This window comes from Tympanuchus pallidicinctus, unplaced genomic scaffold (genome assembly GCF_026119805.1).
Source record: "Tympanuchus pallidicinctus isolate F22 unplaced genomic scaffold, pur_lepc_1.0 scaffold22, whole genome shotgun sequence".
In the NCBI taxonomy this organism is placed as follows: Eukaryota; Metazoa; Chordata; class Aves; order Galliformes; family Phasianidae; genus Tympanuchus; species Tympanuchus pallidicinctus.
Genome location: NW_026294739.1, coordinates 17,361,803 through 17,462,963, shown reverse-complemented (window position 1 = coordinate 17,462,963; position 101,161 = coordinate 17,361,803). Strand labels below are relative to the sequence as shown.

The 101,161-nt window shown below is 38.9% G+C and overlaps 3 long non-coding RNA genes across 6 annotated transcripts; 1 reads left to right on the top strand and 2 right to left on the bottom strand.

Annotated features, from left to right (window-relative positions):
* Positions 1-1,036: 1,036 nt before the first annotated feature.
* On the bottom strand, positions 1,037-9,644 carry LOC128082752 (uncharacterized). The gene is made up of 6 exons (XR_008207822.1): positions 9,538-9,644; positions 8,787-9,090; positions 8,263-8,471; positions 7,206-7,328; positions 6,273-6,447; positions 1,037-5,564 (listed from the first exon to the last, which is right to left on the bottom strand). It is a non-coding gene; the product is annotated as an uncharacterized LOC128082752 (long non-coding RNA).
* An 864-nt stretch (positions 9,645-10,508) lies between these two features.
* LOC128082751 (uncharacterized) lies at positions 10,509-22,049 on the top strand. 2 transcript variants are annotated; one of them, XR_008207820.1, is made up of 2 exons: positions 10,509-11,891; positions 18,560-22,049. It is a non-coding gene; the product is annotated as an uncharacterized LOC128082751 (long non-coding RNA). The 2 variants fall into 2 exon arrangements; XR_008207821.1 differs by having other exon boundaries at positions 17,338-22,049.
* Positions 22,050-22,334: 285 nt separating this feature from the next.
* On the bottom strand, positions 22,335-98,593 carry LOC128082754 (uncharacterized). Of its 3 annotated transcripts, none has more exons than XR_008207824.1 (6): positions 98,444-98,593; positions 89,306-89,437; positions 35,612-35,708; positions 32,755-32,881; positions 25,584-25,739; positions 22,335-22,418 (listed from the first exon to the last, which is right to left on the bottom strand). It is a non-coding gene; the product is annotated as an uncharacterized LOC128082754 (long non-coding RNA). The 3 variants fall into 3 exon arrangements; XR_008207823.1 differs by having other exon boundaries at positions 32,759-32,881; XR_008207825.1 differs by lacking the exons at positions 89,306-89,437; positions 98,444-98,593 and adding an exon at positions 64,563-64,647 and having other exon boundaries at positions 32,759-32,881.
* Between the last annotated feature and the right edge of the window lie 2,568 nt (positions 98,594-101,161).

Genomic DNA, 101,161 nt, shown 5'->3' with positions numbered 1-101,161 from the left:
ATCCGTCTTTCAAAAGCTCAGAAGTAAAAAGGCAAATTTCTTGAAGGGGTGTTCAATATTTAGTTTACTGTCAGCAGAAGAGTAATTAGGCAGGACGATGCTGTGACAGGGAAAAAAATGTCTGTTGCAGAAGGCCTCAGACTTTCAAAGTGAATGCTTTGAAATTTTACTGTATTGGAGGAAGTTCTTGCTCAAAAACTGCAGGTCAGATCCTCACCTGAGGATGCTTATCACACTTCCAGCAGCTTTAATGGAAGGAGATCAGGCCAAGCTGGGGAGCGCTGGTTGTCGGTGAAAGATCTAGTCAAGCAGCCTTTCTGCTTTGGCTTAACTGGTGTTTCAAGACTGTACTGTGAGGAAATCCTGCATTTTGCCCTTATGCAGAAGAGACAACAAATATGCATAAAAATAGACTTACAGGTCATGTATAATTAAAACTGGATACATACATTCCCCAATTCCTTTATGAACAATGGATGCTGACCCTGGTGAAATCCCATCATTTTTAAGGTTATAATTTAGCAGTGGCTGAAAAAGAAATGTAACATATTTAGATCTTTATTACATTTAATTGCTTCAAGCTTTCTGACTATTGTGTGGACATCACAGAGGATGAGAATCAAATCAATTCAAATCTCATGCATAATGTGCAAGAAATTTTTTGTTTGTTATAATTCCTACCATTTTGTATTAATTATAATCAAGAAAGAATGTAGGCTGCAGTTGTCTTGTTAATGATAAATATAGCAACAGTATTTTCATTTTATGTATTTATTTTGCTCTGGGTCCACCTTGTGTAAATCATATCTGTAAAGAAAGAACAGTGGAGCTTGTCATGTCTGTGCACTGTAGAAATGAGTGCGTTTAGAAAGTAAGCGTGCGCGTTATTTTTAATGAGGGATAAAATAGAAAGATGCCTTGCATCACTTTCTGCTACGGATTTTTGTTATGGCTTCGTGCTCTGTGCTTCAGATGCTTATGTAAGCATGAAGAAATATTTTCTTTAAAAAGAGACATAAGTTGTTTGAAACAATATTTTATTGGTTACATTGTGCCAAGTATTATATAGGAAAAAAGACTTCAGCACAAACCCTAGAACAAAATACTGTAATACATACACATGAGGTATTAATACCTACACCTTCTTTTTGGGACAGTGTATATATCCATTGTAGCTAAAACACTGACAGTACAGTAGTGACAGATGGGACAAACATCTAACAGTAAGTATGTGTACATGGTATTTCCTGTCAAAGGCCATAAAGGCTTAGAATCTCACCTTACCTTCTTCTGTAATTTTACTACTCACAGACCCACGGCTTGCAGTAACACTGGTGAGACACGTTCAGAGATAAGAATGGCAAGTCCTAAACTACTGAGCTGCAGTGCTGACAGATTCAAAGAATTAAAGACATGATTGCTTTTATTCTTTCTTGTTAAGTCTGTAAGATACCTTTACAAATATAAAAACAGTCAAGTAATTGCTGAAGAAATACAACCATATGCAAGAGGCTCTTCTTTTTCTTCAATGCTGGATCAGAAAACAAAGATTGCAGTTGTTGCAAAAGAATCAAGGAGAAACAGGACAATGGGCAGCATTAAAAGCAGGCGTTTTCTTTTTTGGTTTGTCTTCAAACTAAGAAGGATGTGACCTCTCTGTATTCTTTCCTTTAACAATATTCCATTCATACCAAAAGAGTCCAGTGTTTCTATCAGGCTCAAACAAAACACTAAAATAATTTGTTAAGCAATATATAAAATATTGTCTTACGGTGTCCAAACAAGTTTCTGTGCCAGTAAAATAATGCGCTGTCTTTCTCTGATGGATCCTTACTGAATAGCAGGATTTTGGCACAGATTGTCAGCAAAATACAAGAAGTGACTGGCGGCACTGCACGGGGCCATGAGTCCAAAGTACTCCATGAGACACCATGAGAGACAGAAGGTAGGTACCGTGTCAAAGACTGTATTTTGGAAAGTCTCCCTTGCCACAAGGCACACCACTGACTATTAGAACAAAATCAGAGCCAATTCATATCACTTTATGTCAGGTGTCAATTCGTAGCACATGACATATGGCACAAAGTCATGACACCGAGTGTCTCATTTATTGTCAAATATTTATGTCTCCTCTGTAGCAGTGCATCAATATCAAAGGTGACAGTGCTGAATGGAGATTTAGAATACATTCCATGTATAGGTTCTGCTTAGGCTGTGGAAGCAAAGTGTTTGCTATGGAATCAATCAGCAAACTACAGAAAGGACTTCTTAAATTGAGGCTGTGGCTATCTTAGAACCAGAGATGACCAAAGAAGAAGGAAAGGAGGCCCAGTCTCTCTTATAGCTTGAAACTGAAGCAAAGAATATTTATCTTCTATGTCAGCCTACGAAGGAGCTGGGAATCTGTGCAAGGGATCTTAAATCTGTCAGGCAATCAAGTCAATAGATCTAATCCTAAAAGAACATTTCTGAGTCTTTAGCTGGTTAGTTTGGAAAGGTGGGTGTGGATTATCTCTGGATGGAGTGACTGTGAAGTTTGGTTAATGGTTATGCAGTTCTGTTCCTTATGTGGTCCTTAGTCACTGAAAGATTTTATGTAGGAGCCCACAACAGTGAATATGAGACAGAAAGAGCCACAGAGCTATTCTTGAAAGCAGCCAACTGAACATGTAACTTTTCAATGGGGAGAAGTAGATAAACTCCTAAATAAATTCTATAGAAATCTTCTTCTAATATTTCATATTAAAAAAATGTAACTTAGCTGTCAGAGTGACTGTTAAGAAAGCTGTACACATTGTTCTAGAGCAGACCTTGTCCTACCAAAACTGCTGAGCACAGCTTTTATACTGTGTTGTATTAATGCAATTTATTTACTGTGAAATGTTTGCATTATTGAATCCTATTTTTCTACCAGCTGGTCATACTGTGAAAAGCAAATCATCCAGCCTAAATAAATAAAACAGTACCACTGTGGTGGTATGTCAGAAGGTAGGCTATTCTGTATAATGGAAATGCAAATAGGGAAGCAATTATTATTTCATGGATAAATGAAACTTACACAGAGACGGTGCAATGTTTTTTTCTCCTCTTCTGATAATCATTAGGTCATCACATAGTAATCCATCCTTTGTTTGCCACATACCATACATTGTAATGTCCTGCTGTTATGGGAGAATGGAATTTCAAAAGGGCTTATGAACATCTCCTTTCTGATCTCGTACCTCCTTGACCAGAGGCTGAGGTACTGAATTACCAAAGGTCTCCAAAAGTTATTTCACAAACACATCCCTGGGCTGAAGATTACTTGAGATAATAGCTATTTCTCTATGGGCCTCTTTTTCATCTTTGAAAGTATTCTCAGCACACCGTACTTCGTGGGCAGCTCTCTGCACTCCAAACAAGTAGCTGATGACTATGCTGTTTACTCACCGCGTCCTCTCTCTATTTTTTTGCAGTCATTTTAAGGATCAGGAATTACACTAAGATTGGGAAAGCCAAGATTTCAAACAAACCAGTAAATATATATTTTAACATTTTTGGTTTTGTTTTCTAGACAAGCAGCGAAGTGTGCAGCTGAAGTGCGGGAGGAATTGAAGGTTTTACCTTGGAGGGATTGGGATATCAGAAAGGGAGGGCTGCAAAGGTGAATCTCAGTGGAGGAGGCGCGGAACTGTTGGGGAACAGGAAGTGAGGGCTCTGAGCTGGGCACTGTGAAGTGGGGTTCTGGTAGTGTGGGCTCGATTGTTATTGTGGTAATCCTACTTTAATCCTAGTATACACCTCACCTTGAAGAAAGGAATCTGAGAACAGAATATTGTCTGCTTACCTCCCTGCCATCCTTGACTTTGCAGCTCTCAGCTGAGACCTGCTTGAATAAGCAGCTTCATTTCTTGGTGCTTATCCAAGGTAAGTAAAACTGAAACTTTTGCAGATCACCTTTTACATTAAATCTCTTTTCCTTAGGAAATAAATTTGCACTTCAGCTTGGCCTATACTACATAAGTAAGTATACAAATCAGGACATTTTTCTGATTGAAAGGGCACACAGAGATTGCTCCAGGCTATTAATACCATGCTTGTGTGGAATAAAGAGAGATAACCAAGAATTTACTTTGCAGAGCTAAAAACTGATAATGCATACAGCTGAAAGACTACTATTTTTCCAGTGCAGCACACCTTCATAATCACTTATGGAAATAGTAGTGTTTTCTAATATTTTTAGTGACATTTACAAGGGTTCTGACTAAAAGTTGTAAAGGCAGAACTCAGTTCCTGTATTGAGGCAGCACTATTTGAAAATTATTTGACAAACCACATTAAAGCTATCTCAAATATCTAGATGAGAAAGGCAAAGAATTGTAATTTCAATCCAGAGCTAAAACCGAACTGAACGAAGTTCCGAAATAGCTTCCAACCTAGAACTTTCAACCTTCTGAATAGCTTTGAATCTGAACTTCATTTTATCTCACATCTGCATCTGCTCTTTTGTAAATGACAGAAAACTTCCATTATTTTTAACAGGCTAAGTGATGTGTCATGGGGAAGGTCAAACAAGTGGCTGAGCATTTACAGAATCAAGGTATGAACATATTCACAATTCATAAGTCACTGTGCCCTGTGCAGTGACACTTTGCAGGCACAGCTAAGAGGGAGCTGGGGGTGAACGAGACCGTGCTGGGTTCTGTGCTGCAGAATGAGGTCTGAATTATTTCAGGGTCTTCTTGGCCCCAAGAGCAGGCCTGTTCACCTGGATAGACCATACTTGTGAAATGATTATTTTAAAATTCTGTTTCTTCAGTGTATTCAATAAAGGCTTTTCTTTAATTCAGTATGGTAGGACCAGCGGTGTTCCAAGACATTTCTCCTTTCATGCTTGTTAGAGAATTCTTTCCTAACTTAGAGGTAAGAAAGGCTGTCTTTATCTCCAGGAGATGAAAGCAGGAGATAGTCCTGTCATATGGATCGGTTTTACTTGCCTGTCTGGAATTTTTATCACAGTGCCAGATCCTCCACAGAACAAAGGAACAGAGAGGGAAAGCCTGGACAGCATTCTCTGATGCCTGCTTGAGGTCCTCAACCTCTAAATATATGGCAGCATCTCTGGCTCTGAATGAAAATGGAATGAAAACGTGGAATGAGTTTTCAAGGACAGGATTGGTTGGAAGATTTATCATGGTATGGGATAGCTTTCTGGTGAAAAGTTATGGCAAATTAGCCTGAATATAGTGCTTAAATATATGGCACGAAGCAATTCCAGACAGTTACGGCAATAAGCAAAGTAGCCTACGGGTCTTTTTCATCTGGACAGTTTGGGAATGAGTCTCTGATTGGTTTCTCTCGCAGTATTCTCTGCAGCTGGTGAGCAAGGAGGGAAAAAAGTCAATATTTGCTTTTAAAAATATTCTGAATGTTTTGTACTCTGGTCACTATGTTTTCCTGTTCTCCATGTACATGATATTATATAAAAGTTGCCCGCTTTCCTTATAGTGCTAAGGAAACAAATTCAATTGTAGAAAAAAACAGCAGCAGCTTGGAGGTGGTGGCAGGAAAGTACAGGACAGAAGCTGAAAAGAAGAGGGAAGGAAGGTGAAACAAAGCACGTCATCTCATCACTCCCCTAGCTGCCATAAGAGCAATCAGCTCAAGAGAACATTTCTTTCAGGCTGTGTTCAATCTGCTGCAATTTAAAATGTCTCAAGTGATGGGGAATATTTTCTCACTACTTATGGAAAAGTTAGAGTGTGTCAGGTCAAACCAATAAATATCTGGTTTGGCGGTGACATTTACAAGTTGCCTGCTCCGCTGAGCTCAGTATTCAAGATAACAGCTCACATTCTACAGTCGGTTCCTTAATTATCTTGTCTTCCCCCAAAAAATTTGTCAGGAAGCCATCTGATAATATCCCAGATAGATTTGCTACGCCAGTAAAGCATTGGTTTGACTTTGACATGCTTTCAGGTTTACTGAAGATGCCTTCCTGGTAGGAGGAGATGACTCAGCAGCTGCTTCAGTGCTTGTTCTCCCCACCTTAAAAACAGTTCTCTTTAAATGTGTTTCCTTAAGGGGTTATTCAAGTTTCTCATCATACATTCAGCAGAAAAGAAGAACAAAAATCTTCCCCCAAACAATGTTCGGTATTTTTGAAAGCAGTTTTAGGGTAAGAACTATATAGTATCTAGGACAGAGTGGAATATAAATTAACATGGAAAGGACGAAAGAAACTTCAACACAGTGAATGGAATCCAGAATTTGTTTCATAATGAAATTCTTACTTGTTAAATAGATCCATACTCTTCTCCTTTCTTCATAGATTCTCCACTGAAGATTTTTCATTAGCAATCATGAGGCGGAGAGTGAAGAGACCCAAAGACCCCATTGCTGTGTGAATTCACATTATTTTTAGCTCTCTTGCATGAGAAATTTTAGGCTTGTAGAATGACACCTCACCTACATGCAAAAATATGAATACAAAGTAAATCCTTATGATCTCATCAAATTACTGCATTAAAAATCGTAACAAAAATACCTGTTCAAGACACTCAAATGTACAAAATATAAATTAGTTCTCAGAATACCAACTTGAATGAAGTCTGCATTAAACCTATTCTGTGGCTGATTATACTTGTTTTGAAAAACTGTCTTGTTCATATCTACAATCACACTGGCACAATAATAAAATCCTCAAGCCTTGGCTGCAGCCATGGCACAGAAATTAAATAGAAAACTTTGGAAATAAAATGCAGTCTGATTTTGTTAAAGTAAGTGCTTTTCTCCAGAGCACCTGGAGGAAAAGTTAAAAAAACCACTCAGTATGTTCTTTGGCCTAGTGGATATGTGAAACAGAAGGGGGCATCTATATTTGCCCTGGTAAAGCTGCATAAAAATCATATGAGCAAACTGAGGAAATATGTACTAGGACTAATCAACACTATTACGAACGTGTCTGCAAATATGCTTTCCTAAGAAATTTAATACTCAGATCTAAATGTAGGAAGGTATTTCAGACAGAGTTCTGTCAGTTCTTTCATTAACTTAAATCATGTAAGACTGTATTCACATATAAATTGCAGTGCGTGTTGAGCTATGAAGTGTAACAGCATTCACAAAGCCAGAATTAAGAGTCTAAGTGGTCCTTATAAATTGGAAAGCTGGCCAGAATTCAGTGAGATGCCATGCAAAAAAGTGGACAGAAGCAGAAATCTCACCTGCCTATATGTTAACAGCAATTTCATATATGATACATCCAAAGAATTGGATGGGCACCAAGAGCCACTGCCCCACTGCCCATTGGTACATGAAGGCTGCTACTGTCCTCCACATTGCACTGTCTGCAATAGAGGAGGGGAAAGGAGATACCACTGATTTTCAGAAAGTATGAAGTTGAAAATTCACAAACATTTTCAACTCTAAAAGTATCCAAGAAATTTAATCTCACTTTTTTTGGTTATTGAATAGAGGGACAGACAAAATACTGTGTGACTGAAAGGTTGGAGGACTCCCCTGTGCAGAAAGGGCACGTGGCAATGATCAGAGAATCACAGAATCACGAGGTTGGAAAGAATCAACAAGATCATCTAGTCCAACCGTCCTCCCATCACCATTATTACCACAAGCTACGAAGCCATGTCTCATAGCTCCTCATCCAGATGCCTGTTGAACACTGCCAGGGACAGCGAGTCTACCTCCTCCCTGGGCAGCCATTCCAGTGCCTGACCATTCTCTGAGAGAAAAAGTTTTCCTCATGTCTAACCTAAACCTCCTCTGGTACAGCTTGTGGCCGTTTCCTCAGGTCCTGTTTGTTGCCTGGGAGAAGAGGCTACTGCTACTGTCGGCTGCTTCAGGGTTAGCAAAGGCAGTTCCTGAAAGAAATTTCTGACCAGTTTGGATGTGGATGAAAATTTTCCATAGACTGTGTGCTGTAAATCCCTTAAAGAACTAGAAATCCCTCTCCCGAGCATTAATTTTCTACATCTGTCCTTTTTTCTCCCCTCTGTTCTTTTTGCTTTTCTGTTTTCTCCCCACTGTGACAGAGCTGGGTGGCCTCCCACAGCAGGCACAGCCCCTGAGGAAAGGATGCTGCCCAGTGCATTATCTCTACATACAATTGGGTCCCCACTAACAAACAAACAAAAATCTGAAGAACTATCTTGAAGCATCTGTCTTTCCTAGCAGGATCACTGTGAGCAGACCTACCAGTAGTAATATTTGTGTTCAAAATACATTTTAGAAAGCAAAGCAGATATTTTTAACCAAAACAATTACATTCTTTGGCAAAAATAAACCCTGTTCTCTCCAAAAGCAGCTTTAGGAGCAATGCAGCCACTTCTTGGAAGCCTCCTTGTTTTGGTCAAGTTTCTTTCTCCTGGCAGAAGGATTTGAATAAATTGTATAACAGTCTTCTCTCATCTGAAATCTTTTCCCACAGACAATATGTTGCTTGGTCTTGTTAATGAGTCTAATTAAGTCAGAATCTGTAGGAAAAAATGTAGCCAAGAATAATTGAAAACAATTCACATTGCCTACTGAAAAAGATGTGCTGTTAAAATAGAGAAAACAACAGTGCAACTGGGTTGTCAGAGATGCTTATAGTTCTAAAATCCCCATAGCCATAAACTTCACAGTCCATGTACAGCAACAGCCTCTGCACAAGACACAAGACAAAGAAAACCAGGCTATTTTCTGAATACAATTTGTCCTCAGCACCAGCAGTGAAACTGTCCATACTTTACCTAAAGCAAACAGATTTTTTTTGCTTTAATGTGTCTTTTTTTTGCTTGTCTACTCACTGTGAATTGTTGTCAAATTCTCCCCCTTGAATCTGCTATGTTCTGTCTGCCAGAACCTCTGCCCTTTCAGAGAACAGAGGAAAGGCACAGTGGCTGAAGCTCATTTTCTTCTTAGCTGTATCCAATGGCACATGTAGACTTGACTTAGCCTGTGATATGGCTGTATTTGCAAGGGTTTTAACTTCTTTCTCTTGGTCTACTGGAAGTTCAAATCCTGGGTTCAGTTTCTTTTATACTTGCCTGCTTCTACATCAGTCATTTACGAAATCAGCTTTTCAGGTAAAGTGCTGTTCTACTTCCTTTGCTAAAAAAAAACAAACAGATTACATGTAATGAGATACTGAATGATAAATTAAGAGCTCAAGAGACTGCTTGGTTTTCTATTCTTAAAGGTGTAGGAAGTGTCATTACCACTCAGAGTTTGAATGCCAATCCCACCAAGCAGGGATTATTAGAGAATAATGTGATTTTAGGTATTTAAATATAACATATAAAATAACATGTTAATACATGAAGGAGTATTCTCCAATTTTTGGGATTAACTACAACTAATTAAAATATTATTTTCAACAGACAGAAATACTAATTACTCCTTTAATCGAGATTCCATCTATAGCAAAACAAGTTTAAAATTCTATGAAGAAAACTAGTGAGAAGTGTGCATTCATATCCACCGTGTTTGTGGGCTAGCAGCAAACTCAGTTTATCTGTAATGTATTCAAATTAATACAAAGTAAAACAGTACATTTACCAGGAAAACTCTTCTTTTTTGAAGCTCAACGATACCAGGAGTTGAAGAGAAAAAAAAAGTAGAAGGTAAAAACAGTATTAGAGCTCAAAACAGCACAAATATATAAATTAAATAAGAATGAAAAAAACTTTCACACAGGTCGCCATTTCTTACTGCATTTACTCAACCAAATCATCCTTCATGCTTTTATCAGTTTGAGGAGCAAGGAAGTTTTCTTTCTGAAGATCTAAAAGGAACACCAGTAGAGCAGGGGATTCAGGGAACACTGACATTTCACTCCAGAAGTTGGTACCCAAATCTTTTTGCCTTGAGCAAGAGAGCACTGGGATCATGGAAATAATTACAGAGCGTTGCAGCTACTGGCTCTTTCAGTGTTAGTTTAACCTGTACCCTGCAGGATTCCTGTTTATTTAAGACCTCTAAGTCTCCATATTACTCTTGTCAGCAGGAGTTAAGGACACTTAAGAACAAGGAAGAAGAAAAATTCACAGCCTTTGCCAGCCACCCTCATCTGCCCATCAAACCAGCCCTGCCCAGATCTTATGGCCTAAAGAATGAGAGCAGAACTTCCTAGCAAGGAAACTAACGCCAAGGAAATAGAAATCCTTCCTAACGGCATAAGAAGGCTCTGCTCCCTAGCAACCTCCATCCTTACGGAACCAAATTTTATCAGGAGTGCTGTGCTCCCAAGCTCACCTACTTCATCTCAAGGAGAACTCACAGGAGATGCGATAAGTGCACCAGACTCTCCTTTGGAAGCTCGTACCACTCAAGCTGTTGATCTTTCTCTATACTGGGACTGCAGATGGTCTGTCACTGTTAAGACAGTTTGTGCAGCTGCTCATCCTAAATTACTCCACAAACTTCTACGGTTTTCTTTCCTTTTGCTTCTGTTCTTTCACCAGTTCTTGTCGTCTCCCTTCACCATGGTTCTATGGGGGACATACACCAATCACTTTTGGTGACTTTCCTTGAGGTATGTCTTACTGGTTTTTAATCTTATTTTTCAAATTACATACCATCTCTGTGGAAAATCAGAGCAGCGTTTGGGGAGATATCTCAGACCAGCTTACCAAGCAGCAGCAGTGCTCACTGGACTGGACACCAGCATGGAGCTCTGAAGTCCTGGTTGTCAACTGTCATCAGCCCAGGCACATAGAGCAGCTTTGGATAAGTGCTTTCACCTCTCTGTTTACGGAATCTCTGCATATTTGGCATGGATTTTCAAAGCTTCTGTAAATTAAGAGTTAAGTATGTTTTGATAGAACCTGATATAATGTGGCTCTTATTTCATTTGAGCTTACCAGAGTATGAAGAAATGAAGAGTCCTACATTTCAGAGTTGAAATCAGAAGTACAACTGCCAATCCTTATTTATGCCTATGCACTTTCTTCTTAACTATTCTTTCTTTAAGACGTAATCAAAATTATCTCTTGTTGTACAGAAAATTAACCAACCAAATAACCCTTGCTTCTTTCAACTGAGGAAGGTACAAAACAAAGTGATGTATCTTGAAACAATTAATCAAATGCAGTTCATTATTCTTACAAGAGCACAATGACATACTTCCAGGTTTGGAGATTATTTACTTTCTGAAATATGTTTTAGGAACTTATTATGGTCGTAGTCACAATTGGCCTCAGAGAAGGACATGGACTTGGAGCTCGTTCAGAGTAATTTAATTAATCTTATTCAAAAAAGCAACAGCCAACCATTACGACCCAAGTCAATACTAAAATGATTTCCCAAAACTCATTACAAAGTCACTTTCAGGAAACAACTGGTAGTTCCAGAACTCAGAGGCTACACTATAAATTTAATTTTCTTTAAAGTCTGTAAACGAGCATTTAAAAAAAAAAAAATGGTGTATTTCCATTTCCCTTAAATAAAGTATAGTGCCTTGGGAGGCATGTCTTCTTTTTTTGTCTAAATCCTCATTTTTTTAAGAAGTTAATATACTTGGTATGTTTGTTACCACATCACAGTGCCTAGAAATACAAACAAAAAACTAATTTTACTTCACGAAAATAAACATGCAGCATAAATCTAATCTGCCTGCCTGCCTACCAGATGGAGAAAAGAACAGGGCCAAGTCACTGACAGAGTAACAGTTTAATCACATCAGCTTGATGTTGACTTACTTATAAATACAAACAAGTCCACTTGCACCCTTGGGAACTCACCATGTTTTCTCCCAATTTTTGAAAATAAATGCAAATTAATTCTTTATTCACTGTTCAGATCACTGCAGAGGAAATACCCCATTTATTACCGGTGGTTCATTTGGATACCTGTATCATGATCCATCAGGAGATAAATTGCTCCGTTTCATAAACTGAGTCAGCCTCCAGTAGGTAAGTAGAGAAGTTTCTGGAACTTCAACAAGACTCAGGAACAATCAGTAGGTGCCTTGACATTTCCCTCACAGGATAAGGATTTAGTCAGTACCAAATTTGGGTCATTTTTATACATATTTCTTCCTATTTAAATTAATAAAATCATTTCTCTGTGGGGTGAAAGAATACTCAGAGCAGCAAGGAATGGTGAATATTTGTCTTGGAATATCTCAGAACTGGCTCTGGAATGGAGAAGGGAGTACAGTTCTCATAGCACTGATGACTTGAGGAAGTACAACCAGTAAGAAAGGAAAATTCTGCCCTTCCAAAAGAGCACTATAACACCCCATCTAGTTCTTCATAACACTGTGGTGTCATTGATATGATCATCGGCGTATGTATGTTCTGCAAATCAGGTAATAATACTTGGGAAATATTAGGAAATGAGAGAAGGAGAGACACATGTTGAAGAGAACAAGTGGGTTAATAAAGTAACAAATACATTTGTCCAGAACTGCAGAAACGTCAGTACTTGCCTGCAATTACTTGTAGCCAGGAACATTGCACACATGCTTGAATTGCTCTTTCAAATATGCACTTTTTTGGTTCTTTATGGATTTTGCACTAAGATCTCTGTGGTGAACTCAAGCAAAGATAGGAGCAAGAAAGACATGAGGATTCCAGCCCCTTTCATTTTCAGTAAATGAATTTAAACTGGCTAATTAGAAAGATAACATTAAAATATCTTGGTAACACTTAGCTCTGTCAAAAATGTCATAAAGAGATTTTCTGGCACTGCGTTCCAGCACTACAGATGAAATGAGCTGAACATACTCTGTCCTAGACTGGTGTGGAGACTGAAAAACCAGCAACTCTGCTGTTATGGTGGCTTATTTTAATTCTTTATGTGACCCTTTATCCATCACAGAGCCCTATTCAGGACTGGCAAGGGCTGAATAACTGGATTTGCTTGGCAGGTAACCTTCCTTACGCTGCCAATCAGTCCAGCAGAAGATAAAGTCACTGGTCTCCTGTGAGAAGAAACACCTAAGAGCTGATTCAGAACAACACTGGGCAGATCCAAAAAAGGCAAGATCTAAAAAATACAGTGAGATACCTTAACCTAAATAGGCAATCCTGTGTCCTTCCCTACCTCTGCTAAACTATTGTTCTACTTGGGAAGTACTTAAAATGCATATGGGCCTCCCTGTTTGTCTTGAAAATTCCACTATCATCTAAAGAACAAACAGTAATTTTTATACCAACAACGTTCATAGAAACAGTTCTCAGATCAAAAACTGGATTCAGCCTCCCAGCCCTGCTGCCAGCATACACGTGATGTATACTTGGGCACAGTGCTCATGCACTGCACAGCTGAAGTGGGCACATCATCTGGATTTCCATTAATCTGGAAGCTAAGCGTGAGCTGCTGGATAATCATGAGCGTGGAACAGATGCTCAACATCATCAAATTTAGTCTGACAAAGTTCCTGGCTGGAGAAAGGGAGCCTGTGTTGGAAAGTCATACAATAACCCTAAAAAGAGATGCTCTGAAGGACTGGTGCAATGCTTTTTCCAGCCAATTAGCCTTAAACTGCCTTCTGCACAGTGCCCTTTTTTCAACAAGACTGTCTTCCCACTCATCCCTTTCTGAAATACAGATTAACACCCCGCTAGGCAGATAAGAATATTGACTGCAAATGTCTGGAGGTACAGATTAGCCTTCAGAACAGAGAAGGGAGCAGTTGCACACACAGAGATATGGGCATGGGGGACTGGCTGGGGCTGTCTAAGTACATAACCTCGTCCCTCACCTTACCCCAAATGGTTCCTGCTGAGTGGCTCACAGCTCTTCTGGCTTCCCAGGTAAAACACACTTCTGTTGGGGACTCCAGCTTCATCAGGACTTGTGAGGGAGCCAAGCACTTTGGAAGGAAAGACACAGAGGCTTCCTTGTCCCCCTGAGTTTTCAAGCCAGGGGTCAAACATCAGTGCCACCTCTCTGCACAGCACAGCTGATAAATGGGATTTCTGCTCACGGGTATCACTGGGCAGTTCATCTAGCATGCTGGCTGCCTCAGATAGCAGCTCTGAGCCATACAATTTGCCTTGCTGTGCAAGGAAGGCTGTGCCCTAACACAGTTTAGTATTCATCCCTGGCACCTGGGTTCAAAGAGGTGGGAGCTGCAGGGAATAAGCCAGTTACTGGTTCTGGCTGGCTGAGCCCAATAGGCAAGTGGAGGAACTGTGCTACAGAGCCTGCTGTTGATCTCCAGCTAGCGTAACTCAACTTATTTCTGCTGGCATCAGTAGAAATGAGCTGATTCACCCCATTTATAGTTTCTTCTTGTCTACTTAGGGCATTTTAACAACTGTCAGGCACAAAACTACCTGACTGGGGACATTAGACACAAAGACTTTGCACTCTTAATGTTTTGTTTGGCTAAAGACTAACAAAGAGAAAAACTTAGACTTCTGATGGGAAAGCTAAAGCCCTGAACACTTAGCACTAATACTGAGGTTTTCAGTTTCTAAACGCTATGCAAACATTAATTAATTATTCCTTTCAACAGCACTTGGTTATTTTCAGTTACTAGAGAGCATATTTACCAAGTTAGCTCCATTCGTGCACAGCACGTTGTTGGCAACAGGCAGGAGCGTAAATTGATCCATAACCACATGCTGTAATTTGCAGCAGATTTGCTTCACTGGACACCACCAGCACAGCTCCAGAGGCAGCCCAGAGGAGTGCCCGCCCCTCCTTGTGTCCTATGGTGGTGATAACCTTTGCCTTCTGTGCTACGCTGAGTGGAAATACCGAATCTGTTTGCTGCCCCACTTGGCTAATTCCACAGAAATGGATGTCAAACAGGAACTTCCAGCTTGACACGCTCAAAAAAAAACAGTAACAAATTTTGCTATGCATCTCGCCAAATTATCCATTACAGCACAGAAGTGATGGAAAATAGGCAAATGTCTAATAAACATGAGAATGTCACTGTCCCCGTGCAATGGCGGCATTTCCTGCACACGACAATCATTAAAAACTCAAAATATTCCTGTAGTCTACCAGGAATTTACCAATAAATCTCACAAACCAAACCCAAACCAAACTCAGCCAAACCAAACCAACTGGAGAGGGAAGTATGAACCATCCTAAAACTTCAAAGAGCCCAGCAGGAAGGAATAAGGTCAGAATGTGTGGCTGCAGGCACCCCTCCCTGCTCTGAGCAAGTCCCACTGAAGACCTGAACCAGTGCTCAGCTTTCTAAAAGAGCAGCAATTACCACTGAGTTCTTGTTTATTTTCACCTTACTGTCTCTCCCCCTGCGTTGCATTTCTGGCAAAGTTTTGTCTAAGCCGATGTGTTTCCACTGGAAATGACTGCCTCAGTGAACTGTGACAGACGATAGAGCTGTTGCTACAGGCCAGATAATACCTCCGCAACTCAAAAGAGAGTCTTGGGAAGCATTAAGCTATCACTTTTTAATTAGCACTGCCTAAACTTTTTCCAGTGAACAGATTTCTGGCATTTAATGCTGGAAAATGTCAAGCTGCCCATAACCTTTGGTAGACACAAAGAATGGCTGTCGGCACCATTTTATCTCACCTCCTGTGCCAGAAATCCCTCTGCAGGGGTCCAGGCCCTGGAACACAAGGAACACAGAGTCGGATATTGCAATACACCAAATCTGGCTTTGCTGAGCATTCACAGCAGCTTGCTCTGCATATGACTCCTGCTGGTACTGAGGTGGCTTTGGCTGCATCCTTTCTTTACGCTCGCTGTTGCTTCGCTCAGCTTTACACTGTGTAATGTGATAGAAATCAGTGCTGTGCCTTAACATCCCAGGCCCAACACAAATTAAAACTGCAGAATTGGGAACTAACACTTGCAGTACAGCTTCCTTCTCAGAACAGGAATGGTAAGGAATCTGAAATTTTCATACTGCAAGACTTGAAATACAATGAATTAGCCATCTTTAGCCTTGTTTGTATTCAGAATGTTTAGCTGCAGGTAGAGCTGCACCAGCACACGCTGGGAACTTGGCATGGAAAGTGGGTTTATTGGCAAAAGCATCATACAGATCTCCCAGCAGAAAACAAAGAAAGTAGTGGCAAATAGATTTTTTTGCTTGTATAACTTTATCTGTACCTGAGTTTTTGTCAACACTGCTTTTTTTTTTTTTCTCTCAGTTCTACTCAGTAAAGCTTCCCTGTGCATGAAAGGCCTAAGATTGGTTGCTATTATCTCCTACGTAGGCATTTACAGTTTCCAGCAACTTTTTGGAAATAATTTCCCTATAAGCAATACACAATCCTTTACTGGGATCAGGCAGAGAAAATTTACCCAATTTTCAGTCTCAATAGTTAAGACATGCTCTGGGATTCTTTGATGGTTTGTTTGGGAAGAAAACAAACACCCCTCCTGCTGATGGGCCCTAATTCGCCTCCATCTCTGCTCAGTACAAAGAAGCAGTGAGGTAATCACACACACTTCTGCCATCTGCTCTGCAAATACTCTGAGCTTTCATTTGAGAAAATGGTATGTTGCACAGTGATGCAAACAAAGATTTGAGATTATATTCATTCATTCCAAAGCAAACACAATAGTTATTTCTTCTCTAAAGTGCAGAGAAACACAAAAGACTTTTTTTAAATGAAATATAAACATTTCTAATGATAAAGTGTAATTTTAATCTAAGAGTGGAATTTTCAATTTCTGATATATGGTTACAATCCAATTTCAGGCTGAAGGAGGCTGCTCGCAGCTACTGTTTTTCTGGATACTAGCATTTAGCACATAAGATAATTAATTAAACAATGTGCCTTATTCTAAAATGTCACTTTTTATGCAAAGGGTACCAGTGGACAATATGCAGAAGACATAATAGTGTCCCTCCTACACAGAAGGGACAGGCTAGGGTAGTGTTCATCTCACCCAGTAACCAATGTCTGGCCCTAGACAGAGCCAGATGTTGTAGAGGAAATGTGAAATCCATATGGGAAGTGTGGGATTAAGTAGCTGTAGTTTAAATGCCTTTCCAGTATTCATTAAAAAAAAAATTAAAAAAAAAAAAAAAATTTGCTCATGCTGTGAAACATGAGGAAATTTTATCACTTTCTGAAACTGGAATTAATATCCCCTCCTCCAAAACTCATTCTAAAACATTCACCTGCAGATTTTCTCTTTATTCACGTTTCAGGCTTTTGCTCTGTTTTCGGACCCTGTCATACTGCTGGCAACAAAAATCACAGTCTAACTGAACTTACATAAAAATGAGTTTTTTCCCACTTTCTGAGTGCACTGAATACATGATCACTTGAGAAATGCAGTTAATTAATACTTTCTTCATTGCAATAATTTTTTTTCAAATGCATGGAAATTTAATAGCAATCTTTAGCTTTGTGAAAGGATGAATTCCTCATGACATGGAAAAACTTTTTTGGCTTTTTGTTTTAATAGAGCCCAAGGGAGAACTGGTGCTTGCCTCTTATGAATTTGCAGAGCAGAACACAAAGGAGGAAAATATGAAACATGTTCCCTCTTGCAGTCCTCAGGATGAGGGTGTTGGAGGTGTTTGCAGCACAACCAGTTGAAGCCGACTGGCGCCAAGCCCTGACAAGCTCCCTCTCTAATAAAATGTGTTTCTCTCAATATAAAAATCTAATCGGTGGAACTTGCTTGATACATTCCAAATGTAAAGCATGCTAAACATCCCAGACACTGACTGGTTGGAAAGGATCGTTATTCACAGACTCCTAATCAAAGCTTCATTTCGTGTCATCATTTATTTGGTTCTACATGTTTTCTGTTTGCTTGAATGAAAGTGTCTGGTGTTGGAAATTGTCACAGTAAGCTCAGAGAAACCAAGCAATGAGTTGTGCTGCATTCAGAAATGCCCAGGCACAGTGTGTTGAGTTTGGATTTCTGCGTGCTGCTTTTTGTGCTTTACTGTTGTTAATTTTTGCTTGTAAAAATCTACAATGTTTGCTAGGTTATAAAATACTGATTTATTTTGGTGATTTACTTTGCAGCAAATTGAGGCTATATGAAAGCTGAAAACAGCTTCACTTAAGCTAATTATGATGGTGGCTATAATGACTCAGATAATTGTACTTGTTTGACATGTACACTGTAAGTCAGAAATAAACCCCTCTTCTGCTACACATCCTCTCTATGGAGAGTAAATGTAATTTAAACCTTGTTAAGAGCTGCCACTTCTCTGCTTACGAAAGCTGTAAGGTGATATGTGCGTGAGTCAATGCCTTGGAAATCAAAGAATCAACAAGATTGTAGGGGTTGGAAGGGACCTCAAGAGGTCATCAAGTCCAACCCCCCTGCTAAAGCAGATCCCCTAGAACAGGATGTACAGGTAGGCATCCAAACAGATCTTGAATAGGTCCATGGAAGGAGACTCTACAACCTCTCTGTGCAACCTGTTCCAGTGCTCTGTCACCCTTATTGTAAAGTTCTTCCACATGTTTATATGGAACTTTTTGTGTTCATGTTTTAGGCCATTACAAGTGTTTTGGGCAATCCTAGCTTGCTTATAAGGGATTTAAACCAGTAAATGGGAACACCATCACATCCTGCGTTTTTCCACAGAAAGTCAAAACAAAATTAGTAGTATTTGTCATAATAAAACACTGACTGAATTATTTTCCTTTTTCTATACCTGTTGAAGCCATGGATGCTCCTAGCAAAACCTGCTTCTGAAGAGACAAGCATCTGAGCAGAATATCTGGAAGTCTGACTCCAGTCTTGCAGTGTGGCATGGAATATAGACAGCAGTCACAGACCTGACCTATGCCTCAATTCAGGCTACGTTCATGTCTTGCAGCTTCAAGGCTGTTCTCGTGGCTTTCCCAGAGAGAGAATTTGACTCCTGGCATGCACTGTCTGGAGATGAAAGTACGCTGGTGCTTATTTTTATCTCAGGATCAAATGATGAGCGGTCACATCTGGAGCAGAATGCAGAAGATCTGAATAGAAGCCCAAGTTCTGTCACAGATGCACAACAGATTTTGGCAAGATAGCTCCTGATGTAAATATATTCTGGCTAACTTTCAAGCTAACCAGGTGGGATACCTATAGATGGAAGTCCTTGGGTAGGATTCCCAGTCCCCAGCCTTCTGTACTTTTAAATCTGTGCTGCTCATGGTATCCAGCCTCGTCAGCTCCAAAACTAGGCAAAATGAGCCAGAATCATGGCATCTGCAATTTCATATTCCTGCATTCTAGACAGACCACGTGGGTGAGCTCTGGGAGCCAGAGACCTCAAAGTGCCAGAGAGCAACCATGGCTCTTGGTGTTTCCTATGAAACTGAGGACTTGAAATCCCCAGCTTTAACCTCAATACAGATCCTTCCACCTTAAGCCCTTTCCTAGTGCAATCAATATTCTGGTCAGCTCTACCACTAAGAAAAACAGCTGCAGCATGCAGGGGAACATATTTTGTTTTCCCAGGTCCCTGCGCTGATGTTTCTCAAATGAAATTTTCTCTGACGTTCAGGCATAAAATCTTGAAATTAAAATGAAATGTAATTGCTAATGAATGGAAAGCATTACTTTCTGGCCAGCTCTATTTGTACATACAAAATGTACTAGACACCTCAAAGTTTCTTTCATGCCATCTCAGATTATTTTCTTTTATTGTTTTACCAAGATCTCCAAAGCCAGCTGCTTAGGGGTTTTCACTGCCCGAATTCCCACGCGTTATTCCATTTGACGCTCAGATCCCTTGAGCAGCACTGAAAAATTACTAAGCCTTAATAACTGCAAGAATTCCAAACAATAGCTACAACGAAGGAACTGGTCCTGGCACTAAAAACCCATGAATATGTAAGACAAATTGTATCTGGAGAGATAACGGGCGACCAGAATCGTCTTTCAAAAGATATACAATGTAAGCTGCATACTCCTCAACAGCTCAAGGGGCTCACAGTCAATAAATTTAACAGGCTGCAACCTAAAAAGTCAAAGCTAAAGTACAGTATGTGAATACAAGCTAGACTGGACTCTTCTGTTCTACCTTAGGACACTGTTAATAGAGGGAAAATGACAAAATACATAAAAAGGAATACACGGGATTTGACAGAGTATGGTTTTTTTTTCCTTTTAACTTCAAGGCAAACTATCAGACTATTTTGGTTTACAAATAAATCAAACAAAGAACTTTTATCATTTGCATAAAAGTCCCATTTTCAGCACTAGAAAGATTAAGCTTCAGAGCCTTTATCTGTGTGTGTATGTGAGGGATTACAAAGGAAGTTGTGTAAATAATGACCTTGCTGAAAACAGATTAGCTTCAATGATTATATAGTAAAATAGTAACATTTTCTTCACTTGCGGATTAAAATATCAATTGACAGTTTCCATAAACAAGTAAAGCTCATGGTTATTCAGAATAATAGGATAATGACAGTAGCAGTATCTGACAGCCCCATTTCTGCCTCTTGACATTATTTATGGTATTCTGATGCTCAGTCTAGGGAGCTGGATCCTCAGCTTTGCCAGATGTGTTTGCTGTGGTTTAGTGTTTATGTGACAAAACATTTCCTTTAGCAATTTCCTTTATTTTACAGTTATGTGGTCACATTAAATACAAATGTATTGGACCCATCATGTTCTTATGGTTATATTCTTTTAAAGTCAACTTTTCAAGACCTACCCCTACTACTCTCAGGTGACTAAGAGCACATGCAGGCTGATTTCTCACTAGCTTACCCCTCATACTGACATTTACACTTAGTTTAAAATGTCGGTCAAAACTGAAACAGCTGGACTATTCCCACTGAAACTCTGCTTTTCTTTTTTTTCTTTCCTCTTTCTTTACTGTTTCTAAAAGCACTTGTGAGGATGGAAACAGCATACATGGGATGGATACGGTGTTGGATACGGCAGGCCAGGTCTCTGCTCTGACTCAAAAGGGACTCTTAGGACAGAAAAATCCAGCTTTGAGAGAGGCAGAGCAGAAGGAGGCTCTTGTAGTCCAAGTTAGTATCTTAATGCAGAAAGCAACAAGCAAATATTTCTTCTCTTTGTGAGCAGGTCAGTGTTTATGGGCACACTCTAGTTTGCTTGCCATTCCCAAACAAGATGGAAACAAATCAACCAAGAAATTGTCAGTTATTTGTCACAGTGCCCATAAAATTGTCAGCCTTCAAAAAATTCTGCTTAACCCGGTGATATCATTTCAAAGTCACGTGCATCGGTAGCTGCACGTAGTGAAAAACAGGGAAGAAAGCAGCTCAGTTTTCTTACCTCCATTGTGAAGTCAGTGGATGAAAGAGTGGAATCAATCTGGTTCACAAGAGAAATGCTCATATGTAAGGAACAGCACAGCACAAACTCATCACAGGAGTCTTGGCTTGCAGCACACCTGGGTTCTTCATACAAAGCAAAGTGCAGTTCATCTAGCATACATCCTGTCAGAGAAACCAGGGCTTTAAAATCGCCTATAAAAATTATGCTACACCAGCAAAATTGGTTTATGTTTAATTATGTTCAATGGAGAAAGACTTAAAAGCCTGAAATTCTGACTTCCTAAATTGTCAATCATCTCAAAGCTGCAGTGAATTACCATTTTTCTTGAACAATACCTTCTATTAAATTTATTAAGGTGTATGACATAGAGCCTGGGTTTCTGCTTTAATTTCATGCCAATGGAAAGTAAGATAAGCAGACAAAAGGGGGGGATTGTGCCATAGATTCGAGGTGCTGGATATATTTTTTTTAAAATTCTATCACAAAACTTGTTTTAGGTAGATCTATGAAAAATGTTCCCCAGAACTGGTCAATGCATCTTCAAAAAGGCTGTTAATCCTAACCGTGGGTATTTGTACTCATGCCATTTCTTAGCCTGTGTCTGTACAACAGTTTGTGAGTGCTGCGGAACGGGGCTGTAGGCAAACACTATGTAAAGCAGTCACATCCAGAAATGGTAGCAGTCTGTCTTCAGAAGCACAGAGCACAGTTCAAGCTACAAAATCCATTCAGAATGTCGAAAAAAATCAAGGAGATTAACTTATGTTGCACTCAGTGCTGCTCTAGTTGGTTTAAAACCTCAGCCATATTTACACTGAAGGGTCAAAATGGTAGAAACAAACAAAACAAATGATCCTCAGCACCTGTGGTACATGCAGGTAAATTGGGAAGAAAAAAAAAAAGACCTACCCTTGATCAATGGAGAAAGTGTCTGGACATCGCACAAGATATGACAGAGGAGCTCTCAATGTAGAAAGGCAATAGTAAGAATCCACCCAGCGAAAGCAACAAACTAATCTCGAGTCCAGTGAAAGCAGAAATCTTTCAACAGACAAAATCAATCCCTTCCACGTTTTCTCTGTAGTTAAGCTGAGGATACTATCCCACGTAGAGAGTGAAAAATACACATCCAGGGTGATAAATTTGCATCTTCGTATGTCCAGTAATTCACTTTTTTCTCACAATTACCTTTTCTCCCTGTTAGTTCCTCTCGTTTCTTTGCAGTCAATCCATGGATATTTTCATGAAGATGATCTTGAGAATAGAGACTGCACCGTCTTGTAAAGAGAAGAGAAAACAAAAGGTTTCTGAGGGTTATATTCACCGTACCATGCCCAAGGGACTTCACATACCATCTAACTGTGCTGATTGTAGCAGGAAAAGGCAACAGACAGATGTAAATCCACAAACTAGAACGCTGTGGTGCTTTTAGACTGCATAAAAAAGTGAAAGTCTAAATGTTTTTGCTTTCGTTTACTGCTGCTTAGAAGTCTTTGAGGAAAGACTGATGTTCCATTTCCTTTACTTTTCTTTACTTTTCCCAAAGTTTTATTTTCCAGGTTTTGGGCCTGCAAAGAGCTGTTTTTAAAAACTCTGGTGAGAATTTTACATTCTGAAAGGATGTTGAACATTTTCACTTGCTCCAAAATATATCTACTTGCATGGCTTATATAACAAATATAGCTTATCATTAAAAAACATGGTGCCACTACATTTATAAAACCAAAACCCTAAATTCTTCAGTATAAACTCCTTTACCTGTCAAATCTATTTCAATATAGAAAAATAATTTTAAGTATGATTAACATAATTTCCTTATGACATACTTTTTAATGAAGGTCCAGGAAAGAAGTCAGTAGCGTTCTGAGTATTAGCTAAACACGAGTTGATGGCTACATTACCTAGACAGTATATTTGAAGTAGATGGGACTTGTCTCTGCTTTGTCCATCTCTGACCAAGAAAAAGGCAATTACCAGAGAAAATGATAAAGTTAATATTCAGTAAGTTTGTAAACTGCTCAGTGAAATGATATCATACAGGTAAGAAAGGTCAAATAGAATTGAAACAGCATATTTAAGAAGAGTCACAAAGACCAGCTCTATCTACAAACGAACAGTGAAGGGTAAGATTTTCAACAGCCCCACTGAAGTTGAAGGGAATCCCCCGCTGACTCAAGGCAGACACAGCCTAAGCAGTATGGAATACTTCAACCAACCTCATTTCAAAATTCATGTGTTTGTTGTTCAAAATTATGTGACAGTAAATAATTTTTGTTACAGCAAATACTTACCCAACTTTATATTGCATAACAAAAGGATACAATCTCACTCTGTAAGATGCTCTAAACAGTGAATTATTTGTGAAGCAGTTCTATCATTACTTTAGTGGCCATTTGCAGTTCTTGAGTCCACGTTCTTTTTGTGTCACTGGTTCTGTTAAATTGCAGTGTTTCTTTTTCCTAATTGTTTTTCTATTCTATTTTCTGAACAAACACGTAAATATAAATGCTAAGTTAATGGTTAAAGTTTATCTTGCCTTTTCTTCTGAACAGTCAGGGTCTTTACAGTCTCTGTAAGCATAACTTTGGAGTATTCACTATGTTGTAGTGACCAGACCAGCAGTAACCAATCACTAACTAAAAATACAAGTGCTGACATACAGCTGTTGCCCCCAGGCCCACCAAGGACTCAACACCCTGCCCAGACATTCGGTCCTGAGCAAGCAGCAGTGGTTGAACCAAAATATCATGCAGCTACTCTTGCATGGAGTGCCTGGACAAGCATCTCAATTTCCTTGAGCCCAGAGGTCTTCAGCACCATGACATGGTAACAGCTTTACGAGAAAGCACTATCTCACAAGTGATGGGGTATAAACCTGTTTTCAGAGAGCTGCTTGCAGTGCCATAAGTCTGTGCCATCGGCCCTTCCATCAAACTCACGTACATTCAAAGGGCCATGAGATTCATTCAAATCTTGGAGGCTTCTCTTATCAAATAACAATAAATGAAGCTCTGCAGGTCAAATCTTGATTATAAATTGCATCCAAGTACCTTCTAAACTATAAAACACTTGGGAAAGCTGAGAATCACCATTATCATTACATGCCACCCTTAAAAACACATAACACTTGTTCTAGGGAGGAAGTTACTATTATGGAGACGTTACCATTACCAAGTACTTTTTACATCCTTTAAGGTGTGCATTTATCTTAATTGTTGTAAAACTAGATAGTATTCTGTTGATTTCATAATTACCAGGAAAACTACAAAATAAAATACACGTTTTGGGGGAGACTGAGAATTTGATGTAGTTTATAATCAACAACATTGTTCACAATGACAGATCTGAGTATACAGAAATTATTTCACGTTACAGCACTGGTGCTAACACTTGCTTTTCCACTTGCTTTTCATTACCATTGCAAAGTAGTTTTCATAGACAGTGCTTATTTTAGTCATGGCAGAAACTAATGAATTTTTCAGACTTGTGTCTGGGTTTTATTATACTCCTATACAATCTTTTATTATACTCCTACAAAATCTGGTTTTTATGTATTGTACTATCAAAGAGTGGGCTGAGGACGCCCTTACTTCCCTTTGAATCTTTTTTACAACTTTATAATTCAGAAATTTAAACTTCTCTTTACCTATTATGAACTGCTAACCTCTGCGTCTGGCCTTGGTTCTCCTGCTGGGAGACCGTCTGCATGACGGTCACATCCAGAGCCTCTCTTGTTTGGGCCCTGCTCTACTAAACAGTGTGAAAACAAGGTTGTAAATAATTCCCCCTGTCCCAGAGCCTGTAGTCTGCTATGTTTACAGTACAGATTTCAGGGAAGTAAAAGGACAGTTGAGTTAATTCATCTCAAGCTAACATTCATATGCCTGCTCCGTACCGGAGTGTAATCACGACCTAAGTAGGTAAGACAAGAGAGAACAGATCGGGTACTAAATAAGTGATAGGAAAAGGGAGACTCATAATTCCTCCCTCCACACAGCTGACATGAACGTGGTATTCACAGCAAGAGATCCAGCAGAGAAGACAAGGCATCGAGTGCGAGAAGATGTCAGTCTGAACATCATTCTACCCTTCCTGAGAAATCCTTCAAAGAGACAGGACCACCACAGAGCGATTCCCAGCCCTGCTGGATGTGGAAGCTGCTGGAGGATGTTGCCATAAGGCAGAACATGTGGCTGCCCTGATGCCCAGGGAAGACAGCAGCACTGACTGGCTTTGTGCTGTTTGCTAGTAAAATAGAAAGGTAAGACATATGAAAGGGAAGTTTGTCTAGTAGATGCGACAGTGTATTAGCACCCAGCAAAAACTGAACACTGGTCTGTTTCTTCTGCTGCTTTTACTTAGTCAGTTCATGTTGCTCCATAAATCACATTTCTTATTCAAAAAGAAAAAAAAAGGCAAAAGAAGACAAAAATATTTCTTACCTTTCCTTATGTGGATAACGAGAACTGAGCTGGCAGACACTGGCATGGAAGTGGTCTGACATACAAGTGTGGAGAGAGCAGCATTAAGGAGAATACGCTGTGCACGCCCTGTTTGCTGTTTCTTCCTTGACCAGATGGGGTTTGAGTGAATGCCACCTAATCAGAAGAGAGGGAGAAAAGTAAAGACGTTGTAATGAAAGGTAGACACTGTGGGGACAAAGAGCTTAAAAAAAAACACCTTTGAAATAGTATAAAATTGATACTGTCACACAAACAATTATTTCCCCTCGTACCATCTATTGCTACAGATAAACACTCCTTGCCAACTCCGCACTCACACACCCACTCTCCTGGCCATGTCCCCTGGAAATGCTGCAGTGATAACAGCAGAAAGAAGATAATGCTGGCATTTAAATTTCCAGTTACTCAAATTAGCTGAGCTGCTACTTGCAGTAGAGCAGTAAATACTTAAATGGTCTTATTTTGGGAAGGAATTTCTTGGGACTGTGACAGCTCAGTGCTGCTCTCGGAGCAGGGAGAAGCAGAAATAATCACGTGGTCACTGCTGATCTTCTGCAGGATGCACACTCCTGGGTCCCCAGGACAAGCACGTGCATGGAGGAACCCGTCTTTTGTCACTATATTCCTATGACAGTCACCACCGTAGCACCAGAACACACACATAAGCTTGGTTTAAGGTACCAGCTTAGGTACAGCCAAGATAAAACTCACTGGGGCCGCAATGTTCACATGGAAAGCTGGGTAAACCATGAGGAAATTCTTCACTGAGCTCCATGCTGGGGCAGAGTCACTGTCAGCAGCATGTGAACAAGCTAGCATGAAGGCAGCGTAAGTATATTGTGGCAGTCAAAAGGGATCCTCAGATATCAAGCACTGTGGGACTGGCAATGACAAGGCTGCATGGTCTCTTGTAAAACCGTACATCTAAACTGGTCATACTGTGTATGACATGATAACAAGGAGCAGATGTAGTTTAAGCATTTATATTTTAACTTGAGGGTGGATAAACCTCACAACTGAGAGCCACATACTGACAGTCATAAGAAATGGACTGCATATCTCAGAATACTGAAGGAAAAACTGTGATTCCCTAGCAGAAGATAGTATGAAAGGCAGCAATGCACTGCGTGATTCCATGTTTCCTTCAGAGTAGTGTCAGTGAGCAGCATTGTCCCCAGACTACCAACAGGTGGGAGAGCAGAGGGCCCACATACATGTCCCCATTGCAAACACAAAAAGGAACCACCTGCTGCTGCTTCTGTTGGTAAGCTGGCAAATACCCAATAAACACACAGACCTTGCCGGCTTTCCCCCATGTTTTCTGGGGGAAAAAGTAACAAATGGACAATGGTGGATACAAAACATAATGGCAGTTCTACATGTGAACATTTTCGCTCCATCAATTAGGTAAAATTGATGCATGCTTTATGACACGTTGAAGTATTGTGACAACTCAGACAACACTGCAGAGCACAGATAACTTCAGGGTCTGTAAAATGGTTTGCATATGCATAGCTTAAGACCATACTTCAAGCAGCGTAATAGAAAATTATAAAGTGATTTTTAATAGCATAACCTGTAATTTATATTTCATTAACTACTCAAGTTGAATTTTGATACTCTAAAAGTACATTTTTTTCAGCTTTTACTTTCAGCAATCATCAATTTTTTTTCTGACAAGTGGCACGTCTAATTCAATGGCTTTGGTCCCCTGTTTTTAAATAATATTCTGTTTTCCAGAATACCAGTATGACTGTATGTAGACATTTTTTAAAACAACCTAGTGACAGCAATTTCAATCAAAAATGAGAAAAAAAAATAGAAGACTTTTTTTTGTTGTTTTTTTTTAAGCACTATGAATAACAGTAACTGCAGCAAGTCAGAAACGAGAAAGGCAAAGCCAGTACTGGGGTACTTTGGCTTCATTCATCCTGAAGTTTGTTACTTGCAGAAGAATTACATGGGCCCTATGTATAGAAGTTAATACTGCAGTAGATCACCATTGCCATCTCCTGGTAAATAAACCATATAACTGTATTCTGAGGCTTTTTCTAAACAGCCATATATTGTACAACTGTAGAGAGATTACACCATAAATAGGCAATAAAGGATTTAGGGTATTTATTGTGAGCCTTTCATTGCATTTTTATTCTTTGCTCACATAAGACCTTTACAAAGAACTGCATTACAGCTGATAAATAGTGGCATTTGTTCCAATGCACTCTTTATGCTGGAAAGAAATACCACTAGTTATGACTCTGTAAATTAAGGAGACGATGGGTATTGTTGAGATTGAAACAAATATCAGGGCTGTTTAAGAAAAATGCACCATAACCAGAACAGATACACTCTCAGAGAGAAGGCATTAGTTTCCAGTGTATTTTGATGAGAAACAAATATGGGACTGCGATGTAGTAGTCACAGCCAAGGCAATGTCAAACAACGCCAAGTCACATCATGAAGTGACAGTAGGGACAATGATAATCTGTAATTTGTTATGGTATTTTTAATCCTTTTATTTTCTCCCTGTTTTCATTGTCCTACCCATTGTTATTCTCTATTCTGCTCCTTCCCACTCGTCTATGCTCCCTTTTGTCTTTCTGCTGCTAAGTGAAGCTGTGTGTGTGTGTGTGTATATATGTATATATATATATATATATATATATATATATACATTAATGTACGCATATAAATAATATCTCCTTTCCTGCTGGGAGAGGTCAGGAGTAGGCTGACCCCAAAGACAGTCTGACAACCCCCCCAGAAGTGCTGCTCTGCCCCCAGCAGCAATAGGTCCTCCCCTTGCTGTGCAATCACTCACAAGCACAGGAGGAAGGACAAGGAGATGTGTCTACAACCCATTACCCCTCAGAGCAGAGGGCAGTTGGTAAATCATCCTTTCAATCAAATCAGTAAACAGAGAGAAATGATATCTAACCAGCAATAAATTTCAGACAAATTCAGCAAGAAGTGACAGACTAGTCAAATACTGCGGTGCTTCTCTCTGCAACAAAGTGATATCCTTTATTTGCAGATGCATTCATACTGTCAGCATTGCCAATTAATAGGACATTGGACAACCCCTTTAACAAGTGTTTGCTTTTTCCCATAGAACAGCACTGAACTTTTTGAAGGCAAGGATGCATCGTGAATCATAAAGGTGGGAAAAGACCTCTATGATCACCAAGTTCAACCAGCAACCCATCCCCACCATGGCCACTGACCTTGGCCCTCAGTGCCGCATGTCCATGGTTCTTAACCACCCCCAAGGATGGTGACTCCACCACCTCCCTGGGGAGGCTGTGACAGTGCCTTGATAGCCTTTTTGAGAAGAAATGTTTCCTAATATGCAGTCTGCAGGAAGAGTGCCTACCTCAGAGCAGCCTCTGCAGTGGTAACAATCCTGTTGTTTTTTCTCCCACCCATCAGCTACACACCCAACACTTCAGCAGATGAGGTCAACTGCCAACCTGAACACAAGGATGATAGATGATAGATAGGGCAGAGGTAATTTAGAGCTGCCACAGTGTCAGAAAGAGTGAAGATTAACTGAAGCTCATAAACAGCTGTGACAAGTGGCAGGGTGTAGACACCTGGAGGAAAAAGAATAGCTTGGAATGAGAGTGAGAAAAGGGTCTTGACAGAATTAAAGAGTGGTCTATTTTCTCATCAGCTTCGTACCCTCATAAGAGGACTCAAGCTTGGAATCACAAAGGCATTACAATCTGGAGTCCCTAGCAGATTACATTTAATGATCTTAATAGCTATTAAGACCAAAAGAAACTAGAAAATACAAGCTGAATATTAGACTGTCCCAGGGGATGTGGAATCAACACGCAGTGCTAATGGCATCCACAGTCGTTCCTATTAGATTGTGCCTAGAAACTTCTCCCTGAAGCACCACTTTAATTATGTATTTATTAATTTATTTTTATTTGCTTTAGCTGTTCTCCACTCTTTATAAACACACGTGCTTCCTAGTGAAAATAATAAAATCATTTCAGTGAGTAAACGGGTACAAAATCTGAGCTCTAATAATGAAAGGGTAGAATTGGTAGCATCCTTTAAAAATGGCAGGGAAAAATACAAATGCCCATACTGTGGAGAAGGAGAAGATGAATACAAACTAGAAACTGAGATATATTATACTTCATACAACTGCAGCTGAAAAAGAACAGCCAAGTATTTGCTGAGAAGAGTACACATATCTTAAGGAAATCTGGGACTAAAACACACTAGCAATAAGTGGAAAATGTGATTCCCACCCCCCTCACCTGTGATGGTGATACCCCCAACCCCACTTCACTTGTTACGTCCACAGAGCCATTCACTCACCGATCACCATCAAAGAAAAATCATTTTACAATATCCAACCAGGCAAGAGTAGGCAATGTGGACACTGCCATCATGGGCTGGCAAACTTTGGACTCGAAAAATGAAAGTTCAGTGATCCTGCACATCAAGTGCGTGTAGTATAAGAGTAGTGAGTGTTGCAGTTAATTGCTGCTGGTGCTGGTTCATGAGCTTTTTGATCTCTGCTTACTTGACAGCACACACATTGACGAATAATGCTTGCTTGTTATCAGCAAGTGTTGTAATCAGTAAAAGGGGATCAACTGAAGGCAGACTCAAGTAACATTTGCACTGCTTCCAGTACTAAATTTCCTGTCAAGAAGGAAATAAACTTTGACTACTGTCTTATATTTACATTGGCTATTTCCTTCCAGGAAACCGTTTGACTTGAAATGCTAGAGTCATTAACAGCAGCTTGACTGGCATCAGTTCCTACAAATCACCCAGCTATAAAACGTAAAGCGCGGGGATTCCAAGAGTCACGACGTTTGCAGCGGTGTGAGAAGAAACGTGGATATCCTCAGCTCTTCAGGGATTATACATGCTGATACATTACAGATATACATATATACGAGAGAGAGCGCACACTGCAGCCTACACTAATAATCGCTTTCCATTTCCAAGGCTATCCATGCATCAAGAAAGGAGAGAAACTCTCTGATCTTTTTTTAATGGTTTTAAGCTCTAAAAATCAGAAGGTGGAAAATATCCCTAAGCAAGTTCTTTGCACAATTCAAGTGAGGGCTGTAAGACTGACCTCCCACTTTCCCCTGAGACTGCATTTTCAGTAATTGTGCTTAAAATATTTCTGAAAGAAAAAGAAGGGGCAGTGAGAGAAGCAATGAAGATAAAATAATATTTCAAAGACTTACTGAAACACACAGATCAGTGCTGACTGTTCATCTTATCTTTCTATTTCACATTTTTGAGGATTGGGAGTTTACTATTATGCACTGCATATTTTCTTTAATGTGCATGGATGGGAAGACAAAGATTCAAGCCTTTGCTTTCCAAAAGGAGGACATTTTAATACAGTCTTTGGGACAGATAAGTCAAAGGTGCATTTGAGAAATGCAGAAAAACAGAATTGACTCTAGTATCTAACAAGACCTATATAGCAGGATTATACTCCATGGCTTACAAGAGTATCGATCTGTGTGTACTCCTCAGTGGTGTTACATTCATTTTAACATTGATCTCCATTTCATTATACCACTGCATCATGCACTCTCAGTGTCATCTGAGTGCCACTCTAAAACTGAGTGTCTTCTGTTGCTGTCAAGTTCTACAAATACATTGCGCAGCTTGCAATTCAAAATATCAATTCCAAAGCCTATTTGTTCACACACATACTCCACATTTAAAGTAATACCCAGGACCTACCATGTCTTAACCTCCAAAGAAAGTTAAATATATAGCGAAGAAGACATCTGTAAATGATTTTGCTTGGAGGAATTTTTTTAATTTTTTTTTTTTTTTTTTTTTTTTTAACTCAGAGCATTGTTTGCGTTGCCTTTCAGAGAAGCTTGAAAATACCATTTCTTTCCCTAACGGCTTCTTTCTATTCCATTTGGAAAACATTGATTTTGCTTTCCCTTGTGATTCTTATGCAGCAGAAGTAAACATGGCTCTGTTTAATATATGTTCAAGTCTGTGCAACGCCATCAAATTCACTACAGCTCTGGGAGGTAAACCAGTCCCTTTGTTGGCTCCTAGTATTGCTACCACACAATGCAAAATACCACCATTCCTAGATGCCCAGAGAAGCTACTGGTTTTGTGGATTTGCTCGTGCATGCTTTATTCCTCAAAGCACATGGCTGGGCACCAGGGCCTCATAAATCCTGATGTCAGCTTTAATAACGTGCTGTTGCTCAGTTGGAGTACAGTTACAGATACAAGGATACATGGTCCAAAAGCTAATTGCACAAACTGTAGTGCATATATACAAGAAAAAAATAGCCATTATACATAATGTATTAACAAATCAATACACACACAATTCTGGGCTTATCACCAAAACCTCTGCTCCATGTTATGCTTACCATTCTGCCACTCTAAGCTCTGCTGTCCTCAGGCTTACAAATATGAGGACACAAGCCCATAAAAACCTGCAGCAGCTGCCTGCAGGGATTGTCTCCTTCCCTGCTGAATGTGTTTTCAAGATCATGTGCAGACTTGTTAGTCCCATAATTCTGGACAAAAGACAACTGATCTTGCAGCCAGATAATAATGCCTTCCTGGGGAGCAGGACATCTCCACACTCATACCTCAGCCATTCCACAATAATCAGCCTTGACTTCATTGTGAGATGTAATTCTGAGTCCTACCCTTTGTACTGTTGAAAAAAGGACAATATTTAGCCATCCGTGTGGAGGAAAACGGCTAGTTTTACCCTCCTGTATGTGTCACAGGAGATGTGAACTTGGAAAAAAAAAAAAAAAAAACACCACCACACACTTCCTGGTCCCCAAATTTTGTCCTTTACAAATTACCTTATTCTGCCTTCATACGAGTCTCCCTTTTTCTTGTCAGTATTTCTACAGTCAACCTATGTTCTCCCAGTCATTCTTCTGCTTTAAAAACAGCAGTGCCACATTTTACTGCTGCCAATCCAAGCCTCAGCACTTCAGCTACTGCATTGTGGACCTTGATCCAATGTATAAAGATGGGAATCTTTCCAAGGACATCCTTAGGCACTGGCACTAGATCAGACACTATATGCAGGGACGAATTTCTCATATCCTTAGGTTAACTTCTAAAAGAAAAAGGCTCTATCCAGCGGGAGAGTTACTTACCAACCTGATATTTTATGCATTGAGCTCCAGAGTGTCGCAAGATGATTTTAAGTATCGCAGCAGACAGAGTCATTTCGTATAATGAGTTAGTTCTTTTAAATTGTTACCTCACTTACCACTGAAGCACCTAATCAGGAAAAGAACAAAAAAAACCACTGTTTATGCACTGCTGTACCACAATGCACTGCTGCTCGCATCTCAAATTCCTTTTCTTTTCTTACAAAGATTAGACCTCAAGAAAAACGGAGCGCTTTTGTTTGCATTCACTGCCCTTTTTAATTGAATAGAATAGGAGCTGATAGACTAACACTGCAGGAGACGTTATTTCACTGAAACTGCATATAAAAGATTCAGTAGCTGCGTAAATGTAAACATGGAATTTATGGAAAGGTGTCCATCTTTTTAAAAAGGAATGGACGTGCAATTCTGCCCTGCAGTTTTACAGCATTAACCAAAAAGCTTCATTCCACCTGCAGCAGTTACTGTTGTGGGCATTGGCTCACCATGGATACACTGTCCCAAGCAAAAGCAAATGCTGGCCAATTCCAAAGACACTACTTCAGACACATTCAGTATTTCCTCATTGAGTCTGAAAATGTGTGCAAGGCTACCCACGTAAGGATGGGGGCTTGTGGTGGCTGCATGTTCTGCACTAAGATACTGAATCTGCTAATGCCAATCCAACGTCAAACAACTTGTCACCTCTGCTGGTTAGCAGAGCATCCTTTTCTCTAGGTTGTGAGATGGTGGAACTGAAGAGGAGGAAGAGAAAAAAGGAGATGTCATTTCACAAATGATTCAGTTACAGCATTCTTCTCTCTCTTCCCACTTATTTCTCTGAGTATCTGACAATCGAGAAAGGTGCAATTATCTAAAATGAAGAAACTGCAATATTAAAAGAAATAGACTTTTAGTGGAGAGATTGAACATGAAATTTCAAAGGATCATTCATCCATGTGTTGCTTACATGCTAGAGGTAATCTCTGAAAATCACTAGAGTTATACTACTGGGAAAAGACAGTGATTAATGAGATCCTGCCTCTGAAGGACACATTTTAGGTGAAAAGAAAAAAGTAAAACAGACAAGTGGCATGAGCAAATAAGACTTTCTCTTAATTGTGATCACAGATGGGTTATAGGACCACACAGTGCTGAAAAAACATTCTGAGATTTCATGCTCTTTCAGTTTGTGAATACAGCAAAGAAATGACCAGGCTACACGGTCGTCATAGCAATGTAAACAGTTATTTAAAACACAGGTCTAATGCTGGGGAAAATTGCATAGCCAAGGCTCTAAGCAACAGTATATTGCACAACTAGGTCCTCCCATTCCTACTTTTTAGAAGTCTTAAGTTCTGCTGAAGGAATATAACCGCTTTCTTTCCATCAGCATACAGCCTTTGTGTATGCCTCAACATTTCAACACTTCTTTGAATTTGCAATCTGCCTTCATTTTACTTTTATTACCACTTGTCATCCAACTTAATCCACGGATATCTTATTTCCCCTGACTCCACTATTTCAGTTTCAGAACTCTGCAATTGAGAGAGCTGTCTGAGGGGCTCCAACTGAGCCCTGGAGAAACATACACTCATGTCCCACAATTATGGACTTCATTAAGAACATATTTAAGTGCAGAAATGAAGTTAGGGTGGACATATCCACAAAGATGATCACTGCAAATGAATTAAATCAGTGAAAGCAGCAACAAATCTTTACCAAAATAGTTGCCAGGCTCCATTATGGTACACTCTTCCATTACATTCACAGCTCCCCAGAACTAAAATGACTTTCAAAAGTTAACTCATTAACAGTTATCTTAATAACAACTTTTGGACAATAATAACTGTACAGGATTGCCTGGGTGGACATGGACATCTGCTGCACATTCAGAATCAATGGCTGATGAACTCTCAGCTCTATGTTTGGATGTGTGACACTCTATTATAATAGACAGTCAAGTAGCATTAATTTAACTAATTACCTACTCTTCCACTCTAGCATTCAGCCAAATTAGCTCATGACAGAAGGAAGATGCACAAAGACGAGAGGAGAGAAAGGAGATGCGTAGGAGAACAAACTGAGGGGAAGCTTTCAGCATTTACAAAGCCCTCCCCCAGTGCACCACTAACACTTGTCACCAGAAGAGAGGGAAAGCTCTTTTTCTGGGAAACCAGGGGTCTCCAGTAGTCCTTTGTTTGGGTGCAAACAAGAAGCAATTCAAGTCAACTGATTGGAATTTCCTAGCTATAAGGCCAAATAAAGAAAGGGAGCATTTCCTCCCATGATAACTGCATCCCATCCCTTGGACTGTTGCTTTCCCTTTCCCTCGCAGCAGGTACTGAGAACAATTCTCACCTCCAGCACTGAAGGAAGCAGAGCTTGTTTGGAGAAAGAATTAAAACCAAAGCAAAGAATATCATTACAGCAGTGCTCACTGCTCCTGCTCTTTTTAATGTGGTGCTGGCATTTTCATTATAAACTCATATTTTCAGTTTTTATAACTCAATAATAAAAAGATGCTGAGGGCTAAATATTGGCAAGCAGCTCTGCTTGCCAAAAATGAAGCATTTCCACAGCATGGAGGGAGGGCAAGAGTCTCCATCTCTGCTTATTTCACTAGGAAAGCAACTCTAACATCATCAGTTCTATACCAACAAGCAGCCCCTACCAGAGCCTTTGCACAATGTGCCAGAAGGCTCATGGCCACATGCAGTTGCAAGCAAAGCTCGCAGCTCCTAAGTCCAGAAGAAATCAAAAGATCAAATTTCCCCCAAGCGTCAGGTATGATATTTTCTTTTTGTCTTAGATTTTGAACCAAAAAAAGAAAAAATATATATCCACTGATGCTACTCACCATAGCCCTCCAGGTGTTTAATGGCACTCGTACGAAGCAGAGCCAGTTCTCTGCAGGATGGATGGATCACAGTGCAGGACTGGGAGCTGAGTGCTGCCTGTAACAGAAGGAAGAAAAGCGAGGAATATTGCTAAAGTGACATACACTCTTGTGTAGGGAATAGGAAAAGTTTCATTAAAAAAGAGACAAATAGAACAGCCTCCACTTTTTTCACATTTTCAGATGGAAAGCGTAACTATACATATCCATATATTTTTTAAGAACCCAACTCTGTGACCTTGCTATGACCTTATCACTCTACTGTGATAAAAAATGAAATACAGCGAAATAACATCTAGCAGAAATAACACAAAGACAGAACCGGAAACTGCTGTCACCTCACACCCATTCCCTCTCTTTTCTTACAGCTCAGTGCTCACATCTGCATGAATGGCTCTCAAAGTTAACAGCTTTGTATCAGAACTGTGCTATTTTAGACACGCTATTTATAAGCTGCTTTTTAATGCAAAATTAGAATTTCACAAAAAAACAAAAACAAAAAAAAAAATCACCAAAAACAACAACAAATCAAGATTTTACTAAGAAGAATATCATGCCAGGACAAAAATAAGACAACAAACGCAGGCTATACTTCATCCAAGGCTCTGTCTTGTTAAAGATCTAAGTGGTGTATACATGCCTTTGTGGTGTGATGCAGTGGTTACCATGGAAATCTTATTTTTTTTTAAAGTTTAGTGAAGACAATGCAGTCACACACATAAATAACCTGAGTCCCTGGCAGGCTAAATCGTACAGTGGCAGACCTGAACACATTTACAGGTTGGTTGGTTTGTTTGTTTCTTGTAAGCAGATATTCGACTCTACCAAGTCTTCATTAAGAAAATTTTGTTAGATAGTGATTGTAGTTTTTAATTGCACGTGCTGCTGGCTGATATTAAATTACATAACCTTTGAAGTGTCATAATCTATGGTTCCTGACAAAGTGACCGAAGCTGGGGTAGATGAGAGTTTTCTGAAGCATTTCTTGTGCTAAAAGCTTATATATATTTTTTTATTATTATTTTTAAGTTTTGCAGGAACATCACTGGAGATGTTTATACCACAGAGATTCTTAACAGCTTCAATATCACAATCAGAAATTTAGCTTGGAAAAAGCATCAGCCATAGGCCTGCCTGATGGATCTCATACATATGTGCAAGCCTGGAAACCAGAAAATTCACTTCTGTCTTGATTAAGGGGGAAAAAAAAAAAAGAAAAAATAATATTCTTAAATTTGAATATATATTTATTTTGTGAGAAGTGCTCGATAGCATACAAGTGCCTGCACTGGGCCAGACCAAAGCTCCAGGTAATGCAGTATCTTGTCTCCAGCAATGGACAAAACAAGACAGCCATGAAAGAGTCTCAGCACTGGGCAGACAGGGATGAAATACTCCAGCCAGGCGCTCCCCAGCCTCCAGCCATTTACACTTCACAGACATCCTGGGCAGGCAGTTTCTACTCTGCTCAGCAGCCTCACTGGATTTATTTCCATAAGCTTGTCCTTGAAGCCCAATAACCTTTCAGCTTTCTCAGCATCCCAGGGCAAGAAGTCATAGGACTGAGCCTCTGCAGTAGTCGTTACAATATTGTAATAAATGTAATGCTGCTTTGATGAAAGGCTAAATGACTAACTCAGCTAATGACTGAACAGAAATAATATGCTATGTACAGTCAAAGGTGGGTTTAAAATGCTTGAACAAAATGAATAGAGGAAGTCAGTGAAAGGGCATATTTAGCTGAGTGGCTTTTAGAGGCTCCTCTCTAGTGTAATAGATCATACCTTATGAGCAAGTTCTTGGAGAAACCAGCGACACAGCTCTCAATAAAGCTAATAAACTGAAGCTACTTTCCCTAGCCCTCTTGCTTTGTCACGGACAGAGATTACTACTTGGAATTTTGCAGTGAAAGAATATCATCTCATGTCTTGATTTGCCTTATACTGGACAAACAGGATCTCTCCACAACGATGTCAAGCTCATAAGGATGAATACGGCACCCCCAGGCTCCCACTTATCGTTTAATCCAGTGCACATAGGTGCTGCTCTATTGATGAACAAAAAGACTGTCCCCACTTGAAGATCTGACCACTTTCTATTCATAAAGGTTTGAAAATGAATTTGAAAGTTACACATCTTTCAACATTATGTAACTGAATTTCTATGCAAGCCGTGTGAAATACGGGAAGACAGCCTTTTTTCTGTCCTCACAACGCCTGTCGCCCTGACTGCTGTGTGAGAGATTTTTAAAGAAACAGACCAGCAGAGAATATCTCACTGTTCTGTATTTTATGGGGAGAATAACACATTCCTTCCAACTGTCCTTATTAATTTATAAACAGCCATGATCCTAGGTTGTTCTGGTCATTCCAATTTATGATCAGAATAAAATTACTCTCAATTGAGAGAAAAAAATACCTCTGCTCCAAAGCTTCATAATAAGTGATAAGTGTTCACTGGACCGTAATTATGTCTTTCAATTTCTCCTATGCCATTCCAGTGTTTTATTTATTTATTTATTTTAATATAAGCTTTTTAATTAAGCTTTAATCTTCACAGCACTAAACTAAATTAAAAGTATCTTTATAGTGTTGCTTTGGTAACTAGTAGAAGGAGGAAAATTACCTTATCTGTTTTTTCACCATGTTGCAACTGTAAACATCTCAGTTGTGGTCTTTAATCTGCTCACTTTCACTCAAAAATAAAAATTAAAAAAGCAGCCACACCGAAACCAGTTATCACTGCTGGAGCCATAAAGGGCCCACAGTCCTCCAGCGGGATCTCACTGTGCAGCCAGGAACACTTTGCTCAAGGAGATTTAAATACAAACTAATTAAGCAGGACACAAATAAGGCAGACCTGAGTGAAACAGCAGTATCCATCAAAGGAAGTTCCCACCTTCTTACCCTCAGGTTCTTTCAGCAAAGAAGCTGTAATATGGCAAGTCATATATATAACTTCCATATGAGGTTCTGGAAGCTTCCTGCATATACATGCACATCTTTAAAATCTATCTGCTATTCTGCAAAGTCATTGCCCCGTTTTCTATCTGGACAAAATATCACACAACAAATAGAACCGACCCGATTCATTGCCTAAATATGACCTCATGTTATAAAAGAAACCGGCTAGAGACATGAAAACACCTGCAATAACTGAAAAGTCCATGCAGCTCAAGTATTGAGTTGTGGAATGGGTAAGAGGAAGCAAGTTATTAGACCTTTCTTTTAGTATGATCAGAACTGTGGTAAGCACTCCTCACTTTCAGAAAGAAAAAAAAAAGTTTCAGAAGATCACCTTACAAAATGTTACAAGCCCACAGGACACAGTCGACAGCAGCCCAAGATTCTGCTGCCTCTTTGGGAGCAGCCCTCTGAACTGAGCAGCAAACAGCCATGTCATCACACTGATGTGTGCATCAGCATCATCTGAAGGCACAGCAGGACATCGCGCATCTGTACAGATAAGCTTATCCAGCCACAGGACGTAAAACAGCACACATCCCATTGCCCTGGCTCGGCTGCTGATGCAAATCCTTCCCAGCCAAAATCCTTTCCTCCAGTTCTCATTTGCAAGGAACAAACATCCAGAGCCTGACAGCTTTGGAGAGAGGACAGACTGCAGGCAAAGCACTACGGAAAAACCCATGCATGTGCACAGCTGGCTTTATTAATGCTTAAAAAAACAGAAAAAGGTTCAGGTAATGAAAGGGCTAAAATGTGCAGAAGTCCCCAGAAAAAGCCATTCTACAGCTCTGATTGCAACTTGTTTTGAATTTTCTACTTATTTCCCACTAAATCAACGTGAAACATCAAAGCCCATAAACCTAAGGCATATAATAAAACGTTGTCTAACAGTGACAAAGTCAGCATTCACCAAAGGTACATCTCCCATTTAGAGATCCTAAATCTGAGTCTGAGCTGAGAATGACAGAACAGGCAGCACTGAAATCAAGTTGGCAATTGGTGAAATTTCTGTTTTCCCATTCTGATAGACAACAAAATGGCTGAGAGTTCCAATTCATTTAGAGACGTGAGAAGGATGTCAGAAAAGAGAATATACAGATTAAAGACCTAAGAACTATCAGCCATTGAGTGTAAAAGAAGAAAAAAAAAAGATATTTTATTTTGCACCACCTTTCTTACGATGTGCTGGAAAAACCTTTTTGCTCAAGTCCCGTGCATTGCATACCTGTCTTAATCTCTCCCAAGCAAACCATGGAAAAACAGATTCTTAAACTAAGATTAAATGTTGGCCTCGTAGCATAGTAATTAAGTATGAACTAATTAAGAAAAAAGAAGTCCAGTCATACAGTAATCACAAAGAGGACTTTTCCCCAGTGTACATTACCCCACACATCCTACTTAGAGCCATGTAAGCAGATGAGCTTATCGATCTCACTGAGAACAAATGGAATCTCTTTCTCACGTAATGACTTTTTCCCCTAAGGAACATTTGAATGTAAGGTATATTTAAGCAGCACTTGAGCAAAATAAAATTACTCTGTTCAGCACACAAATTATTTCAACAACATACCTGCGTCTGTAATCAAGCCAGAGGCTGTTTGCTGATTGCTAATTGTTGCCATCATTTTTTTTTCACGTAGGAAGAAACAACAGTCCTATAAGCAAGTGCCAACAATGGTCTCAATGGGTTGGGGTAGAGTGGCCATCAGAAATCAGTCAGGGCAATGGCTGGGTGCCACTGAGTGTGTACTTAGCAAACATAATTATTTAGAACCTCAGTGTGCTTCCATGTGTCCTGGTTATTGCTGCCACTGCGTAAACAGCAAACATAACTCTCGCTGAGCAGGGACCCGGGCTGCAGACTGAGGGCAATACATTAACCTACAACTAAAGTGCTTTCCATCAAGAGCATCCCACAGGATTTGATATGATCCATGAATTATAAGAGCAACAGTGGCAGCAGCTGGATTCCAGCTGTTCACCCACTCTGACAGATGTTCAGGGCCTAAGTTTGCAGCACACTGTATTTAAGCGAGATCCTTTTCCCATCCAATAGAACAGTGATTTCAGAGAGGACAGCCTCGTCTGAGAGCAGCTGAAAAGGCAGAAGTACAGCAACTCAGTGGCTAAGGCAGCTCCCCAGATATTTCTTCTATAGCATACACTCAGCAATTAGACATCCCCATGAAAGGCAGAAAACTAACACTGGCATTGGCCTTCATGGAGAAGCATCTCTCTTCTGCTGTATGTTAGCATCCCACAAAACATGCTTACAATTTTAAAATACTAACCATTGGAAAAAAAAAAAAAAACAGATTTCATATTAATATTTGACAGCCAGACTGTATAGGGAAAGCTTTTCTCTTTAATAAATGTCACCTTTGTAATACTGTCCTGAAAAACTATCCAAGGAAGTGTGTATTTAATACAGTGAGCTCTACTGCATTCTCCCTATTTTCAGTCTTTCCCATAATATCTAATTATCACCTTTTCAGTAATTGAAGAAAATTACTACGTCAATAACATTGCTTTTCCTTTGCTGAAATAATAGAAATCAAGAAGCAAATTCAGGAGAATCCCATTCCTAAGGGGTACTGGATTATCTCTGTCTACCAAGAACTTCTGGACCACGGCCATTAAAAGCTATTCTGTAGATGTTCCATGGTGATGCAAACAAGTTTGGCTATTTGAAACCCCTTGTTCTTTTGCTGCAGACTCTCATTCAGAACATTGTGCTTCCCCTATCCTTAGTTCCCATTTTCTTCTTCTATCCTTCTATTCATAATGCACATAAGTTTATTTTTAGCCCCAATAAAGAAGTCTCTCAACACCATACTTTCATAATTTTTCTCTTCCCAGCTGCTGTATTGTAGGGGAGGTCCTATTAGATACTCACGCGTAGCAGTTTAGTCTCCCTGCAACCTCAAACAACTGTTCCACAAACGTGATACTTTGCCTAGTAAATTATAATGTGATTTTCCTGTTAAATACATTTATTCTGTGAGATAATTGTCAGAAATGTAAGATGGTCATCAAACTCCCCCTTGTAGTTAAGGAGTTTCCAGGCAGAATCACAGATTATTTTGTTGCTGCTGCAGTTATTGTTTTTGCAGTAAAGATAGGACCATCTGTTCTTTTGAAGATGTGCCAAATCAGTTGAAAATAATTCATTCAGGTAGTCAGTGAACCGCAAAAGCTGATGGTTTAAGGATTCAGGGAGGTTTCAACAGGGAACACCAAAGCACTTTGCCCAGCCTAACTTAGATTTTATTTAAACAGGGGCCTCTATGGGGTTCAGAAATGTAAAAGCTACACAAGAACAATCCTCTCATTCTATCTACCTCATTCTCATACAAACCTATTGCAACAAGAATTAACAGCTATATATCATAACTAGCTTACACTACTCAAAGGATAATTATAATAACAATGACCTTAATATTGTCCTGCATGTCAGAAATATGCTGAATGTCCAAGTCATGGCTGTTTCATAGTTGTTTTATTTCACCATTTGTTCCTCTTCTGGCAAAGACCTGCACTGATAGCCATATCTAGCATGAGTATTGATAGCAAACATCTCACTGCTGGGGACAGCTGGGTAGAGCAGTTATAGTGCATCAGAAGAAGAACAAGAAGAGAGCAGGAAGGAAAGACATGTAGAGATGGGATTAGAGCTCTTACGCGTATCTAGAACTCCTTAGTCAGTTTAGACAAGATGGCAACATGCCTGGGAAGTCCTGAGAACACACACAAAAAAAATCTCACCTGAGCCATCCTCACCCATCATCGTTTGTTATGGCCTTCTGAATAAAGAACTGTAAGTTAATATTAGAAGGTATCTGACAAAGAAGAATTTCTGGGGATTTCTCTGCTATGGGTTTTATAATGACAAAGAAAAGTCCACATGAATTTGTGATGTAGTCAGTTAATTTAATATTACTCCCAGCACTGTGAAAGAAAAAATAATAGCTAAATACAGCTTATTTCCTCACCTTTTAAACAGATCAGGATCGTACTTGTTAAGTAACAAAAAGTACGTGGCAGTGTTTTTTATGTAATAGATTGAAAATAACTGAGCACAAACATAACTGATATTAAACAGTGCTTAAAGGTAACAATGAGAAAAGCAAAGAAATAACATGGCATACAACCAAACTGCATTACACCTTCCCAAGCTGTGACAACAGAACATTCATTACGATGTTGTTAAATAGCTATTCTATCAGTAGTGGTAGCATTACAATGCAGTAGCTTAATTAAATGAAATTTCTTTCATCCTTTATTTATTAGATTTTCAGGCCACACAAATGAAAAAAAAAAAAAAGAAGAAGATTTGCAGCTCTAATAAAGTACCGTAATTTCCATATTTCTTTCATATATTAGTAATCTGTTAGCTAATGTGCATTTGCATTTTCTATATTTTAGTCCTGATAGATTGGTATGTCACTGCAAAACACAAAAACAGAGAGCAAATCAAAATATTTACAACATACCATAATTTCCTGTACAGCTTAATGTCATAATTAAGTAACAGCTACGCTTATGAATTAATTTGGTATGTTTGCAGGTCGTGTGGACTTGTGGTTTATTTTAACTACAATTTTCACAAGAGTTATTAGCCACTGTTACAATCCTACATGCTAAAAAAGATTTCAAATAACTTCTCTGTATAACATACTGGATTTGAAAGTTGCTTTGTCTCAGAACTTAGATACAAATGCCTTTTCCTGCTGAATAAAGAACACCAGATTCTCACTTCATGAACTGTGATTCAACAGATATCCTAAATAAAGCCTGTCGATGGTCAAGAACACACTGTTATCTCTACATTATCCTCTCTGCACTTTAAACTATTCTTTTTTAATTTAAAAAAAAAAAAAAAATCTAGATTTCTCTGTATATTTATACTTTGTTTGGTTATCTTTAGGCAGATTGGGATTTGTGTTGCGTGAAATAATCCCACTCAATACAGATAAAGAGGACAAAGGAAGCAGAAGGGCAGAATTCAGCTCATCCCCACTTCCTGCAGCACGATGTGGGGCCACATGCCATATGTTCTCTGTAGAGTGCTGCTTCAGCAAGGCTTTCCTGGGGCTTTGCCCTTTCAGATTTGGGATATGAGTCTCCCACACTGAGCCAGCCCCTGTGCTGTGTGCCCACCTCTTCCCTCTACGCTGCTGCTCAGCCTTTACCTGTTCACCCAAGATACTGATCACCCACCATGAATGCAAAGGGAAAAGCATGCACATTGCTTTTCATATTGATCTTGAGACAAGATACTTGCCCACTAATAGCAAGGATAATGCACACACACAGCGCAGTATTTTGTGGTTTAGAAGTCAAGAAAACTATTTGAGCTTGGCTAGGGCACAAGCTCAGCACAGTCTGAACAGAAGCCTGTTCCCAATGTAGAATTTGGCATTACTTTAGGACTGGCAACTTAAAAATACTTAAATACTCACTGGCAGCAAACTTCTGTTTGAAAGAAGTGGCTCCTCAAGGTACTTGTGGCAGGAAACTAACTACAGAAAATATACAATTTCCTGCTTGAGTGAAGAAAAGATGAGCAATGTATGGGCTGGTATATTAAGTTAGACTGCCTATAAGTTAGTTGAGTTGGTCTCTGGTCTCAGGTTAGGAGAGAAGAATAACAATCCCTGGTTAACACTGGAGAGAAGACGTACTTGAAGGTTTTACGGATCCAACCCCCACTGATTTTTATTCAGGTAACTGTTTCAATAGCAGACAGCTTATTTGTGATCAAGCCCAAGTCTTACACACTGCAACCATGACTGAGGGCTACAGTCCTTTAACTAAAACTGGAGTCATCAGCAGCATCTTAAAAGAAATGGATTCATTTCCAGCCCACATCAATTCCAGTTAAATAAGATTGGCAGCTTAACAACTTCCTGGCTGCATGTAGTCCACAGTTGGCAACGTCAGAGGGTTAATAGGCATTTAATTTCAGTTCAAAAGCATAGTCCAGTAAATGACTTCATCGGGCAACTCTCATTAGTAAAAAATCTACAGCCACACATTCTAAGCAGTAGAACTGATGCCACATTCCAGCATTCTGAAAGTGAGTATGGAATGCCTACACCTCTTTGTATACAAATTGGACATCTCTATTCACAGTAACTCAATGCGAATGCACACACGTGCAAATCAAGGGAACTTTTAACTGAATAGATAATTATGCCATAGGGAAAAATTTAAATTCATCCTGTAATTTGTAACAGTTGCACTTACACAAAATTGACAGCTCTGGCGTAGCAATGACACAAATCAGCATCGATAAAATCATTTAGTTTCAAGAGTGCAAGCAAATACTTAAGGCAGAAATCTAATCAGCCTTTCTCAGAGGACAAATTCCCTTCAAATGCCTTGGGATGTCTTCAAAAGGCATTGAAAATCCATGCCCTTGGAGAAGAGGATAGCAGGAAAAGCTTTTCAATAAACGAGAGCGTCTGCTGAAAAAGGTACGGGCAGCCTAAGTCAGATGTTCTGCAACAATACAAGAAGCGCAACCATGGGACAGACCCCACATGGATTTAAGAGGTTGTTGCTCAGCCATCTGCTAAGCAAATGTTCCAAAAACACATTCATCCATCCCAGCGCAGAAGGGAGCAAGATTGCAGAGAGCTTTTCCACATACGCGAGGAGCAAGCGGGCACGTACCACGGGACTGCCTTGTGCTTTCCAGAGCACCGAGGTTGATTAAGCCTTGTTGGAAAACAGAGCTAAAAGAGGATAATGGAACCTTATGTGCTTTAGTTCCTTACTATTTTCTGTTTGCCAGAGGCTCAATCAGTGTAAATAGCAAGCTTTGTTTGTTACTTTTTTATTTTACTTTTGGAAAAGAAAAAACACCGGTTGCAAAAACATACATTGCATTTTAACCTTAATGATGTTGAGCCCAACACTTTAAAGCGTTCATTTCGCTACCAGTTACCTGTTTTGACCCAACACCTACCTATCACAAGTGCAATTTAGAAAAATACATTATTTAATTAATGTCGTCCATTTGTATGCACAATAACTCCCATTTGTATGCATACAATTCACTCGGTCTGTGGTCTCTAGCTGGCAAATAACACCACTTAACAGCTGTTAAATAGGGTAATCACCTGTTGTTATCCGCAGGTAGCTTTAATTCAAATGTTAATTGCTCTCAGCGCTCTACTTACAAACCTGCCCCAATGTCAAATACCGAGTGTGCTGCACCAGATGGATGGAAGGCTCAAATGGATTGCATTGTCCCTCTGTAGGAAAAAAGCAGAATTATATAGAACTCTGCTTCCCCAGAGTGCCACGAGGAAAGGATGGCACAAGAACTGAACAGCGATTGTCTTTCGGATAGCAAGAATTGTTGGGAAAAGAAATGAATGAAAGGACTGCAAACAGGACGTTAAGAAATTGCCTGAGCTGGTGCTTCAGCTTGCTTACTACGGGAATGGGTTAACGTTCACTGTCTGTGAAATCAAACTGAGAAAATTCAGAAGCAGCTGTTGTAGATGTACACCAAGGTCAGCCAAAGCAGATAGGAAATGAAAAATAAACTGCCTGAGTGGTTCAGATATTTGCAAAAAATCCAACTGGAAATAAAGTCTGATACAGGTAAGCTCATTTTTGAGAGAATTCTTCACAAGGACACACTCAAACATTGCTCTCTTCAGCACAGGTACCTCAAAAGTGCACTGTGCTACTTACTCCTCACAGCAAGGAACTTCCAATTATTTTTTTCTAATTTGTCTCCAGTTTACCCAAGCTCTCTGAAGGCACAGTTTCATGTTGTGCTTAATTTCATCAAGCTGCATGCAGCTGCTAAAAGTGGTGGCTTAATTCTGTTTCCTTTCCCCTCTTAACTCCATTGACACGTCCCTCACCCTTTCCCCATATTAGATTTAATCATTCATCGTGGCTATAGAATGTGACTCACCGATCCGATGGGAAACTAATTTATTTGGAGGCAAGATATATGGGTGACAGTCCACTGCTAGACTGGATTAAGCCTGGCGTGGAACAGTGCCCTGAATTGTCCTGTGTTTTTTGCTGCTATACAGAGAAGTTCCTGGTTGCACAGCTGTAGGCTTTATTTTAGATCCCACGACTGTAAAAGGGCCATTCATTCAGTAATTCTGTCGGATTTTCACACTGTACGAGAATGACTTTCCTGTGGTGCTCACTGAAGGCATGCTTTTTGTAGGGAATAAGGCAATCCATCAGTTGTTTAATAGCAGAATCTCTTTGCTCAGTTTCTACCCTTTGATCTGCTCAGTTTAAATAATTCTGTTAGGTGCCAAAACTCCAGCCCCAACAGCCCACATCTCAGGAGGGTATATGTCTTGCCACTGAAGTCAAGTGTCAACCTCTGGGAGAGATTACTAGCACAGGGCTACTTTTCCTGCCCCCAGTGTATTTCCTAATTAAATAAGTGATAAACATCAACGTAGATGAAATCTGGCTCTGAGAAAGGAATTAAAGCATATAAAAGTCAGGTATTAGATTTGTAAGAGGCACGGATTTTGTTCTAAGCTCACTCCAAAGAGCAGAGCCCTGACCTTGGAGAAAAGGAGCTGTTCAGAATCCCCAAGCATAAATCTCAAAAGAAACGTATGAGGTAGTGCCCAGTTCTCTGATATTGTGCTCATGCTAAAGTGAGGGAGAGATGAAAACTGTGACCTATTAAACCCAGTTGACTTCATGCCTTACTGCATTTCTGTAGTGTCGTAATTGAGCTGAACTTTCAGTAACAACACCTCTGTGAATATTCATTTTATCAACATCAATTATTTCAAACGTCAGGAGGAAAGAACTCTTTGAATAGTTACGACTCAATTTAACGTATATTTCATTTTGAGGACTGTTTTTTGTTTTGCTTTCTATCTATTGCTTGCAGGAAGAGGAAAAAAGGGACTGTTTCATCCTCACAGCAAGTGCTAATGTATGGATTATTCTTCCAGATTTTTCTAGAAATGAGTCATGACAATGCACAAGTGTAAACACAAACTTTTTCAAGAGAGGAAACGAAAGTATATATCCCACTGTGTGGGTAGTTTTCTCCTTTCTGTTATTGCACGTTCAAAATATCGGCGGGCACCACGCAATCCCAACCTGCGTGACAACTGCATTATGTCTGATTCTCTTTCAGACGGAGAATAGAAAAATAAAGGAGGAAAACATAGCTGTAAAGTTTTGCATAAAAATAGTTATGTGTAAAAGCATATTTTAAATATAAAAAATATATGTTTACTCAATCTTGCGTGACAAAACATCCAGAAAGCTGAGTAGATAAATAAATGCAACGCTTAGTCTGCAAGTTCAAAACCAATCCACATTACCATTTTATTTGATCAAAACTTGAAAACATAATAGTCTACTTATTTCTTTAATTTAATATTGACTGTATTACCAAAAAGAAGCCAAAAATCCTAGAGATGTCTTTTTTGTTCTTTTTCATGAAAAGGTACATAACTTCGTTTTTCTTCCCAAAGATCACACCAAAGATACCATTAAGTACATTCCACTCTGAAACCATTAAATAGAACAATTTAGTCTTCCATCACTAATACTAAAAGATTAAAGATGGCTTAAAGTAAAGATATGAAGAGATGGGAAAAGTCAAACCTTTGGGACAAACCACGGCTTTTAGTCATTTTAGTCATTTCAGTCATTCCTGAAGTCACAACTCATTTTGTTATGATTTACATTAAGCTTCTTCTATCATTTGTATTACTGCACAAATTAAGAGCCTTACTCATACCCTTCCTTTTCTCCTACAGGTTAAGTTCAATGATTACTTTGGCTTATACTGAAGTCACGTAGTTAGTATTATTCATTCAGGACATAAGCTCATTGGAGAACCCAATGCTTTGAAAGTCTGTTGATGGTAATTTTAATTCCAGAAACCATCAAGCTGTGTCATGCAGAATGTGACACAACTATTAAACAACGAAGATCGTTTCTCTATGCTATCAATCAGACCCATATTTTGTTTCCCTAGAGTCACACAAGGAAGAATGCATCAACTTTGAGAAAATCTGACAGAAAGACGAAAAGTGGAAGTTTCAAAGCAGGCTTCTCTCAGGATCCTCTATTTTTCATGCTACTAGAGATTAATTAACACTCACCAGGTTCAGGGTCGTTCTTGGCAAGGAAACAATGGTGAAATGCAGAATACAAAACTACCCTGAAACAGCAGACTGGACCTCCACCTTAACCAAGATCTGATACTCTGTGTAGAAATGAGGCTATGGGCACAGGCGTTAGGTCAAATGATTATTTTCCATTTACCCACACATTTGCAGAATACTAATATGAAGCTGAAAGATGATTAAATACATAAATAGGAAGGCACAACCTGAGAGCTCGGTACTGATGTTCCCTAAGAATATTGAGGGCGATGAAAGACATTTCAGGGTGAAAGATCATTCTGCCTGCTTTTCAACATCTACAGCACACATAGTCCTTTAAGAACACCTCTCCTATTAGTTCAGAATTGGTAGCAAGCCTATTCTATTACTTTTAATTTCAAACTTTAAATTTATACTGCAAAATGAAGTAGGGTTTTCTCTTTCTCTGTCATTTAGTTTGGGAAAAAACAGATTGAGATGTAGAAAGATCCTGACACAGAACTTTGTTATTTTCATAGCTATCACTGACCTCAAAAACTCTTCTGAAGTAAATGGCAAAGCATAGAACAAAAGAAAATTCCCTAGTTGCCATCAAACATAGCAGAGGCAACGCAGTACGAACAAGGCAAATCTCAAACACAATCATGAAGTACCCATGCAATGGGATTACCAAGGCAACAGCCAATGTTAAAACACTGGGAACAGGTTGTTTTTTTTTTTTTTTTTGTACAGTAGATTCCTGATATGAGGAACCCAAGGTAAATGAACAACCGACAATGAGGGGCATACAACCATAAGAAAAATTGATTTGGGGAATAAAATTAAGGATTAATTATGTAATTTAATACACAAGTATACCATTAGACCTCAGAAGATTTCAGGTTTCAGATTAAAAGTCATCCTGACTTGCAGTTTTATCTAGTTGCATTTAATAATCTACTCATGTCAATGAACGTGGAGTAAGCACAACTTTAAAGCCAATTCAGTTAACAGAGGTGAGTTAAGCCATTTCCACCAGTTTTGTTCAAAAATTCTGACAGAAGATGGGAGCAGTAGTTGATAAAGAAGAGAGACATGACAGCAGTTCTGAAGACTAAGACAGCACAAAGAGATGAAAAGAGAGCAGAGAAGAAATAAAAAAACAGAACAGGACATAAAAGGGCAGGAATCATGAGATGGATGTTTAGAAAGGATGTGCATCTGTTGAGCCATCTCATACAGGAGAGTGGGGAAGCAAGTAGATGACAGCAGAAATTAACTGAAAAGGTTTTTTTTAAGAGGATTAGGTGGCTGGTGGGAAGAATCTACCTACTTTACATTCAAATCAAACACTTCATTAAACTCATGATCCTCCATTTGATTGTGGTCTGCAAGTAGTCAAAAGCTTTCATCACATTTCCAAAGCTGCTTCATCTCCTCTAGTCAGGAATAGCTCAAGGTAAACTGCTCACAGTCTCCCCTCCTGGAAGTGCATGGAGCTGTTCCTGAGCTGTATGTTGGAGATGGACACTAAATATTAAGAGGTCTGGTCCTAGGGAGCAGTAGGCATGCCAATTAATTTGCCTTGTATTGGGCACAACTTCTTTAACATTTATTGTATCTGCAGACTTCTATTAAAACAATTTTATTACGTTCATTGTTGGCTAAACTGAAACACGAAAAACAGCACAGAACAGATGCACAATTCAGTAAAAAGACCAGAATGAGACTCAACCAGAATGAGACTCAAATATCCCATGTCTGATCACTCTTAACACTGTTATTTTAAAATAGGCTCCTAAGCCATGACCTTATTGGTGATCACTTTCACAAAAAGTGATCAATTAACCTCAGTATCACCATTCCCATTTGACATTATTAATGTTTAAACTCATGCCCCCCCAAATTCAGTCTGTTTCTTGAGGTTTCAGTGTAATCTGCAAAAAAAACATGTAGACAAACAATTGGCTTGGTACAAACAACTGCAGAGAGGAGGTAGATCTAAACTTTAGATATCTGCTTCTAATAGGCTAAAAACTAACAAACTTTTCCTCATACCTAGAGAAGTAGTAAACTCCTCTTTCTCAAGTCGGTACCTAATTTTACAAGTAGCCCTTAATGTTCTTGAGTTGACACTCTTCTTTAACAAGTGTTACTGAATTATAAAATTACCCACACTACTGCAGCTCTGTGTTAGGGGGTAAGCAAGCACATGCATGTACACTACCTCAGAAACTACGTGAAGGAGGAGAAGGTACTCATGACCAACAGAATCATAGCATCATAAGGCTGGAAAAGACCACTTAGATCACTAAGTCCAACCCCAAGCCATCCCCACCATGGCCACTGACCACGTCCCTCAGTGCCACATCTCCAAATTCCTGAATGGAACCCTCCTCCAGGAATGATGATTACACCACCTCCTTTGGCAGCCTGCACCAATGCTTTTTCTGAGAAATTTTTCCTAAAATTCAATCTTATTCTTCCATGGTGCAACTTAAGGCCATCAGTGTCACAGGTATGCCAAGTTGTAGCCAAAGCTGGCCAGACCAGCATGTCCGTTACTCAGGCCAGAGGGATGCAGATAGGCCGGCTCTAAATACTGTACAGCAGGAACATGTGCAACCATCACCCTGCATCACTATCAGCTGCTAAGTTTAACTGATTCAGTTATTAACATTTTCAGCAATAGCTGCAAGTTTCCACGATCAGGAGTCCCTGGTCTAAATATTCTTTAAAATTATAGTTTAACATAGAAGTTTAGAACTATAAAACACCAAAGAGAGAATCATGTTTGGAGGCAGGAACAAATTGAGGGGAAATGACAAAATTAAAGCTATTATTAATCTTCCAACATGAACAAATACTTCTAGCTCCTGAACCAGCTAAGAACTTATTACCTGTCAGAGCATTAACAGACACACCAAATACGCTTTACAGACAGCAACTGCTGATAAGTGCTCACAGAATAAAGCGCTCAAGGAGACATGATGTGAATCTGGCCATGTCCGTCAAACATTTGGGCAAATGAAATATTAAGAAATGAATCACATTTTAATCTACAAGCACAGAATCTTTGGAGTACAAGAGTAAAAATTGGTTCCCTTTCCTCATTCCCGCAGAAAGAGTTATATTTTCCAGAACAAAACACCAGAGATTTTTGATATATTTATATATTTTTAATAGAACAAGAGGTTTTCTTTTTTCTTCCAAGATTATACAGCTTTTCAAATTGAGATCTCCCCACAGTTTTATTTCTTTCAAAATTTTGCAGTGTCACAGACTGTGACGGCATGACACCAGTTTTGCTTACTGTTGTTTGCAATTTACCTGTTTCAGATTAGGCAGCACTCTCATAGAGCAGAGAAAAAATTCCAACCCAGCTAGTTTAAACTTAAGGAGATTTGATCAGCAGGGGATGTTCTTTCTGGAGTAAGTCTACCGGGATAGAAAGAATCTTTTTTGTGCTACAAAAAAAAAAAAAGTATATATAATAAAAGATTTCAGAAGCATTTTAGTATGATATTTGCCAGTAAAATTTACTTTCTAAGGAACAAGAACAATAAAGAGGCAATCTTCAGCATCACTCCCCCTAACTTGCCATTTCTGATGACAGCACACGCATCCTGCTCTACAGAAGGGAACTGCTCTTCAAACGCTCACAGATGTAAACAACTATTAGGCTGCACTGACCACATTTAAAATCTGGTACGACAGACACATGTGCCCAATAGGGTTCCATCAGCAAAGTACACTAATAACGCTGTCTACTGTCCTGCCCATGTTGTGCTCGCCTGTTTATCACATCCTGCTTGGGTATTTGCATCTTCCCATATAGTACTGTTACTACAGTTTAAGATCTCAGTGGTAGACATTTAAGAAATTAAACTGCTAGCAGTTCTTTATAACAACAAATAACTGTGGAGTTTTACACACTATTTCTCCTGAAACTCTCTCTTATATCTTAAAATATATGAGCTGAAGTGTTTCGGCACTCATCCACAAAGGGCCCAATGTTTGAAACACCTAGCTATAATACATCAATTATGGGAATTTCTTATAAATAGAAGCATGAATTTAAATTGTGAATCATATTCATTATGAGACTACAGTTAATTCTGCCATCAAAGTGAAATGCATAGTATTTCAACATTCATCAACAGCAAGACTTCCTTTCCATATCTTTCTGTTCCTCAAGAAAAATTCTGAATCTTTTCAAGTTAAAATAGTGATGGAAATTAAATTTTGCTGGGAATAAAATCCATATTGCTCTTTTCTAAGGAGGGATAAGCCATATATTTAACATTAATCACCTGTTAAAGAATAAGAGATAAATAGAAATGTGCAATTCAAAAATGAGACCTTCTCCCTAATGGTAAGGACTTGTTTAAATAGGTCAGGAAATCCTGAAAATAATTATTACTTCTCTACTTACAATAATATCCAGTACTAAATGGGAACTTGTTGCCTGGATTCCCTTCAGTTGCAAAAAATTAATTACAAATCTTTTAGTTCTTAAAGGCTTAAATTGACCAAAAGAGAAGCGTAGAATGAGGATGTCATTAGACATTGTGAAATTGAACCAATGATCGATGGGAACTCCTATACTTTTGCTGTGGAAGATAATTCTTGTCAACTTTCACTGGAATTAAGCACAAAGTGTTTGTGCTAAATGTAAAATAAAAAAAATAAAAAAAGTAACAGCCCCCCACAGACACACAAATATTATAGTGTGATAATCTGGTTTCATTATTCCTTCCCACGAGAATAAGTTACCAGAGAATTACATTTTATATGTTTCCCTTCACTAAACAATTATTCATATATCAAGACATTAACTTACTATAATAATCTATAGCATCCAAAACTGTACGTCCTCCTCAGCTGGGAGATAAAGGAATGCTCGACCCTGGTATCTACCTGCACATGTCTGTTTTTACGCTTGAAAGAATACACATTCAGACACTTGTTCATATATTGAAATGGAACTTATTGTTGCAACCTGTTGATTTTCAGTCTCCAGCAAAGCATCTTGAAATGTTTGTATGAACATCTGCACAAAACAAAGTCTACAAAATGCAAAACTTATAAAAAAAAAAAATAAGTCAACACAAAAGCAATTGTTTCAAAATGCTAAATCAAGGTAGATGAGGGCAGAGCAGAGAGGCACTGGCACAGGCTGCCCATAGGAACTGTGGATGCCCCACCCCTGGAGGGGCTCAGAACCAGGTTGAATGGGGCCCCCCGGGCAGCCTGTTCCAGTGTGGAGCAATCAGCCCAGAGCAAGGGGGGTAGAACTGTATTATCTTTAAGGTCCCTTCCACCCTAAGCCATTTTATGGTTCTATGTTAGCCTCAAATAAATATGCTGCCATTGAAATTTGGTTCCGACTTTGCCATGTATGGGTTTCTTAAGGTCTTTTTCACATGTAGAAACTTTTCATTTCCTTTCAAAGAAAACAAGTTTCAGGATGTCAGCTCTTCATATAGAGAAAGCATTTGTTTCTAAAGAAAGCTGAAGTTTTTCATTGTTTTTTTTTTTTTTGTTTGTTTGTTTGTTTTCCACCAAAATCTGAATTCTGGCTTATATTTTAAGGACAACCAAAAAGCCCAGTCAGTAAAGAAGAACAGAACAAAACATATGAGCAGTGAGATGTATGAGAGTTCAAAGGGAACAGCACGGCATAAAAGTGACTGTATTTCCATGAAATTTCTCCCAAAATGCTTTTTACTTTACAGCACAGGATTCAAGTCCATACTGCAGAAATGTTCCTTTTTTAATAGAAATGAGCCTTCTGAATGTATATAATCTAATTTAATCAACTGTCACAGGCGATTACTGAACTTAACCGTGATTTGACTTTCTTTCATGGAATTATAGAATGTCTCCGGTTGGAAGGAATCTCAAAAATATTACCCAGTTCCAATCCCTCTTTAACAGCACAAGGCCCACATTCATATAAGAATAGTGCTCTGAAGTGATCTTACTACACTAAAAATGACAACACAGATATTCAGCTGGTACAGTTTAAGAAGAATTATGTCAGTTTGCCAATGTGGGGTCCAGTCACTGCCAGGCACATAGAGCAGTTGCTCCTTTAGGGATTGCTCTCAGCAGTGCTTAATAAGAAAGCAGTCAAAAAGGAGTGGTAACACAAAGAAGCGTTAAGGCAATTTATGTAATGATGTGTATGAACTATGAGTTATCACCTGGACTTATCTAGACTTAGCATCTCATCACAGTTAAGATTTAAAGGCTAAACTACCAAAGCTGCATCAAAGGTGTTAAAGACAGCCCAAAAGACTTCTGATGGCTAATCTGTTGCATTGTCCTCACCCAGATATCTGGTATCTTTTTCTGCCTTTCCGCATCTGAATGCAGTTAGGAAATACAAGACAATGACATCCGCAGTGAAGATCTGCACTCTGAGCATGACTCCTTTTGTCCCACCCTTTGTCTGGAGAGCCAGCTTCCTCAGTATGCATCAAGAGCTCCAGAGAGCAAATCAGATTTCATGCAGCTCTCAGGTGAAGAGGCCAGTAGATAGGGGTTAACATCTGCTATAAATACCCGCAGGACTTCCTGGCCTGAAACTCAGGAAGTGGTTGCTTTATGCCGCTATACTGCGCTGAGATGTGTCTCATTACGCCTTACTGCATGAAATATTGCAGACCAGAGGGGCAAATACATGAAAGGAGTAAAGCACTTGGATTTTCTTACTACAGAAATGGGCTGTGGAAGCACACATACATGAGAAGTATGTCAAAAGCACCAGAACCTTAAAGCAAACCAAGTTCCTGTTCTTATTCAGCTCTTCAGTCAAAGCTGGATTATACACTAGGACACTGAATTTATTAAGGGTTATATATAGATATGATCTAATGCAACAGACTGCAAAAAAAATCTCTGAAAGATCAATTTTGATTTGGATATTGAGGTCATAGCCTGTCCCTATTCCATTAAAGAATGTGTTTTTTTCACTGAGTTCAGCGGAGCAAGAATAAGACTAGCATTTACTGTTAAATGAACACTCAACTGGCATTCTTTTGCAGCACTTTGAACAGCTATTGGAGACTGGCAGATCACTGGGAGGCTCTGACCTCCACTGCAAGCAACTGTCAGCACAGCAAATTCGAAAGCTTTTTCTTATCTTTCTCATAGCTGGTAAATACAACATAGGAAACTAACTTTACTGTGTCCCCTATGTGGATTTTTATGTGGGGATTTTATCTGAACAGACGTACAAGAGATGTTTACAGACAACTAGTTTAAACTATATTCACAAAAATTAAGTCAGAGAGGCCTTGATTACTGCAACAATTGATGGAAGTATAAGTAATAACAGGTAGGACAGATAAAGAACTTCAGAACAGGAAGGGAATACCCAGAGCAGTGGGAAGAATATGTCACATCAGGTTTTAATCTCACATTAATGTGAATGTATGCTTTTAATAACCTTGGTCACACATGTTTAACCTCAGAATATGCACCGATATATGGAAGGGGCTGAAAAACATGAGGTGGTTTTTGCTAGAGATTGCAGACAGTCTGCAAAATTCTGAAGATGGGTTCTTTTTTAAGTCTAGTTTTTTTATGATTGATAGCACGTCAACCTGTATATAAAACATTATTTTAAAAGGAGATCTTGTTTGTTTTGCAGATGTGTTATTTCTTCTCTTTCTTATAGCACATTGGCAAAACCCATAGTAAGTATTAACAATTATTATAGCCATAGCACAGAAATGGATTGTGGCTTTCCCCATTCCACTGCATCTTACCACTGCTATTCAGGAAAGGAATGAAGACTCTGATATTCACATAATGTGAAAATGGGATTCTAAGAGATGTCGTAAAAGGGTAATACTCTCATAAGTGAAAAACAATATTATTTTTTGCTGCTGGTAGAAGAATATGCCAGCATCCTTCACATAATTTCTGCATGCTTTCATCAAACTAGAGGGTGAACATTTGAGGGGAAGTAACTTTCTGTAAAGTACTAAAAATACAATAAATATACTAAAAGTCTGATGAATTCAGCCTACCTTGCACAAGGTAGCAAGCTTGTTTATTGCAGCATCATCTGAACCTTGCTATCTAATGTGTTCCAGCCAGAAACACACTGTCTGATCTGGAGTAAAGATTCAGTCCTTTTACGGTGCCTTGCTAATAAAAGAAAATACTCAGCAGAATGATTTCCAGACGCTATTTTTCTTAGAGTACGATGTACAATTCATCAGCCACAGAAGTGAAATAATAAAAGACAACTTACTTATTTCCTGCAATCAGATTGTCTCTCCTTCACTGTTTCAGTTCATGTAGTGATGTGGCATTAATGTGCCGTACTTTAAGAAAAATAGAGATAGAATTCCTATATCTCCTTTCATACCACTCCAGTTTGGAATTAATTCCACCATCTTCAGTAAAAGTGCATCTGACAGGTGAAACAGGGCGAAGGCACATACATGTATGAGAATGTAAATAATTCTGGACAAATAAAGGTTGTGCCTAAAAATGGTTATGTTACACAGAGCTATTAAAACACTGAAAAATTTGTCACTGCTCAAGAAGTTAAGTTGTACCGAAGAGCACTAACAGCAAGCCACATATGCGCTGTCTCCGCTAGTTCAGATATGAATGCATCCTCCCTCAGTGAAGGCATTACTTTTGGTGATATCATGCTACTCCATTAGTAATAGCTTCTTCTCCATCAGCATGGTGAATTGTTACAAGAGTGTGCATCTAATTGGTGGAGGAGAGTAATGGCTACCAAGATAGTGGCATGTGTCAACCCTGCCACCCACCCACTCTGTGACCTCACACCAGCCCTCTGAGCACATCAGTTTCCTTGTTTCTAAAATAAAATAACAGTGGTTCACTTGAAATCAGTTTTAGAGACTTGGCTGAAAGGAGATATGATCCAATGAACAAAGCAAGCTACTGAAATACAGAATTAAACTCCGAGTCTTATCACCTCCAAAGATTGTACCATCAGGCAGTGAAATGAAAAACCTAACTGCTACATACTTTCATATTCCTATACCTAAATAAGCATGCACAAACTAATACACTAATTTATACACCACAGCATAGGGGTTTTCATAGTACAAGAGATGCAAATTATTTGTGAACACACCAATTAGAAGTGGGTATTTCTTGAGGCTAACTAGTTTTAGTGCATCCTATGTCACCAAATCAGTTTATACATGACACAAAACTATTTCACAAATATTCCAGACAACTTTTCAAATATATGAGCTTCATACAAATTTTAAATTTAGTCTAAGTCCTCTCAATGGAGCCAATAACATTAGCTAAAATTGTTTCATTCCTTATCATGAAGGAGTAGAAAGGCAGAACTGCAGGAAAATACTCCACCAGGAAATCATTGCATTATTAGTATTATTAAAAGATAAAGAGCATTAGATAGACTTCTTAAAAATTATGCAAAGAGAAATACACTATACATGATCATGTTAGAATCAGCAGAAACAGTGGGGTGAATAGCGAAAGGAAGATTTTCCAAGCCAGCTATTCCTTCTTTAATACAACCACCTAACTTATTTTCATGAAAACCCTATTTTTGTCTACTTTTACAGAAACAGGCCCTAATTTCTATTAGAATTGCACAGAAAAAAATAAATAGGCCCATTTCTGTAACTCAAAGAGAGGAAGAGATTCTACTCTTAAGACACTTGGGAGATGGCAAGCCTTGTTGCCCTTCTTGCACCCACTCCAGCCTGGAGCTGCATCATGAGCCTTCCACATTTTCAGAAAGAATACATTAAGGATCTCCAAACAATTAAGCTTTTGCTTTATGAAAGGTCTCACAGGTTTGATGAAGTATTTTAATAAAAGCCTGGAACTGTAGCAACTGAGGGAGAAAGTCATCAAGCCCTGACCACGTCTATATGCAGAACTCGTTTTGTGTAATAAAACAGACTAAGTGCTTCACTGTTTGATTATAAAGAGGTGTAGCTTAAATTTGAAGTGAAAACCTAAGTCTGAACTACACGTTATTCTCCACTTGATTCTCAACACCTAAGTGACTACTCTTGGGACTCCCTCCTGCAATACTATTTGCCACAAAGAACATCTATCTAATTTACTATTATGTAACCAAGAGAAATATGAAGGTAAGGCTGCTATAGGACTTGAACGTGAGGATACTGTAAGTTAATTTCACTCTCAACACTTTAATCTATTACAGAATTTAAATGCAGGAAAGAGAAGTAATAAAATGTATGTCAACAAGTCATCAGAAAAATAGAAGAAAATGTAACAGCACTTGAAAATAATGAAAAGTTGCAGAAAAAAGTTAAGAGAAAATACAGATTTCTTCACAGTTGCACGTGAACAAGATTAGAAAAACCCAGCAAAATTATTTGAGTGACAGCTCAACCGCCATGAGATGCAGCCCCGCAGCTGAAAACAGAGTTTGAATTTTTTATGACTTTTACTTTCCAGTCACAATGAATTAATGAAACAAGTAATGATCTTAAGCTACACAGGAAACTGAGTACACTCAGTAAAATTAGAAGCAAGCTTGAAGCATCCTCATCGCCTGAGGCTATAGAAATGACGGATGATAGTCTGAGGAATAGTCTGCATTCTGGGCTACTAAATAAGTAATCTCATTAATCTTCTTGCAGATTTTACCTCTTCTGTTTTATCTACCAAAAACCTGAGAACTTTGGATGTTCTGACATGAGCCTTTGATATTGCCTAATACTAGTTGGATGCAATGGGAGTAAGACAATTACAAAGGCACTGTGCAATGGTAGCTCTCGTATTTCAACAAGTGGGTATAGTAAAAGGGTAAAAATAAAGCAATTCAGAAATGTGTGTGTATATATATATATATACACATACACACACACACATATATGCTGTGCTCTATGATTCTAAAGACAGAGAATCAAGAAAAAGCATTAGGCATGGGAGAATAAAGCAGGAAGAAGGTTAGTGCAAGTGACAGAATTCAGCTCTTCACCACATTCTTTGGGAATGACACTGAGCAGGCTAAGATAACTAATTTTTAATTTGAAATTTAATACTTCCAGAAATTAAAGGAGTTAAATCCCAAAGACCATCAAGAGGAAAAGACTTGGCTGAACCAGCAGCCAAGATTGTCATAGCCCAAATCTACGCCTAATCCTGAAAGCCTGCTACCAGTTTTCCTGCATAAATGAGCTCACCAGCTACAGTTCTTCATGATAGTTGATATTCCAAAGCACACTGACAGACACAAGAAACATTATCAAACAGGGTCAGGCTGAGATGTCAATTGGTTTCACATAATTAGGAAGAAGAGCCAACACCTTGAAGTACAGTAGAAGCCTCACCATGCAGATATATTACTGAGAAAGTTTTTGGAGGCTGCAGCAATGTGTTGCACAAAAGCCCAGAGATTTTCATATTCAAAGTCCCAACTGCCTACCTATATAGTAATCATAGCAGATGGATAATGTGCTGTGTTCGGTTTTTTTAATAAACACGTCAAACATTAAACACCCCGTTCACAGATGTACAGTAATAAAACGTCTTTGCTATGATTTGAGGTTATGCTGTCTTTAAAACCATAGTTTTTACAACACAGAAAGAATGCAAGTGCTGCACACGCCTCAGCCACGATTCATTTTCTACCTTACCTAACTCTATTGGAATAATTTCAACCCCAATGATGCTGGCCAAGACTTTAGCTGTGAAGCACGAGCCATAACATGAGTGATAAGAGCTATGAGACTCAATATGGTTGAGTTTACTTTGCCTTACGACATTCATTTTGCACATCATCTACTTGTGGTCTTCGGAGACCTAGCAGAATATTCAAAAAGATCCTTTATGTTCCTAGTCTACACTTAACTCTGCCTAAAAAACCGTGTTCGAAGTCACTGAGCTTCATTTGTGTTCTTCCCATTTATGCGTTCACACATTGCAAGTAGCACTCTCAGCATGGGAAGAAACAGCTGAGGGCAATATTCTCAACAAATTAAGACTAAGACAAATATTTAATCTTGAGCAAAGCAGATCAGATTTAATCCTTAAAGCATTTTTATGTCAAAACTAGCATTTCACCTCATTCTGAGTTAACTCAAAAGAGATTTTTCACAGCTGAAGCAAGCCTATGAGCTAAAGGTCCAGCCACCAAAAGAGCAAAACCTCCTGCAAGCACACGTCTTCTCCTCAGGCACCTGATGTCCCTGACACACACAGTCCTCTCAAAACTGAGATACTTCCCCTCATTCACTTTTCAGTTCTTCTTAAAGAAACTTTCAATTTTATCCTTTTGCTTACAGAAAGCAATATATGGTTCTGTAAAAAAATTAAACCAGCTACGTAGGCCTTCTACTCCCTTTTGGTACTGCTGGCAGCCAAGAGACAAACTGCCCAAATCCAGCTGCTCCCAGCATATTTCCTTTTAAGCACAAATTGCCTTAGCACCACACACCAAGACGTCCTTTCCTCCACATGTCCTTAAAATTATAGAAACATTAAGGTTGGTAAAGACCACTAAGGTCATCTAGTCCAACAATCAACCCACCTCCACCATGACCACTAAACCAAGTCACTCAGTGCCAAGTCTACCCTTCACTTGAAAACATCCAGAGATGGTTAACTTGTCCTTGGCACATTAGCTTGCTAGTATGGAAGCACATGAGCAATCAGATAGCCAGGACCTTTCTACTTAGCAATACTTTATACGTGGGACTTGGGGGATTATTTTATAAACACAGAATAATTGGTTCATTAGCTGAATGTGCAGTACTTGATGTAAAGAAACTTGGCCAATTCTTCCAGGTTTCTTTATCTTTCTGGTGACAGGCAACTGCAGCACACAAGTTACGGTCCCAGAAATCTCACTGCTTAAACAGTGCTCAGAAAGCAAAATTAATTGAGAGCACGTCTGTAATGAGGAAATGAAGCCACAGTAAAAGAAAATAAAAATACCTGAGGTCAAAGAAATGCAGGGCCACAGCAGGCTCTTTAAAGTCAAAAGCAAGTGACTCATTGAAATTAAAAGGCACTTCTGCCTCAGTGCTGTCTGTGGTAAACCAATATTCCTGCCTTCTCTGATGGCTGATACATGCTTGGATTTGGAGTGAAATGCGCATAATTAAAGAGAATGTAATATTGTCTGCTGCTCATACTCCCAGGCAAAGCAACAATACTATGCAATTTCAAAACTAAGTCTGGCAGGTTGACAAATGGATATTAATTTGCCCAAAAGGTAGAAATACCTGTTCAGAAATTATTTAGTCATGACTGAATATTAGAACACACACAAAAAATGTAATGCGGATATAATCCAACTGAACACTTTTTCCCCCTCAGACTGATTTGTTGGGTTCCAGTGGTGACCAGTCCCATTTACCCTAATGACTTACGGCTTCTCTGAGAGTAAAGATCATTTTTCTGCACTCACATACATGATTGCACCACTGAATCATTTAAGTCTTGTTTTAAAGAACTACAGCATGTAGGAGCAGAACATATTAGACTTGAGAAACACAGAAATATTCATAAAAGACAAGGATTTTCCCACTCCTTCCTATTCTGTGATTTGTTTTGTCCTGAAGGTACACATTTGAAGGAAGCTGTTGCTCACCTGCTGCAGGTGAGCACCTATGTGTGGCCTTCATCCTCCAGCACTGAAAACACAGTTGAGGATCTGTAGTGTGTGTCTTCCTAACCCAAGAGCACTAGTAAAAACAGAAGGAGGTCTACCCAAAAGTCTCTCCCTACATCAGTAATGTATTTTGGTACTACGGTTACTCTTGATGAAGATTGCTTGGTGAAGATAAGGGGAAGATAAGAGAAGTCTTTATAGAAAATAACTCACTGCTTTGAGAAGAGCATTTTAAACAACCTTCTAATCACAAGACTATTTCAAAAAGAAAATAAGAAAGATTCGAGAATCCAAAAATCTTCCCTCTATTAAATAAAAATATTCACTCCGTTAAAAAGAAGAGCAACAGTAAAATGTCCAGTGATCCCAATGAAAATTATTTAATCCCCTCTTCAATCTTCTAACCTCTCTATCACCAACACATTATAATCAACCAGTGGTTTTGTTTCAAGCCAAGGATCAAACTGTGATGTTCTGTAGGTAGTACTGTCATGTGCTGAAGCACTTTTCAATCACAAGGCATGTTCCTTTGTTCCAAGAATCTTGTATTGACCATAGTCCCTCCCAACTAGATTTTTTCTTATATTCTCTAGAAAATGCATTAGCGTCACATCAAATGACCAAATTTCACACCCATTAGGTGGAATGAGCTTCATTCATTCTACTCTCATTACCAGTAAATCAAAGCTGTTCTTTTCCACAGTGGGAGCTTGAGCTCCATCTTATAATGCTTTCTACCTCTTAAGAAAGAAAAATAAAATATTCCAGCCATCACCGGATGTGCTTTTGGTTACATCAAGAAATGCATGCAAACCATCAGAAGCTTTAGCTCTGCCTTTGCTTCTGGTGGATAGCCACTGGCACTGAATTCCCATTGCAGCCTGCAGATCCAGGATGATCCTGTTTAAAAGGACTGAATTTTCAAGAGAATGTAGGACAAGAAGTCCTTTTGTAAGCTGCTCACTTCCAGCTTTCCAGTCTCTTTCTGCTAGATCTCATTTGTTTTTTGTATTTTTTTTTAATTTTTTTTTTTTTTGCAAGTGTGTGCATGTGTGCAGTTTTGTCACAGATAAAACCTGAGAGCTAGAATTTGAATAAATTTCAAGTCAATCTGCACTGCCTAGTGGTGGGAAAGGCTGCTTCTCAATGGGTGCAAACCCGTTTTTCAGGTTTGCACACAGCTGAGAATTCAGCAAATTAGTTACCCAGGGCTTCATCACTCACCTGGGTGAGAAGCTTCCACCGCATTCAAGAGGCATTTGTGCACATGCCAGCCTTAACACATAGGGCTGAAAGTATTGCCAAGGAGGTGGATTAAAGAGGAAGGTTCTGAGAAAAACCACAGCAGTCACTGCTTCCATAGCAAATTAAAGCCAATGTATTGGCAAATAAGATTTAGCAGGCTTGATTCCCCTTTATCAAACATGAAGTGAACTAACTAAGTGTGGAATTACAGCAGGACAAGAGGAAAGTTGTCAAAATGAACAGGATGAAAAAGAAAAATGGAAAAACCAAAGCAATGAGCGAGAAACAAAGACAGCACTGAAAAACAACTGTAAAAAATGAGGTAGAGTAAGCAGACAAGAGGAAATATGTCAGGCATAGCATGCAAAGGACAAGACGGTAGAAAGGAAAGGGGATCTAGTCACTGACCCAAAGGCAATTTCTTCAAAGCTGAAAGAGAACACTGCATTTATATATATTTGCCCTTCAGGAAACTAAACAAGTAAGGAATCAAACAAGGCAGAGAAATCCTAGGGATTGGAAAAAATGCAATACTAACATTAATTTTAATAATGGAAAAGGAAATGAGAATAATATTTCAACTTTAAGTTTTCTAGAAGTATTTAATGATTAGAAGGTCAAAATGATAAATAGATTAGGAAAAAAGAAGGTTTACACAATTAAATGGAGGACAGACACAGTGGGCATTAGTTGCTGCTGCTGCCATTAGCTCAGGTAATGCCTGAAGCAGAACTATCAGAAGTCAGAAGGCTATGTACCAGGAAATGATTGATCTACATCTATTTTAATGTTATATCCTCTAACGTACAGGAACATAGAAGCTACAGCGCAACATTCTCTACACCACTCTCTATTAGCAACTGAAAGGGTAGACAATGGCAGGTACAGCACCTTTAAACCAGTTTCAGATCACCCAAGAAAGGCAGAAGTCACGATCTGGTAATAAAGGAAGAATCACTCACCCCATTCTGATGATCAGGGCTTCTTGAACCTTCCAAAAGAAACAGTCTCCAAGCTGAGGTGCTTTCCTTGCAGTTGCCAGCCCCTAAATGAGGTTAGGGAGAGATGAAACCTGGTTCCACCCAATCCCGTCCCACAAGTGAATTGCTTCCACCTGTGCTCACAGGACTGGCTGTGCCCCTTTACCAGGTGCTCAATCACTGGTTCAGGTCCTGACCTAACAGTTCCCATACAGCAACCAACATGAGATATGCTGATAGCTTATGTTTTTCTAGCAGACAAAAGGAGCAGAAATGAATCTAAATTTTATTGATGCACATTTTCCTCCAACAATGTTTTCATAGCTTGAATCCTTTATATATATATACATATTACTTATCTAATCCCAGAGCTAAAAGAAACATAAAACTCCTATAACAGTTTTTATCTGCATGTTCCTATTATAAACAGTTATTTCCATTCTAAATTTGAACGAAAAAGCAAAATAACGTGTCAAAAAATTGTGATGGATTAATTATGGAATCCAATACACATAACAGACTTTACAGAGAAGACTCATTAGTATTTTTCTGTTGGTCCCTAAAGCCTCCCATCACACTTGAAAATGCTGCACCCTCACAACACAGCAAGACACATTCTCCTCCCCTTTACGTTTTCCCCATAGTAAAGGTCAACATTAACATTATGGAATTCCACGCACTGTAGAAACAAGCTTGAAATATGTAGGCGTGAGTTCAGTTACTTGCTCTGCGTAGTGGATCTGTATTACAAATTCTGCTCTTATCTCCTCACTTCTAATTCCCATTGAAACTTCATCTACTACCAGCACAGCTACTGACTGCAGCTCTTTATCCTTCACTTTCCTGTGATTATTAAGCCATCAGCACCCAAATGTACTCAGGCAAAACACAGAAGAGGCCACAGTGTACCACTTTTTAGGTCATCAAAATGGGGCTGGAATAAGACTAAAATAATGAATAATTCTTATAAGGGCACATTGTGCTGGATTGGCCCTTTTTGTGCACTCGGAAAAAGAAAACAACCCTACAGACTACTCCATAAATTTTCAAAGGTACTGAATTTGAAATAAAATTCATTTCAGGCAGGAACAATTTATACTCATTGGATAGATCAGCCAGTTGATGCCAGGAGCATTACTTTCAGAAGACTGTGGGGAGCACTGGGTGACGTGCATCTCGTGGAAAAAAACTGAATTTCTAACATTTTTCTTTTTGAATGAAAATGGATAGTTTTATGTAGCAGAGATGTTCATTCTCAATCCCAGGACAGAAAATAATCATAATTCACTGTAAAATATAAGGCATAGGCAACAATTATAATCAGCAAATGGTGATCCAGACAGACCTATTTTTATTCACAGTTACAGTTATAACAAATTGTTATGGAAGCCCTAAGTTTTGTCAACCAACACTTGGCTGTCTCTTTGCAAATTAGTTATTGTGCAAGTTCTGGATGTGGCAGGCACAAATTATGCAAAAGAGGTTCCCATGATAAGAAACGGATTTGATTACTAATGTTTAAATAAGGATCCCTAAGCTGTCTCTCCTCCGCAGGAATGGTGTTAAATATTTGGCAGTAGGATGACATGTCCTGCATAATTTAAACCTTTCAGTTTTACTGGGCGCATAACATACATTTGCCTGCAATTCATTACATCCCATGCACACTTTCAACCAGCATTAAATATAAATGTAGGACGAGCTATTGCTGTATCCACCAACTTCTCTGCTTATTACTTTATGTCTTTATTGTGGACTTGGCTTTTACTCCACGTAGCACATCAGCACTTGTGTTTTGTGTATTTCTGGAGCAAGGGGCCTCAAAGCTTGCTGTTTGATCTCTCCTTCTGAATATCTCCAGTGCTGTCACACCCACTGAAGGCAGAGTTTACAGCTCCCTAGCAAGCTTCCATCCTTCCCTGTCTGGCTCCAAACTACCAGCTTTGGCTGGTCTGAGCTCACTTCATGTTTTGAGAACCAGGAGGGAGCAAGAAGATGACAGAATGTAAAAGAGACAGTGAACAGGAAAGTTCAGTATCTATTTAACAAAGACATGCCATGTCACCGTGCAGTGACAAACAGTTTTTTCTCCATGCCTCAGCTGGGAGCAAGCAGTTAAGAGTGAATTTCAGTTGATTGACTCATTCCAGGTCTTTTATGGAAGAGTGATGGATATTAGTTCTGATGTGTGCTGACATTGCTACATCAAATGTAGTCTGTCTGCTTCCAAGATATAAACAAATTTTTCTACAATTGGCTTTCCACAATTATGATAATTGGCTTGGCCTCCAAAAAGGATTAAGTAGCCCCTACCTAATGGTTTCAAATTATCATCAAAAAAGTTTATAATTTCTTTTTGGTCATGTCAAATTTCCCAGATTCTTTAAAAAAAAAGTTTTATATTGGATATGTCTGATCATCCTAGTAATCTATTTTTTATTGCAAAACTGAAAAGTTCAGTAGTCAAGGTCTCCTTGGAAAAAAAGAACAAACTTTCCAGTGAAAGACGAGAATAAATGAGGAATGAATCTGTAGAACATGTAGTTAATGTGAAATCCTGTCAAGCATAAAAGAAAAGACAGGTAAAAGTATGAGGTATGAAAAAGCAAGCAATAAAGTCTAGTATCATCAGGGACATGTCAACAGAAGTTGATGTTTATATGAGGCACTGTCTCCAGGACAGGGATTGTACAAGACTAAGTCCCATTGTAGATTTAGCATCCCCATACCTTATAAATACTAGCTGCTTACAAAATATTGATTAATCTGCTTTAAGATCTGCTTTAAGACTAAATAGCCTATTTGCAGATACTTTGACCCAAGCCATCAGTAACGTGGACAGAGCACGGTCCTATAATTTGGCAGCAAATGTCATGAGAACAGTCTCACACATTTCATTCCATCTGCCCTTTTGGACCATTAGTAGAAGCTCGGATGGGATACAGTGCAGCACACACGAAAGTCATTAGATGCCTGCCTTAAAGCAACTGCATCGTATACGAGCGTCTCTATGTTTAGCATCAATAAAGGTACTAAGAGAGTAAAAGTTAAAAGCATTATCATGCAGAAGATTTTAATCCACACCTATACAACACAACCATATGTTGCCCTGCTTTAACTGAAGCATGCTCATACACTTCTGAAGTGATATGAAAATGAAATACTACTGGATTCCGGATAAGCGCATTCTGAGTTTATGCCAACACAAAGTATACAGCAGTTTGCATGAAATGCAACACAACAGATTGGGTTTTCTTAGCATATACAGATACTGACTGTACTTGTAAACCTCCGCTCAGGCGCACATTTTCATCTCAGATCTATTTGCTATTCTAAACTCATGCAGCTGAGCATATTAGGCAGTGGACACACTGATAGATGCTCTTGACTAACTTAATTAACACAAATAAAGCAATAATATTTAGTTCTCATCGTATTCCTGTAGAGTATTGCTATTTCTCACCAAGTAACTGAAAAAATAACAGATTGTAATCCAGGGTTATTGCACAGAGCTTTAAAAACTTCACAAAAGCACTTAAAAACATGCTATGTATTGACTCTGAAGATTTAGGATAAGTTAAAATGCTTATTATGTTTGTTTTCTTGTTTTTCTTCAGAAACAGAGTTAGAACTTCAGCAAACATGGATAAGTTTAACAGATAAGTGCTGAGAACTATGGGATCTGCAGATCTGACCTAGGATGTCAAAAACTATTACGTATCAAAACATAAAAATTCCTAATGTTGTTTTCCTTCACATATGAAAAAATCGAACAGTTCTCTGCAGAGTTAAGCAGCCAAAATTGAAAATTAATTTCCAGTACTACCTACGGTTGCAGTGGACACCCCCATCACCAATTTTTCTTTAACCATGAAAAACCTCATTTTTTTTTAGTAATACAATAATTGCTAGAGATGGGTGAAAATCATTAAGACCTTTTTCAAAACAAGGTGTAACTTAAAATTCTACATTCTGTGCTTACAGCCCCAACATCTAGCACCTCTACAGTTGCATACAGGCTGCTGATAACAGTAATAAGTTTTAAGGAGCTTCACAGAATAAGTTGCTATGTCCAGACTTGCCTATTGCATGTAATAAGGACAGTTCTACAAAAAAAAAAGTCATTATTGGAGCTCCAGGAATCTGAAGAACTATGGCAGACTGCTAATTAATTTTGCCTCTGAAGCCTTCAGCAATAATTGAATCAGGGAGTGACATGTGCCTTGAAAAGCAAAATGCATCTCCCTGCTGGACCTAACAATTTTCTTAGTATATTAATAGGAATGTGCTTTATTTTGGGGAGGTGAGATAACTCATGCATTCATGTCCTTTTAAAGACAAAATGCAATCTATTTTTAACAATTTGTGTTTTCCACTGCTGCTTATGAGAAAGGTTTTAAGTCTGATAGCCTTTCTGAAGTGCATCAGAGGTGATAACCATGATTATAAGAGCCATTCTTCTTGGAAAAAACACATTACTAGTCCAAAAACCAAAAGGAAAGTTACAGAAAAGAAAAAAATAAGAAAGCTGTGGAGAGAGAAAAAGATGGAAACTTTAAAAAATATATATGATGAAAAGAAATACTGGTAACTGCCTCATATACAACAAAGCATATGCAATTATTGAGCCTTCTTCAAAAGCAAACTGAAAAACCTATGCATTGGCTGTTAAAAATGAGACTATACATTTCCATATTGACAGCACCCACAGGTTTCAATGAATTCAAGAACTCATTGCCTAGATGTAATATGTACAATAAAAAGCATTTTCAAGACGCCTTTTCTCTCTTCTCCCCTAGACAAAATGGGGGAAAAAATAGCTGTGAAAGAACATTGGCTGAAGATTGCACAATCCTACAGAGGAAGCTTGGATCTGAAGTAGAAGCACTGTTTTTTCTCCCAAATATACCCTCTATTTTCATTCAGTTTCATAAAAACATTTCAAGCTAAAAAATTATTAGATTCTCTGGTCAGTCTGTAGTGGAACAAAGCCTTTATTTTTCACTCTCATTGTAGATGTCCATCCTGGTGTAGCCCCACACACCTGCCCTATTTTTGTAGTGTTAAACATCAGCCTGCCAGGCTCCCCTGTGTACATTCACAGCTCCACAGTACAGCATCCTGCAGGCTTGCAGCCGAGGCTTCGAGCAGGTAGGCCACCACTGCACAGGTCACACTGGAACACGTCCTTCTGGACTTCCCTCCCACGTCAGACTCATAGCTCCAGGCAAGGACATGAAGCCACATCCACTACGAGCCTGAAACAGCCTCCACTACACTTTTTAATATTTCAGTAATGTAGAACCAAGACCTTTCAGAGAATTTCTCTCTGATCAGCACAGCAGTTCTAAGCACCAACATTTTGTTCATTTGCCATATGCAAAAATGGTCTTGGTCTCCAAGGGCAAGAGAAAAGAAAGATCAAAGTCAAGCCCCACTACATAGATCCCAAAAGAGAATTTGTCACAGTCCCATGTTCCATCTATTACCTTCAAGCATAAAGCAAATGAGAAAGTTAAGAAAATTATGGTTTAATAGTGTATGCAATTAGCAATCAGAGGGAATTCATCCAACAAATTTTCCAGACATTGTATAACTTTTTGGAAGACACAATTAACACTTTGCACTACAGTCTGCTCATCTGAGACATAATATATAATTACTTCTTGAAGCTATGATGACAATCCATCATGACAGCTTTGTACCCAGAAGCAGAATCTCCCTCATGCTCATTCATGGAATTACCACACAGTTTTGAGAACTCTTGCTGGCATATAAGAGCAGAAATATTTGCCTGATATTCTCAGTTCTTTCCCTCAATTCCACACTATGTTTTGTCCAGTAAATAAAGTAAAAAATCACTGTATTTAATCTTTGTACATCTGAACTCCAGTCCAGTAAGAAAGCTTGCTGCAGTAGATGATCAATCACAATTATGATGTCCACACAGTCCAAGCTATAGTCTAGGATTCAACGTCAATAATGTATTGTTGACTTGCATTGTATTTTAGAAGAAAGCAAGCACATTTTAAAGAAGAGTTCAATACTTAAATCTGAAGAGCCTAAATATTTTTGTGTCTTTTATTCTGTTAAGCAAGTCTGTCAATACCAGAAATCTTCAAAATCATTCATCACATACTTTTTTTTTTTAAGTTAAAAAAATAAAACACAAAATATCGAATAGTCATTTATGGGAACAAAGGGAATACTAATCGAGAGCTGTCAAAATGTCCCCTCTTCTGTTTGCAGACATCCTGATAAATCAACACACACAAGCTGTTGAGTGAGGTATTACTTTTTGCTTCCATCCATTGCTAATATTCTACTAGGTCTGTATTTATACCGATCCTGAAAGAGATGTCCAAATCACTTCTGCATTTTAACTATGACTCTTCCCACTCACGAAAAAAAAAATAAAATAAAAAAAATTTAAAAATTAGACTGAAATTATTAAAACGATGGGCAAAAAGCACAGAATTTTTCTCAGTGTAGGTCAGCCACAAAAGGGAAGAGATGTGAAAGCAAGTTGTTACAATGACTAGTACCACAGTCTTCTCAGAGCTGATAGGAAGGAAGGAAAGGCTGAACTCAGGTTTCTAATTTAAATAACAAAAGAAAAAAAGGTTGCAAGTGTTCCACCAAACATGCCTGTAATGGACTGGGGTTAATTAGGCCGAGAGAAACAGCTTGGGCTCTCCATTGTGCTTGAGCTGATGAAGACCACAGGCAGCGAAGAGCACGGCAAAAGGAGAATGCTGGCATGCTGGCAGGACAAAAAGGTCTTATATAATGTTTAGGCTGCTGGCAATTCTAAGACAGCACAGTTCAGAAAGAAGAGAACTGGCAGGAAAAGTTGAGGCCAGAAGATACTTGTTATTTTAAGACACAGCACTTCCATTTTTATTTTCCCCAATTGCAAAAAAAAGAAAATTCTGAATTGATAATTCTAAATAAATCATAATAATTTCATATTAATTAGTTGCTAATCATAGCAGCATAGATACACACAATAGCTATGTGTGTATCTGTCAACTAAATTTACATACTTAGATAGAAGTATCATTTCTAACACTAAGATTTCACATTGTATTTCCATGCATCATGCTCCAGTCAGAAAAACAAGTAACCTTTCAATTATAATGAACTGGCTGAAAGATAACCCTTTGCCCACACTATGGCTAAATAGCTTGCATCTCCTCAGTCTAAGTATTAGAGCCTGAGCAAACTGTTTACGATCAATCCAATTAAAATGGTAATTTCAGGGGGACTGGCAGCTCTCCTAAAGAGCAGAGTTCTACTTTACTTGATGTCTCACAGTTAATAACTCTGGATGCTTGCTGATTTCCAACTGCAGTCATTTTCCATGATATTACATTGGAAATATTATGCAAATATAGCTCCATATTACACACACAAAAAAAGTTAAAATATACCCTTATATCATTTTAATGTAATTATCACATCTCACTGAAAAATGGTGAATAAGATCAAAGGAACGTGACACTATAGACCAGTGACAGCACTGTCTCAAGGAGTTCTGATCTGATGCTGTCCTGCTTGCTAAAGCAAGCGTCTTGTTGGGTCAAAGAAGATCATCCAGCCCCCAGAACAAAACTTCAGAGTTGTGTCATAATTTTTTTGCTCTTTTTGGATTTAGATAGTGTAGCAAGTCCTGAAAAAAAGCTTTGCTTCAAGTTGCAATTATATAAATTTCATAGCTTTTACTGCAAATCCTCTGGAACAGTTTGTGCTAAGCTATAAGCATAAACCAGTAAGCAGTCGTCACAGAGATCTATTAATAGATATTTTTCTTAAAAAAAAATTAAAAAAAAAAGGACAAAATGCCATTCACATCAGCAGTGATGCACAGGGCATTTTGAGGGATGTTAAGGGGAAAATGTCAACCTGAAATTTAACTTCATTTTGATTATGTAGAATAAACCCAGGGCCAACAAAAATAATCAAGTTTCTTTTGTCTTGATCACGCCTTCCTCTTCTCCAAATGTCTGTGTTTTGCTAGTGAATCTACTTTGAACGTGTATCTGCCTCTGCTCAGCTTGTTGTTATGTTGATGGCAAGCACCAGCAAAACAACCACATCATTCACTGCTCTGTGGCTGCACACTCACTGCACTGGCTATGCAGAGAGCAGCAGAGCAATGTATTGATTTCAAAGAGATTGCAGTCACAAACCAAACAGGCACATACTCAAAGAAAAGCTGAGATGATAAATGCCATCTTAGTTCAAAGGTCTTCTGAAAAGACCTTTCAAAATAAGTATTGCTAAAGGAGTGAAAAAGCTACCCAAACACCTTCAAGAAGTTTTCCAAAAAAAAAATTATTATTTTTTTAATACTTGGATTTTAGTCAATTTAAGTGACTGGTGTGCTCCTAATCCTAAAGATGGTCAAGCTACCTGACCGCAGATTCACAAACATCATTTTGAAAGCCTTGCTTACACTGCTGCTTCCAAAGCTGAAGCCTGGCTTAGCTTGCAGCTAAGTAGCTGAGAGCAGTATAGCTGCAAGAAAAAAAGAGTTCACCTGGGCTGCAAAATCCTTCTGAAAAACAGAACAGATATTTAGATCGCTGCCCTGCACCAACACCAGTGCTGCAATGGCTAGGAGTGCCCAAGCCAACTCAATGTCATTATGCACTAAAACCTCTCAGCAATGAAATGTTCACGTACCACTGGTCTTTAAATACCTATACATGTAGAGACTGCAGAGCTCACTCAATCAGAAAAAAGTAAAGAATTCTGTGCCAATTTGCTGGGTGAAGATATATGCAGCCAGCATAGCAAGGAAACTGCAGAACCTTACCTTTATAATGGCACCACATACAGACATAGCAAAGAGGCTTTTATTTTCTGTTAAAGCTCTTAGAAATCTAACCAAGCAGTTAGTTGTGTAAAAATAGAAGGCCCATAGCTAACAGAAGTTACATATTTTCATAAGTTCAGGGTCTTAAAGTAGGCTGTCATGAGTGACACATTATATTTCATGAATCTTCAGCTGCTTTCTTTTACAATGACCTATTTGAATGTTCAAGAATTACCTGAGACACAGCATACATTCTGAGTGAGGGCCCCAAGTGATACATGAAAGAGATTCCTTGTTTAGGATATATCAGGAACACATTTCCTAACATCATCAGTTCAAGTCTTCATCTGCCCATATGCTCTGGTTCAAAAGGCCTCCAAGAGGAGATCAGTATAAGAAGCCAGCCTGGCTCTGATTCATAGCAATTGTTATTTAAACAACATAATAATTAATATAAAATATTAATTTGTTAACACGCAGGAGCTGGGAAAACTGAAAGAGACACAATCTCTGAGAAGGTATGCATCCTTCCATACAGGCATAAGGAATGGGTGCCTACTTACTGCCTACTGAGAGAATAGCTATACCACTCACCAAATCGCAAACAGCAAATCACAGTCACCAAGAACAGGCAGCTGTGAAGGAACAGAAGAAAAATATGAGAAGCAATAATGAACTCAATGCCTCTTCAATGTATCTGAAATATTCTGAAAGTGGTAGTGTAGGCTTATTCTGATTTAGACATGCCCAAAGCAGCAGATGCACATTCAGCATCAGTTTGAGCAATGACAAGAACAGGGCACTGAAAAATTGTTTGGAAGAGAATTGAGAAGACAGCTTTCACTTTACCACCAAAGTTTGGGACACTAAAGAAACTCAATGTGTTAAGGCAAGATTTTATAGCCTATAGTTTTGTGGTGTTGGGACTTGGCTGCAACTGCATTTAAAATGTATGTGTATATATAAAAAAAAAAAATCAAACTCTCCAAGCAATTAAATGTCCCAGTAAGAATTCTGCATCTCTATGTTATTCCTTAACTCCAGCAGGATCTGCTGTTATTTTTATTAAGACAAATCCTGTATGCTGGTAGGAACACATGGGCTCACTTCTAATTAGCTGGAAAATTACAGGAGGAAGCAAGATATTCTAAGGCAGATTATAAAATCAAAAAGCTTGTGTGGGAGATTTGAAGTATTTTTCCTGATAAAAAAATTTACCCTCTCTTCTCTGTAGCAGGAAGACTTAGCTGAAGTTGGGGGCATGAAGTTTAGAATATCTCAGGGTTTTGATTGGAATTTTTTTTTTTTGCATTTAAAGAACTTTTTCTTCCCTTTCTTTCTTACTGTAATTTTTTTTTCTTCTAGAATTTCTTATTCCCTCGATTACAATACTTCTAAGTGCTACACTGTATATATGGATGATTATTCCTGTAGCTATTTAAACTCAAGTATTGATGAAGCTTTGACTATTCTAAAGTGCTCTCTATTTCATAGACTGATACATCTTTGCAGACTTTTGTTAAAGAGCAGTATTTTCCACAAAAAGAAAGCAGAAAGCCTGAAAACATAATGTATACGATAATTTCGCGTTCTAAAAATCACATAAACACCATAATCTTGTCTGCCTTCAGTACTCACTTGGGATTTAGAATGTTTGCCAACTAGAAAAACAGGAAGACAGGAAGGAAATGGATGGTAAAAACCTCACTTATTAAGAAGGTTTTGCCAGCATTACCCAGACTTGAGTCCTGAGTACCCTCAGGAACAATTAAAAATCCAAGCAAAATGTGATAAAAATAGGGTTATGGAACTGCACTGGGGAATAAAGCCACCTAGACAACTGGAATTCAGATCAGAATTCTCAAAAGAATGCTAGTAGTAGTAGCATTTGGAAGGGACCTTTAAGATGGTCTATTTCCAATCCCCTGCTATAGGCAGGGACACCTTCCACCAGACCAGGTTGCTCACAGCCCCATCCAGCCTGGCCTTGAATGCCTCCAAGGTGGGGGCATCCACAGCCTCTCTTGACAACTTGTCCCAGCATCTCACCACCCTTACAGTGAAGAATTTCCTCCTAATATCTAGTCTAAATCTATAAAGCCATTTCCCCTCATCCTATCTCTAACACTCTTACAATCATCCCTCTCCAGCTTTCCTGTAGGCCCCTTTCAGGTACTGGTAGGCTGTTCTAAGGTCCACCTCAGACCCTTCTCTCCCCCAGGCTTAAGAGCCCCAACTCTCTCATAGTCTGTCCCTGTAGGGGAATTGCTCCAGCCCTCTGATAATCTCTGTGGCCCTCCTTTGGATCTGCTCCAAAAGCTCCATGTCCTTCATGTGTCCACCTGGACACAGTACTCCAGGTGGGGTTTCATGAGAGCAGAGCGGCAAAATCACCTCTTGTCCTGCTGGTCACCCTCCTCTTAATGCAAGCCAGGTTACAGTTGGCCTTCTGGGCTGCAAGCATACATTATCTGCTCACGTTGAGTCATTCATCAATCAGCACCTCCAAATCCTTCTCCTCAGGGCTGCTCTCCAGCCATTCTCTGTCCAACCTATATCCGTGTTGGGGATTGCCCTGACTGAGGTACAGGACCTTGCACTTGGCCTTGTTGAACTTCATGAGTTCAACAATAATTAAAGGAGTGAGAAACTAAGGAAGAGAGGCAGAAGTATACACTGCTGGCACCAAAACCTATAGGAAGCAGCTGTTCTTTGTCACCCTTGTGTGGAACCAGTCTTACAACACAAGGACCAAGAGACTAAAGAGACATTAACTAATTGTTTATGGGATATGTAGATTTCCATCCATTATATTCAAAGTCACTGACAAAAATTGAAGAATTACTCCTTACCTCTTCTGACACCAGGATCAAGCTGTCTGCAGACAAAACATTTGAGCGAAAAGATGAATGAAAAATTTCAGGAGACACCCTTCTGAGCCACATACCATTATAACCAATCTAGCAACATTATTGTTTCAAGGCAGACAAAAGGATATCTTCACAAAACATATGACTGAATACCTAAAAGCTCCTCCAGATTTACTTCATGCATATGGTCTTTCAGCGCTGTAATTTATATTTCTAGTGCTCAGTTGCCCAGATGGGCTTTTCAAATATCCTTCTCACAGCTCTCCAGGTGTTGGAAATAAATAAAATACTTTATTTCAGGAAGAAGAAAACAGAGTAGGTGCAAGTGAAAGTTGACAATACGTAAAGCAATAGCCATTACAAAATGCATTGTACCGTTATTATTAAGCATGCCAAAATGTTCTGTATATTATTCAAGTGTCTCAAATGACAAGTAACTGATCAAAACTACTTTCAGTAAACCACTAAAATCAGCTGTTGATTGCAGTCAATGATTCTGTCATTGTGTCAAAAATCAGTAAAGAAACGATGTTATGTATTAGCATTACATCCATAATTTGCCTAGTAGGCCCTCTAGACATATTATGCCCTAATATCCACAACGCACCAAAAAAAGAGGCAAGAGAATCAAAGAATAACAGGTGAGTAAATGGCTACCCCTTTGCAGAGATTCAGGAAACAAAACTCTTAAGTTTCCTGTATGAATTATGTGTTGCGAACCGTTCTGACCTCTAGTCTACAACATATTAATTATTCACAGAACTTTTGAATGGAGGATGGAACACATGAGAAGCGATCCTGAATGCTCAGCAGCCTCACACAGAGTAGGCTCTGCCAACAACCAAATCACTGGGAGAAAAGCATGTTAATTACACTGATTTTGTCCAGAATATAAAGGTCCAGATCCACAGAAATTATTTCAGAGATATCTAAATGTCCAAATACATATATGAGAAGTGGAAAATACACTGGTGCCCTTCTTTATTTGTTTTTGACAAAAATGTGGATATGGATAGAAAGCTAACTTTTGAAAGATATTGGTAAAAATAATGAATTGTACAGAACTGTAAATTTGACCAAGAAGTCAAATGTTCAAAAGAAATTTGGCATTCAGAAGAAAATGAAATTTATCCTTAAATTATATGACAACATAATTTCCAAAAAGGAATCTAACACATACACACATTTCTATTAGGACATGAAGCATAATGGTAACTGCTTTCAAATTAAACTCCCCTAGTCACTTTTAGAAAGAGAAGTCAAAAACCTGCATCTAAAATGAAATCAAGCACATTCTTTTCGAAATGGGGAGCCAAGATTTGGAAAAGTCAGGTAGCTTCAACAGTGGATTAAGGAATTCAGTTGCTGAAATTTTAATAAAGCCAGGGTCATCTGAGAGGCATGAAGAGCCTGCACTGTTCAGGTGTTATTCTTGATATTGCACAGTGTTGCCATTTATAAAGCAATATATATATCCACTAACGCACATTTATAGACACATATATATATGGGCATGTAATACAGAGATAGCCATGGCCTCGGGTCTTAAGTCTAGATTAGATCTAACCTGAAATTTACAAAGGGCAGACTTCATTTCCTAAATCTGTGAGAGCAAGCAGGAAGAACTTCGGCAGAGTTTTATTTCTGAAGCGCCTGCTAAATAGGAGTACTACTATTGTTTATATTTCTGTACTGTCAGAAGTGGGGAAGGGGAAGTGAAGGAGGTGTTTGTCACTTGTTTTACTCTGAGGGATAAAAATGAGCTCTTAGAGACATTTTAAAAGGGAAGAAGTTGCTGTACAAACCACAGAGCGGTGAGAAGTTCAAACAAGAAGCATTTAAAAGTATGTGAAATACATTTTTTATGGTTTCAACATGAGTGTCTCATACTGTGTTTCAATATGAGTGTTGAGCCAATTGCATCATACAAGAAACTGGGACTGTTACCATCTCACTTGCCATAGTCATAGAATCATAGAATCATAGAATCACCAAGGTTGGAAAAGACCTAAAAGATCATCCAGTCCAACCGTTCACCTATTCCCAATAGCTCCCACTAAACCATGTCCCTCAACACAACATCCAGCCTTTCCTTGAACACCCCCAGGCTCGGTGATTCCACCACCTCCCTGGGCAGTCCGTTTCAGTGCCTGACCACCCTTTCTGAAAAGTAATACTTCCTCACGTCCTGCCTGAATCTCCCCTGCCGTAGCTTGAAGCCATTCCCCCTGGTCCTATCACTGATGACACGAGAGAAGAGGCCGACCCCCAGCTCACTACAACCTCCCTTCAGGAAGTTATAGAGAGCAATGAGGTCTGCCCTGAGCCTCCTCTTCTCCAGGCTGAACATTCCCAGCTCCTTCAGCCTCTCCTCACATAGTCCTACATAACCTGCAAACCCAAAGAACTGGCTTAAAAGAAACACATTTTTGCTCTGCTTAACTCAGTGTATTTACTAAGGGTTGTGGGTTGGCTTTGGTTTTGACAGAAATAAAATTATCACAATCATTCATTTCTTCCAGTACCAAAAAGACCTCCAACTCATCACCTGATGTGTTGCGTGGCAATGCATCTTCAAATACTGCAATTTTTTTTCTTTTGTTCCACTGAGTGAGAAGAAGTCTGCCCAGTACGGTGCTGACGTGTTTGAAAAGAAAAGGTAATTCAAAAATACCCTCCTTATCCCTTTACTCCATATTACATACTTGACATTCCTAAATGGGGAAAAAAAATCCAGTACTTACAGATGTAACACTTCTCTACCACAGTGTCCCCACTTCTAGCAAAGGCACTGCAATTAGGCTGGCGTTTTTCACGTGATCAGAACTGTAGCTAAAGATGTTAAAAATATACATTAAACATCCTTGCAGCTGAACTAGAAAAAAATAAAACAAAATTTGCAAAACTATATGTTTTCCATACAGAGGTGGCTCTTCCATGGGGCACCTGCTAAGGACAGTCAGCAATTGAGACCTTATCTCTGTTTATCATGGAAATGCTTTACTGGAGCTTTGGTACCACCTGATTAATTTTTAGGCACCGTAAAAGCATACAATTCTAAGCAGTGTAAAATATTTTTGTTTCTTCATGCGAAATCTTCCAGGAACTTTCATTCCTATTGGAAAATGAAACATCTTTGACACAGATGACAAAGATTTAGATTTTGCTTGCCTCAGGTGTGCACTTCAGAGGCTGAGATTTGCATCCATTTGCAAAGAAGAAAAACAATGGATTATTGCATGTACACCTGGATGCAGACAGCAAGCAGCAACTGTCACAAGAAAACTTAGGTATACATACATAGACTTGGACACAGACAGCAGGCACGACCTGCACTAAGGAACAGCTTCAGCACAGTGTGTGGGTGCATCGTTCAACAACTCCCATGCCAGAATCACACCAGAAATTAAGTGATCCACATTAAGACCCGACTGCTGTACATTCATTATCTCATATACCTTATTATATCATGTACCTCACACCTAAAGCAATTACTGTGTAGAATGTGACAACTGGGTATTATATATGAACTCCGCATCCTCCTAATAAACCTCACAGTAGCAAGTTTTCAAGGAATTATGCTCTGGGCAAGGTTTGTCTGGTGAAGCCAAGGAAATAGTTCTAACATTTCCTAAATGTCCCTTTCTCTTTTCTAAGTTCCTGTTTCTCCTTGAGACTTTCATAGTCCCAGGGACAGCTACAGACTCCTCTGCGTTATGTTTATTCACTACAGAAACAGTCAGGGCATTGTGTGACTTATCACAATGAGCCCACAAGACTTGCATGTTAAATATTGACTGCCAAATAATCACAACAAGCCATTCCTAGTAAAAGAGTGAAACAAATAAAGAAAAAAAATCAACTCAAAAAACAACTGATAAGCTGTTTGAAAGCATTATCTCATCTCAAAGGAACATCCATGAATAGAAGACTAAATTCATCACTTGTTCCCTGAACTAGTGGCTCTGCTCCAGGAGATAAATTAATCAAATTATTCCAGAAAGAAAATAAGAAAATTCATTTCAAAATGCAAACAGGCCTTCAAAAGACTGTTAGTTACAGGCTTTTCATCTTTACCTGGTTTCACAATGTTTCCCAGATTTAGAAACAACTCAAGACAATAGAAAGACCTTCTCATATTTAAATCAGCACTGAAACATATTATAAGCACACAAAAAACAAATGTTAAAACCAGACCCATAATATATTTGTATATCACTGAAGTTAATGTGTTAGAATGGTATGAAAAGTGTTCAGTGAAATGATACTGAGCCCTGGGAGACCATGGTTGTGCTGTGTTAAAGGCTTACAGCTAAGCCAGGCACCTGATGCTGAAGGGCAAAACAGATATTTTCCTACCTATGCAAGGCTTGCTATTGCTATGACACTTATAGGAAACTGAAAAGTTTTATGAAAAACACAAAACGTAAATACAATTTTTTTTTTTTTAAGTCTGATTTTTTTTTTCTTCAGAATGCAGCTACTCTCCACTTCAGGTTTACTGAACTTGAAAGAAAATATCTTAAATCATCCCCTGACTGGAGAACAACCCTCTGCCTTTCTTGTGGTGCTCTATCTTCTCATGTCAGCATGGTGGGCTCTGCCTTTAGCAGAGCATTGCTCCTGCAGACAGACAGTCAGATTATAGCAGAGGAATTGCTTTAGAGAAAAATTCACTTTGGCAGGGAGCTTATTTTTCTTAACCAGTTGCTTCAAGGAAGGTTGGGATACAATGGAATACAACCAGAAACAAGAAGGAAACTAGAAGGTTCCTGAGCAGAAGAATTCCAATAGAGTTCTCTCGTGTCCAACAATAGCTCACTTCTCATTTCCATGATTGCAATTAAACATTCAGAAAAAAAGTAAAAGGAAGGAACTGTTCATTTTTACATTGCTGTTCAAGTAAAGCCATGGAGACATAAAACTGTAAAAGCTTGACACTGTGATAGGAGAATTGGACTCCAAAGTACCATTAGCACAGTGATGGCCATTTCGCAGCTTTCTCCTCAACCTTTGCTCATCCATATGCAAGTAAACACACAATTCCCCTCTCATGTTACTGCAGCACCCAGGTGTTCACCTGTACTCTTGTGCTCTCCATGCTGTGCACATGCAAGCTCTCTCCAGCTACCTCCAAAAAGCTGCCAGTTTTACTTCAGATTTCATAGAATCATTGAATTGTTAACATTGGAAAAGAGCTGTAATATCAAGTCCAACCATCAGCCCATCTCCACCATGCTCACCAGCCATGTCCCTAAGTGCCACATCTACACGTTTCTTGAAAAGCTCCAGGGACAGTGACTCCCATCGTTTCACTATTTCTGAGCCTCATCTGCTGAAACCGCTGAACAGGTTTGCCTTTCTTTTTCGTGTTCTTGGTCTATCGGATACACAAGTCTAAACCAGCCTTGATAATAAGAATCTGCAGAAGGGGTCCTTTTCTCCAGCACAGCATACCAAGCAGAGCCCAGAAGGAAGACAGGGTGCACATCCCTTTTTCCTGTATACTTGATAAGTTCCTTGGGACACACTGAGTAGGGCAACTGAGACTGTGCCTTTCTCTATTCCATCCACCTTATCTGGTGGCTTGGTTTCTTTTCCTGATCACCAAGCTGACTTATTTTTATCTGTCAAGAGAAAAGCTTAGTGATATACAGCATGTGTGCTGAGTTACAACAGAGTGCAGCTCTGTGCGACAGAGGGCTATCCAGCTGCCTTCTCCTGTTGGTGCCTTCGAAAATATTTTCCAATGAATCCCTCTTAAGTAATCACTCTGCCAAATATCAGTTGTCTAGAAGAGCTTGGTTTTTAACAAAAGGTCAAACAAAATTGCAATGAAAACCCTATGGATACTTACAAAAGGTCACTTAAGACATAAGGGACTCCCAGCTGAAGCACAGGTTACACCACAGTGCATATATTCTGTAGGCTACCTTGTCAGAGAAAAGCTTTAATTCAGAGTCAAAATTGATGCTTATAATTTTCTCTGCACAATCATCCGTACACACAGTAAATGAAACAGCCACATCCAATGATGTGATTTGCAGACTGTTACTCAGGCCTCCAAATAAAACATTCTGTTCCACAACTGTATTGCTTATGATGGCAAATAAAGCAGCAACATGATGAGGCTTACCAAACGGCAGTGGCCTGTTTATATTAAGTTTTTTGAGAGCTGGCCTCAAGAAATGTTTATTCAGTTCTACTCTCGTTGAGCTGGATGAGCATTTCACAGTGAATAATTTATTTGATTAATTTAGGGCCGCTATTGGTTTACAAAATTCCTTTGTGTAGCATTCTTTGGCCACTTTGTTCGTTATTTGAAGTTGCAGAACAGATGGTTTGTTCACGTATATTTCTGCCTAATGATTGCTCGTAAACTCTGTCCTGGATGGCGTTTCAAATATTTGCTATGCAGGATCTGTGACTGGATTTTTAACTCACTGAGCATGGTCTGGATTCCTAACTCACTCTTTTTTTGTGTAAATGTACATGTGAGCTCACTAAATATTTTCCCAAAGCACAGAATGTCTTCAAAGAAGCATCACTACATACACAGGAACCAATGAAACTGTCTACCAAGCAAATGAGACTTGACAAAACATGGAGAAGAAGCAAGTAACCGAAATATAAGATGCCCATGAAGAAAACACCTTTTTCTGTGTTGTTCAAAAAAAAAAAAAACAACAAAAAAAAAACAAGTTGCTATTATTGCCAAGAGAAGGTTAGAGATGGTCAAACAGGATGGAATTAAACCAGGTAACAATTTGGGCAAATCAGCTGCTGGAAACAAGCATAGCAAGCATGATTCGTCACCAGGTCTGTATAAGAACAAGAAACAATGTGATCTAATCAGAGGTACATTTTACTACAAATTATGTGCTTATAGATATTTACCTCTGCAGCAGTATCGGAGGCTGTATCTTGAATTGCTTTTAATGCCTTTCTTCACCGATTAACAGAGCAAAGCTGTTGATGTGTGGTTTCCACTCATTTTTACACTGGTGTAACATTGCCATCTACAGGACTCACAGCACAGAAGCTCTGCATTGCTTTAAGACTAATTTCGCAATCAAGGGTTATAAACCACTGAAGTTGAAAATGTAAGTGTCCAAAATTAGCCTTGTTTGATCAGCGTGACAAACTGCTATTTTACAAATTACCCAGTAATAGTATGGCTCACCAACAAAAGTAATATATTAAATCAGCTACTACTGTCTAGCAAGTTATAAAGCCATGGAATTTCCTTTAATCTAGATGAATTATTCATTAGGACAAAAAGAAACAATTAAATACAAGGGGCTCCTGATTTAGTTACTCATCAGAAATTGGCATAAGTTACATTTTCATGCAATAAAATATAAATTTATATTGTTCAGATGGTTCAGAGAAGTCATTCTCAACATCAGATGAAGATGCTGAGAACCCCTGCAGCAGGGTCTTCAAACTAGATTATCTTTAAGATCCCTTCCAACCTAAACCACTCATTCTATGATCTGTCTTCTCAGCTTTGAAAATTCATTATGCAGAATGGATTGCTCTTCATCAAGACACGCTATGGATATCCCTTTGCAGGAACTAAATATGTCATCCAAAGAGATGAAGAAGCACATAGCAAGAGTTTTATTTCAGGAAGCAGCTTAAAAAATACCAGTTATTGAACTTTTTCCTTTTTTTTAAATCTCAGTATTTTTCAAGATGGTAGCAATTTATTTAGAGATGCTGGTCTTCTAGTGATAACCATGAAGCTGGTTTCACAAAATTTAGCCTTCTGTTAATGAAAAGAAAATGTTTTCAGCACTCAAATGCTACGTTAGGAGAAAAAGCGCCCCGAGAAACACCACAAATTGAGGTGATATGTTATCAAAAAGCCCTGAATTACAGCAGCTTCACTGAAATCTCTCAGTGTGACAAGAAAGAGAAACAGAATTAAGCAGTGATCAATAAGAACTGGGGAAATGCTAGAGAGGTCATAAGAGGCAACTTGAATGGAATAATCTGATTGAAAGTGTGATCTTTGATGTCAGTAAAAGTGTTTATTGACTTTAATTCGTGGAAGAGAGTATGCTGCAAGACATTTTCATTTTTGAGAATCAAATAAAAAAGTAAATGAGAAGGGAAAAGAATCAGGAGCAATAAAACATACAAGATATCTCAAATTTGAGATGAGAGCTTACTATGCATGCAGGAAAAGTTAAAGACTTGAATTTTAGTGGCTCTCTAGTCATTGGTAACCACTAGATGGATTTTGCCTCCTTAATTTATACCTAGGGGAAAAAGAAGCCACAGGCAGTTGCTTAAAATAAAAATAAATAAAAAAAATAATCCCATTGACCCAAGCTGAACATATTTCCATTTTTCACTTCAGTGGTCAAGCCAGAAAATCAATTGTGTTCACAACTCTATTTCAACACTCTTAGTCCACTGTTCTGAAGCAGAATGGGAGAGGCGCCATTCTGCTGCGTGCAGAGGAACATTCTAGTTTCAGGTTTTTCTTCTGACAGCATTACACAGATCTAGTTGAGACAAACAGATGAGGCAAATAAGCTGATTTATTGCAATTTGAAAGCTAGCAGTCTCCCATACTTAGGCATAGCAGTAAAGCTGCTAGCAGGGGACTGTCAGCATTAAGATATCAAGATTGTAAAGAGACTCCAGATTGAGCTGATGGCAGTTGATACTTGATGTCAGGAGCTCAGCTGTGAACAGACAGCATCTGTAACAATGCTGAAGATGTTGAGGGCACAAATTCATACATTATCCTGCCACTTAGTTTGCCCCAGCTCACTCTTCTGTTGCAAGCAGCTGGAAAAACACTATAGGCTCCAGAGAGCAAGGCAGTAAAAAATCCTCTCTGCTTTGACCAAGAATTGACGGACAGGTTGTAGAATATCCCTCTGCAGTGTGGAGTACTGGGAGCTGCAACAGCGATGAGATTTGTCACCACAGCAGCTTTGTCCATGTTATTTTTTTGTTACGACTGACACAAAAAGAAGGAAGCTGCTAGCAAGGAAGTGAATGCACTAGCCTCAGTGGATTCAGTAGGGGCAGAATTCTTCACCTTGTCAAGGTGAGGCTCTTTCCAAAATAATAATAAAATAATTTATTAGCTAGGATGGGGCTGTTAACATTAGACTGGAAAAAGAGACAAGGGAGAGCAGCTGGAAGCAGCATTAGAGGGGTTTGGCAGGAGCATGCATCTACTGCATGTTTTGTAGAGACACAGACCATGAGGGAGGGCACATCCAGCAGTAACTCAGTAGATGTCCTGAGAAACGAAGGCCAAACCTTGTGTTCACAGCTTCTGCTGCCAGCCTGCCCTCTGTGCCACGTGGCCACTGCTCCCTGGCAGCTACCAACAGCTCAGGCAAGAAGGCCCCAGTCTCCTTGTTGGTTTGGTGTTCTGGATTTATCTGATGCAGCCTTCCCAAAGGGTAGGCTCCTAAGCACTAAGAACCCATCAACAGTTCTACCTGCTCAGCAAGCAAAGCTGCTTGCCTATCACCAGAATCTGACTTCACCAGCAATGTCTCTAGTATCTTCTGATGGATATACTAAGCTCCTCACTAATGGTACCTGTTCTATTGAGGCTGATTGCCATGATTTAATACAGGCTTGGGCAGGAAGGCTGGAATATGTTAAATTACAGTAATTAAGGCTTGTTCTTGAACAAGCAATGAATAACACTGCATTGCAATTGTAAAATACATTGTATTTTACAATTTATATTTTACATAAAATTTGAACTTATACTGGAGCTTAGGGGGTAGGTCTTTTAGGAAAACCTTGCAGAAGTTTAGTCAGTTTTCACACTGTTAATCCTAGAGATGGACTGGTTTTCATTAAAGGGAATGAAAATGTTGTTGAATAGTTACAGCAAATGGCTTTCCATGCTGAAGAGAAAATAAATTATCTAACATGAGGTATTGTGTTAGCCATACAGAACTGTCAAACAAAAGAAGGGACTGAAAATAAAAGGGTCCAGGAAAAAGAAGTAGTATCTACCTGCACTTTTAAAAGAGAGAGTGGCTAATTAGAAAGAGAAAAACATATACTTAAAACATGATTATTGTTCTTGCATCCAAAGACACCCTCAGATGAAGAGCAAAAGGGCAGTCCTAACCAGAAGCCCCAGGGAGCCTAAAAGCAGTGAGCCAAAGGAAACCTTTCTCTCAGTGCCTGTGGGGAACAGAACCTGCTCTGTAACAGATGGTCCCTGTCTGCCTTCTGACATCTTTAGCAGCTTTAAGATGAGGCACGTCTGTGCTCGACTTTCCTTTATTCTCTGCCTTCTCTAACAACATGACCACGTGTAAACAGCTCTCTTTGGAATAGAAGTTCATCCAGACAGACCTCCAGGAATGCTGTTGTAACAAGGCACACAAGGCTTTACACTACAATGGTTAAGACTTCAGATTTACAGCCATGCAGAGACATTACAGTTTGATACAAATAATGAAAATTCATTCTCATATGGGCTGAGTTTGGATATTCACAGCTCCACCTGGTTCTGCCTAATCATGAATGAATAAGCAGTTGCCCTGTTACAAAAGAACCAGCCAGCAGCATGGGTCAGTGAGGAGAGAGGGCAAACTTCTGACTACAAATGGTAGGAACAGGCTTCAGCAAGACCCCATGTACTGCAGTCTGAAAGAACGCACTTCTTCATTTTGGGTAGACAGTTTTTCTATGACAGAGATACACTGAGCAACTATCTAAACTGTTCTCTGACTAATCAGTGACAGCTCCCAGCAAACGTTCCATCCCTCAGCAGCCTTCAAGATAGGTAGCTTCACAGCTTTACATGTAGGAAGTGCAATTCCAGAGACAAAAAAGAGCCATTGGGTCTATGTGCCAGACAAGGGGAGCAACATTCAGCCCTCCTCAGGTCCTGTTAAGGAATGTTGTCAGAGTTCTTAGTCCAATTCACCTACTTCACAACACAGCATTAAATACATTTGTGGAACCAACAGCATAAGTGCTGTGTCTTGGTACCTGAGCTATGGTCTGAACCCATCACACAGTGCAAATGCCCACCAGCACAGGCTGCTCTGCCAGGTGTCAGACCCCATCTTTATTCCCTCGCTCTTCAGCAAGTTGCAAACAATTAGAAATTATTTCATATTTACACTTTCCTGTCTTTCCTCTAAGTTTAACTATCCAGCTCCCACCTTCCTTGTGATAATGAGTTTCAAACACGTGGTTATAGCTAACTGATATTCAACAACTGCTGCAAATATATCAAAGATTTTCATAATTTCATCTCTGACAGCAAACAACTAAATTCCTTTCATAATAGAAGAGACCATGGAAAACTGAACTCCTAGAGTCCCTCATTAATCCCTGTTGTAACCTGATGCACTTTCACATTACATCAGGAAATACACCTGATCTATGACATTACTCAGTTTTGAAGTGACTGAAGAGTGCCATTTTTGTCATCCTGTGAAAAGCCCCTCAGTTTCCAGGCATCCTCATCTCAACAGAATGACAATGTCAAGGGCTAAGTTTCAAATATGCTACAGCTCCAAGTTGACCAGCTCTTTTATACAATTTACATGAAGGTCAGATGCAGTTGTCACTCCTGATGTGTATTTTGCACAGTGATTTTCTGAGCCAAGAAGAAATTCACTAGAGTACGCTGCTAAACTGAGAAAAATAACGTGAGAGAATGGGAAGAGGCCACGTAAAAAATGAGACGATCAGGTCAGAAGCCCCAGTACATTTTGATTGCGCTGGCATACTTGATCCAACTTTTATAACAGCCTTACCAGAGAAGCATTTTTCCTGTTTGGATTGCATTAAGAAGTGGAATTAGCTTCATAAATATAAATCAGTTAAGTATAATGCAATATTTATGCCTGACTCTTTCTCCTTTAGGATTTTTTCTCCTCTAGGATTCCATTTAAAAGGGAATAACAAGAAAACCTAACACTCTCAGAAAGAGAGTGGGTTTACAATTTACGCTAATTAATTTTCCTATTGACACAAAACTAAACTCCTCAGTTTATTTGATTGCAATGTGAAGAATAAAAAAAAAGAAAGCAGATTAAACTAAATAGATTTTTTTCTGCAACTGGTAATGTTGTAAGAGAAATCACTATGCTTCACCAACCACATTAACTCTCATTTATTCATTCCTCCACTGCCCAGCATGCAGGCCACTGCCAAAACCAATCCTAACTCCCAAATCCCCACAGAGGTATAAGCAAGAAAAATAGTTCAATTTATTTGAAGCTGTGAAAGGTTCCAATCAAGATCAAGAGTCATTATTCTAGGCACTACATAAAAAAAAAAAAAAAAAAAAAAAAACCAACAGCCCATCCCTGACCAGTCATTCTGTTACTAAAAAAATTGTTTGGAATTTTCCAAATTAAAAACAAACAAACAAACAAACCAACGACAAACCCTTTCACCCAAACCTTACCATTTGTCTAATTCCACATATCTTCATTGAGGAGACCGTACCAAATTCATCATTGTTCTAACTTACTGGGTTCCAATGTTGCTACATCAAAACCAAAACCTGATTCCACTGAGGTCCATTTCATAACTATTCATCAAGGATTTGCAAATATGACCTGAAATTTTCTTCCAACTTTTGCTGACTCAAATTCTTTTTGGCATTCAAGCAGATTAATTTTCTCTCTTCCCATTTCTAACACGTATGCCTTGTCTCATTTGGGCAGTAGTAAAGGTTCTATACAGCTAGAGCCAATACACTGTGTTATGTCTGATTATTTTAGAGAGGCAGAAAACATTTGAAGACAACTAACTCCATGGACCTACTCAGGCTGTCAGTTTTGTCCTTTTCTTCAAAGTATTTACTCTTCCACACTACAATTTAATTATTCAGTTGGCATTTTTATACTGTTAATAGAATTTGCCCATCATATTGATTAGCTTACTTAGTTCAGCTGGATTTACACAGTAAATAAGATTTCTTTGCAATTTAAAAATCCCCTTGCTCTAGTGACTAAATTCCTCTTCCCCCCCCCCCTCCTAATTTTAGTAGAAACAGAAGCACTAATTACCTGCCCTTATGTCAATGTTCCCCCAGCAGCATCCTCCAGTACTGAACTGCTGGTTCCTTCACTGTTGTCATCGTTAGCACTGGAGTATTCTTATAAGGAAGACTTCATTCAGGCAGCCTCAGGTTCTTACTTCTGTAAAAGAAAAATAATAGTTTCTGAATTAGAATCTGGATGTAGTCTGTCCTTAATGAGACAGTAGCATGATTAGAAATTGAGATATTTTTCCATTTCCCTTCCACACGTTTTAGTACACATTTCCATGAAGCAAATGTAGAGGCTTGTCCTGAGACGCGTGCTCTGGCTGTTCATAAAAAAATGTTAATTTGTTATCTCTGGTTTGCAGCTTTCTCAGAATCATAAAATCCTAATTCAGTTTTCCTTATTTTAATGGTTTTTCCCAATACAGTTTTCAGGCAGACATGGAAGCTAGATTTATTCATGTCTGGCAACAGTGGTGATGCTCTAGCCCTCAACTAAGGACAGACATCAACAACATCTCCAAAAAAAGGAGAATGTTATGGTTTAAGCTACAAGACCGAATTCCTCAGCTTAAAATCTATTTCTCTCATCTTATCTTGGCACAAGAATACACTGTGTTGTTTTTTTAATTTGCTGGGATGGCTGTTTAACAGTTGAGATATTTATTTGATTGAGATAGCAGTAAGAAAGCAACTCTACACCACTGCTTTTCTATATTAAGTAATTGCTTTAGTTGCTGCGTTGCTTTGTATCTTCCCCATTAGTTAAGGTGCTGAGAATATTTTTCAAGAGTTGCCTTTCCTACTCCTCATGCAATATCATTTTTGGGATAGCATTTAAATGACTTGGGACAGGAAGGCTATGAAATATATTTGGTGCTGACAGGTTATTGAGAAGGGCAATCTGAGAAAGTTCAGCAGACAAAGGAGAAGTCCAAGACTTCCTCCCATGAAAGGTGACACAATGAAGGGGACAAGGACAGAGATGTGTGAGGAGATGAGAAGTAAGGTAATTTTACCTGCTGACAGGTGAGGATGACAAAATCAGATGGCATAAGACAACACAGAAATTCTCCTTTCTCATATACAAAACATTGCTGGTGACAGTAAAAAGATGTACTGCTGAGACATTTGGCTGGAAAGAGAACCCAGCTGACCACACTTAAGCACCCTTGAGCTTTGCAAGAGGACTAAATCCTAATTTAAACCCGAACAGCTGTGTGATGCAAGTTGTGAAGAACTGGTCGTGCAGCAATTTGCTCAGTGCTGGCACAGCTGGTGAGTCTCACTGAAAAATAGGACATACTACCACATGCTGCCCATCCTGGGAGGATAACTATGCTCTTCTCTGGTCTGACAGGAGGTTAGAGAGACTGTCTAAGGTCAAAGAGCTGCCTATTATCCCTACAGTGCTCAGTGCACCACAGCTGACTGCATTTCAATTTAGCCAGTGCTAAACCCTGAGCGTTCCTTACATATCAGCGTGCAAGTAAACATGCTCCTGTGTGTATCATAGAATCACAACATCATAGAATCATCAACATTGGAAAAGATGTCTAAAATCACATACACGGGAGTCAATGTTAATCCCAAACTGCTGCCAAATTCCAAATTACCATCTTGTTAAAATGCCACACAGTCTATACAGCACGCCCTGTGTTTTTCAGCATGGGAGCAAAAGGGTTAATCTGAATGGTTTAGTTAAATTGCATTAAGTCATTATTCAGATATTTGTATTCAGAATTAAAAAAGCCTTGATTCAATTTCTTTACCTGACTTCCAAAGCAATCTAAGTTAAAATCAAATTAAAGACATTTTATTTCTGAATGTGAGCATGTACACTGAATTTAACACAATTTAACCAGATTTCCTTACCAGTGACTGAGGCAGAGAAGGAATTGCCACAGCCTTCAAACGAAGTCAAGACAGCTTTCTCTAACAACACTCAATTTCTTCAATAGTTAAACTCTCTTATGCATTTAGGCAGGGCAGAAGGAAGTGGCAATGTATATGCTTCACGCCATAACGTTATATAATGCCATCCAATTCCAGAGGCAGACGTTGGACTATTTAGACTCCATCCCATATGGCAAGACAAATGCTCTCCCAGTTTATTATTAATAGCGCTATGACAACACTGTGACTCAGCACCAGAAATCATTATTTTAAATATCTTCCACCAGAACTGCATTGGCAGGAGCTTTTTTTCACAGAAGGTCCCAACTAAAGCCTTCCACCCAGTGCTGAGATTATCACAGTGATGGAACAACCTGGCGATCCACTTCCACATTACAATAAATGTGTGTCCTAACCTTCAAGGAGTTGGTATAGCATTTTGAATTATAGATCAAGGAAAAAAAATTTAATGGGTAAATGTTAAAATCATTAAAGCGGTTTTTCATTGCAAATAAAGAGTGAATGACTCATCCCAAGTCAGCTATCAGATGTATCAGGTTAGGTTTTTCCTCCCAAAGTACGCATAAATCTCTTCAGTCGCGTCTCTTGTCATCTTTTTGTCAAAAGAAATTTCGCATCACTTCCCTCCATGCATTACTCCCCCGGCTTCTGAAAACATTCCACTTTAAAATTTTATCACAGAGATTTTTTTTTTCCTTCTGGGCCTCGTGGAGCGTTATGCTGTGAAAAGCACCAAATAAGAAGATTCCATCAAAGAGGAAAAAAAAAAAAAAAAGAGCCTTAATACAGTTAGTAAAAAAAAAAATATTTTCGTAGAATGACTGAACAACCTTGATATTTTTCTGCTGTGAACCTACGTTCATTTTCACCCCCAAGTCCAATTGAAGCTGCGGAGTTTGATGGGCATTTTCCCTCATTAGAGCTCATGTGACACTCTCAGAGAAGCAAATAGATGGAGCTGTCACCCAGGCAGACTCCTGCGACTGTGTTGTCGTGACATCTCTTCCCCAGCCACAAATACCTCCTTCATTAGTTCACAGTAAATATGGCTATAGCAAAAGACTGTTAGAGAAAAACAAACAAAAAAAAAAAACCACCCAAGAGGCAGGCACCCATTTTAAAAGGCTTAGGAGTTTCAGCTACTCTGTGCATTTCTCCACCTAATGTTTTGCATATGCTGCAGTAAGCAGGTTGGTGGGGAGATCAAGAGCAGCTTATCTTATTAAATGCACCTAACTAGGAGCTGACAGCACAAGGAAGATCCTCTGCATTTGTTAAAGCAAGCATGTGACGTGAGCGTAAGACAAACAAATGCAACCCCTTCTCTACCTCTAGTTGTTAAATGTTATTGGAAAAGCATTTCCAACTGCAGATATAGTTGTATGAATTCCAGCATGTACTCTCTTCATCTAACTGCATCCATGTATAAGGAGCCAGCACTTTTCACTGGGGCTAGATGACAGAGAGGTGTAATGAGCATTTTCTGCTGCATTTCAGTAGAAATTGAGTTTGAGGCCTTGGGAAAGATATCCCCTGTCAACTGTGAGTCTTATAGAATGTTAGCCAGCAAAATGCACGAAATGATGAAAGCAGAATCACTTTCTTAATTGTGCCAAAATGTTTATATGAAGTTGGACATGAATTTGCGACTGTCTAACATTCCCAATAGTTCAGTGATTGCCTTCTGATACTGTTTTCTGGGATTATTTTTTTAAAGCAAATTGAAATTAGACTGTGAAGCAACAGCCAGCAGAGGCTTACCTATGGACCGCTGCCCCATGCCACCATGCAGAGCCTTCCCACAGAGAAGGCAATGGAGTTACAACAGTGGCAGCCTGCTGTCTTCTCTGGGAGCCATTGTTAAAACTGCACGAGAAATATTTGGTTTCAGTTCTCACAGATACTTGCAGACAAAAGAAGCAATGAACTCAGTTCTCTTGAGCTGCCTTCTGTGCCTCACCTTGATGTCTGCGCCCCTCTCTACTGCATTTTCCTGCTCCTCACTTCTTCTCCTTAGGAGTTTCAACCTTAACTCACGCACTATTATCAAGGAAGATTAATTCCTACTTCCACTTGTTCATTACCTCTGTTCATTCTTTAACTCTCCTCACATCCCAATTGCTATCCCAGGGTGTTAATCCCTGCCACATCCCTTTGGGTCTCTATGAGATGACCCTTTTCCATGCTGCCTGCACTGTGGTTTGGAAGGAAGCTCGCTCCCATTTAGACAACATTCTGTCACTGCATAAATGCAGGCATGGAGTCTTCATAGCTTTTCTATCTTCCATGAATTTTTTGACACTGAGTTTGAGACAATTTTAGGAGTGGGAGTATTGTACATCATATTTGGCATACAAGAGCTGCTGGCTGTAACTCAGCTGAAACCTCCTACATTTCACAGGTGGTTTGTGAGCTGCAGATGGAAAACTTCTTTGTAACAAACTTTAAGAAATCATGCAACCTTATTCATACTTAAATAACACTTGATTTTAACTGCTTCCTCACCTTTCTGAATACTGTAGAATTGCCTTCAACTTGAAGGATTTTTAAAAAATGATGTCGTCTTACTTTTTGACTGTCTTCTTTCTCACTGCTACCAAGCTATTTCTTTCATTATTTTCTTTCCTACTCTCCTTAGCACTGCTGCAGAGAAACCAGGTCCATGGTTGGCAGTAGGCACACAGACCAAGTATGGACGGGAAGGGGATTCCGCAAAGAGAAATGCAACTTGCCAGGACAGACCAGAAGAGCAGAGGAAGAGGTATGAATGAAGACACATATTTCCCACAGTTTAATCAGACATGAATTCAGCCTTTTTCACAAAATTACCTGATAATGTCTTTCACAAACTGCTAAGCTGCCAGTTTTCCCTGTCCACATTGAATGCTAGCTGGGTACGGCTGTTAAGGAGCTCTTCCAGTAACTTTTCTCTAACAAGTCCCCTTGCAACATCACTGTTAAGCTTTCCATCCTGATGCCCAGTGGACTGTTCTGCTAGACTCCTGTTTCCAATTACTGAATTAAAGTAAGAGCTGCTGAAAATTTAAAACCTGTCATCTAACAAGCACTGATACCACTGCCTGTAACATCAATTAAAAAAAAATAAAGCGTATTCCAGACTGCCCTGGAGAGGGGCATGACTGAATACAGAACTGTTGTTCACCAAACTCTGCAACACCAGAATGACAAGTACTCAAGCCATGTCTTTTGTCTACAAAATATGTAGACCAAAGAGGTACTCGGTTACAAGCTAGTACTTTTTAAAAAAAAATGGTTTAGGCAAGTTCATGGGCAGTAAGTCCAAAGCCAGACACTAAAAAGAGTATCAACAGTCATGACTGTGGATACTGGGGATGTACAAGAAGAGTGGACTGCACAAAGCAGTGAGGTTCATATACTTTCGTCAAGTAACTGCTTTTGTTGCCACCACTGAAGCTGAATCCTGAACCACACTGAGTCCCAGGATACACGGCCCTGCAGGCACTGAGGTTCTTACTAGGCAGTTCAATATCAAAGACAGACAGAAAGTCTGGAGGGAGACATGAAGGAGAAATTTATCTGTCCAAGTAAAGCTGAAATGATGGTTTAAGTACTCTGATAGGTATTTCCCCTCCTTTGCAACCAGCGTACAACTCAGTAATGAGAGAATTACAACAGAGAAATGTGTTCTGGCATAGTTTACTGTAGCTCTGTGATCCAACCGCGTACCAAGAGCTGAGGAAAGCACGGAGGATCTGAGCTGTGATCCTACAGAGCCTTCTGCATGTCACTACTGCTGCTGTGCTCAGAGGCTGAGAGTCTCTCATCTTAACTCTCTGGTGGAAATCAGAAGCAACTTCCTTCATAGACCATGGACATAAACCCCTCTAAAGAGTGATAAGAATCAGGCCCATCACAATTTTGTGGTGGTTTTTTTGTTGGCTGTTTTTTGTTTTTCAAGTTGGAGGAAGTTAATCTCAAATAGCTGTTCTTGCCTGAGTAAGCTCTGCTGAATCTGGAGGTGATTTACTCTTTCCCATTAAGAATATTTCTCTAATGCATTTATTACCTTGACACATGCTGGCTATTAAGCTACAGTATGCCTAGAGGACAGCGTCTCAAGACTTACCTATCCATTTCTTAAGCTCTACTTTTTCACTAAAATTGCAATAGCCTTTTCTCTTCCCAGCATAAACTTAGCTTTTTTTTTTTTTATTGCCTTGCCCCTCCTCCCCCCCCAACCAGCTCATTTGCAACACGGATTGCAGTCAGCTAAAACGGAAGGCAAGAAGAAAATGCCAAACTGTGAGAAAAGTTCTTCAAACTGACTTTTCAGATGTACTCGTTATCAACTGGTAACTGTTGCATTAAATAAAGAGCTGACTGAGCAAAAAGAAAATTAAAAATTTATATCAAGTCCTATTGCTTTCATTCACTTTTACCAGACTTATGTATTCAAACACTAACAAGGACATAAAATAATGAAAATTATATGCACAACAGATCAAACAGTGCATCCATTGCAATTATTTTATAATTAACCCCTGCTGGGACAGCAGTCAGAGTCAGTTAGCAGCTTGAAATCTATTGTTAGTGAAGGAGAAACTAAGTGAGAATAGGATGCAGAAGGTGTTTATTTCTGTACCTTGGACATTTCTCCTCAGTGGCAGCACATGCCCCATGAAATCAGAGAAACAGGTTTGCAACCAGCAGAGAGATGACAGTATGTAGGTGCTCATCTCTGTGGTTTCAAAGTCCAGCAGCATTCCAAGACTATTCACAGGCTTATCACTTACCAAAACCTACTACTACCAGTATTCCCATAATTTCTAAATATTCTTTCTTCAAAATTAATTCCATACAGTCTAGGTAATATGGAAAGCATAGGCCTTGGTCTGGTTTCCACAAGGAAATGAAAATAATACCTCTGCTATTTAACCTGTTTCTGGGCAGTTGCAACCTTTCATTACATAGCTATTGCAAACAGGCTATTTAAGTCTGGAGTTATCATTGTGTCCATGTTACTTAAGAGGCTGTAATTTTTTTTTATTTTTTTATTTTTTAAACTGATTCCAGCATTTCTCACTATTAAAAACAGAAAATGTTAACAAATACTAATTCAGCTCCCATTAAGACTATAGCAAAAACACAGAAGAAAAGATGTAGAAGTTACTGCCAGTTGTTGTTGGGACTTAATAGAAAAAAAGAGCCAAATAAAGTTCAAAACAAAAACCACAGCAGTAATGGCACAGGCTACATCTTCAAGAAAGCCTTACAGCTACAGCTCACAAACAGAAGTTTAGAGGACTTATTTTTGCACATGCTGTATACATCTACTTAAATAAAACATTCATCCATGTGTAATTGTGTGGCATAGTGATTTTTCTTTTTCACTTACAATGTTGAAAAGTTTAAATTGTATGAATGGAGATGTGAATTTTAGACTCACCGAGTTCTCTACTCGTAGGCCATAGATTTAAACTTTCTATATAGAGAACGAGTTCATTTTGCATCCTTATCACACACATGAAACAACTGCTAATGTGACAACCTCAGCAAACTGACTTGGTTTTGAAGAATTTAGTTATAATTTCCGTTACATGCAGAGATCATCTGGGCCCTCCGTATAGTGCAGATTTCCTTATAATGCAAAAGTATGGCTGAAATTTTCAATTGAATCCTAATTTGTCTTGCCACACAAAAATAGCATGCATTGCAATTAATATGCGTTTATGCATAGAGCACAAATCCATTAATGGACTGTGTTTAGGTGAGCTAAAGGAAGTGAACTAAGATCACTTTAAATCTTCTTATATGCTTTTTGCTGATGCCATGACAGCAAGGAATTAAACATGCAAGGAACTTTTATTGAACTGTCCAGATCCTGTTTATAGTCAAAGTGCCCACTTTATCATGCCACTCCTGACATTGCAGAAAAATAGATAACAGCTAAATCAGAGACTGTCAAACTGAAGTAAGTGTCAGGAATTAAATGGTATTGCTGAATAAAAGCTATAATTGAAGTGCACAGAAGTCCCTCTAAAACAGTGCAGGAAACTTTAGATGACATTGCAGAGACATCAAAAGACCCTGATACAGCAATAGAATTGAGCAGATTGTTTGGGCAAAATATCATCATTTGAGCTTTCTTGCGCCTTATTGCACACAGACATCATTGGGGACTCTGCAGAGCACTGAATTACTATTTACAGCATTTTGACCTTGAGCATTGGAGTTTCATTAATTCAGCCCATTCAGTGGAACAGATAGACAGTTATGAGGTCAATGAAAATTTACAACAGATTTTTGTATCCAAAGAGGAAAAAAAAAAATAGCGCCTAGCACAGATCCTAAAAAGAGGCAACTGTCCATAAAACACCTGGGCTAACAAAGAGCAGTCCTTTCTCCACAGCTGTTAGGACGCAATGTTATTGATCAAGCATTCTAAGAGGTTTATCACCCTTTCAGAGTCCTTGTGATACTCTAATTACGTGATGTAGATTAGAATCTCTAAAAAAGGTAAGTTTCTTGGAGATGGAATTTAGTCACCCTCAAGCATGTCTTATTAACTAAGTGACAAAGAATTGCAAGCAGGAGTTTAAAATTCAGTATTCATTCAGAAGAAACCAATTTGAGAATTTCAAATACTCCACTAACAGCAAGAGATTGGCAGTATACAGCCTGATTATTTCACATCCTAAAGCTTTTCTTCACCCCTACATTTATAGCGACATCTGCAAGCGCTAATAGAGTTCTCTCTAGGATGGGGTTCATTAAGTCAAAGTACTCGAGCACAATGGGCAATGAAAGACTGAATTTGTTTGTGCTCATAACAATTGACAATGATGCTAATATACACGAGTACTTCATTGCTTCGTGCAGCATATTCAACATCTGGAGATTCTGCTCTAGAGTTCTATGCAATCAGTATAAAACTGTAAATAAATACTTGGAAACGTGCAGATCTCAAATACATACCTGAAACCTGCTTATCATTAACTGGAATTGCCCATAAGCAACTCAGAGAATCAATGGAAGAGAAAAATAACGAGTATTTTTATTACTGTGGGCAGTTAACAACTCAGCACAGTACAGTTCCATTTTCCTACGCATGGTATCACTGATACAACCATTTGGGACCTGATTCAATACTGGGAAAGTCAGTGTGCGTTTTCCATTGATTCCTAGAATTCAAGAGCTCTCTCCTCAAAGTATTTTGATTAGAAAGATGAGAACCAACGTAAGCTATTAGGCATTTACTTACATTGACAAAAAGCATCAAAGGATTTCAAGTAGAGAGTAAGAACAAAGGTCCATCTTGCCCCTGGCTCTGATAGCAGCTGACTGAGGAACCAGATAGGTCCAGCACACCATTACATCCACACACACTGTGAAAATCCAACCATTTCAGATACTGCTGTATCATTCATCTAGGAAGAAATTTTTACAATTATTTTTAGGTACTCAGTGAGTTCATTATAAAATATCTCTTTAAAATGTAATATATCCTCCGTTGAACATTTGTAGAAATAGGAATTGATCTATCAGTTGTTACCCAGGTGAGCAAGCTTACTTGGGCTTGTTGCAGGCCGGTTTTGTTCAGCAGAACTACTCAGAGTGAAATTCTGGCAAGACTCAAAGTCTTGATCTATCAGCTCAGCTCTTCACTGAAATACAGCCATCTCTAGAGTAAAGCATGATGAATATTTAACAGCACAGGGAAATACTACACTGCAGATTTAAGGCTCAGTCTGGCAAATACTTACACAAGAGTATATTTTCTTCACGCAGCCAAAGAAAAATACTTATGTAAACATACTCATTGGCACAAGATTGGAGAATATGGGCCCCAGAGGGGATGGAACCTCACCAAAACAGAGAAATCCGGAGGTGATCAGCACTGCTACAGCTGGAACCAAAACTACTCAGGAATATCCTGAATCAGGAACAGCAACACCAACCCAACACTGCTACTTTCCAATGAATCTGATCAAGCACTTCTGTTGGCCATAGAATCATAGAATATCCTGAGATGAAAGGGACCCACGAGGATCACCATGTCCAACTCCTAACCAGGCTGCAGGAACACCTGCGCATGAACAAAGAGGACAAGCAGCAGCAGCTAAAGCCCAATTGGCCATACAGTCACAGGGCCTATCAGGATTCAAATACCCCTTTTGGCTTCCTTTCTCTCCCAAAAGTTGGTAAAATCTTCCAAATAATCTGAACTGCCTGACACTTGAAAAAGCTGTGCTCATGTACATTTTTCACAGATTAGGTAAGATCTCGTGTACATGTGCAGTGTTTGGATATCTAACCTGGTATATTTCCCATTCTTCTGTGTAAATTGTAATCTCTTCTTCATTTCAGCACTATAAAAAACACCTGTCTGGCACATCTTTTCAGAACACATTTCCCTATTTCACTCTTTATGAAGATCTTCGATAAGAAGATATCTGTAAACCATTTCTTCTAAAACTGGATTTTGCATTTAATAATGCATGTGGAACAGGAATAGAAGGAAATGTGTTAATGGATTCCTTTATTTAATCACATAAACTTAATTCAGCCTCCTCAGTGCACAGAAATGGTTTTTTTTTTATTTCTCTCACGTGTCTATGCAGCTCATTCAACTATAAGGTCTCTTTAATCTGGAAAACTCACTGACATGAAAGGATAGACGTATTAAATTTGGTTGCCTTACATCGTATACTCACTGCAGTTCTTGCACAGGCAGACACAGCAGACCAAAGTTATTTGAACCAGCCTGAAAAGGCAGATTATGTTATATCACTTTGGAGCAGCAATACCTTTTACTGCACCGCAATTAGGTAATCTAAAATCATAATGGCTCAGCTGCAGCAATTCTAATTCATTTTCTATAGGGCTATTTGTTTTGGTTTGATTTTGTGGTTTATTTTGTGTGTGTGTTTTTTTTTTGTTTTTTTTTTTGTTTTTTTTTTTTAATGTGTGAATTCTCATTTCTGACTTGTTTGAGACAGGACTCTTTCTGTGAAAGGACAGTTATTTTAAGGAGCTGAAACTTTAAAGAAAGTAGATGTCAATTCAAATTGTCTTTCCAACCCACACTCAGAAACTGTCATTTTTCTACTGATGGAAGACATTTGGCCCTCCAGCAAAGGAAGAATAAAAAACCTGATATTTCTAAAGCTGCGTGAAACATCTAGGTACACAATTTCCATTTTAATTTATCTGAAGCTACAGACAGGTGAATAAGTAAAAACCTACACCAAACCAACAGCATATCCTTAAGCTGTGAGCAGACCCTGTACTAAAGCATAGCTATCTGTAATAATGATCAGTCGAGCCCTGCTGTAAACAATTGCTCTGGGCAGAGGTTTAAATTATTTTGATGTTGTGTCATATATTTACATTTTGAGAAACATGAGGTAACTCTTCGATAACTTTATTACTATTCCTTGAAAGGAAAATTGATGGATGCTTTCTATACAGGTTTATATATATATATATATATACACATACACACAGTTAAGCTATTATCATATTTCGCTCAGAATCCAAAAGGGAACTCCTTGAATCAACACATCCAAAAGGCCAAATGATTCTTCTAGTACTAGTCCTCAGTAATGTCTGTGAGAACTTGTGACAAGTTTCTGTCAACTCACTGGTAACAGGAAGGGCATTTGGGAACAGGATACCTTCCTCAAAGAGAAACAAAGAGAAGCTTCCAGCCTGGGTATACAGGTCACAGCTCAGAATGCAGTTACGTGTTCATTCTGTACAGTCACGCTATGCATTTTTTCAAGGCTTTGCACAGTTACTTCTGTTAAATTCTTAACAAATAACATTTTTCTCTTCTTGTCAAACTGTCTTCTGTAGTGGCTTTTAAACCACCACAGAGATTTATTGGAGAAGCTAGAAACCATTTCCATAGGGATGCCTCATTCCTTGTCTTTTTTCCTATAATATTTTCTCTAAAGTTTTTCATCTCCTACACCTA